This window comes from Necator americanus, chromosome IV, assembly GCF_031761385.1.
Source record: "Necator americanus strain Aroian chromosome IV, whole genome shotgun sequence".
Classification (NCBI taxonomy): Eukaryota; Metazoa; Nematoda; class Chromadorea; order Rhabditida; family Ancylostomatidae; genus Necator; species Necator americanus.
Genome location: NC_087374.1, coordinates 26,121,051 through 26,244,717, shown reverse-complemented (window position 1 = coordinate 26,244,717; position 123,667 = coordinate 26,121,051). Strand labels below are relative to the sequence as shown.

The following is a 123,667-nucleotide window of genomic DNA, read 5'->3' as shown; positions in this document are numbered from 1 at the left end:
GTGAGGAAGCGACGATAGACGATCAACTGGCGCTCAACATCGTGCGTGAAACTGCCGCGTGCATTATTTTTCGTGTTTTGTCGTCGATAGTTCCTCATTTTGGCATGTATTTGATGTAAGAATTCCATATCTTTGGGAAAATTCAGTGGATAACGATTCGTCTGCCATAGAATTGCGTGCATAGAGTTCCATGCATGTAGAATGTTGATGTTAAGTCTACCATTAATTATAGAGTTTTGAACGTACTCTGATGCGTATCGGAGAGAGATTTCTTGGAAATGCGTGCAAGTGTTCACTTCTCGGAAAGGCGATGGTAACCGGATACGTCACTCACCAAATGTTGGGAATTATGTAGAGTGTGTGCATGGAAAATTACCAGATAAATGCATTCTATTCCATAATATTATTCTGCAGAACATTTTTCTAGAGAGAAAAAAGTGATCATATGGCTTTAATAAAAGGATTTATTCACGTAAGAAGGGAACACGAGAAGTATATTTGAAAAAAGTAGACTATGTACATAGAAAGGATAAGAGAAAAGATGAAAGGCGACAACGTGAAGTAAAGAGAAGAAAGAGAAGGATTGAGGAGATTTCTGATGATCATTTCGTTGCGGACGTCCTGAGGCCATGAAAAATAGGCCGATCGGGTTCTCTTACTGAGCAAAACGGGGCTTCACTAACTACTGAAATTTCTTCTGACTTCAAAGTGGTAAAGTAATTAGAGGGAGAATATCTGAAGACTAAGTTACATTTCTAGCAATTTCTGAAGAATGCAAGTGAACATATTCCTAGCAACAGTCCTGATATGCCAGAAATGTGAGAGGTGTGAAACAGAAAGAGAACTCACTGCGGATTAGTGTCAAAATTCCGCTAGAAATCTGAAGAACCTGAAGGGAAGGATGGAGGAAAACACAAAACACAAGTCTAACGTTCATATATAAGTGAAAAACTGAAGAGAAAGTTGCACACTGCTTTTTTAGTGTAGCCGTTAGCTGAGCCTCACAAATACCGAAGTTTATATGGAAAGGGGTGAATTTTTAAGAGAAACTTCCCAGCACCAAAAGAACGAGTTCTTTCTCCTCAAAAACGTCTTTTTTCTTGAGAAAATGAACGTCGTTCATAGAAAACACGAGATTGGCTCAGAATATGAAGTTTGCATCTTCGAAATAACCATGGGGTCGTTTTTTTTTGCAGTTTGTCCCACCGCTGCAATCATGAGAGCGGCAGAAAAGTCTGCCAAATAATGACGAAATAACGACGTGAAGCAAATTGAGCTGAATGAGAAGTGACACGCTAAGAGCAAAAAAATCACAAATATTAGCAAAGTTTTGAATTTTCCAGAAGCTTGCAAGTATGTAGTCTTGCAGCGAAAAAGAAAAGAGAAAACTTACAGAACGTTACAACGATACAGAACGTTGACGAGATGAGCAAGGAAAAATACTTCCTGAACCTTCCAGAATCAGTCTTTGGTGGAAAAATTGTCTTCGCATGCGGGCTTAACGCTTAAATCACTTCCTTTACGATGTGGGTGTCGAGTAAAGCCATCAGTGAGCCGTACACTAAGCTTCCGCTTCTGGAATTAATTTCAAGGAAAAATCTTCTCTATAATTCCTTAAAGGGTAGGGTAAAAACCGAGGTCGTTAAGCTGCCGGATCGTTGATGAGGAGTTGAGAAATCAAATAAATTGTTAGAGAACATTGCGTTACCAGAACGGATTCGATATCAGTCATCGGTCTCTTTCGAATGACCCCGTTCTTGCGTATCCATGGAACACTGGATCTCGACACTATTGCAAGCCTTTTCAAAAGTACTCATATTTCATTTTGATTATGGAGCAAATCAACAGCATTTTCCCGCTGTTCTAGAGCTTGGTAAGAAGGGATTTTTAGAATTAGTGCATGAAATGAGGCGAACGACAACGACAAAGACTGCAGTCCTACTACAACCAGTTAATGAATTTCTCTTCAGCACAGTTTTTCTGAAAATAGACAAAGAAAACTGTCCCAGTTTTAGATTTATTTACTATCGTCCACATATTTTGCACTGGAGTCTACTGCATGGTGAAGAAGTCAAAAATTCGTGTTTGTTTTCAACGGATTCATCGTAACCGTTCGCACAGTGAGATGCTTGGGTAATTCCTCCTTTGGATTTGGGGAGGGAAACTCGCAGTACCAGAACGATGCACTCGTGTTTAGTTCTCACCAAGACCACTTACAAACAGCGTAGCAGCGTTAACAAGAGCAGCCAAAAATCCAAAAAAAAGTTCTGTATTATTTAAAGAATTGTGTGTATGTGTTTCCGTGCGTCTGTCTGTCTGTCTCTGTCTCTGTCTCTGTCTGTCTGTCTGTCTGTCTGTCTGTCTGTCTGTCTGTCTGTCTGTCAAGGAACTTAAATTCATGCATTGTGGCAGATGCTAAGCAAAGATACGGTCTACGTAAAACGTACTGGTGCACCACGACGCAGCACGTCCTCACTGAGAGCGTACCAACAGCTCTCTACACATTGTCCCGTTACGTAAACAACACTGGAACACTTTTCGTTTTCTTCTTGCGTTTTTCACCACTTTTTCAAATAATAATACATGAATATGCTTGCGTAGAAATAACAGAATCCTTTCTTATTAGGCTTATTGTTCGTGTTGCTGCTAGGATATAAGATCTCAGTTTGTAGGGGTTTGACTTCTTTCCACGTTTCGTGTAATTGTGCATGATAAGCGTTCGTTATGGTCGAAATCATGAGAAGATCTCAAAATCTGTCCTTCAGAAGGCCAACTATACATAGTTACACGAAAAGAGAGGCAGAAATCCAGTCCTCACAAATTGAAGCCTTTGAGGAGATCCGCTAGGATCAGGAGAAATACTGCAGCATAAGACAAGGGTTTTTGGGTGTTACGACCACGTATGATGATGAAATAATGCGCCAGAGAATGGGTTAGAAATCAAATCTTCACGAACTAATATTTTAGAGGGGTCCTAGGTGACAAAAGAGATAATAGCTTGATGCATGCTTGTTAGCAACCACAGAAGTAATTTGAAGGCATCACCCCACGAATCTGAGGTGGTACGGATTCCAAATGGAGTATTTGTATACGGGATCGTAAATTATGGAGAGGGGTGTGATTCCGTCCATTTCTTCCTAATTGCCGTAAAAAATGGCCCGGAAGATGCGGCGCCGCAAAGGCCTAGTGCGCTCCAATCGAACTCCTTGTAGAAAATAGTGCGCCGTAACGCTCGAAGCGGTATCTTCCGGGCCGTTTTCTACGGCAATTAGAAAGAAATGGACGGAATCACCCTACTCCCCATAATCTACGACCCCGTACACGAATACTCCACCGGAAATCCGTGCCACTCCAGATTCGTGGGGTGATGCCTTTAAAAAAACTTCATGAAGGACTCCATTAGAACAGCATAAACCTATTCATGCATTATTATACGGAAAAATAATGAGAACCATAAGAAGCAAAAAAGGGGCATCCGCGGATTTTTCCGCATACTGTAGAGAGACATCAGAGAGACAATAAGTGTCAGCAACTGTACAGCAGTGCTCCACTTGAGCAGGTACTGATAATCGGCCGGTGCTGCCGCGAAGTATCGGCAAGAAGACGAGAAAAACTGGCGAATTGGGATTTGTACACTTCAATTCGATCTGTTACGTCGCAAAGAAAAATATGAAGGATAATTTTTGCACAACAAACTAGTTTGTTGTACAAATATTATCCCGGTGTTTCGAATTCCGGTACCTGAAATGGCCATCTGTCCTATGGTATTGAATTCAGCAAACCTAAGAATATTTGACTTTGTGTATTTTCTGATTTTTTTTAAATGGATTTTTCAGTTTCCCCAGTTCCCCTTACTTAACTGCTATTGGTGAGATTATTCGAAGTCCAAAGAACCGAGGCAAGATTCCTCAAACATTTCAGTCAAATGTGGAATTTTTCCTTTGTGTGTAGGCTGATTTTTTCAACGGAACCTAGTGAAATGTGGCACAATTTTGCAATTTCCGCTTCATAGCATTCTGCATAGTAGCTAAAAATTAAAATTTTCCAATTTTTTTTTACTTAAAATGACTTCGTAAGACAACACCACCGCGAAAAAATCATCAATAGTTGTTCCCTTTACTTTGGCTTAATTTGTGTTTTTACTCTTGTTACTTTTGTTACTGATAATTGACTTGGTATTTTATTAAAGTGCATATCAGTGCAACCAGTAAATATTTGAGTAATCTTGAAAAGTTCATCCGCTTAAGAAGTTTCCGTCAAATTTCGCTAAAGTTACAGAACGGCTTGAACAGTTTTTGTTTCTTCTCCTACAAAAAACTAAAAAAAGATTTATGCCATCAGAAAAAAAAGATGGTTTAATGAGAAGAAAATGAAATGAATAATGATTGTCCTAAAAATAAACAAGTCAACACGATTGCGTGGGAGACAGTATGTGAATGCACTGCTATTCCGATTGTTGCTTTGCACTCCCGAAATTCCAATCAAAGGTCTCAGAGAGGTTGTGCGAGAGGAAATTGAAGAGGATTTTCCGTTAATTGAGTTCCGATCCAGAATAACACCATGCACGAACTTTTAGTTTCCACCAAATTGACTCCTCTTTTCTATTCACAAATGGAGTTGTTTTCTAATTTCAATTTTTTTTTCAATTTACTTATTTCTGACAGAAATGAGTAATTTAAAGCGTACTTTATCACACCTACAGCTGAATGCTCAATTGCCGTAATGAATTACGTTGTTGTCCTGTGCAATAGGTAACATCAATGATTAGGGTGGAATTTATGTGGATTACGCAAATGACCAGTGTCGTCCGCCGATACACTTCCGTGTTCGTTGTTGAGCATTTCCTCATTTCCTGGGAAAATTAGCCACATAATTCTATTGTATGAAAAAGACGGGGATTTTCAAATTCCCACCATGAACATGTTTTAGAAATGAACTTCCAACAACTCTTGCGTCCCTAGAAAATTTCAACAGTGCAATTTATCTCATGAATTTTAAATCTACCTGCTATGAACTTTAGATTGAAATATCCATGCAAATTTTATTTTCCATTTATTCCAAAATTTCACCGATCATTCTGGGTTGGCAGAACCTATGAAGAAGTAATTAGATGTCTTTGTGACTAGCAATTTTCTCCTTCTTCATGATTTGACTCCACTACACATTCGTTAGTTTGCGCACTTTCTCGGCGTACTCCAAAGCGGAATAAAAACTGAAAGAAAGAGAAGACCCGTAAAAAATGACGGAATCTGAGTTCTAAAAAGTTTGATGTCTTCCTGCTTCAAACCTTTACTCTGTCAAGACTACTTATAAGGAAGCAGAAGGTGGGATTTGCTACGTTAATATTTACAGAGTTTAGAAAGCTAAAAACAATACAGCTGCGTAAACTTATATGTTCTAGGAAGAGTAAGACTAAGCGCACGTTAAAATTCAGTAATTACAACTTTTCTCGTAGAAAAAGAAAGAAACGACATGGATTTTTATTAGCACAAAAGTACTGGAAGGTAGGTAATGAAGTTCTTGCTGTTCCCATCAGGTACATGTGAAGCTCTCAAAGTTCTCAGAGTAAAAGAGTTTAAAACATCTCATAGCAGTGTTAAATCCGTGTGAAATATCTGCACTCGACGTTGTACTGTTATGAGTCAGAAATAATTTAAGTTTGGTTTTTCATACATATCTATATATAGTGGCGAACAGTTGATTCTGACGTATTGAGCTTCTCTGCTAATTCACTCGTTGTTTAACGTGGATTTTCTTCCAATATCGACTTCAAAATATCTTCATGGTAGTCTGAAGAACGACTTCCCTCCTTGGTTCATCTTTCAGAGTCACATCCGAACCGAACGGAATTTGACAAACCAATTTCTAATCGCCCGATCGGTTATCTTTCCTTCACGATACATAGTGCAAATTGTTTTGAGCCCTGGCCGCAGCAATATTTCCTAGTTTAACTTCCCAAAGCATCACATGGCGGAAATGTCTTTTTTGATTCTCCATTTTTGAGGTGAACAGAAAATTAAACGTAATGTGCACAACACTAAACTGCTGTGTAAAGACTAACCGTAGTTCTGCCTGCTTGACGAGAACAAAAATCTCTTCTTTGAGTAACGAAATGTATACATAAACAACGTCAATAGGTACCATGTACCTGGACAGAAGTTATTTACGGCTCAACTTGACAAAATCCTCGTTGAAGTATTCGACGTTTTTGGCGTGATATCAAATTTTTGATATCATTGTTTCTTCAACACTGATCTATTCTGCCGTAGGTAGCGGACAGAAAATGCTAATAATACTAATACTACTTTTCATCTTCCAGCGCTTCTCTGAATTCATTCCAGAAATCGATTGAATCACGTAGTGGTAGGTTCTCGTGTCGAACCTTTTGGAATATTACATTAGTTTACGAAAAGAACTTATTTTCAGCCCATTCCTAACATTGTGCTTCAAATATTACTTCTAAAATGTCCTCAATAATTACGTACACTCGGAGTCATTTCCAACATTTTTTAGAAGCTCTGCTCATGTTTTCCCGCTCTCCTACCTCCTCTTCTTAAGAACTTTTGCAATGGAAGCTTATTTGCTATTATTTTGCTCTGGTGCTTCATTCGCATAGATTCTCCTGGTATTTCTTCCAAAAGGAATTTTGATTGATAAGGAAAATCCACATAACATTCCTCAGACCCAACCTTGACTCATTAGATTGTTACGGCTGCAAGAAAGTGGCTGATTAAGGCTAACTTCTCGGAATGAATAGGTAAGGACACAGGCACTGTTCGCTAACTATTCAGCTGCCCAACTTTATTTTTATGTTTAACATTCACTGAGTCATAGGTTAACTCGTATTTAATACACCTAGAAATATACCTAGAAAGAGCTACTTCGCCAAATACTTTTTACGACATTTCTCATAATTCTCTGCAGTCACCTGGATAGTTCAATTATAATCATTCCAGTTTAAACATAGGACTAAAGTAGGACTTCAGACTTTCTATGGTGTTCGCTTTCTTCACTTATCAATGAAGATTAATAGTAGTAGTCTTTTCTGTATAATTAAATTAATCATTTGTGTTATTCGAACAACACTATCTTCCTCCTTTTAATAACAAATAAAGGCGGAAGCTTTCGTAGTTTTCTTCCTAAACAGGTCAGTTCCGCATTTGGAAAATATTCAAATTTTAGTTCCAAACACTCCTTCGATTCCAATATAATGCATACTCGAGTTGAGAGCATTTCTCGAAGTATAGGTTTGCTTCCTGATCTACTCCAACAGCCGTCATAGAATGATGTTTTCACGTAAAATGAAGTAAACAACATTATCGCACAGATAAAGCTCCACGTCAGATCAGGTAAACTGTTGGCGACTATTTAAGCAGCCGGTTTCATGTTTCCACTTTCTGAAACAAGCACCAGCCTGAGGCAAACGTGCAGGGAAACAGACATGCGGAGGAGTTGCAGAGGTGAAAACCATCGCGCGCAGTGCCATAGATATAAAATGGTTGCACACGAAGTTATTGCGCGATGCTCCTGCACTATGGCACAGCAATTCGACGCCGTTGTACCCATCGCATTCCCTTTTTGGAATTTTGTTTCACACACACAAACACACAAATAAACACACACACGTGACACAGACTAAGCCCATAATTATATAGCATGATCATGATTGCACACATCACATTTTTCATTCCAAACTTGTAGAAAAAAACCTCGACGGAATTTTACTTCTAAAATACAAGACCAGATTTTTATGAGCAACTGGTAATCAATTTCTATTGGTACTCTACAAAACTGCAATCAGTGGAATTCGACAGAATTAGAAGGTGATTTCAATCTAGGAATAGATAATGGAGAGATTTCCATGCTAGCTACTCATCACTGTTGCAATCTTTTTCTCGAATAAAAATCACTGGTAAAACTAAAAGGATGATAAGGATAAAGGATAAAGTGTCCGGCGTTAATCAGTCTGCTTGGGATGCTCTCCCACATTCACTTCAATTTGGAATCATTTAGGTTTACGAACGTGTAACTGGTCTATACAATGACTTGCGGTGTCTAGCCGATGTGTCAAGCCAGTGTTTTTTATCCTCCCAGACAAGTCTGGTACAAATTTGTCGACCTCGGAGGGATGAAAGGCTTGGTTTGCACTAGGGTGGTTTCGAACCATCAACCGTGTGGCTACAGCGGACCTCTGGTTGACTGCGCCACGCCCGCCCTTCTACTCATATCAAGTGAAAGAAAGATTGGATTTTTGTCATAAGACCATGCAACTAATATCTTTTTCATCTTTTTTGAGAAAATTATTGGACTCTCTCGAATCTCTGTTTGGTTTGAAAAAAGTGCACTTATATGCACAAATTGCTTAAAACCACTATGCACGTACCCACAAATACAAATGTAAACTATAAGTACATGTACATATAACAATATACACTAAATATATACTTCTCTACTGTTCTTAAATTCAAATACACTGAGAATAAGGTGGTGGTGTCCCCTCCACACCCAAAGACGTAGTCTTTTTTTCCAAATAATAGTTCATCGTTCGCAATCACGGACGGCTGCTTCATTTGAAATGCGTACATTCTCCTCTACGCATGCTTTCATGAGCTACCGGGGAATCATCTATTTTGAGGGTTCCTCGAATCCTCCAGTGACGGATATTTCGCACATTCATATTTGATAATTTACGCATGAAGCCACCTGCTCAGGCAACAGTTTTCCTTTTCATTCCATCAGAAACACTTCATTCCTACTGAATAAAAAAACTACATGTCCACTAAAATGAGCGCCATTCAGCTCCTTACCATATCGATAGATGATGCCTCTTATAATTTTCACTGTAAACCATGTGTTTACTTCTATAAGATGTCTAGCACTAATATTAGTGACAATTAGCCGAGCATTAGGTAAAAGTGCAGTTAGGATAATCTCCTGTTTTTTGGAACTTTATAACAGACAAATTATCGGTTATTGTCATTTTCTGTAAAAAAAAAAGCACGATATAAAAATAATGAATAGAAGACAGAGAAGACGTTCAAGTGGATGGGTGCTCGTTTAGTTCCTAGGTTACTGTATCTACTCCCGTTACAGTATGAAACCTCACCGCTCCCTTTCAGTTTTAGTTTGCGTTTCTTGTAGGAATTTACTCCGCAGCTGTTTCTTCCGCCAGTCGTAGATGTAGCCCAATACTTTTGGGTACCATAACGATGAGTTGACTATGTTTCTTGAACCTTAAGGATATATTATTAAGTAGAAGGTAAAAACACGCTTTGCGTGAGAGCAATCACTGTTTTTAGAGACTCAAAACACCAGTTTTCCATTCCGATGGGCTTTCAAAAACAGCAGTTTTTTATGATCTCCTTGTAATATCGGATATTTTTCGTCTTCAATTCTTCTGTCCTCATTCACGTCGATGCAGTAAAATAAGTGAGAAAACGTATAAAACAAGGTCACTATTCACGGGAGACCTACAGAGTTTTGAGACAATACGAAATGCTAAAAATAGTACTAAAATAAAAAATCAGGAGAACAGGATCAAGTAGCAATAGTAACACGAATTTTCCGAGACTGTTGTTTCCCTAAATATTAGGTTGATAAAGTCTTGTCATCTTTGTATTCTTTCTTATTTAGTTTTTTTTTATTCAGCACACGATGAAAATAAATCAGCAATATATGTATGTTAACGCCATTCTTAACAAGTACAGCGCTTCACCAAATGAGCAGATCGGCGATCCCCTTGTCCTAAACTAGGGGGGCTGGGATTCGCAGTCAGCGACCGCTTGGATAATGTTAAATAAGTTTTACTGCCCGAAAAAGCCTAAAGGGAGTGGGCTAAGTGATAATTGGAAGGGTTATGTGAGAAAAATAGGCAAGTCAGGATACTAGGTCGTAGTCTAGCTCTTCGGTTTTAGGATGGGTCTCCTTAGATACATATATGGGGTCCTGAATTACCATGGAGAAGAAGCACTGAGACAAAACCCTCAAACCCGAGAAGTAGGATATTCCAATTGAGGTTTATCATTGAAGTCCGTGTTTCGTTCCTCAAAGCGAGTGAACCAGCACCGAACAGTCCTGACACTAGTGGTGCCCTCTGGCGAAGCGCTGTTGATGAGGCGTCTGATTGACGTTGTCGTCCCACTGAAACGGCTCCATTCCTAGAAGATGATGGAAGTTGCTCTGCTGAAGTCGACGTTCTATAAGTTAAAGAAGTGCACCCAGTCATGCACATTGGCACTTTCATCTCTTCAAAGAGGTTTCCCGAGGTACAGGTTTGCGTTAACCGCCAACTAAAAATGTAAAACTATCTCGATTTTCTCCTGCCATAACTTCTACCGATAACGAAAACAGATTACAATTCTGAAGAACATTCATAGTTCATCCTTTTCTGAGAATAATGAAAAATGAGTAATTGGATTTATTCACTATTCATTTAGTCATGCTAAGCTGTGCCGGTACTTTTGCATTTGTCGTAATTTCGAATTTTCTTGGAGGCTCCTTGCTGGAATCACAAGTAAAAGTAACTGATGTAATAAAAATCCCAAATTTTCTCCTAACCGTATACAATTTTATCTTTCAAATTATAAAGCGATGTCTCAGGCACAAGCTTTTGAAACAGATACATAAAGAAGAATAATGAGAGAAGTAATCCCAACCAATATTTTTTCTAACATAATAACGATTGTGGGGAGATTGTAGCGCTGTCGGTAAGTGGTCCGGCTGCAAACATCGATGGTTCGAAACCGCTTTAATGCCAACCAGGGCCTTCACTACTCCCGATAAATTGATACCAAACTTGTCTGGCAAGGTTAAATCAAACAGAATTAGTTGGAATCACAGAACAATTCATTTCTCCAGAGTATAAACACGGTAATGATCTACTTAGCTGTGCTGCCTCCATCCTCTTCAAAGGTACGGTTCGCTCTAATAACATCTCTTAAAAATTCCTCATCCTCTCATAGCCTGAGTTAATTTGGGACAAATATAACTCGCAAACCTCTCGGACATGTTAGAACGATGTGGGGTGAGACATCTGGATTTCCCGGATTGTGGACGAGTTTTCCGCCCTTCTTTTCACTACTTTTACACGTCATTAAAGTTCAAGTGTGTATATTTGTAGAATATGTACGTTTACATGTTTTGATATGGTAATGCCGTAAACAAGGACATGAAGGTAACCCTGTATATTTTTATTTATTTATTTGTTTGTTTCTTTTTTCATATGTACATTCCAACGAAGATTTTCAAAAAATTCACTTGGTTTCCATGAGATCAACTTATGTTCGTATAAAACCCATCATATTTCATTCATGTTACCACGTGAATGAGATATGATATGTGGTTCGACCGTGGGAGATGTTTTTCAGGAAGTAGACATAGCTCTACTTGCTTAAAGATGTGAGAGAAATGTTCCCTGTGCTAATCGTGCATGTATCATTTGCAGTCCGTATGGTCTCCTAACAAAGCACTTCCTCTTTGTTCAATCATACGTATAGATGACCTTTAGATTAGATTTCTTCTCAAATGCACAAACTTCTCAACAATCGTGGTAAAAAGATGTATTTTTGCGAGATATCTAATGAACATATGCACTATGGATGGCCACGTGAGGATTGACGTAAGGCGGTGAGCAGCTAATTCCAGCTATAGTACAATCAGGAACAACAGATATAAAAAATTTTTCATCACCAAACGCTAAATTGAATAGCAGATTGAGCGTATTCATTTATGATGATAAGTAGGTACAAGTTTACGGGTTTCAAACTGAGGGCGGAATTCAAATTTGTTTTGGAGTAGTAATTTTAAGTAGGATACGAGTTTTCCCGAATTTTTTGTGGAATAATTCTAAATGTGCGAATAATACGTTCGCAACCCCCCATTTTCCAATAGCTTTAAAAAATACGTCCATTTTTTATCATCATCTCAGTTCTCAAAAAAAAATTCTTTATTTCCCACATTAGCACCTGCACATTTGATTTCGTTTCATATCACTCCTTAAAATTTGGTCCTAACAGAGTTTGTGTAAGTGGACGAGTAAGAGCGTGGTAAGTAGTGTGGAATATTTATCAAATAAAATTGCTTGATTTTATTAGGAGAATTATCGCCTTTGATCCAGTTGGAAGTAGTGAAAAATGGAAATTTCCATAAGATTGCTTTCTCTTTCATATAGTCTCTTTATTTAGACCTTTTTCTTCGAAATCCACTTCACTTATAGAGAACCCCTCAGCTCTAATTCAATAAGACAATAAACGTCGTTACGCGTATAATACGTCCAATTTTCTTTGAGTGGATCAAAAACGTTGAATTAGAAGGCGTGTTTCACTTTCCACTACATCCTTAGGTTAAATCATGTAGTACAATGAAAAAGTGGGTACCTCAGTTATTGGAATGGCAGATATCAGCAAATCGACGGGAATGCGTTCAACAAAACATGCTTTTATCGGAACCTATGGTGCTAATACGATCCATAGAATTTCTTCTACGACACTCTATTTTTCAAAAGTGTCAAAATAGCTGATAAGCGCTCCAGAACGAAATTCGATCGGGTAGAAAATCCTTTGGAGCTTTTCATCAACCGTGAGGGTGTAAAGATTTGTTTCGTTGGATGAACTGAGGTCTTTGGTGCTGTTTTGCTCTCTGATTCATAGATGTGTTGCGTTTTCTTTTCGCGTTTTCGTTGTCATTCTTGAAGACCACACGTCTGGAGGAAATCCAGCATCGAACATCACCCCGAATGCTGTCTCCAGTGAATTTGTTGTTTATCGTGACTGGAAGCACTTTGTTGTAGGTGAACGACATTCATTCATTAGTTGACTGGAATTATCGACGTTTGTCGCTTCCTCTAAGAAATTGCTGTTTCATTTGCCTTCATTTTCATTGCTGTTTTCGTCATTGTTAAATGTTCTAGTTATTCTAGACGAAACACTTTTCCACGAAAAACTTAAAGCATTAAAATCATTGTTGCTTGCACTTTTTTCGCCACATAATAATGGCCATAATAATGGCCACAGATCTGATAACTCGAACGGATATGTTCATTCAGACGAGTTTTCTCGTTCGTCGGGACAAGGCTCAAAAACCGTTGTTCAGCATAGGATGGTTTCATGAAAAGAGGAGCTAATGGACACCAAGAAAAAAACCGGCTTACAAGAAAGGGCTTTTTTGTGGTTTAACTGCCATTATTTGATTTCAGTCCAAATTTTATAGTATTTGATCGCAACGTCTTTTAATTTGTGTTCACCATTCCAATTTTTGTTGCCATTCAAATCCTGTTCAGCGCTCATGGAGGAGAATGTGCAGTAAAGTCCGAGAACTTCTAATATACATATTATTTGTTTTTTGTTTTGATTTGATTTTGATTGACAATAATTTTTGTTGGTAGAAAAATACAACCATTAATTCCTTTTGTCCTTTTCGAAGCTAAAATAGCAAGAAGATTGACTGAAATACCCATTTTAGCTTTGATTTGTCATTTAAAGGCATCACCTCACAAATCTGAGGTGGTACATAAGAATTCGTATACGGGATAATTATGGAGAGGGGGTGATTCCGTCCGTATCTTCCTAATTGCTGTAAAAAACGGCCCGAAAGATGCGGCGCGTGCACAAGGCTGGCGCACTCCAGTCGAACTCTTTGTAGAAAATAGTGCTCCAGAACGCCCGAAGCCGTATCTTCCGGGCCGTTTTTTACGGCAAGGAAGAAATGGACGGAATCACCCCCTCTCCATAATCTACTATCCCGTGTACGAATACTCCACCTGAAATCCGTACCACCTCAGATTCGTGGAGTGATGCCTTTAAATTTTTTCTATGAGTTAGTCATATATTGTATTTGGCTCGTTTTTAATCCTACACTTTAAGCGCTATTCCGAAACGTTTGTTCCACGACTTCAAAATTCGATTATTATTCGGTTTTTTTGGTCTATTTTAGAATACTAACTCCAAGGAGATATACGCACTTTGGAATCTGACATTATTCGCTTACATTGGGTCCGCTGCTTCCGCTACTTGGTCGGTATGCCCTCTCTAACACCGATTTAAGCTTCAACCTATTTTTATTGTTGCCTTTTTTCAGTCGTTTTCGTGACAGGTCACTTCTAGTTTCAATTTCGATTCAAGGATACTTCATTCTTAGGACCGAAACACTTTTAAATAAATTTTTCCACTTTACACCTAAATGAAAAATTTGAAAAAGCTTCAACAACTTAGCTTACCTAATCTTTTCTCTTATCTGCCGTCGTGATCATATCCATTTAGCAGTGAATGGGAAAGCAAAAAGCCTTCTGTACACTTGAAGCTCCGCCCCATTCACATTTACATGACCTCTGTCATCTCGATTTCTGTTTTATTTCACTAGTTTCACGTGGGCAAATGGAACTTTGTTAAACTGCTTTATTTATTTTTTGTAATTTCTCTATGAACTTTTATAGTCTAAATTACTGCTTGATTTTTATTTTAAGAGTGCTATTTAAAAATTTTCGTCGTCCTTCTCAAACTGTAACGATTGACATCTGATTCACTGATTTCCAACGATCTAGGAAACTCACCATGGATTCGTTCCTTGAATGGATACGGGTGGCAATCGGTTGTGGATCCAAACAAGTTGACCCAGTCAATAAGTTCACCGAAGCAGAAATTGAAGCTGTAAAAGATACTTGGCAACGGTAAGGTTTGTGAGAACTCCGAATATTTTCGGGTTACATTTCTTTAGATCTGAAAAAAGTTTCGAAAAAAGGAAAAAATCATTTTTTCAAGCAAACTCGATTTTGGATGTAGCATCTTAGGGAATGATTATTTGTTCTGGATGAGGCATTTGAGAGGATATATCACGAATGATCTGACTTTCCAGGCTATGACGAAGGCGACGACGCCGAAACGTTAGCCGTGATAAAGTTTGTTAACAATCTTGGCTGATGCTAAATTGACTATCGGCAAACTCGTTTTCTTATGGTATTGCGCAAATTAATAAAAGCTGGTTTCAGTCACGTGGTCAAAATTTATGAGATTTTCTATTTGCGTTCGAAATTCTATAGAATTCCTAACAGTAACTAGTAACAATAATCCAAGTAATAAATAAAAATAATTATTCCAGAGCAAAGAAACGAGATGTTGGTCAACATATCCTGCAGGCATTACTCGAACATAAACCGCAGTTCCGCGTCTATTTCGGAATTCCCGACGATTTCACTGAGTTAAGCGAGATGCAACAATGTAAACAATTTCAAGTACAGGTAAATATAAATATATATTTAGTAGTCTTTCGTAAGTATACTGTTATAAATATGTAGGAAAACGGAAAATTCGAAATTTTCTTTAGAAAATCGTAGAATATGTTAGATTTATTAACTGTATTTGAAAATTTTGCCAACTTCCGCATGAAAATATTGATGTCATTCAGCCTTTTATCTCGTTTTTTGTAATTAATAGGGGTACCTATAAGTAACCAATTACTATGAGTGTGGAATATTTGCTTCAGCCTAGTTCAGATTAATGTATAAAGACGTGTTTTATTTGGCGATATTACCACACTTAGCCTTGACTTTTGTGACAATTACAACGGTACGGTGGAATAAATAACTAAAATTGAATTCAGTTTTTATTTTATTTTTTATTACACCATACCGTTGCAAAATGACGGACCGAAAACCAAATAAAGAACCAATTTACTTAATTGTATGCTGCTTCATTTTCGATCGGGTGTTGGTGCGACAGTTCGAACAAAAAAATTTCTGATGTTCATGGAGACGTGGTGAAAGTCAATAAGTGCTAACGCTGGGTAGAAAATTTTCGAGCGGTGAATTTGACTTGTCTGAGAGCAATCGAAGAAGATGCCCTGTTGGGTTTGATAATGGCGCTTTAAATTCACTAGTGGAAACTGATCCCAAATTGAGTCAGGAAATAGCAAACACTCTTCAGGCTACTCGGTCAACAATAAAATGACATCTTTATGAAATTGGGAAGGTTAACAGGCAGAGTATACGGGTTCACCATCTAATGTTGCAGCATATCAGCTCGCGCGCTGCGAGATTAACCCAGGAAAAAATAAGGCAGCTAAACTTGGAGGTTTTACCACATCCCCCACATTCTCTAGACATAGCACCATCTAATTTTCATTTGTTTTCATCGATGGAACATTTCCTAAGGAGTAGAAATTTCAAAAATACCAATGAAGTGCGAGCTCACCTAAAATAATATTTTGCTTCAAAGGAAACGAAATTTTATGAACAGAGGTTGGAATTCTACCAGCAGAATGGCAAAAATTGTTGGGTAACAAAGGAGATTCCATAGTCGAATAAAGATAAAATTAAATGTAAGTGAATTCTTTTTTTGGTTGCCACTGAGATGATTGATTAATTAGCCCTTGATTGAGTACCCTTAAAGGCATCACCCCACGAATCTGAGGTGGTGCAGATTTCAGGTGGAGTATTCGTATACAGGATGGGAGACTACGGAGAGGGGGGTGATTCCGTCTATTTCTTCCTAATTGCCGTAAAAAACGGCCCGGAAGATACGGCTTCATTCGTTTTGGCGCACCATTTTGTACAAGAGGTTCGATTGGAGCGCGCCAGTCTTGTGCAGCGCCGCATCTTCCGGGCCGTTTTTTACGGCAATTAGCAACAAATGGAAGGAATCACCTCCCTCTCCGTAGTCTCCCATCCTGTATACGAATACTCCACCTGAAATCTGCACCACCTCAGATTCGTGGGGTGATGCCTTTAAGGGTACTCAATCAAAGGCTAATTAATCAATCATCTCAGTGGCAATTTCTTTTCTTTTGTCTTTTCCTTTTCTGGATGCGTGAGAATATGCACTTCAAAGAAGGTTAAGGCATACAACTAACAATCGGGAAACAGTGGATCTCTCACTATGAAATGAACACAGTACCAGCGATATAGACGAAAAATTCGAAGGCAATTTCATTTCCTTATCAAGCACGAAGTCTAGTCGCAGATTAAGGGTATCAAGTCAAGCGGGAAATGAAAATTTCTGGAAATCGCATGATTTTCTCATGCAATTTTCGAATCCTCCCTAATAGCTTAATTTGAGATTCTAAAGATTGTTCTTCAAGAATTTTTGCTAAGTCCATTGCAACAAAGTTGATCCACCCATCAGTCGATGACTCAACTGATTCCATTCGTGGTTCCGAGGATGGCTCTCCGGCATCTCAGCGCCTGTCTACGCACGAAGACGCGATGCATCTATCAAGTTGAAAGCATTCGGCACTGACTACATTTCATTATGAAACCTTCCACAAAAATATAACAAAAATATAGCGAACAGGCCATATTCAGATCAGCTAAATCGAAATTTTACTACTGCAGAATTAGGAAGCTTAAAAATTAAAAATGAAGTGTTAGAGGAAGGAGGAAATTGCCGTTTTTGTGAATTGAGAAGAAAAATTTATGTTTAATTTACGTACAATTAAGTTTTTTTTTTCTTTTCAGGCTTATCGAATACAGAATTTTCTGGACACCGCAGTTTCCACGCTAGGATTCTGCCCAATCGAAAATGTTTTATCAATGGCTCATCGAATAGGACAAATTCACTTTTATAGGTGATTTCTCCTTAACCAATAGTTGATTTTTGTTTTATTCACTGTGTTGACTTTTAGAGGAGTGAACTTCGGTGCTGACAATTGGTTAGCATTCAAAAAAATGGCTGTCGAGCAGATTACATTGGATCTCGGTACTAAAGAGTACACAACGATCGTAACGGAAAAAGTAGACTACAATGGGATTAGGAAAGAAGAGGTAAGGTTCTGGCCAAGTTACTGTACTTTGCTTCCTAAAAATCATTGTTTTCTAGATGGTTTTCAACTGTATTCCAGAGTCTGTTAGAACTTCGACGAAACGGTGTCTCACCGGCTACAGCACTGATTGGTTGGGAAAAATTTATGGGAGCTATTGTTCGAGAAATGAAAAGAGGTAGGTGGTCATGCGAGCTTTTTTTTAAAAAAAAATCTTCTCTTTAGAGTACAGTTTCTACGAAAAATCATTCATAAAGCAGTTACCTGAGTGAAATATTATTTTAAATATGTAAGTACTTCAAAACAGTGGAGGCTATTTGCGGAAAACAAACAGAAATCTAGGAATTGCTTTTTTATAGCCGTACAATTTCCAGAAGCTTTGTTTTTGCACATTCTTCGAATTCCTAGAACCAAAGTCCCTTTTTTTCCTTTTTCTCCTCTAACATGCTTTGTCATTTCGCGGATATAGTCTAGTCGTGGTTTTATCGTCAGCTGACTTTTTGGATTTTCGGAGCCACTCGAGAGGAATTACAAGAGATTATTGGTATCTATCCACATAAAATATTCATTCTGGAATCTGAACACTTTTATACTTTTTACAGCTCTTAGTAGTGCGCAGTAATTTGTTACTTACAATCAGCCTAGTTTGATAGCGAAATAAGGAATGATCAAAGAGGGTGAAATCCTTTAAAATATTAAAACTAGTTACCGAAATTGTATCGCATACATCAATACATGCTTTAGGGACTAAACAACTCAATAAATGTATTAATCTTTTCTGTAGGTTTCCTCGACGAAGCTCGACGAAATTGCAGAGAAGATGAAGAGGAATGATGTCAAATAAGTTATTTCAAGTATATATGATGATTGTTGTTTTAAATGAATAAACTGGTAATGAAAAGATGATTATCCTTTTAAAAAAAACTGATATTCAAATTTCTGAAGTGAAAGGTCTTTCTCTTCTTCAATCCGCCTACAATTTGAACTGTAAAGAGTAAGACGGCCAACAACAGCAAAGAGATTCTTTTCAAATAAAAGGTGGATTTTCTGCTGCTCTGACATATTCCCTGATAGAATATTTCTTCCGAAATTCAGGCTATAAAACAAGAGCAAACGAAACATTTTACGGCTTGGGTTTGATAATTACATGAAGCTACATCCGTCCTTCCACAGCGGATCCCTGCGCGAATACGCTCCTGGATGACTGCGGTTCAACCCGACGTGTTCGTTACGCATACTGCTTGCAGATGGTTTCGAGCTGAACGGTCATAGTTTATTTTTGCCTCCTTCGCGCTCTTATAGCCAATCACTGTTCTTTACTCTCTGATAAATCAATCACAAGTTAACAAAAACCGACTAATTGCTTCTACGTCGCAAACGCACCTTGTTTTTATTACTGTATAATTTTTTTACCTCTATAATTCTCCTGTTCATTTGAAAGTTTTGTATCTATACCGTTCTGAATGATTCCATTCACCACCCGTAAAGACCAGAAGCAGAATATCCGAAGGCTGACGATCGTAGAAAATCTCCACGATTAAATATGGTGGGAATTTAGTGCAAGTATGATCGTGACCACGCTCAAACCTCTCCACTGACCCATAAAACACGTGTGAAAACTGTCCTCTATAATCCCAACGATGCATTACACTGTTACACAAGAAGACACTAGCAATTTCGTCCTCATCTGACATCCGCATTTGAATCAATTTAGTTCAAATCAATAACGGAAGGTGACCCACACTTGATACTGGCTCCACCACCCGTAAAGATTTGCACTGTTGAGAGGACGGGTTAGATGAGACTGTCTCAGTGGCATTTTTCGGGATCACGATGGGGAACTGAGCGCGATCACACTCATACTCGCGAACTAAATCTCTACTGCAAATTATTCATCGAGAGATTCCAGCATCGTAAATTTTGTGATACGCTGCTTTGAAGTCCATAGTGCACGTCCTAATGTCTTCTTGATATCTTTCGCTGTGCACTAACATGTGTAATGAAGAAGAGTGAGTATTAAGGTTCATTCACTTGATTTGCTTGTTTATGAAGGCGTGACCAGAGAAGATTAGCAGAATATGATTGTTATTATATACTATACCAATAAGTATTGCAGTACGAACACCATGCGGCGTCAATAGTGCCATAACACGGTGTCAGACGATAAAACGAAAGCCGCTCCCCGGCCTAGATGTAATTTTTATGAGTGGTCAAAGTGAAACTAAATGAGAATAGTACCCGAAATCTCTTTTATAATTCATCTACGCACGTCCAAGGAAAAGGAAATTAATTAAAACATTTAATTAAAACAACATTAAAACAAAACATTAAAGAAGCCTAGTCAGCTATATGACGATGCGTTCGAAGCGACGCGGCGGAGCATGGCGGTGGGAGTTCAGGAGGAATCCTCGCTACCACCTTTTCGTTGTAACCCGCGTGAAGGTAACAAGGGTAACACCCCGCTCGCAACCGCTAGCTCCGTGCCGCTGCACCACCCGTTTGAGCAACTGCACCACGTTTCATGCTGTTTAGATCCGACTATAGTTATTCTGCCTGCAGAGTTCCACTAACGCCTCTAAAACGAGCACGCATTCGAGGCGCAATGGGTTGCCAGCAATCGCAAGAAGACGAGCTTGCGGCTGCAGCTAGAAGCTGTAAAGGACGGCGAGATGGGAAGTTACGAATAGACGCCTTCTTGCTGTTCATACTTGATTATGTGGAGGTTGCCAGCATATTATGTGAAGAAGCCTGCATTACCCACATTTCGCGTCAACGAGAATTCTAGGAGACTCTTCTAGAAGAGGTTTCTGCTTAGAATAGAGAAGAGAATGCGGAAACATGACATGTTTTCAACAGCTGTAGGATAGTGTCTAGATCCTGATAAGATCTGGTGGGTCATTTGTTGTTGGCAGTAATCATTTGTCAAATAGGTCACCAAGAAGGGATCATTTTTAGTTTTCTCGGCTTACTGAGTTGTTCCAGCTTGATGCTCTTATTACTCATCATATTGGTCTTCGAAGATCGCATTCGAAGATCTTTGGCTGAGAAGGAGCGTTGTGTGAAGGAATCTTTAGGGGAAAATAAGGTATCCGTGTTATTTATAGAAAACGTTTGCATATTCTTGGCATCCGTAATAGATTTCAGGGCCTTCCTCGATGTGTGCATCTGTCATATGTGAGTAGCACTGGGAGCGACTGCAACATCACGGATTTTTTCATTGGTTTTAGAACAGGAATAGAACATCCAAGACTGGTGAACTTTTTTACGACACCTATGACACTTTTACATAAAAAGACCAGTGTACAATTTACCTTCTGCATCTCCGTAGATTCCGTAGGAGGCATTTATTATAAGTCCAAGTAAGCTCTAAGGTAGATGTGATCGACAAGCACAACGAAAGTAGACAGTATCGATGCTAGACGGTGCCTCGGCGGCACTAAACCAGGCTTCTGGAACATCTTCATCTCCAATGTGATTCCGAGAAATTCATCTCGAGCAGTTACATTAGACAACATAAACCGATGCAATACAGGTTTCAAAGAAATTGATGTGTCAAAATTTCATCCATCTAGCAAGCTGAGAAATGTTATACAGAACTAATCTTATAGAGAATGTTATGCAATTTTTTACATTTTTACTGCTTGAATGGCTACATACTTTTGGGTTTAGAAAGAGAAAGAGCAATGTCTAGCTTTCGGCAAGAAACAAGGATTCGAATGTTTCTGTGGAGATCGCAAGAAATGTCTCAAAACTTTGCGGGTAACTTTGAGTAGTCATTGTTAGAACAGACTCCATGAAGGTTTGTCAGCTATGTAGCTTTAGGAGAAAGTGGCCACATTTCCGATGGAAACTAGAACATGTCTGACTAATCAGTTGAAAAAACATGCGGATATTGATAAAGGAATGAATAGTTCTGACATAGTGAGTTCCTAATTCTTTTTCCTTTTAGCCTTTCTACAGAAAAAGAGTGAACCTAATGATATTGAGGAAAAAGATAAAAAATAGATATCATGTATGATAAGGTAGCGATGCCTAATAAACTTGTAATCGATAGTCCTCTTTAATACTCACATCAATATATGGCAAGAATTCAAATTCGACCGACTGACACGATTACGAGAAGTTTTCAGAGTTTTCCGATTTGAGACACTTCTAGTTGTACTTCCCGTCCTCGTAGTAGACGAACTGTGTCTCTGTTCCCTTCATTCCCACTCCTATTCTCTTCCCTGCTCCGTTCAATTCCTTGAACATCGTTTCTGCTTCACTACCATTTCTCAAAAGACGACGATGTCGTCCGCAAAGCGAAAGTTCAAAGGGAATCTTCTTTCAACACGTATGCCCAATTCTTTCCAAATAAGTGATCTCATTATTTATTGTAATGCAGCCATGATATGGTATCTCTGTGTAGTACACAATCTCCAAGGGGTGTAGTGAAGATACGATAGAAAAGTTGTATCATAGTGGTGCATCAGTGGTACCAATTGGCTGGTGTCCTCACATATGGATTCACACCTCTATCAAACAGCGCTGACAGTATTGCATCCGTTTCTACGCTTTCGAAGATTTTCTCATAGTCCACAAAGGTTAGCGCAAGGGAGAGGCAGTATTCCTGGCAAACCTTGATGACCCTCGACACGGTCTGGGTTTGGTCCATCCAGCTGAACCACTGGTGGAGAACAGCTTGCTCCTCAAGCATCACCCAGCGTCCTAAACTCCGTGAAGATCACCTTGATCACCTTGACTCCCACTGATCTTCTAACTGGCCGAGCGAGTAGTTCTTCGATTGTCCCGATCCCGTGTCGCCCAGTGGTTCCTCCTTTCCCGTGGGACACGAAAAGCATTGTAATTTTCTTTGAAGGACTTTGTGAAGAAATCTGACCATCGGCGGTCATCCTTCAGTGCGCTCAATATCGCGGGGAATCCAGTGGCTCACGGCTCTGGTCCAACGGTTGTCGTTAAAGCGCATCAAGTGTACGGACCACCTTATTCTACTTTCAAAATCTTTTCTCCGCAAATGACGGGAGTATAGTCATTCATCTGTCGTTCCTTAATCCTTCTGCTCATCGTGCTCTTGGTAGTCATTCATCTGTTGTTCGTTAAGCCTTCTGCTCATCGTGATCTTGGTAGTCATTCATCTGTTGTTCGTTAATCCTTCTGTTCATCGTGCTCTTGGTCTCTTAGAGAGCAATCACTGCACCCGCATTGTAAGTGCAAAGTCTGAGACATTCTTCATGGCAATTCTTGCACGTGTCGACTTGAACCAGAATCTGAGACTCCCTGACCAACATCAGATCGCCTCTCACACCATCCGAAGTCTGAGACAGCTGGGCCCAGTATGCAGGGCACTTATTCAGTGTGTATGCTGGATTAGAAGAAGACTTTTTCTTGGAAAACCAAACAGCACTGCGATAGCGAGATTAGCTTTAACCACAAGTGGTCGCCCGAGCTCAGGGAGCCAACTTCCGTCATTTTGCTGAGACGTTGGTGAATCTAAGCAGTGGTTTACTCTTAGCTAGGCTTTTGATTCCGAGATCTCGAAATGAAGAATGTATGAAACTTCTTTTCAGCTTGGGAGACCCTGGCGGAGGAAGTACCTCCGCTGTGCATCGCGTTTCGACGCCCAGAGTCTCTCTACGTCAATATGAGGCGCTAAACTGTTGTTGAGGCCCATAGGTACTAGTTATTATCATATCAAAGTCAATAGAAAGGATCGTACCAAAGTTCGTGAAAAGTTACTCGCTTGTATATGTTCGTAATCACTTGTATCACGGTGACTTGCTAGAACAGGCACCAGTGAAACTTCCTTTTGTCCCAATCGCACATAGTAGTTGCCCAGTGGCATCTCTTCTGAAAGTCAAAAAGACTCGAAGGCTCGCGACGTCTCTAATCTTATATCGATGACGTAGAGTTGAACTTTGAATCCCGCTCCTTACTTGGGTAGAGCGGGATAGTCCTAGAATCACATATCGATGAAGCATTCTATGACGCCGATCGCATTTTCCTCCTGCTTACGCCCTGGTTTATGAACCATAGTTCGGGGCTGGAAAAAATAAACTATGATGAATAGGTGAGCACACAACCGAATTTCCTTAGTCCTTTCCACTGCATTCATGACGCTCCTCAGCCGCATGTTTCCTGCCACCCAGCTCGGAGGTCAGGTCATTCATCATGTTAATTCTCCTGTTAAATTATGTTATTCTTCTGTTAAAAATTTATCCATTTTTCACTAACATCGTTTTGTGCATGTTCATGTTCTGACCACCGCTCTTTCTACATGTTTGCTCAACCTCGATCCGTTATGTTCTGTTGATTGATGCTTTATATCATCAGAACGACATCATCATCCAGTCAAAGATGGAATTACTGTCCGATGTCAAGTTGCTTCCCCATTTTATTCCATTAAGATCCTCCCAATCGCGTTCTCAAGAGTGGGACTGAATATTTGGAGTGAGATTGATGATTCTCTCTGCTCACGTCGTTTGTAACATTTTTGTAGAATGAAGACATTTTGTAACTTAAGCTGGTTCATAACTAATACAATAATAACAAATACATTTTTATATGGAACACGGTTGCCTTCGTTGTCCAAAACTTCCAAGTTTTCTTCTGTTTCAATTTTTCAAAATAAGTCAAATATTCCAACTTTCGACAAGTAGCACAATCAAAGTGGATTCTCAGCAGCGGATGATGTGTTCTTTGCAGGAGGACATTGAAACTCAAGCTGAAGAATTGTTGTGAGTTCCTATTTTTGAAATAGAATAGAGTATAACTATTTCAATTCAAGTACACTTATATACGCAAAAGATATCATCGAAATATCAGATCGAGATATAAGTTCTGTCCGTTACCCTACTTTTATTTGATCCTGATATTGATAGTGGATTCTTTGGTTAGTACCATAAAATCCAATCATTAGTCACATCCTCAATTGATTTCACAACTTCCCATCATTGTTCGATATCTCTGAAGAAATATTCAAGTGTCTACTCAAAGAAATTATCATGCAAACATTTCTTCCACGTATTCTATTTTCCTTGTTTAAAAAAACTTATTGTACGAGCTGCTTCAATGCCCACTGGTTGAAAGGCGGAGTGATAGAGATGTAAATGATGGCAACTGAATGATTGTAACTGGAGCTGACTCTTAGAAAATGCTCATTTCTCAAAAAATTAGCTGGAGTCGAAATTCGACCAAACTACGAACTCAGTCAAATAGAGAAGATCTCGAGTTGAGCGTAGGAAGCAATTTGACAGGGAAAATGTCGCTTGAAATAAAGGACCAAACTTAATTCTTAATTAAAAATATCATTTTGAGAGAAAAGAAGGTACTGTAAATCTATATAAGGCGCTGGCTGTTTCAGCACTGAAGTCAAACTCCGACTGCTAATGATCGCAGTTGCTATGGCAGTGGTGTTGGTAGTTCAGATGTTGCTTATCATTACATGGAGAAAAATACTGAAAGAACATCACAACCGATATGTTAACAGAGTCCGAGCATTCTTTAAAAAACGGACGGATGAGTTCACAGTGATTTCAATCGGAACATCAACAAGAGTTGTGGCCTCTAGTTCAACAAAGACAACACCTAGAAGTTCTCCTCGGACATTTCAACGTGATATAGCAAAATCCGCGGAAACTACAACAGGCAATACTACAGATTTGTATGAATCGTGAATGTCAATTACAAGTTTTTGATAATTCTGGGAAACTTCGGTGATTAATTCGCCAATAAATCTTTAAATTATGTTGTGTAACGATCAGTAAGAATCTCATGCTGACATAATTTCTAATGAGAGTTGAGCAGAGCCACGTACAGACAATTATGAATGCAAAGAAAAGTCGATCCTGAATGAAAATGGTGTAAATGCAGCCGTTAACTGTTTAATAACGTTCACACTCAACGATTTTGAGTACGATCCAGAAAGTTCAGAAATTATGCTCCGAGTGTGACCAAAATCATTGCGAAAGTCTGTTTTGATTTGGGATTTTCTCAACGAGAGAGGAGTGCGGGGGCAATAGGGGTTCATGAAAGGAAGGGGACGTGGGAAGAAGGACATGCAAAACAACTTTGAACAGTTGAAAAACTGAAAAATTTAAAAACACCAAAATTCAAGAAAAAATATTTGAAAATCCTACATTCTTGTACACTTTGGTGCTCCTAAATTTCCTAGTTTTTTTAGAAACCTAGTTGAGACAAATGTAAAAGTGTTCTTTCTATTTTTGAGAAGGATCGAAATCCCTAGCCAAGAGTTCCCCTTCATCTTCTATCGAAAGATGGCAGCGAATAACGTCCCACACTGGATCATGTAAACTATTGGCTACTATTTAAGCAGCTGTTTGCATTCCTGTTTCCACTTTATGAGGAAGATATGTTACCAACCTCAGCCAAACGTAGAAGGAAGTAGAGACGAGGAGGAGCCATAAAGGTGAAAGGCAACGCGCGCAGTGGCCACGGGTATGAAACGGCTGCAGCGTCCCATTTACCTTTTGCGATACACAAAGTTACTGAGGCTACTGAAGTTATTAGTACTACTGCACAGTACCCCATTCCTATACTCTATCGCATTCTCAAAAGTGGCACTGAATATTTTTGCTGAAATTGTGTCATCCTTACGAACCCTTCTCTTCACATTGATTGTGACATCATTGTAGAATGGGGAAATTTTGGCCGTTAAGATGCTACACAACTAAAAGTTACTTTGTGTATGGAGAAGGAACGCTTTGGTTGTCTAAGGCCTTCATGACCACTTCACTCTCAACTGGATCGAAGGCTTTCTTCAAATCGATGAAAGTGAAACACAGCGGCATCTTGTACTCTCGCAATATTTCTATGAGTTTTGAAACGGTGCATATGTGGTTAATCGTACTGAACCTTTTGAAAACCCTGCTTGCTCGCATGGTTGGCCTTCATCTAACATTTTTCTATCCGCGACTCTTACTGTTGTGAAGAGTTTGTTGATGACAGAGATTAAGCAGATTGGGCGATAATTGTCGATGTCTTCCTGGTCTCCCTTCTTTTGCAACTGCACGGTCTTGCTGGTTTTATATTGCTTAGGACTCTTGCATTCCAACAGATAATGAGTGAAGAGCCTCGCCAGTGGCTCGATGAGGGATGGCGGTAGGTTCTTCAGATGTTCTGATTTGATTCTGTAAGGACAAGATGATTTAAGATTCTTCACCAACGTTATGATATGTTGGACATCGAAAGGGAAGACTTCCTGAATGGCATGTCCAACTTCCATCAGATGGGTGAGGAGGCGAAAAGATTTGAGTAGAAGTCGTGAGTGACTTTTTCCATCCCCCTTCTCGATGCAGTCAGTTTTGTTTTACTATTGGCGAAGTTCCGAGCGAAGGCGTTGTTTTACGATGGGCGAAACAAATGCTTTTACCCGCCTCTGCTGATTCAGCCAGTGCTGCTGCTCTTTTCTCTTTGACGTCTTCTTTTCTCGCTTCACTACAACACCTGGCGAGCTCGGACGTGAGTTCATAGTTGCCTGCAGCTCGTGTAGCTCCACGCTGACGTATTAGCACTAAACAAGAGGTGCAGGCTTCTCTTGGTGGTTTTGAAAGTTTTCGGCAGCTCATATTCTTCGTCGATGTGTTCCATGATGGTATCTTCCAAAAAGCGGAGAAGCGAAGGGAAGAGCTCACAGTCGATGATGATTCTGGATGTTCGCATTGTGAGCTATGCGGCTTTTTCTCCTCTCTGTGTAGAAGACAATCTTCTTCAAAGAATGCGATGGTACTATCCCGTTTTGAAACTTTCAGGCAAAACCTTTCATTACCCTTCGATAATGTGGTCTTCATTGCGGTACCTTTCACTTCGTGTTAGTCGTCATAATAAATTCGGAAAACCTCTCTTCCTGCTCATTCCATTGAAGATCGTGGATCCCGGTATCAAGTTCTTCCGGCGTCCTTCTGTGACCAGTTTTGGCGTTGAAATAACCAATCACCTTACAGAAGGTGTAATCTTCTTTGTACTAGTTCTCCATTTCCATATAAAAAGCCTCGACTTCTTCTTCTTCTTTGTAGCTTGATGTTGGAGCGTAAGCGACGAAGAAAGTCAAAGCTTTAAACCACATCTTTTCACCCGTAAACGTCCAATTCAGGTCGTAAGTTGCTGTTCTTTGCCATCTTCGTGTTGACGAAGATGAAGACACAAAGACAACACAACTCCACCTACTCCTCTACTGTCAAATGTTCCTAAGAACGGTTTTTTTTTTCCAGCATTATACATGACGCTAAGTGGGTGTCTCCTTTCGGTCAGTACGATGACATCGTACTTAATCTTCCTAGCTTGCACTATCAGATCTTTAATGGCCGCTTCCGATACAAGAATACGTGTGTTGTAACGTTATCCTAATCCTTTTCTGTTTCGGTTGCCCAAACGACTCATGCAATCCCGACTTTCCTGGCACTACCTTAAACGGCTTCCGTCCAGAACCAGGATACTTTTTCTATTGCTATTCTTTTCTGTCGTGATTATAAATTTGAAGCCGATGCGGAGATTGCAGACCTCTAGTCTCATGAGTTCTAGAAGAACGTTGCCGCCTTCCGTAGTAAACAATTGTAGTTTATTTGTTGGAGGCGACTGCAAACCGCCTTCTTTGCACCTCTCAGACACTAGATTGTAGGCTTTGCCTGAACCGATGTGCGGGATACAATAGTATTATGAGCCGTTGCTGGCACAGAAACAGCGGCTCTAATACTGAATCCACCTACGTCTCAGGACAAGCACAACGTGGCTTTTGGTCTACGATTAGCCTCCTCCCCTCCAGCCGAGCACAGTCCGTGGAGCATCCTTATTAGCTCCATTTTATCCAAAGAAAAAGGTAGTGGTAAATTGCTGTATCAGAACTACTCACCGTCACTTTTTTTTTGTCAATATGCACGATGCATCTTTTCAACTACTCAATCAAACATGCATTAGTTTTCTCCGAATATTTCTCCACTTTCCTCTAAATTTAAATAGTTGACAAACCATCATCAAGTGGGTGCCATTCAAATTTACCCGCAGACACTGCAAACATTCATTAGTTTCTCCACAGTAACACTCAAATTCAAGTCTTTCGGAGAACGATGGGCAGATCTCCCGTTTAGCACCAAAAGTTGCATGCATGTATCTGGTTAAATATTAAAAGGTTAGAAATTTAAAATCCTTGTGAAATCTTCTATCTACTAGAAAGGCGAAGTTCTGGACTGAGGTGGTGAAAGAGAACCTGAGGATACTCGGCGTGGATAGGCAGTTCAGTTGAGACGTAAGGTTTCACAGAATCTGGATTAGCGACGAATGAATTGATTCTCTGCAAGCTCTTGCAGCAGATCGAGAAGGTTGGGCAGAGCTATGTTCAAGTACGGCACACCTCTTCGAAAATGCAGGTAATCGCGTCAGTCGATGACATCAGAAGCATTTTACTAGATTACTGTGGGGCTTCTCTTCTCGAGAGTGACACGAACAGTACCGTATTTTTGAAGGACTTCTCAAAGAGGTCTGACCATCGTTTCCGCGGCGTCTTTGCGTTTGGTTTTGCGTGAAACCCAGTCACTCACAGCTCTGCTCTAACGATTTTTGTTTTAACCCATCACGTGTTCGTCCCGCCTAATTTTACCTTCCCTGGAATACGCGGTGGCATCTCTGAAGATCGATCGGTTACGTAAGACTGAACTTCAAATCTCCTCTTTGTTCGCTATACCACTTGGGCAAAGCGGGATACTCCTAACGTCACCCTTTAAATTGAGGGTTCTATGACACTGATTGCACATACCACCTGCTTGCGAAACGCCTAGGTCTCCGAAGCGTAAGTCAGAGCACGAAGAACGAAGATGTTAATCAAATGAGCACAGACCCCGATGTACTTAGTCCTCTTCGCCACATCTCTAAGCCGTTTGTATGTTTCCCAAGCCGCCCGTTTTCTTCACGCCCATCTCGGAAGTCAAATACCATTTCGGAGGTCAAATTTTTCGTTATATTAATCTACTAACCAAAATATTTAAATCTGGAGCACTCAAATATATTCCTTCCGTTTAATGCGAGTGGAGCATCAGAAACCTACTCGCTCCTCACGAACACTATCTTGTCCAGGTTCAGCCGTAGAGTGGCGACTTTTTCACATGCTTCATCACATTCGACCAGCATTCGTCTCGCCTAGATGAGCTGAAGCAGTCAGACTTATTCCTTCCGTTTAGCGTGAGTGAAGGATCAGAAACTTATCCGTTTTTCACTAACATCGTTTTGTGCATGTCTTGGTGGCGACCAATATTTTTGAATGTTTCCTCAACCTCGATAGTCATCCGCTCCGCTCCGTTGATTGATGCTTGATATTATCAGAACAAAGTCATCAGCCAAACTAAGATTATATAACTGAAGGTTGTCGACTTTCGTTTCCATCCTCTCTTCATGTCGATTGTGACATGTAACCAAAGCCGCTGTGTAGCTGACGAACTACCTTTGTGTATGGACTAGGGGCGCCTTGGTTGTCCAAAACTTCCATGGTTTCTTCTGTTTTAATTGTTCGAGATTAGCTATTTGATGAACTGTTTCAATTTTTGACAAATAGCACAATCAAGGTGGATTCTCAGCAACAGATGATGTATTCTTTTCAGGTTGACGTTAAAAAGCAGGCCAAAGAATTATTGTAAGTTCCAGTTTTTAAAACAGAACAAAGTATAACTCTTTCCAATACACTAATGTATGCCATAGAACTCATTGGAATATCTGGTGGAGCAGTAAGTTCTGCCCGTTTCAGCTCTCATTTCAATTGTATGTGGGTCCTTTGAGCAAAACAATATTTTATTTTATTTTATTTTTATAATTTCCCCTCATGTCTCTGAAAAATCTCTGAGCATCTATCTAAAGAATTATCCCGCCAACATTTTTTTCACTAATTCTATTTTCTTTGTACACAAGGCAATGGTACAAGCTGCTTCAATGCCCATTTTAGTTGAAGGACGGGGTAAAAGAGATGAAAACTGCTCATTTTTCTAAAATTTAGCTGCAGTTAGATTTCGAGCAAACTACGATTACAGTCAAGCAAAGCAGATCTCGAATTGAGTGTGCCCTAAAGCAAAAGTAGGCGAACTGGAAGGGAAAGTTTCACTTGAAATAAACTTAATCCTTGACTAAACATATCAACACAAAATAAAAATGCACCAGAAGTGCATGTAAAATACTAGCTGTTTCAGAATTGGGGTCAGTCTGCGAGTTCTGATGATCGCAGTTGCTACGGCAATGGTGCTAGCAGTTCAGATGTTGTGCATCACTTTCTGGAGGAAGAAATCGAAACAGCATCACGACCTATATGCCAAGCATGTCCGAGCACTCTACGAAAATCGAGAGGATCAATTTACAATAATTTCAATCGGAAACTCCCGCATGGTTGTGATCTGTGGTTCAACCACGACAACACCTCAAAGTTCTTCGCCAAAACTTAAACGTGACACAACAAACCAAAGTATAGAGAAGATATAACAGGCGATACCACAGATTTGTACGAGTCGTAAATCTCATCTTTATTAGCAGTTAGAAATTTTTCATAACTCTCCCAAGCTTCGGTGATTGATTCACCAGTAAATCTTCAAATTATGTTGTAGACTATGCATTCAGATTTTCACGCCGCCAAAACTTTGACGGAGAGTTAAGAGCATGAGCCACCCACAGCACTCTGACATGTAAAAATGAGAGGAAAATTTGATTTTGAATTGATACGGCGTGAAAGTGTAATTGCAGCTGTTATGGGATATATTCCTACTCAAAACATTTGAGCCCCAATCACAAATCTCAAAAAATCAAGCTTCAAGTGTGGCGCAAATCATGTGTGAAAGCCTTTCTTGGTCTGAGAAGTGGTACAAGCCTTTAACGAGATGCTTGTTCCAATTCTGATGGACGAACTAACATAGTCGAGTTGAGCCAGATCAACAAAGCCGGTGTTCACAGAAGTTCACCTGAAAAAAGTCATTTATCACTATCCTATTTTGACGCCTCTACATATTTTATTGACCTTACGTGTTCACTACGCTATCGCGATGGTTGTTTAGTGTGCATAGCGTTTTTCAAGACCAAGCTCTGCTCTGAGCATGGACAGATCTCTAATATACACAAACATTCATTTTTCACATATAGAACGGTTACAGGCTAGGATCTTCGATTTTTTACTCTTTTCTTTCAACGTTTCTTTCAAAAATCAGCTTTTGCAGCAATTAAAACCAAAGTTCTTTCTTTTGATAGACATTAAATTATCAAATGACTTGCCTTCACTGACCTATAACGAAATAGCATACTCGACATAGAAATTAAGTTCCTCGTAAGTAAAGAAAACAGAAACAGGTTAGCCTCACACTGCATCTCGCACGTTCAAGGTTACTTACCAACAGAGAAATCATCTACTACCATCTCAGATCAGTTGATTTTTTCACCCTTGTAACTGTTCTTTCTTTCACCTTAAATTCGACTTTGGCTATAAATTGAACTTAAAGAGCTCTCTTGAAAGAAACCTTGGAAGCAACGCCCGAAACAGGTTTTCATTCAATTAGCAGCGTAATATGTTCCGTGAATGCCGGCGTCAACAACATTTTTGTTGAACTATGTACAGAATTATATTTTCTGCTGCATATTTCCGGATAAGACTTACAACCCGGTCGTGTTTGAGGTGAGATCTTGAATTTTACATACAAAACATTGCTATTTCACAGTTTAATGTTCCGATAGTTGTTTAATTATGGTTAGGTCGAATTACCTAGGTCTGCCACTGATAATCCGAAATTTGAGGGGAACCGCATTCTTTATCATGTGTTCTTTGGAGCATCACACGTGGAAATTGTAGTCTTGAAACTTCTCGTACTCAAAACTTTACTGTTGTTTGTTTCACTTATCCATGATTTTTAGGAGGACCACATTCGTTATCATGTGTTCTTTGGAGCATTCCACGTGAAAAATGTACTCCCGAAACTTCTCGTACTCAAAACTTTACTGTTGTTTGTTTTTCTTATCTACGAGCTTGCCAATTCCGATGATGGTCTTTTACGATTGTGTGAGTTGATGTGTTCATCCTCATTTATCTTCATCTAGTCTTGCTTTTCAAGTCTAACATCAGAAATGGTGAACAAAATATATCATATATTCAGGTATTGTTAATATTAAAACATGAGTAATCTGAGAATTTCTGGAAATACTTTTATTCCTAGGAAAGAGCACTGCTCGAGAAGTATAGAGGTTCTCGAACTTCGACATATGTACGTATTTATGTATGTGTGTACTTCTCTCTAGTCCTATTTTCGGTCTATTTATTTATTAGTGCATGACGAGGTTTTTAGGTAGAGTTTTTATCAGCGTGACGCTTCGGTTTTTTCGCCGCCATTAGAAGCGTCAAGGACTCGTCGTTGGTCAGTGTGGAAAACGCTATTTATATATTATTAGTAGGAATTTTAGGAAAAACATTAATACTACCTGATATTTTCAATGCGCGACTCATTCCCATCAATTATTTTTCTCTTAATAACAAGATAAACTACATACAACGACCATATAGGGTAGATTTTGATCAATAGAAAAAATACCAAAAACATCCCAAATTTAGCCAGAAAACTCAAAAACCACTGTTGCTACGCTTTCGTAACTTATTATTTATTATTATTTCTTTTATTATTTACTTTTTCATTTTTATTTTATTATTATTATTATTTAGTCGCATACTAAGAAGAAACATGTTTTCTGTAGGAGAAACACAAAATACCAAACACAAATCTTCAACAATGCTTACTGTGCAAAAATTTATCCGGAACATTCCTGTTATTCTCTTAATCCTCGAAAAATGAAAAAATGAGGTAAAGATGTAATGGTATTCACAAAAATGGTAAAAGTCCTTTATTCCACTTTTCCTTTTTTCATGCTACATTGGTACATTGAGATCTAATCTTCATTTTGCTGGGTAGAAATGAAATATACTGTTTGGTTTCAGGCGGACTGTTCAGTTTCTCGATTGCTGTGACAGCTAATATTATCCTAGTCGTTGGTATTCACTATAAGAGGTAAGCATTATCCCAGCTTTTGAATCACATCTACAGTCATTGTCTAACGCATCCAACTGTCCTGACGCGACGCGTGACGACGCGAAGCGCAGACAAACACGCGTGCCCTGTCTATCTGACAATGCGTCGATCAATAGCGCACTGCCGCGGATCCCGTGCTCGCAGTGGGCGCGCCGCGTCAACCCAACTGTCAGTACTTTTTACCTCCGTACTGATCCAATTCTTTCAGCTACGTACTCGTCATACCATATTTTTTCGTCTATGTACTGTTCGTCTTCTCAATAATACTGTTGCTGTTTGTCAATTTTCTGGACACAGCCAACTCAAAGGACACTTTAACCGCAAAATCATTGCTGTACAATTTCCCGCTGGTAAGAGGAGTCGTGAAAATCATCGGTTACAAGACATTTTTCATCGGTTTACTAGCAGAAGTCGCAAAAACAGGATTGAAATGGCGATTTTCGACAGGTTTACGCTGCCGTCTTCCCTGCCAATTTTTTCCACTCAAAATTATATATGATTAGAAGGCAGTTAGTAGAAGGCAGAAGGTTCGTTAAAAAGGAACAATAACCAGTTGTCGGTAGGCTCAGAACCAAAGCTGCATCTCAGTCGATATGGAGTGTACAGATCGGTTACGAAAGCTCTATGGAATCATGACGCTTTAGTTTTATCAATCACCAAAAAACAATACATACATCGAAAAGGCGTGAGAAGTGAGATTTTCACATGTCGCCTTCAATTTGCTCACTTTTATGCTAATAATTGAGCAAGAATCAGCGTTGAGCTTAAAAGTAGCGTTCGGGAAATATTTGATGTGGAACTTCCATTACTAGGTATGATTTGGAATGTAAATTTCAAAAACAGCAACGAAGATGCTAATGCATCTTTCGAACCGTGGAATTGTAGTGGCTCCATGCATTACCACAGACTTCACCTTATCTAGCTCTTTACCCCCATAGAAATGACGGTGGAGCTTTTCATTGTGCTATTTATGGCGTCTTTTATGCTATATATAATTACAAAGATCTAAAGACCAAACAGTATCCAAATGAATAGTTTTTTCTCCTTAAAATCTGTTTCTGATCTTGCCAGATTTATATTGATGTTCAATTCCTAAAGTAAATCCCTAAGTGATGGGTATGTGTGTTTTCAATGGAAGATAAATTGGAAGCATTTCTATGTGGTGTTGAATCATTATAAAGAAGAAGTATATCGCTCTGAAAACAGATATGGAACAAAAAATATTTATACGAGAACAACATGATATTTCAGATTATTGTTCTTACCTTTGAAGTTTATTTAATTTTATTGGTTTGGCGCTTATTTGTCTATATTTGTGATTTCCGCATGGATGCAGAGGTTAAGGCCAAAGAAAGGTAACAGCATGATTTTTTTTTAAGTTTTCAAATGCTAAATATTAGAAGGTGCCTTATCAATATACCAGTTTGTAAAGTCAGTCAGTAAATTTCAACACATTTAATGCACACATTTAATCAGTTTTTTCTATCTTAAAGATGAGCGCAGGAGGAAACTAATATAACTGTTCAATTTTTGTATAGGATACATGCACGAAAGAGGAACTGAGCAATCTTTTTTCATGAAATTTATAAGTTCTATTTATCATCCACGTCGTTAAACCAAATCCAAAAGTTTTTTCCAGGTCACGAAAAAACGAGCAAAAACTCAAACGTTTCGATCGCAGGGACTGTGTGCCAATCGTAGTTCACGTTCCCAGTGACTCTGTTATGCAAAGATAATTTTCGTTGTGAGAGGTGTCGGTATTCAAAAAATATCAGATGTTCTCCGATGCGACGTTCTGGAGAGTGATTCGTGACGCCTCTTTGCAAACTAGAAACAAAGTAGAACTAGGAATAAATTATATTTGGAAACTATTATACAATCTCTGATACTGATAATCATGTTTGTACTGAGTCGCTGTTGACACCAGTTTTCACCAGGTTTAATATCTTTTCTGTCGACCACCTTTCGATTGTGCGAGCAGTGTGCCAGGAGAAAAAAGTCTATATTGATGATCGCGTCGGCACAGCTATATGACGTAGGCAGTTCGAAGGCAGTGTATCACGAAAATGACGGTGTTGGGAGTTGGTGTAATTCACGACTACTGAAGTAGTCCTGCCCAAATTCCCATACCCACCCATACCCTCTGCGACACAAGTTTTTACGCTATAAAAGGCGGGCAACTCCGTCGTCGTCCAAGATCCGTAATCTAACTAACATAACTCGCTGTCTGCTTTCTTAACTTGAGCAGGACACGAGGTTGCTAACGGCTAACGTTTCGGCGAGTTCCCCTTCTTCAGAATTTAGAAGAATGAAATTGAAGGTGATTTATCCGACCAAACACCCTATCCGGCCAACAAAGAAAATCTTGAGCCTACTGTTGGATCGTTAGTTAAAAATGGAAGTAGCGATCGTACTGTAGGATCGGAGGGATTTCATGGCGCTGCTAAGTACTCGTGGTGAGAGAACTAGCGTTACAATTCAAATGAGCAACAGAAACAAAACCATCTGCACAGTCAGAGATTGTTGCAGATCGCCTGCGTGATAGATTGCGTCGTTGAGGAGACGGGACTATACAAGACTTTTCAGCACGCTTTTCTCTGGAATATTAGGAGGGAATTGCGAGTGGTGACTCTCATTCTCTCAAACTACACCACTACCGCATGTATTCGCTTTGAGATCCCAACACTGTCAGTTTTGTGATACGTTGCCTTTGAGGTTATAAACTCGCCGAGAACTGCAAATTTTCACATTATTTCACAAAAAGTTTTACTTCATTCGCGTGTTGCGTGCTATTATCTAGGGAACGGTGTTTTGTGCTCAGGTGCCCATCCCTCTGTAGACATACATTTCTTTCTACCTCGCAATTTTTTAACGAATAAATCTTGGCGCTCTTAGAAGACAATGCGACTTATTCCCGAGCCACTGTCTTTAACATACACTTCATAAATTGTTTACCATAAACGTCCAGCTAAAGCCAGACTCCAGACTTTCTGTGGTGTTCCCTTCGCTCACTACCGCTGATCAATTGAAATTAATAGAAGTGGCACTTTCTGCAAAATTAGAACTGTGCTTTTCTAACAACACCTTCTTCTTTCTTTTTTTTTGAATAAATGTATGCGAAAGATTCCATAGATTTCTCTCTAATCGCGTCATTTCTGCATTTGAAGAACATTCAAACTTCAGCTTCAAAAACTTGTTCGATACCAACATAATAAAGACGCACTTTGAAAACAATACCCTAAGAATGCTTTTTTTTCTATTTTCCCCAACAATTATCAGAGAATGATGTTTTAGCGAAACAACATCATCGTATACCAATTCGACGCCAGTAGACCGTTCGCACCCCATTTTATAACTTTCTGGCGTCGAGGCGACAATCCGATCGACTGTGGAACCCGTCGCACTCCCTTTTTGGAATTTTTAAAAACATTGACTTGACACATCGGCTAGCCCCCGCAAGTCATTGTATAGGCCAGTTACATGTTCGTAAAACTCAAACGATTCTGAATTGAAGTGAACGTGGTAGCGCATCCAAAGCGGATTGATTAACGCGAGGCACCTTATCCACTTTATAATTTATCCTGGTGTCGGGACACCAATTCGGCGCCGTGGAACCCGTCGCACCCCCTTTTTGGAATTTCATGAGTGACACAAACAGGCACGTGACAGAATAAGCTCATTATTATATGGCATGATATATTCGTTGAGGAATCACAACTAAAACTTAAAACTTAAAGGTACATCGATTACATCCTCGCCTTCATGCACAATTGAGCTCGCTATCGCATATCAGTCTTTTTCTACACGAAGACCCGTTACTGACAACACCGTGGTGTAATCCTGCGTAGAAAAATGTTCAGTGGAGTGTGCAATATTTATAGTGACTTGGGAGAACCATAATTTATCAACACGATTTTTTCCATGTCTTTGAAAGCTAAGAGGATAAATTCCTGATTCTGACCCACACCGAATCCAATCCGAAATGTGTATGTGCGAAAGAGAGAAGATGTGATGGTGGACTTTCACATTTATACTGTTTGTATGACAACTAATGTTTGTTAAAATGATTTCCTACGATTAAGAAATTCTAATACCTTTTTTCATGTCGATCTATTCGTACTTTCCGCTCTCAAAGTGATGTTTTCTAAAAATTGTTAGTGAACTGAAATTTTAAAGCCTCTTATCAATAATATTGAACTGAATTGGTATTGGAAAGACTTATCAACATTCAGTGTGGCACGAAAAATTACGTTTTGCTTTCCTTTCTTTAAAATAGGAACGTTCTTCTCTGTCTTGTTCGTAAAGATGTCTGTCGAAAATTGCATTCACATTCGTCATATTATGCTCTACCACTTCAAAAAGGATGGATGACGTTACAGTCAGTTCGCAACGAGCTTTTCGACAAGGGAATAATTAGTGAAAGACAAACCCTGAAATCGTTTCTTCGAGTTCTGCGAAACTACCTTGGAGGATAAGACAAAAAGAGGATGACACCTCACAAACTCTGACAACAACAAAGCCGATCGTGCTCGATTTTCCATAGAGTTCATAGAGATTTTCTCCCTGCATCACTGTATACAGACAGTGATGCAGGGAGAGATGGCCAGAACCACCTCTGTCCTCATAATCTACGACCCGATATAAGTATGTGGTTCGACGAAAATCCATACCACGCCGATTCGTGGGGTGATGCCTTTAAATCAAGATGACAACAGCATCGTAGTACACAGTAGCGGAACCACATAGTATAAATGTGTCAAGAATCCTTATGGCACGGATATTTTTTGTTTCAGAGATAAAGTGTGAGTAAAAAGTTTGTTGTTTCCTTATAATTTATTTTTCCTCTTTTAAAACTACTCGAAGTGAATTTGCAGTTCCACCATAGTCCACAGTTCTGTTCGATAAATCCCACAAATATCTAAAAATTTGCTGCTAAATCAAAACCACTATATTTCTGAAGTTTTCTGGGTTCCTCGAACTTATGCATTTTCCGCTTCTATCGCATGTATTGCATCAATTTAATGCATTTATGCATTTCTCTAAGACTGAAGAAATGAAAAAAAGTAAGGAAGAAGACTAACAAAACAAGCTGCGATCGCACAATGGGAGTAACCGCAGATCTACCCATATTCGGATTGAGTATCAATCGTTCGTAATTATCTCCGTGATTTCTGCGAGCGAGTCAGTAATAATTCTTTTATCTGTACATCTCTTACCTTCACAAAATTTTCTCAATAACAGTCGCATTATTCCTATTTCACGCAATAAAAAAATCATCTAAAGGTGGCTACAAAAGGCAAAATAAAAATTCGGATGTCACCGCGGATTCGAGAAAATAGAGAAGAAACGTTACTTCTGTATTTTGTGGACAGTTTCTATTTCTTCTTTAGCTGATCCAGAACGATAGTGAACATAAACAAAGTGAAATTTGTTAGCAGTAGTTAGTTAGCAGTTTTACTGAAATCGAAAGAAATTATGTTCACGGTCGACCTAAACCCCTACATGCATCCGTTTCTGTGCTGATATCTCGTATGAGCGAGAATTAACGGCGGTGGTGATATTTCATTCGGCGACTGCTTATCGAATTCACTTTTGTTTACGGGACTAGCAAAAGAATCGAACTTGACATGTGAACATAGCGAAAGCCGGGGTAGCGGGTTTGAGATACCTGTTCGGAAAAGATCCAGATTTTCATCTAGAAAGTTCAATTTTTGGGAAATCATAGATTATTCCATCAAACTTTCTAGTAGTGTGTAATGGACGCACTTGTGATGTATATATTTACAACGCATTTCTAGAGTTATTCTCTGGATAGCACACAACCATGAGCAAAATATAGCCTGCAGAGAAGAGTTCTCTATTTGTCGGTACCATAAAAGGATAAAGGATAAAGTTTCTGGCGTTAATCAATCCGCTTGGGATCACCCACGTTCACTTCAATTCAGAATCGTTTGAGGTTTACGAACGTGTAACTGGCCTAAAGAATGACTTGCGGTGGCTAGCCGATGTGTCAAGTCAGTTTTTTTTATCCTCCCAGACAGGTCTGGTTACCAAGTTATCGACTCCGGAGGGATGAAAGACTTAGTGAGCACCAGGGCGGATTCGAACCTCCGATCGATCGTGCAGGAAGCGGAACCTCTAACCGCTACACTACACCCGTCCCTGTCGTTACGATAAAATAAAATATCAGACAGAAGACGTGATAAGCATATAGAAAAGTAATCGGAGGTCATATAGTGTCTCAGAAAAAAATTACATGCTCAGTCTTATTTTTCAGGACTCAATATGCATAGGATACAATAGCACACCTATCTGAGCTGTTAAGCCACAAATTGGAAAATGTTAGGTTTTGTTCAAAATTGTGATACCCTTTGCGTAATAACAATCACATTGATAACATTAAATAAAATTGAACAAATAATACTGAAATATTGAATGAAATATAAAAAAGGACTCAAATTGTGGCCTTACAGCAGGAATCCCTCGAAATAATTCCTAATTACGAAGTATTCCGAAGAAGTTATCTTGGCCCATCAACAACGTCCGCACATGAGGAACTGAGAGTAGACTGTATTGAAATGATTTACGATGTTCGACTTTCAAGAAAATTACAAATAAAAAATAAAGTAAGATCGTATGAATGGATGGTTATGTCCTGAGGGCATGAAACTACTTGAAAAGCCAACAAAATCCCCATCTTCATCATTCCCATTTCAATCACCTTTCATTTTCATTTCTACTACGAAGCTATAGTTTTTTATTCATTATGTTCATGTTCTCCACTTAAAACCAATCATTCATATCGTTCTACTTATCGATTTCCAACCTTATCATTCTTATTAACATTATTATTGTGATTAATGCTACAAACTAGAGTATCACAAATTTTAACAAGCACAAAAATACTAAATTTGCTCCTTATCACCTCACATATGTAATTTTGAATTCTAAAGAAAGGTAGGACTAAACATCTTCTTATTTTCTTGAGTAATGAAGTGATTTTCGAATCTCTATATCCAGAGTTGTTGCGAAATAACCATAGCTGAGCCGAATATACTGCAATAGCCTTCACATCATATTAACCATTAAATATTCAGTAATCCTACCGTAATAGATGTGACCTTGTCAAATAAGTCTAAAAAACTCTAGAAATTCTTCTTCGCCCTTCAGCGTCAGACAAGCGAGAAATTTATGAGCGTGCACGAATAATAGCAAAAACATGGTATATTGTGTCTGGATGTCATGTTTTGCGCACGAGAAAAACAAACAAAACTTTTGTTGCTGAAAAATCTTTAAAACATTCCTAAAATCTCTTGCTGAACCTTCCATTCATCTCAAATAATTATTCAATATGTCAAGATTCAAGGACAGTCGAACATGGACAATAATCAGATTTCATTTCATTTATCAGATTTTAAATTATGCAATAGAAAGAAACGTATGACTTATTGGGTAACCCAGTATTTTTTGTTTGCCGAACTACAAAATAACTGTTTTACTGCTGAGATGAATTGTTTTTCACCTCGAATGACTCATCTTAAAGATGAGCTCACATCGAATTTGTCAACTAAACTCCGTAACGGAACCCACAATTATCGGATCACACGTTGGATGAAGACCCTCGGATGATTGTTCATGAACTTTGGAACTCTCGCGATCGTTCGTTCCACTACTTGAGGCAATCGCCTGGTTAGCAATTCTTGGCGCATTCATTCGAGTGTTGCTGACGTCACCGCTACCGAATGTAACCAGTTAGTTCGGAATTTTTGCGTCATAATGTTTCAAGGTTCAAGAGAGAACCAGAATCGATACAGAAACCACCAAGTACTCGTTCCATGCATCTCTATGTACACAGATCTGGAGGTCATCAAAATGGGTGAAAATGAAACGATCAAAAATCGCATGCAAGTTCACATTCCTTGAAAATCAAGCAAGAATTACCATTTAATCTGGCATTCTCCACATATTCTGTATTAAGAGATGAAGATCGGAAAAGAAAAATGAGGGAGAGAGAGTGACAGATCGCAAAAGAAAGGAAAGCCTTTCCTCGCATGCATGATTCATGACTTCAGTTCTTACACTTACTTTCATGATTGTATTAGTAGTCCTTCTCAACATATTGTTACAGTACGCAAAGTACGTTTTTGTTCTTGTTTACGTAACAGTGGTCATCAGCGAAAAACAGAAGACAGTGTATTGAGTCAGGCGACAGTTATAGACTCTATACAAAAATATGTTATAACATATGTTTGCGCAAATTTCTTCTGTCAAGTGTGAATATTGTTCAATCCGTGAAACAACTATGAACTGTTCGCCAGTTTTAGCGCCGATCATACCTCGCAAACAAAAAAAAAGAAACGCATTGAAAATAACTATGCTATTTATGACTGAATACTTTGGTACAAATTTAGTACAAAGACTCTATTTTGGTGTATTCAATGGAATATTGACGCGAAGAATGACACTGTTTCCGTTCCGTTGAATTGCGAGCTCGAAAATAGCAACTACTCTATACAAGGCCGCTTCAAACAAAAAACAATTCTAATTCGTTTCAATGAAAAATCGGTTACTTAAGAATGTGTCCTCTCAATGACATCGAAAAGTCCATCTGGAGTTAACACCTTCGGTGGACCACTTTTGATTCCTGAAAGTTTTAGAATAATCTTAATCATAACGAAAATCCCATTCTTTGTGACCCCATTTCCATTAGTGGGAAATTTTTTTCTCGAACAAGTAACCGAACAAATTTTGGCCAGATTCTAAGCGATAGATCGTAACTATTCAAAAATCTACTTCATATTCACAATTGTCACCCCTAAATAACCTCCGTAAGAAAATTCATGTTCATAATTTATATCCTTAGGATAAAAAGAAAAGAAAGGAGGGTTTCCGGGACAATAAATATTGAACGTTGACGAAATAGATATCGTTACCTGCACAAAAATACTCGTAATCTTGCAAACAACGCTACAATTTCATCTACAAGAACGGAAAATTTTGGAGAATTGTCATTTAGCATAGACAAAACAATATAAAACATTCCCTTCTCATCTCCACGTTTAGTTCTAACCCTCCTGGTGGTCATTCCTGTTCGACCGGTGTTATGTAAACGTACCGCCGCTCCGTTTATAGCGTTTCTGGTTTTTTTCGCAACATTGTCGATGAAGCAACGCAAATACTCCAATATTCCTATTATTTCTAGATATTATTAGATATTATTATATTCTAGATATTCTAGATTTGGATATTCTAGATATTATTATATTATTTGTATACCACAGTTGTATTTCTTTCCACACCTTTCGATATATCGAAATTGTTTCCAAACTTTGCCTAAACGAAAAAGCTGCTCACAGAAAGCAACCGTAAATCCCATTTCCAGAAAAGGAAAAAGATGTTTTCTTCCATTAAAAACAAACATAATGTCTACTATGCGCCAGAGGCCTAAAAAACAATAACTAAAATTTTTACCTTCTACTCCGTCCAAAATAATAGGACAGATGATCAAATGAAACGGGATAAATTCTTAGGTGATAGGAGAGTCAATAGATAGATACTGAGAAATCTACGAGCTTCAAATTTTTTTTGCGATAAGATGAAAAGCTGTTACTTGTCTCAGGCACTTTACTAACAAGTATCCAGCTCCCAATAAGTTATACCATAGCCCAATAAAAGATAAGTAGGAGCTGAAGGGAATGAATCGTACACATAGACGGCGTAAAACGTGTTGTAACATGACGACGCGACGCGTTCTCGTTGAATGCGACCACGCTACGCGGAAATCTCTCTGGTCCTCTCTTCTCCCTGGCTTTTTTTTTAAATTTTGACCTTTTTCCGTAAATTAGAGCACAATTCAGCTTACCTCACTTCGAGGTGGTCCTTTTCCAGCAAACTTATTGTTAGCTTTGCTCTTAAGACCCCCTACCCCAAGAACTTATAATTTCACATACAATATCTATTCCATTTTCTGCGTTCTGCATGATTAGCGTCTGTTGTAATTTGAATCATAGTAGATTCCTGACATCTGTCCTATAAAAAGGCTAACTGTGCACAACCGCACAAATAGAGTAAAAGAAATTTAATTCCTGCAATTCAAATAGAGTAAAAGAAATTTAATTCCTGGAATCTTTGACGACATCCTTTGGAATCTGAGGAAATTTTCGGACCAGCAAAAAAGGGTTTTCTTTGTTTTACGGCTGGGAAAGATGAGAATTGTTCTCAATTTCACAGGAAAATGAGCAGGAATCAAATCCTTACAAATTAGGAACTCAGAGGTGACTTGGAAGCAAAACAAACGATAAAACTTATGCAAAACGACACCACTGTAACTATGTGATCTCACCAATGCATTAGTATAAGAAAAAGACAAAGAAGTAGCATAAAAAGCAAAAACTGGAAAGGTCCGGGAAGTTCTTCGCGTACTGTGGAGAGAGCTCAGTGCATTCCTTTGCCGAGGACACGTCGCATCATCACGTTATGTACATCGTACACAATGATACAGGAACACAAAAATTATTCAGAAGTTCCCCAAATTCTTGAGAAAATCAAGAAGGAAAGAACTCTTGTGTCGAGCACGCTACTCCTTTAGAAAAATAATTTCCTCTCAATATTCAAAACACTTACGCAACGAAGTTGTTTGGTCAAGAAAATAACCAGTGAAATATGGCTGTTCTATTTGAGGAGACGGCCACTCGGCGATTTTTCTGCGAGAACAACATGGGAAGCGACACACCAGACCACCGGAGACGGCTTTCGGTCAATGTCTAGTCTCAAATTGAACATTATAGTATTCCAGAACATCCCGGAAAATACTAACCTTTTCATCGAATGATGAGATTGTGAATCTGAATGAATCATTGTCAATTGTCACTGTTCAGCTGTTTTTCGGACAAATAACACACATTTGTTCGCATTGAAACTGGCACCGTATGAATAGCATATTTTTCGAAAGTTTTTACATAGACATTGCGATAATCACGCAACTTTCTTGCTCGAGTATCGTCTCATTGTTGTTGTCGTTGTTGTCAAACTGGTCTGGCTCTCATTTAGCGATAAATTGAGGTTGTAGATGTATACATAGATAACTGCAGAAGATGTTTTATTCATAATTAACGTGGAACCAAGAGAGAAAAAGCTTTAATTTTCCTGGAGAGAAAATGTTTTCCCAAAATGACCCAAAATCAACAAATAAGTGCTTAAATGGCGACGTCGTTAGTGAGAGGATATAAGCAGAGATAAAGGTTTAAGAAGAAAGAGAAGGAGGAATCCAATGCTGAGGTAATAAAGCAAAAAGGTTCGCAGGAGATGTCCTAATGCTTATATTACGTCTTTCTCACAACGTATTCTCATTTGGCACATATTTAATCCTTTATAGCTCTCATTAATGGATAATCCCCAATGCAGCAAAACGTAGTAGTTTCACATATACCTGGACAAAAGGTCACTCTAGGCTCTGAATTCACGATGTAAAGAAAAATCTCTGAAAAATCGGTTTCAAACGACAAGTGACCTGAAAATTCAACAAAAAATCCCGAACGAAGACGAAAAATTGCTCGCCTATTCGTCAAATTCTTGAGAATTCGACGAATAGACGAGTAATTGAGAAAACATTCACAAGAAACAAAAGAAGACTACAAACTGCATTTATAGATGGCGCGTTGATCTGATAAGTGACGACGTTTTAAAACGTAGTACAATTCTAGAAGTCACTAAAAAGAAGACTATGATCTAAAACAATTTTAAAACTGATAATCCGCTAAATAATAATAAAATTAATCCACAAAAAGCAGTGTCAAAAAAACATTTATAAAACTTAATTGGATGAAGTTGAAGTTCACTGGGGATATGACGGAGGATTTTACACATCATCCGCACAGCTGTATCATCTTTTAAAAAATATGAAAAAAAATTAAAAGAACTAGAAGCAACGAAGGGAAACAATGAAGCAACAAAACAGCTAAGTTTGTACATTTTCTTGCACAGAGATGGGTAGAAAATTCAGATAGTATAAGAACTGGAAGTTGGGTGCATGATGCTGAAAGGAGAAAAGTTTCCTACGATCCGTGAAATTGAATCTACCCATCTTCAACAGTATTCAACGCGGTCAGAGTCGATGTATACACGCACAGTTAGGCATCAAAGAGAAAACTTAGTCCTCAGTGTAAGTGAAAGAATGCAAGGACACTTGAGCCTAGGAACGGCAACAAATTTCTATGGAATATCTTTTCAGGAACTATAGATTCCCTCGTTCACATTTCTCAGTTTTGGAAAAAGCATCTACCTCTGGGGTTTTACGCGAAGATTTTCTCCTTTATGTAATTTCTCAGAGAAAAATCCGCGTCATTTTTCAAGAGTAGATGTCCCTTCAAAATGGTCAATTCAACCAATCAGAAATGTTTTTAAAATTGCGAGTAATGTAGCAAATAAATTGGCGTTTTCCATAGAAGCGAAAACCTTTCGATGGTTTCATCAATTTAGCATCTGAACCACTCTATTGACTAATCAGTCGTTATAACAAAAAAAGTAATTTTAAGTTCAAAACCAAAGTACGGAACCAAAACAAATAAATTACAAATTTAGGGAATAAAACTTGACAAACAACAACAATCTAAAAACGGTAGAGCGAAAGTTATACACGGTCAACAATATTTGCCTGAGAACCCTGCGGAAATGAGACCGCGGGTTTAAAGGGCGAAACATAACCTTGCGGAAATTGTCCAGTACCTTTTTTTCTTCCGATAATCCTTACATTACGACAAAAATCATCCCCCTTCCTATATGGCGCTCGAGAGCACGCGGCAGTAATCAACTGCACACAGACATCGTAAAACTCTATAGTTCTGCGTTAAAAGGAAAAGGGGATGGGAGAAGCCCGGCTTATGATTCTGATACAAACTCCTTTCTGGACATCTCCTTAAAGGGATCAGCATTATTCTTCAAAAGCTCAGATATGGGTTGTCATCTTACCATCTTCACTCTTTTTGCAAGTTGCAGATGTGCACAAATCCGACTTCATCGGTGACAGCAATATTTCCTTTGTTGTATATCCTTAGGTCCTCAGGAAGTATCCTGGGGCCGTTGGAGACCATAAATTCTTCTAAACCTGCTACACCTCATTGTAATTCATCAGAGATCAATACTCTCGTTTTTATCGACACTTGACAGCCGTTTTTGTAGATCTTTCGGAAGTAGGTCGCTCCCGTCCTAGCCACAGGACGCTGTCGTCGGCAAGTGGGCGTGCCTTACACGGTTGATCTTGGTACGCAGCGATGTCTCTCCCCTATAAATCGGTGTCACTTCTGTGGTGAACCTCAAAGGATCGAACGTCACAGGATGTTCTGGTTACTTGCCGCTCTATTACCTCTCTCCATTTCTGCTTTCGGTGAGTGACTCTAATGAACCTACTGCACTCGGTCAGAAAATGTTACATGTGTAGCCAGTTTTTTTCTTTCCTTTAATGTGACATGAATAAAAAGAGGGTTTCAGGTTTCGGAGGGTGTGGATGTGGAATTCCTCCTCCACCTCCGCTTTGCTTACCGCCCATTCAACTACCACCGCTATGCCTTCCTCTACCTCCACCTTGTCCTCCTCCACCCCCACCATGTGGTTGTATTCGTCGGGTATATTTTTTATTTCCAGTTGATGTTACTAATCCTCATAGCTCTGATCAAAAAACTGATCATCAATAGTTTTCTATCTCGAATTTGGTCATTTGACTTTCAGCAACAAGCAAACAAAGAGAAATTTAACTTCTCAATTGCTCTGCAACATTTTTTTATTGACCTCAAATAATAACATGTTCCCGAGTTTGGGTTACAAATAATCACCTTTCACTAATTACAACAATGGGAGAATTCCTTAACTTTATTAGAAATTAGTACGTCAAAAAACAGCACCGGCTCGATTACTGCATGTGTTTTGTCGAACATGAATTTGTCAAAAGATTCTAAGAGAAAACAAGGTGTCATCAATCGATTTTCAAACAGAAAATCAAAGAATGAAAAAGATAGGGAAGACTTTTTTCTGCGTCTTAAACGAAAACTCTGCAATGTACAGCCACAATCGTTTCACGTTACGGAAATAGAATCTTCTCATACTTCTGCAAAACAACTTGACTTTCTTTTTAACTACGACTTGGTCTTGTTCAAGTTCAGATTTTTAAGGTCTGCAATCCATGCGGATGTGGACGCAAAAAGAGACAAGCGCTTCCACGTCCAGTAGAGGTTGTCACTAGTGATGATCGCAGATGTAACAATGAAGAACTGAGGGAAATTATCCTGAAGGTGAGTTAATTGTTCTATAATTATCTAAATGTTTTGAAGGGAATTGTTCTTGTACCTAGCCATATCTTCCTTGAATTCACTAAAAATTACTTTAAAAAATTTAACTCGAAGACTTTTAGGATATAAAGACAAATCAAACTCAAGCAAAGTCGATCATCCATTCTGAGGTTGGTTATCGCCATTTTTCCATGAGAAATATGTATGAATTTCCGAAATTTTTGAAGAATTAAGAAGATTTTCTAGGCGAGAGGTAAATTCGGCGGCGATTGGGTGGTCATATGCGCTCCTGAACCAGTGTCGTTCGTCACGCAAAGTCAACAGTACTGCTTAGATGGACAAGACGGAACGTGGTGCTATGCATTCCAAATCAATTAGTCGTAGAATTAATAATAAATTTACTTGTATATAGTGCTGCAAATAAATTTGAGACTAATCATGGTTATGTTTACGGAAAAATGCCACTTTTAAAAATGTGTGAAATATTTCTGGCGTAGATTGCGTTAATTAGATCTTTTTTTCTTTCCCAGGATCAGTCAGTGAAGATTATCCAAACTCTAACTTTTAACACTTTTGTGATCTAGGATAAGTTGTTATCACGGCGTTGTCCTGCGGTATTTCCGGCTAAAGTAACACGACTTCTAAACTCATTACCTGATGTTCGCACAAACTTTCTAATTAGCTCCACTTCAAATAGGCACCTAACTTGAAGGACTCAATAAGCAACATACGGGAATTAAATTTTCGGTGGGACCTTCCATGTACTATAAAATATTAAATAAGGACACGAAGTATCAGAATTTTCCCACGAAATTGCATGTTTGGCGCAAAAAAACCATAATCGCTAGCGACCACATTAAAAAAGAGCTGAGTCAGAAGATTTACCACACTTAAAAGTTCCTTAAAAGTTAAGAAAAAGAAAATTCTTTTGAAAAAAAATTGCATACGGCGTCATACACAATTCAGCGCACATGAAAGTTCACAGGCCAAACTGAAACGGTTACTTTAGCATTTTAGAAATTCTCGGTGGGACCATCCCTGCACTATAAAATAAGGCTCGTTTTTTTGGGAAAACCTGTATTTGAATGACCCATTAAAAAAAGTTTCACGTTCAATTACAGTATCTTAGATTTTGTAATACTCCTCCAGATTATCTGCTAGAACCCATCTCTGATCAACTGGTCACTTCCTGGGTACGTTCATCAGCCTCAGAGTCGGTAGCCCAGTACGATAAGCCTGTTCACAATTATTCGTATGATATTACTGATCATGAACAGTTTTTCGCTTTCGAAGTAACATTTTGAACAGAACCGAAATTTACATCTGATTAAAGGGTGAAGAATAGTATTGATCAATTTCTTTTTCGGAATTGAATTTTTTCCCCTAGATGAAAGGCTTCTTAAGTTAACTGATGTACTGAATCAGTGCTTCATCTCTAAGGAGTCAACAAACCCGTACACCTCGGCGATTTATCTATCCGGAAGGGATGAAAGGCTTGGCTGGTCCCGAGGCAGTCTCGAACCATTGACCGCGTTTTTCCAGTCCAACATCTCACCAGCTGCGCTACACCCGCCCTAAATTAACATGATTTCAAATGAGATTGAATCAAACTTCTGAGTTGAGACCGAAATTTTATATCTCGAGCTCCAAGAATTGTTCTATGACTCAGGAACAAATGTGTTTAGGAACTACTCAATGTTACAATCTATTATAGCTCAAAATTAATCATCTCGGCTACTTCACATTAGACAACGTCTACTGATGACCACGTGAACAAATTCGGTGATGTCTTTTCAAAAAATGTGAAACATTCATTTTGGCAGTCCTATCAAGATGATTGATAGATTCTTTTTCGTTCTTTTTCAGAAAAGAAGATTAGAGTTCCTATATTTCGAAATAGGAAAAGTTCCAAATTACTGGATAAAAACAAGCGAACCTGGTTTCAAACGTCAGTGTCACACATCGGAAACTGATTTTGAGAAGGTGACTTCGCTGAGACGGTGACAAATGAGCATGAATTATGGGTATATGTTGGTTGGTTTTTGGGCGGTCCGCTACTGATCATCTAAATGATAGCAGTGCACCTCCACGTATGCAGTATGCGAGATCTTCAGGTGTTCACTTTACCATCTGTACGATATATTCGCGTTTCCTCTCCAGCATTTTCAACCTTGCGCCCTTTTCTATGTAATATGGGAATAAGCTAATTAGGTCTACACGAACCACAGCCACAAATTCTGGTTACTTCTAAACCTCATAATCTCGCTTATGCGATTCTGGTAAGAAACTCAAGGGAGATTGAAGACCGAATGTGGGCGCACCTCCGTAGAGCGAGACCGGTGTCCAATACGAAAGAATTTCTATCAGATTTAACTTCGATTTTTTTTTCTGAAGACCACGTTCGACTCCTCGAATATAGTGAGCACAATAAGATAATCCAGGAAAAAAAATCGAGTAGCATTTAACAAAATAGAACTGAATCAATGGTTGAGGGAGAACTAAACTTTGCAAAAAAAAATTGTTTTCATCCATTTGCAAAAGGGGACTCAACTAAGAAAAAACTCAGAAGCTCAAAAGGTGCAAAACAAAAGAGTTGTTTTGGAAAGAATATCGCTCAAGTTCATCGCGCTCTATGTGTTTCTTGAAAATTGAAAGGCAAAGTACGGCTTTCCGACACACACAAAAGAGAGATACGGGAGCACGGATCAACGAAGGTGTGGTGCAAAATTTTTTAAAAGTTCAACAACCAATCATAAGTTCATTGATAAACTGATGAGGTTATTCCTACGGTATTCATTTTGTATTAAGAAAAACAACTATGTTTCTCTCTTGATTAAATTTCAAGTGAACACTCTATTGTTAGCTTGTAATAAGAAATATTAGCAGAAGGAATTCGGTTGTCAAGAACAAAACTGACAATCACCGACACTTTAATAAGCATGCGTATTTACATATCTACAATAATTGGCTTATTCAATAGCAAGGGACGATGGAGGGTAGAAGTTGGTTTCTTCTATACATTGTGACGTTTCTCTTTGACGCACTTTTTTTCGCTAGAAACAGTATACCTAAAAAAATATTTTCAAAATTTATGGAGACACGTACGTGGAGAATTCCGGAGTTTTTTAATCTCATAATAGAGCGGATGTACTGTCAAGACGAATTTTTCAAAGCGCTGTCTTTTTGAACAATTTCAAATCACACATCTTGAGCCACCTATTTTCAAATCTGAACCTTAAAACCTGCACAGCCGGTGTGTGTGTGTACCTGTGTTTATGTGTATGTTTCCGCAAGTTTCTCTTATCAGGTTGGCAACATCGTTCTTCCAGGAATTAAAGACACGCATGTAGACGGCTGCCTAAATAGCTAACAGTTTATGTTTTCTAGCGTGGATTTTTACTTCTTATCGGTACTCTGACGAGGTTCACTTGACGCCACTTCATATTACCATATCATTCTGTGGTAATTTTTTGAGGAAAGGTGAAGAGAAAACCCACTTCGAATAATGTTTTAGCACTGTGGCGATATCGAAGGAGTAGAGGTGTAAAATCAAGTTCTCTCAATTCTCAACAAATGTAGTACTGACACATTTAGGAAGAAGATTATAGAACCATCATGTCATTTCATCACTATTTCATCAATGCTTAAAAGCGAAGAAAGTTAGAAAAAAAGACAAATTCAGTTTTACGGAAAATTTACTATTTTTAATTTCTATTGGTCATTGAAGGCGAGCTGTGCGGGGCCGCCCACGCGGCTGTGAACTCTGCGGGAAGCCTAAGGGATGTTAATTTCGACACAAAAGATGAATACGGTATTGTTGTATTGGCAATTTCTGCAGAAATCAATATAAAAACCAATCGTTCTTTTCGTTTCGTTTCTCGTTTCTTCGTTCGTTCGATCGTTTCTTCCGAACGATCATTTTTCGAGATTTTAAAAAAGAGGCTTCGATTCGGTTCTCTTTCCTCCTATTTACACTGTACTTCCCTTTCTGAAAACCAGTTAATGATGAAAATCCGCCGACATATCTGCATTGTGTGAGATTTTAGCGGGAGTATTTATAGCATTTTAGCAGGAAATGTTTGTTCTAGAGATGCTGCTGATTTAAGCATTCAATACTTAGATTCGTGTGAAATCCATCCACACGACAAGGTTAGGAACAGCAAAATAGAACCAAATGAAACTTTCCTCTGCAACTGAAATAGGACAGAACACCGCAACGTTTCTGAGGATCTCAGCAATCTCACTACTCTGCCGTTCTGAAGTAACCCTCAACTGCAACCTTATACTACTCAATGACGTGGTTTCAGGTCAGTTTCCAAGCAAATACAGTCGCCCCATGATTTCCTAAATATGATACAGAACGGACTTAGATTACCCAATCGTTTGGAATTTCGAATTTGGAATTCGAATCTGAAGTGTAATCAAGCCTTTATTAGCGAAAGCTTTTTGAAAATACTGAGTTCTCAAAAAATTACCAGCATGACACACAATAAAAAACTGCATTATTCTCTGAAAAGTCATGATATCACAAAATTATGCAAACAATCAGAGACCTAAGCAACAAAATCAAGTGACTTAAGCATACAGGTAGAGTATCACAAAGAGTAATTTTGATGTGATAATGGGAATGGACTTAGAATACGAATCTCCATACTGAATAAACAAATCACAAAATGAAACGTGACAAAAATGTGGATGAAAATTCCACACAAATTCTTCATACTTTCAAATTAGGAAAAATAAAAGCAGAAAAAAAGTAATAACCAACTGCAAGCAGATCATCATAGATCATCAAAGAAAGTCATATAGAAAAGGTAGTGCAATGCATATGCATACTTGCGACAATTCCATTAAACGTGATCACGATGCTAGCACTAAGTGAAAGTCAAATGAACACACAGCATCTTAAAGGTAGCATAACACGAAACTGATGACGTTGTGGTCTCCGTCGGCAACTATAGAGTTCAGGGTGTAGAAGACGAGAACAAGCGTGGCTCCACTCAATTCCTTTCAATCGTCTTGGGAAACTGGTGAAAAAAAATGGTGATTATTCCTACGAGCTACATGAAAATGGACCATCCTTGTGCACGCGCCGTATCCACGAGGGAGCGAGCGACCGATAATCAATAACGTCTCCTGCACAGCCTATACAAGTAAGAGCAATCAATAGGCTCCTAAGGGAACTGAAGCGTGTGCGATGACGGTGCTTTGTGACGTACCGCGTAAGAACTAAAGTTTGGCGCGCTGCTTTTTTTTTTAGGAGGATTCAGGAAATTGAGCGGAGCAACCTTATACTCGTAGTCCACACCTCTATATTTGTCCACGGAGACTCCAACATCGTCAGCTTCGTGATACGCTTCCCATAAAAAGTAACTAAAAAGCAAGGGAGAGCCAATAACCTGAAGCGCTGCATTGGCGCTCCGCAGTTATCACAGCGCTTTATCTCCAGACGTAAAAAAACCATCTGCATATGGGAAAAGAAAGCAGAGCAACGCAGTGCTATACTAATAAAAGCTCTTAAAGCTTGCGTTAATGAAGCAAAATTCCATTTAACTGTTGTTTACTTCCTGTACGTGTACCACACTGACATTCCCACATAGACGAGCCATAAAAGAACAAAGAAAACTCCTGAGGCGAATTTTGGTCCAAAAGGACCACCGAGCTCTGCTTGTCCAAATACGGCCGATGTGCGACGCAAAAGAAGAACAGCAAGGAAGACCACCGAACAGCACATGAATACAGTAACACTGTAAAATAAAACCCAGTTTTTTTTACTATAGCTGGCCATTCATACTTCAAAAAAGTCAACGCTGACCTAAATCCTAAATCAGCAGCTGGAACAGAGAAAGTTTCGCCCTTAGAGGCCCAATAGATTGAGGCAATTAACCATGGCAAACCGAGTCCAAGGAATACGTTCACAGAGTTCGACCCAGTGACATTACCCACAGCGTTGTCTGCTGTGTCGTCCTGAAGAAAAGATCGAATACTAGGGTTAGAAATGAGGTGAGGATTTAAAAAAATCACATTTTCAGCGGCTATTTTGGATGCGAAGGTGTCAGGAAGGCTCGTGCCGAGAGCAACAAGCGTGATAGCAGTGACAGCATCCTTTAAACCAACCATGCACCCAAAAATCGATGCCAGATCGCCTGACACATAAAAAGGTGCGAAAATTGTATAAACACTTCGAAGAAGCATGCGGTAACCTACCGACGACGGCAGTAAGAAGTCCAATGAGAGCCAGTCCAACGAAGAAACAAAGCCATCCACCGAAAAATGTTGGAGGTGGAACAAAGGAGAACATGAACTTAAAGAGTTGAAATTATAAAAAAGTCAATATTCTCAAAACAACAATAAGGGTCGTAAGTTGAATAGCCTCCGCGAAGGACTTCTACCTCACACACAAGTAAGGACATTCACTTTTGTTGAAGAGGAATGTTTTCCTAATTCCTTACTGTCCTCATTTTCCAATCGACGTTTCCTCAGAAACTCAATCAACCAACCCTCTTGGGACAAAAATGGGCTTAGCTTCTAATCAAAAAGATGAGACATAAAATTAGAAGCTATTCCAGGATAATGATCACAATTTGATGGATGAACAACTCTTGAACTATTGACTCACTTTCCATGGAAAAGCAATACCGTGTAAAATACAGTCGCAAAGTGTGGCACTCGCTATGTCTCCAGCATTGACAGACACAGCTTCACGGATCTTAAAGTGTAATAATACCTAAGTTACACGCACTAAGAATTCAAATTTGCAATATTTGCAATAAATCCAAGACAAATCAAAGAGATCTACTGAAATTCGAAACGGACACGGGAATTATTCCGTTTGAGTAACGCGAAAAGATAAGTAACGCAGATGTTGCATGAACACTTCCAACACCCTACCTGATCCATCCACGACGACTTATATAACGAAAGTTTACTCATATAATGTCCCGTAAGCTTGTGAACGTTCACAATGTTCATAAGTGCGTTGTCATCGGACACAATAGTGACAACCGTACGGCGCTTCCCCCCGAGTGTGACTTCTGAAATCAGTCACTATTGAGAGCAATGTCGAAAATATGATTTAAGATGAGCTGTATTAACAGAGAGTGTAACATGAACTGTAACATTCACCCCTACAAACGAATTCAGAGATCTATATTGTTGGAAGATTGATTGTTCTTTTTGGGGCTAAAAAAATTCGAAATCATGTGCAGAAGGTAGTGTCTACCATACTTTTCTCTTTGTGGAGCTAAGCATTTCTTGCCAGTAAAATTCTACGTCTGACTCTCTTCATATCTGGGCATGATCGTTTCATTTTCTTGTGAAGTAAGAGAGTAAAAAGTTTGAAGTAAAAGTCATGAGTCTCTGCAGACGAAAAAGTAGTCCAAAGTTGGGTCAATGACAAGTCTGTCTAAATAACAGTCTGGTTTGTTAAAGGCCCCACGAATCTGAGGTGGTACGGATTTCAGGTGGAGTATTCGTGAACGGGATCGTAGATTATGGAGAGAAGGGTGATTCGGTCCATTTCTTCCTAATTGCCGTAAAAAACGGCCTGGGCGATACGGCTTCGAGCGATCCGGCGCGCTACTTTCTACAACGAGTTCGATTGGAGCGCCCCAACCTTGTGCACGCGCCGCACCATTCAGACAGATTTTTACGGCAATTAGGAAGAAATGGACGGAATCACCCCCTCTCCATAATCTAATGTCCTGTATAAGAATACTCCACCTGAAATCCGTATCACCTCAGATTCGTGGGGTGGTGCCTTTAAGCTACGAAGAAAAGACTGTCAGTTTTTTTTTTTTTCATTCGATCCCCTGAATGAATTTTAAAAAAGCGACACTATCATACTGCCCTCGACACAATCCAATTTGATGAATAAGATGCAAGATCAAAATCAGATACATTTGATACACAGGAAAGCTTGGGAGATGCAGATAGAATGCACATACCCATATCAGGATTATAAAAAGATGTTGTCTATTAGTTTCTGGGTTTATGAAAGAACTGTCACGAATAAAATCTTATCATTTTTTTTTGTCTCGATGACGTACACTTCCATGGTTTTGACTTAATACATTGTTTTGAGGTACAGAACGATCAGTGAGTGAGAAGTGAAAATGATAACGACAACGTCAAATGTTTAGTTTTACGACACAGCATACACTTCAATGTGGAGCCATGGAAATTCATTAATAAATGTTTAAAATCACTTAATATTACTTCGAACTCACCGTCATCTTCTACTGAAGTCAACTCAACATTGAACGTCTCGTCTTTTTCGTCCTGCTTGTCGTCGATAATTTCAATATCGATATACTTTTCGTACTCCTAAAGCAACCTATCCCAAATAATACAGTGATCAAGGATTTAGAGAGGACACTACTTTTTTTGTTTCGGACGAGCGCTTTGTACGCTAGTAATTACCCCTGCTTCCACTCATCTGAGAATAATAGCAAACCCAACTGATATCCTCTTCAAACTTATTCTCTCTCATTCCAGTCACCTCATTCATTAGACTCATTAGATCTTCATTCTTTATCGATCACCAAAAGTATGTGAAGCGAATGGGAGAACAACATAAGGATATACTAACTCCTGCGGATGAGTTAATAAAAAGATGTTGCATCATATAGCTCATATAGCAAAGTAAGCCATAGTCGGAGCAAAACGACTTGAAGCTTGGTGCATTTGCGTAAGCAGCAGCGCTCGAAGAGACGCGGTGGAGCGTAGCAGTTGGGATCGAGGGGGACCCTTGCCAGCACCACTCATCATTGCAGTTCGCAATGGTCCAACTTCGACCCTAGCCGGTAGCTCCACCGCGCCGCTCCGACCGCAGTCGCGTACGCAGCTGCACCGAGCTTCGTGTCATTTTGCACCGAAGTGCAATTAAGCTAAGATCATCGATGACCTCACCTGTCCCACAAACTTCAAACGCCCATCTTTCACCGAGGTGTAGTCGTGACCCGCTTGTGCAGTTACATCCGTTGTCTCGTAATGTACGACAGTATCGCCGCGGTGTTTCTTTCCTCTTCTCGTAACAAATACTCTTGCCAAACGACAGTTTTCCTTGGCAACCTGAAAAGTAGAATAGTCGGCAAAGAAATTAAAGATGGCAACGTTCGATAGTGCTATTCCAAAGATTTGTCTTATGGATTTGTGTTGGGTTTTGGCGTCTTGGGTTTCGTCATGGGTTTTTTTTCCAGACCTTCATGTCTTATCACTGTCTTTAATTAATGACAAATAATAATCGATTGTGTTCAGTAAAACACAATCGATCTTTATTTGTTGTTTGTAGAAAATCTGGTGTGCACAAGACTTTCTACAGAGGCGCAAACCAATCACAGATGGAGAGAGCACAGCCCCTTCCGCACTGACGCACGCTACTCATAGCCTATTTAAAGGCACCACCCCACGAATCTGAGGTGGCACGGATTTCAGGTGGAGCATTCTTATACGGGAGAGTGGATTATGGAGAGGTAGGTGATTCCGTCCATTTCCTGCTAATTGGCGTAAGAAACGGCCCAGAAGATGCGGCGTGTGCACACAGCTGGTACGCTCCAATCGAACTTGTAGAAAACAACGCGCCGGAACGCTTGAAACCGTATCTTCCGGGCCGTTTCTCACGGCAGTTAGAAAGAAATGGACGGAATCATCCCCTCTCCTTAATCTACTATCCCGTATACGAATGCTCCACCTGAAATCCTTACCACCTCAGATTCGTGGGGTGATACATTTAAGGACGTTCAGCCATATAATGCATCAATTACAATACAGATTTTAGGTAGGATGATAAGATATCTAATTTCTCGTGCATTTTTTTCCTAAACGAAATGAAATGTGATCGGAATTTAGGAAGTTAAAAAGGTAAGCTTACGTAGTTCGAATGGACAAATTCTATTGCCGGTTCGCCCATCAACGATGCCGTGTCGTCTGGATATCGAACTCTTGCTACGTCACAAGTGCCCAACTTCGTTTTGTCGTCTTCCGGTTGGTCCTGCAACGATGCACCTTTGCAGACGTCCACGCTAGGTTCTTTTTTGACCGATCCACCTGTATTTTCAGATTGACGTAGAAGACATGGTTCGACCGCCAATCTGCATTATCCACAAGGTCAACGGTCACTTCCCTCGTTCTCTCGTTAGCTGCCATTTTGATTGTTTCAGACTTCGGTAGAAAATGTAGGTGTTTCTTGGCTACACCGCTCTGAGTACAGTAGTTGAGGGTGATGTCATTCGGGCAGGGACCATGTCGGACGATCTGAATTAAAAAGCTGGAGACAAGGCACCCATCCTTCTTTGCGATTTGCATGCATCACAGGGATATTTTCAATGCGGAAAAAAAATGAATGACAGGAAGTGAAAACATTTTAACTTTTTTGAAAGCAACTTTTTTTAAATCTATGCGAAAATCTTTGCGAAGAAGTCAACGAAGATTATTTCGCCACAGGAAAGTCGCTTTTCCCGTCCTTTTAACACTATACACAAACAGATCATCACTTACTGTAAGGGTTACTTTCTTATCGGTTGGTTCAACAGCATAAACCCTTGCAGAGAACTCGACCCTGGGTTTTCCTGAAACAAATCAGTCCAGAAGATTACATGTTGGGATGAATGGATAATCAAAGTTATACTTAGCAGGGTTGATTCTTAGAAAATTCAAAAAAAAAGCAACGGAGTTATTGTAAGGTTAAGGTTTGGACCGTGACGGTGTGTAGAGTACCGCACAAATCTCACACTTACTTCTCCCATCAGTTGTTGTGACACCAGCGTATTTTACCAGTTTATCCTCCACTTCTCTCTCGACGTCTGTCTTCTTTAAGCCCGAACAGAGGAGTCGAGCCGCTCGAATACGATGATACAAACGATCATGTGGCTGCAAACGGTGAAAAAATCTGTACGGAAAAACCCAACAATACAACAATTTGTCCAACCGTATTCTTGTTCAGTCGATATGCTAGGATTTTCGCTTGGTCTTCGACGGATAAAGCCGGATACGTACGACCAACGTCTCGAGAAAGGGAACGAATCATGTCCAACGATGGTCTAGGTAGTTCTCCTGTTATTCTCTGGAAAATAATAGGATTTCGGGGTATTTGAGCTTTCCTTCTATTTCTTTCCTTACCGCTCCATCTGGTTGTATGCTGAGTTTGCTCGCGTAGCGCTTCAAATTGACGTCCAAATTTTCCGCCGGTTTCTTTTGATCTGCCATCTCTAGTTCGTTTTCCAGATCAGCTTTATCGCTTTTCCAAATCTGAAATATTTTGTTGTTCTGAACGATGTTGGTGCAGGCAAACTAAAGCAATCACAAACCTTAACATCTACACAATAAGAAATAACCACGAGAACAACAAAAAACGCTAATGTGACCGCCGCTTCCCAGACTTCGACGACGTCCGGTGAGATAAACGAGAGGATCTGAATTCATTCACTCATTCATTCAGTCACATGAATATCCACATGAACTCACCACTAAAAGCCAAATGTAGGCAAACGTTCCGAAAAATGCTGTGACGACGAACACTTTGAACATCTGAATGCGTTTTCCATTTGGCGAGGCAACTGCTAACACACATATAGCGGAAATGCAGAAGAGATTGAATGCAGCCGAACCTAAAAGATGTACTTTAACTATGTCTAATGCACTTTTTTAAAAGGAAGTTCTGCTTTAACGTTTGAAAAATGCCGCATCCTGACAAGAGAAACACCAACATTTCCTAAGGAATTACTTAAACGATTAAAAAAAATGCATGAGCGTCCCATGAACAATTTGCTGTGCAGTGGCATACACAGTGAAATCCCTAGATAGACAGGGTTTATTGTGTCAAAGGGTAAATTAATGGATGAATAATGAAGGAAAGAACGCTACGATGGCAACTACCATCGTAGCGTTATATCAGCCTAAATTAATGTTAACCTTCCTGTCCAATACGAATATAAAAAGCTCCAAGAACTGCGCGAGTGTCACCTGTCTCATAAGCGAACATTTTATCTATTCATTCAGATCAATTAAAGGCATCACCCCAGGAATCTGAGGTGGTACAGATTTCAGGTGGAGTATTCGTATACGGGGTCGTAGATTATGGAGAGAGGGCTGATCCCATCCATTTATTCCTAATTGCCGTAAAAAAGGGCCCGGAAGATACGGCTTCGGGCGTTCCGGCGTGCTATTTTCTACAAGGAGTTCGATTGGAGCGTGCCAGCCTTGTGCACGCGCCGCATCTTCCGGGCCGTTTTGACGAAATCACCCCTTTCCATAATCTACGATCCTGTATACGAATACTCCACCTGAAATCCGTACCACCTCAGATTCGTGGGGTGATGCCTTCAATGCTAACACACAATGGAAAACAGAAGCCGTAATCGAAACCATAACCGTGCGCGTAACGAACAGTGACTTAGATTTGCTCCAATAGGATGAAAAGCGGTTCAACGCTCGTGGAAAGGTTCAAATTCTATGGGAGTGGTTTCGTAATGTTGAAATTTACAAACGTTGTGATACAATTCGTTTGCATCGACATCAGCCTACTTCTTTCGTTTGTTGAAAAAAAAAACTGAAGTTCGGTCGCAACCAATAGCCCTAAGATGAGAGACCAACACCATTTTTGGCTACAGATCAAGCAAAACAATAAAAAGGCTACCGTGAAATGTTTCCTACTTCCTGCTTGGATTCTATATGTAAAGATGGACGTATTTCTGGACTGTTCTGTATCTTCTGCAAGCAGTACAACGTCCACTAGCTGACCCTGATCGCATCTGCTGGAAGCTAAAACAAAGTACGGGCATTCCTCTTGACACTACGCCTGGCGTCCCGCTCTTTCGAGGGGATTCCAAAAATTTGAAAATACTCATAAAGCGCTCCTTTGCACGGAAATCTTTAGTAAAAGGCGAAAGATTTTCTCGGTTAAATGCAGAGGAGCCAGAGGTGGACAGAAGTCACGTGCCCCCGAGCAGACAGGTGCACCGCCGTAGCCGTCACAGTTTTCCTTCGAAAACGTTCTCTCAGCGGAGAGGGCCCAGTCGAGCAGAGACATCTGCCACAACCAGTCCAGAATCTGTTTTTTCGTGCCAATGTTGACTACTTATACATTTCATTACTGCGATTCAAGTTTGAAAAACATCTAAAAATTGATGATTTTTTTGCAGGAAAATGTAGGAAAGACAAGTAACGGATGAATGGGTGGTCTTTTGAGAAGCCTGTAGTCATTTTCCCAACAATCGCGTTACCTGCTGCATTTTTTTCATATCAATGGTACTTGATAAGGGGTAAAATGTAGTTGGGAGAAACGGGGCGGAGGGCACCCAGTGGCGCCCTAATTTATCGAAGTAAGTACTTAAATCAGTCAGGCCCTAAGGCCTAAGCATTAGTCTTAGAGGATCTATGAAATGTAAGTTAAAGTTACTAAGAAAAAAAAAGTAAGTTGGAGCGTCGAGTGAAATCCCCATAAACGACTTCCATTAAACCTAGGCATGATAATTCAGTATTTGCGTTCTTAAATTGAGGCGGATACCAACGACTTTTGCGAGAGACTCTATCAGTGAGGCAAATGATCGTATTATTTCACCAATTCATCCACTTTTTACGTCGCTGCCTGACTTATTGCTTGGTGCCAAAGTTCAGCCATCTTCACTCCTGTTCTGCTCGGTGTACCAAAGAACAACGGACAAATGGAGGACATCCAAACGCATCTCCTTCAGAAGTACCTACGTGGCAAACAAAATCGACTAACCACTAAAATCAAGAAATGTTTGTCGAAAGAAGTGTCATGTTAAGGGTTTTTGGGAAATGTCCTTGGGCGAGAATAGTGGGCTCTGAAGAGGGCAAGCTCGCGGAAAACTTAGCCAAGAATAAAGGACTTTAACAGCTTTGTGTCCGGCTCAACTTAGGGAGATGAATACTGCATCATCGTTTTGTTGAACATTATTGGAATTCGCAAACGGAGAGTTTTAAAATATTTCATTAAGTGTTTTACTCTTGCTTATCCTATATGCGCGATTCTACATAGCGAATCGTTGTTTAATGTGTGAATAGATATAAGTGCAAACGTTAGTTCAATAGACTTGTGCACATTTTTCAGGAAACAACTTTATTAAAAGAACGATCCAAATTTTGTGCTTTTCTAGAGAAAAACCCATGTGAAGAAGTTGTGACTTTAGGGCCTTGAAATGTTAGGATCCATCAACACTCATAGGGAAAAAAAATAAGAAAAGGAAATTAGAAAAGAGAAATAATGCGAGGTAAACCTGATATGTTCATTTCAACTCTGCCTCTCCGACTCGACTCTTCCTGCCTCATGCACGCTTCCCCTTCACCACCTGCCAGCGTCGCAGGTGAAAGGCGCGCAGCGGTCGCGCAATGCAACATTAATCTTACTGCATGCTTACCTTACTGCGCTTTCTTTATGCTACTAAAAAATGTAGAAGAAAGTACATTCAATTGCGGAACAATCAACTCATTGAATAACGTAATAAATAAATAAATAATCAAATTAACTGGACTTATCCATTAGTAACTTAAACTCAACTTTTCCTTCTTTACTCTTTCTTCGTTTTTAGATCATTCTTCTAAACGTCTTCATAGTCTTGGATTCTCCAAATTTTCCTCTTTCCACTTTTCTCCTTCAGAGAAAATAGAAATTTTGTATCAAACAAATTTTTCCATTTTTTCTCAATGCCTACATAAATAAATAAATAACACCTCTGACTGCGTATCTGGTCACTTTTCTCCGAATCCTAACGACTCTTCGCATGCCATTCTGCTCCTGATAAAGCTCCACCTACTACGCAATAATCTGCACCTTATATTGCATCTCTTCTTGCATCCCACTCTCTCTCGAGGGGGTTTCCAAAAATTGTCACATACTCATAAAATGCACCTTTGCACGGAAATCTTTAGTAAAAGGCGAAAGATTTTCTCGGTTAAATGCAGAGGAGCCAGAGATGACATGTTTTGGGGGTTCCACAGACGCCCGAATGGAAAGCAGGAAGTTTCGCGGTTTTTTATTATGTTCAGTCTCTCGCTGCGGAGTGTCCAGAGATGCGTGGAGTAATTGCGGAGTTTGAGATCGATAATGAGTATTTTGCGCCACAGGTAAAGGTATCTGGACAGAGAAAAACACATGGAATGCAGCCGCTTCTTTTAAGTTCAACAAAAATCGGCACTAAGAGGAGAAGCATCGTCCGGAAAATAGAACAAATCTAGTAACCCTGTCATGAATCGATGTGAGCGCCAAAATGTACCCATTTTGACGGATTTCTCAGCAACGGTAGCTTGCTTTTTTAAAATGTTTGTTGACAACCGTATATCGGATAGTACTCACCAACGATAGTTCCAGGTCCGAGTTCCCCAGATCGAAAACCGTTTCCAACAATTTCAATGATGGAAAGAAGGATTTCGGGAGCACTGCTACCGAGAGCCTGAAACCAGGAATTTCACCTTCATTGCATTAAAATATAAAAATAAAAAGGTGAAACAGGAGTTTTAAAGACAGAGAACGATTTGTTCGCTTTCACAAAAAAGAAGACTTATAAAGAGTGAATCCGAGTTGGTAGAGAATAAAAACTTATGAAAATTGTTAAGATCCCTAGAAATGATATTGGCCACAAGTTTTTTTTTTTTAGCAGGCCAGGATTCTTTTTTAGAAGCTGACGCTTTAATTGGACATTTTCGAAGACTTGTGTTTACAAACTCTGCACCTCCAAGATACTAGTTTAGTTTCTTCAAAACATTGCAAGACTTACCATCAAAGTGAGATTTGCGACCGTTGGATTCCACACCTTAACCTCTTCGTACTCTTCTTCCTCTGACAAATTGCCAGCAATCAAAATTCCTTTATCCTGCTTCTTGCGCACTTTTCTAAATAAAGTTTTGTTTGTGCAGGTTATTGAGACCATATAAGTGGTTGCGCTGAAATGTTGCTGTCTTTTGTTACTCTCTTTGTTCTCCTATTTATTGACACAATTCTAGGTGTGCCTAAAAAGTGTGCTGTGGAATAGTGAAGGGTGGTAGAAATTTTTGAAATTTTACCAGAATGGAGCCGCTTAAAATTAGAAATTAATCATTGAAAATATTGAAATTAATTAATCACTGAGAATGAGGGAAAAATCCAAAGGTGAGGGAAAAACACACACACACACACGAATAGATACATTGGATTTCTATCTCTATCTAATTCATACAGTCATGGACTGAACATCTTCCTTCGTAAAAATAACGGATTTCCAGAAATGTGATATCCAGCAAAAAAAACCGATTTCTTTTTACCTCGTCGTGCTGGTGATCCTCTCTATGGAGCACATGAATACATCAGCAGCTATAGAGATCCCAAGGAAACTATAGAGTAAACCAATTAGATAGAGTACAGCATTTCGAGGTGAGACCGCCAGTGCCGGAAGAATCAGTCCATCACGGCAGGTGTAGTTGGACATTACCTACAAAAATGGGACACAATAGGCAAAAATCAAAATGTGTAATTTTACGTCCAAATTCGGTGTCAACAAATCTGCAGAGTAGAAGTAACACAGTATTGTTTATATCCAATAGAGAGAAATGGCTATAAGGAACAGATGAGAGACTTTTGCATGAGGAGACGAATATGTTCGAACTGGGAATAGTATCCGGTTGACCTGAGATTCAGAAAAAAAACTAGCGATTACTTTTCATCATTTGGAACTAGAAAGTAAAGGAAAATTCCAAAAAATTGGAAACATCGTGACTCTAAAAATCGTTTCCGTGGAATCAAACAGAGATTACATCACTTCTCAGGAATGAATTGTAAGAAAACATTATATTAATTTCCGCCGCTTGATTTGAGGGTAATTCACACCCTCAAACTTATGACAGTGCGGAAAAAAAGTAGGGAAAAACGCGTAGGGACCTAACCAGAGCTTCATGAAAATCCATTTCAAGGCAATAAAGTCCGAAAACCAAGTGCAGATTCAAAGTTAAATCAACTGAGGAAATATTGAGTCGAGTAAAATAGTAACTGTAACGTTTTTTCTACTTTCTTTCTCTTTTCCCTTTGATTTTCTTAAAAAAATCAAACCGCAGTGGTACCGTATTAGTACCATAAACGATAAACGGAAACATTTTGGTGAAACTGCATACATGAGCTGAAATAACCAAACATCTACTGTCAATAACCCTTACTCAGTCTAATTCGAAGCTCTGAAATTCTTCTTAGAATAGAACAGAAAAACAAGAGCGATTGAATTTGAATGACTTATTCAGCATATCAGTGTTCGTTCATAAACCGTCAGCAAAAGAAAAAAATGCTTCTCACGAATCCTTTTGATTGTTTATGGCTTCAGCGCTCCAAATAATAACTCCTTGTGAAACCTATTATTTGCTAATACTTACGTGTAAAAATCCGGATTCCTTAGAGGCACCGTACCATGAAACTGACGTAGCGGGGAAGCCTGATGGAAAACATTGAGTTCCTGGTTTAAATTACAAATATGAGCTCCGCTCAATTTCCTCTAATCATCCTAAAAAGCGATGTGGGAAACGGAGTTGGTTCCTACGAGGTAAGCTGGAACGCTCCACCTTCGCGTACTCGCTGCGTCTACAAGCGAGCGGTCCAGCGGTTCATCACTGATGTAAAGCCAATGTGGTGGTTTCCACACCGTTTTTTAAGACGATTTGGGGAAATTGAGTGGGGCCACGCTCATATTCCTAATCTACAACATGAACTCTATGTTTCCTACTAGGTTTCCACAACACGTCGCAATCGTGATGCCTTTGAGAACCATAAAAGGGAAGAAAACAGAAAATGAAACTAAGATACAGTGAAACAAGCATAGAAGTGGTGAAAACAAATTAATGGAAAAGAGATAAGAGCGTGACGTGACTTTAAAAAACATTGCAAGGAAAAGCGAGAAAAGCGTTTGCAACGAACAAGTCCAACATCCATGTACCACAATTTCCGAAGGAAGTACATAGAACGAGAAATCTTTTGGCTTTTCAAAAATCGTGCGGTTTCACGTTCTCTTTCCAAATAAAAATTAACTTCTCACGAGAGCACTTTGGAAATACGAATCTTATTATTCCAAGCGTTGCGCACGACATACAATGGCGAAAAATCAAGAGAAATAAGGAAAATCAAGCAGTTGGTGAATAGGTGTCCTAGAGTTCTTCTTCTCTAAGAAATTGATCTCACGAGAAGAAAGGAAAAAAACAGAACTTCTGACGAGTCATTATCTTAAAAAAAAACGTGGTTTCGAGATATGCAATCCCGGCGTTCTCGGAATCAATAATCACTAGCAAAACAAAAGAAAACTAATGGAACGTTGAACAAATATCCTATGTTAAGTTGTTGGTTCAAGTGTTTCTGCTACAATAAAACTTGAGATTATCCTCGACGGACTCGGCTTTCTCATGAATTCCGAGTTGGACTAGCTCATTAGATAGGCAAAAGGACGCAGAAAGGGCAAAAGCGACGAGATGTATTCAGATCAATAGGAGAGCGCTGCAATGTCGACCACCAGAGGAAAACCGGACGTGAAAAAAATCATTTCCATTAATTTTCCAGTAACATTGCCCTCTCGGGAAACTCTCTTTTTTTTCGGAAAAATCTTCCAGAATGAACGCTTCAAAGTGAGATCTCATGAGGAAGGAGGTTTTTCAATTTTCTCAAGGTAACGATTCATTACCTGCGTATTCACTAAATAGTTACTTAGCAACGAATGAAAAAATAGCGAGAGACTTCTAAATTTGGAATGATACCGTGAATAGCATTGAAAAGTAACGTTTGGTGCATTTGCACAGATTTAGAATGTCAGGAGTTTATATGCACCGAGCGGCCGCAAGTTGAACTGGTTCTCGAAAAGTAGATTGCGTTCAGCGTGTCACTCTAGCCGAAAATGGACACATTCAACAATTTTTTCCTCGTTGACGTGACAAAGTAGGGTCGATACATCGGAACGTTCACCCGCACACATAGTGGTCTGCCCGTTTCTCCCATGTTGAAGTTAGAATGACGTTGAAGCCTTTAATTGCAACTCATGGTGGCATTATGAGCGATTCGTCGCATTCAGAAGCTGCTTACCTCAGAAGAACTTTCGAGAAAGCCTAGAAGTTTTTTATTTTCTATCTGGTGAGAACAACTAAGGTAATTTCTTTTGGTTTTGTTTGGAGTAGGAGAAAGAGAGAAAAAAGAGTGGACATGACAATGAAAGAGAGAACTTTCCGATGTTCACTCACTCAACACTCACCTCCTTTGCGTGGAAAAAAAAGCTAAAAAAAAGTCTACAGGAAACCTCACGAAATTTTCATGAACTTTGTAAAAGGAACTGGAAACTGAGCTGGAAACTTAACCAATTCGATTTTGACGACATGGTCCATTCCCAAGTTGAGGCAATGCTTAAAGCCCCCATGTGGGCGTATGCGCAGGTTTACAAAGTCCTGCAACTCCACAGGTTGTTCTTGTAGATAATCTCGGTGGATTATCGAGCTATTCTCTGGTTCTACATCTATACAGTCAAGCTCGACTGTCTTTCACCGCCAATGCGATATCGATTGGAAGAAAGAAAAGCTGGAAGAGTAGATGTCGAGCAGAGAAAGAGTTGAGCTGCGGTGAACGCGTCGCGCTCTTCCAGGTGAACCTGGCTTCAATTTCCTTTCTAGAAGACCTATGCTTCTCCTAGAGCGGTCAATCCTTCTTATAAGTGGAACAATAAGCAAACAAATCTCTACTGTGCAAATTGAAACTCACCCCACAGCACATTTGATGCCGTCACTTCTTTTAAAGCAACAAATCACTACTGTTAATAGATGGTTCCAAATATGTATATATATAAAAAAAAACCTCCAACAGTTCTGTGGCAATAATTAATAGTTTGCCAAGAAAAGGAACCTGTTCAGTTGATAATTTCGACCTGGGGTGCCTGACACAAGTTGGATTTAATTGATGGTTTCTCAAAACAGCGTGCTGATTCCACACTAAAGTTTAAAAATGAGCGATATGAAGTTTTTTTTTCAATTTTTGAACCACTATTATCAAATAACATTTTCCTATCAATTCAAGAGGATATCCTATGTACTTATCAATATTGTGTAATTATTCTTAAAATTTTGCGAGTGCAACTCTGACGCAGAACAAAACATAGACAAAGCATCAGAACTAACAAGTAATGAGAAGCTAATTATGAATTAGGGTCACGACACAGGAAAGTAGGGCGCAATTAGCGAACATCCTCATTGAAACCCACTGGAACCAGCCCATTCATATTAAGTGGTTCAATGTTTGATGAAGGAAATCTTCAAAGGTCTTACAGAGAAAAATTCCATACAGCACTGACAATAAAGATTTTATTGAGAAATCATTGGAAATAAATAGATTTCATGAGAGACCAAGTGCTATTCATGTAGGGTGCTTGAGAAAGCGAGTGAAATTGGTCGAATTTTATCCGGAAACACTGAGAAGTCGGAGACGACTGCTTCGCAAACTAGTTGAAGAAGGCAAACAAAAACGTAAAAACGTTAATTCGATTGATTTTGTTGGTAACCGGATCATCCTGTGCACTTAAGTTTTGCACTCAAAAGAATTTCTGCTTAATTTGGAAGTTAAAATTTGAAAAATCGATATAGCCAAAACTAGTGGAGTGAATTGTTGTAGCAAAATCTGGCATATATTGCTGATACATATGTTGAATCAGATGTTTGAAATTTTTTGTAAAACTTGATATGGAAAGTCATACAAACAAACAACATCAAAAATTCATATTTAAGTATCCAGAAAGTGGTGATAAACGGTTCTGCATATAAAAACGGGAAAAACGACATCCGAGGAACTTTAAATTGCTCCCAAAAGAGGTGGCCATCTCTGAGGACGAGTTCTCATCCGTATCCACAAGGTTGCATAAAATACACGAAACATCTGTGTTGAGCCTAGCAACACGACTATATCCAACTGATGCGCTTTAGCTAGCACCCACTCTGCCCAAAGCGGTGCGGTCACAGTCTCGCCGACTCAACATAAGTAGGCAGAATGTCAAGCGTTTGAAACTATGTCATTTAAAAAACATCCAAGAATTCTCCTTGATCCTTGCGTCAAAAGGATAAAGGATAAAGTCTCGGGCTTATCAACCCACTTGGGATGCGCTGCCAACGCGTTTTACTGCAATTCGTAAGGTTGAAGTTTCTTGGAACGCGTGTTGGGCTATACAATGACTTGCGGGGGCTAGCTGATGATCAAATCAGGGTTTTCGTCCTCCAAGACAAGTCTGGTACCAACTTATCGACCCCGAAGAAATAAAGTCTTGGTTTGCACTAGGGCGGTTTGAACCCTCGACCGCGTGGCTACAACGGGCCTCTAACCGACTGCGCAACTCCCTCCCGTCTGTATCAATTAGGAAGTGAAATTCCTATTTCAAAAAATTCAGAACAGTACAACCACTAGTTATTATGGAGATTCCCAGACTTATCGTAAGTATGGATATATAAAATAAATTAAACAAACGAGAAATCCTATGATAGAAGAGAAACCTTCAGGGGAGGATTTAATAAAATAATTTTGAGTAGTTATTATACGTTTTGCAATGCATAGAATTTTTTCTTCGAACATAATGAAAGTGAACTAGAAGAATGGTATTGTCCTCTGAAAATCCAGAACCAAGGAATAGAGCCAAAAATTCCCGAAAGTGTGTAGTCAGGCATTGAAATGCTACCGAGAAAAGCTATAACAATGCACGAAAAAAAAATTGAGTAAACAAGTTTGTTCGGTGAAGTCGGGCTGCTCAAAGACTAACCGGGAACTTGACACTGAGCAAATGTTACAGTAACTCAATGACAGGTGAAAAAAGGAGGTCAAGCTATGGAGGTCTGAGTTTTCGCATGACATTTGTCTACAGGAACTAGAACATCGCATGTTGTTTGAACAGACAGCTTTGTGAATCCACACGTGTGTGTCTATAATGGTAGCGAGTGTATGGATTTAGTTACAAACAAAACACGGCAGGTGCAATTGCACACCTTTCGCAGAAATATCTGCTAGAGACCTATGGACTTCTCTCATAATTGCTTTTAGATCAAGGATCAGCGCTGAGATAGGAAAACACGTCAGTTGCAAAGCGAATGAATGAAAACCTTGTTTGTTCCTTGTTTGTTGAAAAACCTTATCCGTTGAATGCAGTGTTTGACAATTAGTCACGTTTCTCCTGCTCTAGGGTTATAAAAATGTAATTTCCAAAAAAAAAATGACAAGACATGTGGGGCGGAATGGAAATAGATTATTTCGTAAATTCTAAATTGAATTGTACATTCTCGAAAAATTTTGAGTAAATAGAAGACATTAGCAAATAATTTCCTGAAGAAAAAACCAGCGATCTATTTAGTTCATGAGAAAATCGTCATTTAAAACCGAAAAGAAGGTTACTGCGTTTGAATTACACGTCTGTACATTGTCCTATTCAAAACAATGTAGCAAGAATACGCACAATACGAATAATAGAACAGAAAATCTTCACTAAGCAGGCAACTACATAACTCAGTCCTTATATTTTAGCAGAATAACAGAAAATATCAACAAACAAAAATAAAACATATTCCCGACCCGACAGAAGAATCACTTTTCAAAGCATTTTTTGAGATTTTTTGATTCAAAAGTTCATTTCGATTCGGTACATTTCTGTTTCACCGCAAATGTATTTATTGTTGATTTGTCATCTGCTTAAATTCTTCTCATTCCAAGCTTTCACCCGAGCTTTGAAGTCTTTTTCTGTCTGACTGCAAAAGGTTGTGCTGATCTAATTCATTTAGAGACCAAAGTGATAATAGTAAGGAAAAATTGTCCTAATGATCTAAAGTTGGTCTAAATCTAATCTATATAAAGTTAAATCTAAAGTTCTTAATTAATTGAAGTTTCAAGACCATCTGCTGGTTTTCCATCGAAAATTCTGGGCATTCACCAAATAATGTGTATGTACTTTTGTATGTATTTAGTAACAACATTACTTCATAAAGTTGTTTTATAACTCCCTTATTAGCAGCGATTCTGCGAGGAAAAGTGGCAGACGTTAACCACATATGTTGTGTTCATACGCAGAAAAAAAAAGAAACAAAAACAGTGTCAAACAAAACATGATGGAAACGTACCACAAACTATGTACCTAGGTTCTAAAATTGACATATTGTAAGGATACACCAAACATACAACAGAAAGATGAAAAATTTTCAAACAAATGCCACGAATCAGACCAGTTAGCGACGAGAAATCAAACAAGTGTGATTCAACGAAATGATTCAAAACGTTAAGCACTCCACAACGATGTGTGCGACCTACCTGTCCGTAGATTTCTTTTTAGTGTAAAACCAGTCAAATGAGTAACTGGGAACGCAAAAAACATAAAGGAGTGTATGTTCAATGTTCGAGTTATCCAAAGACAATAGGCACGGAACTGAAACAACTAAAACTTGCTGTATTTTCAGGGAAGACATCAGGAATTTCCGAGATTTCCTTGATAACATAAAAACAGTAGGTGAATGACCTTTTTTGAAAAGTTTCAAAGCTTTCTAGGACAACATCTAAGACCTCTAGGACTTTTTTGTGTCAACTACAGTTTACCCAAAACTTTCTAGCCGTAGTTGTCTTAGAAAAAGTCTACAAGAAATTCGAATTTGAAAGTTTGGAAAAAATTTTAACGAAAAATACTTCCTGTTTTGAAGCAATACTGAATGATGAAATGTGATTTAATTTAAAAAAAAAAGTTTCGTCACAAGCATAAAATACGGAAGACCGACATATCTTCACCTTAAACTAAAGCCTTCCGAGTCTCTTGGGACCCACAGAACTCAAGCCATCAATTAGAAAAAAGCAATTTTCAGAGATAAGATTTCATAGTATTTCATTGTTCACATCTAGAAATACAATGACAACAAATTACACTGATTTTTCACCACGGCATGGATCGCTATAGCGGAGTAATAGCGGGAGAGATCACGGGAGATCACTGACCCCGAAATCGATGTCAGTCGGCTGGTAAACGCTGCCAAATGTATCCTTTATGTAGAAAGACTTCAGAAATCCCATGACTGATTTTTTTGTTTGGTGAAAATCACCCGATATTTGTGTTCTCGGTTCTTTTATGAGAAGAAATCTGACATCATCGTCCGTTTTCAAAACTACAAAAAAAGTACAACATTTCCTTTTTTTTAAAAAATCGGCCGGACATAAGAATAAAACTTTCATAGGAACGCGAATGTGAATATGGATCAATATAGAACAGAATATTCAATAAAATCGATTCAGATAGATTCATAGATCGCTAGGAATGATCATCGTTTTATGGCCAACATAAAACACGGTGGTTACGATTACGAATCTGAGGAGCAAAATGCGGCACTTAATACGAACTGTAACATCTCTCGATATGACAAGTGAATTGTCTCTATTAGTGACGAGTCAAGGTTACTGTAGGTGATAAATGGGGTAATCGACACTTGGAATCAAGCCCTGTGGATGATACCGGGGAGGAAATACTCGCTGGCGACCATATAAGGTGTTATCGAGGCCACCACAACCGATCGATAAAATTGCGGACGCCCAGCCTCTACCATTGAGGCTTAGCGGTACGAGGAACGGTACGCGCAACAATTTGTGTTGCTACGTAAGAGAAACGATGACGTCTGCCCTTGATGACGTCATCACGGATGGTGTGCAAATACGAAAGTGACATGCATTTATTTACAAATAACAACCCACAATCTCGATTTCATACTTTGATTTTTAATTACAGTGATCAATTCTTTTAATAACAATGCTTAGAATACAAATGCATAGCAGTTGATCCCATTTCGCCACCGTTCACAGAATTCCGCTCCATCGGTCACGGTAAAAACAGCTCTGCTAGGTGAACACAACACGACCGTTTCTCTACCGTAGTGTGTTTGTAATGATTGACGTATACGCTCACGAGATTCGATGATTGACGGTGACATGCTCTGAAATCCAGGAATTCTCCAGAGATCTTGTAAAATTCGCCTTCAAAGAGATGAATTCTATCTTTTCGAAAGGAGATTTATCGCTCGGTATCTATCCATCGTGATAGGAACTGGTTCCCAGCGGCTTCCTACCTGTTCCATAATGCTCCCAACTGCATCACTGGTGCACTCTTCACTGTGCGCTGCATTTACGAGAACTGCCCTGAAATGCATGCAATTTCTCATTTATATCGCTTTTAGAATTTTTAGAATGTATAGAGTTGTCCATCAAATAATACATTTATCATTAAGTTGGTCAAAATCGAGAGACCAAATTGATTGAGGAAATTCTCCTTTAAAAATCCCTGTGTTTATACTTCGATTGACCGTTGAGATTTCTATCAGTATTCGCGAAAGCTCGTAGAGCACCACTATCAGCAAGTGACTCCACACACAAAACTGCATTTAGGGGTCGGCTGCTTGCAGTGATTCCAGGAGAGATGAGCGGAACCACCCGGTCTCCATAATCTACGACCCCGTATACGGATACTCCACCTGAAATCCGTACCACACCAGATTCGTGGTACGCTGCCTTTAACCGGTCTTGTGCTCGTTTTGGAGTTGATTTCCGAATTAAAGATTTATACAGTGTTTTTCGAGTAGTTTTTGTTTTTTTGCAGAGATACTTAACAACTCCGTGTCCTGTTCACATACTGCAACGTCTGAAATTTCTCGGAATCAGTTTTCTAGTAGCATGTCGCTTTTTTCTGCCACAGCGAGAAAAAAATCTCGTCGAATGATGATTAAAGGCATCACCCCACGATTCTGGGGTGGTGCGGGTTTCAGGTGGGTTATACACCTACACGGAGTCGTAGATAATGAAGAGAAGGGTGATTCCGTCTATTTCTTCCTAATTGCAGTAAAAAACGGCCCGGAAGATACGGCTTCAAGCGTTCTGGCGCGCTATTTTCTACAACGATTTCGATTGGAGCGCGCCAGCCTTGTGCACGCGCCGCATCTTCCGAGCCGTTTTTTTACGGCAATTAGGGAGATTGGATGGAATCACCCTTCTCCCCATAATCTACGACCCCGTATAGGCATAACCCACCTGACACCCGTACCATCTCAGATTCGAGGGGTGTTGCCTTTAAACCGCAGAAGCTGAATGATTGGAATTTTTTCTTGTAGAAGGTTTTACCAGATTGTGTCATTAATACTTTCTGTCATGGCATACTGGTCAGGTTTGGAAAGAAAATGAAACGGATGTTAATTATGACTCGACCTAATATTAGCGACTAATAACGATTCAGAACAAGTTCTTGACTCAATCACTCGTCTCATAATCGAATCTTAACCCTAACAATGTTCTGAAAGCTCTACCATACCTTCTTCGCCTGTGCTTATAAGGATAACCTTGCGGATATACAGGTGGTGGTGGACCACCGTAACCACCTCCTTGGTAACCGCCACCGTACGGCGCTACTGGAGCAGAACCAGCGATCGACTGCGACTGTGAAAGACTTGTGGCGGAGGCGGTGGCCGCGGCAGCACACGGTGGTGGAGCACAAACACATGTTGGATAGTGTGGACCAAGTCCATTAAGCAGATCAAAGAAAATCGACGAGACAACAGATGGCCGGGTAAGCACCACTATCTTAAAACGACACTTTCAGACGTACATATTCGTGGATACATAGAAAAAGAACTAACCAGAAAGAAACCTGCTGTTGTCATTGCCGCTTCCCGATGAGAGCGGCAAGAAACGAGAAGCAGAAGCTGTTGTGAACCTCTTTATACTATTGCTAGTGTTGTTGTTGTTGTTTATGCATGTGAACTTTTTCATTTGGCGAGTTGCACCTCGTCATTTATATATGGGAAACTAGAAATAAAACGAGTTCTGCCACGGGGAACTTTCGCACTCCTCTTTCTGGAGACGTCCGCATTCCACCTATTCGGGTAAAGTCCGCGCATATGCATAGAGTTCATTTCTAGACGAAAACTTTCACTTTTGTTAGGAAAACTTTCGAAAAAAAACTTTTCTATTTGACTGCCCGTTTGCTGCAACGGAATTTGCCACAAACACACGAAGTATTTCGTTGTATATATGTTTTCTTGACTGAATGTGAATCATCATTTGTTTTCAAAGCAAAAAAAACCAGTTTCTTACAACTACCTACGTAGTAGTGGTGTTCAAGCTACCGCCGATTTGACCTTGCGTGCTCGCAAGTTGATCTTTTGAGTGGTAGACTCAGTTTCAATTGAAGACGACTACGAGAAAGCGAACTGCCGAAAGCAAATGTAATTATAGTTACCAAAAATACTAAAAAAATTCTGTCAAAAAGAACGATTATTGCAGAATGGGTAAAAAAAAAGTGAAATGATCCGTGAAAGTGTGACAGTAGAGAGGTTCTGCTCTTTCGAATCTATACATTTAATAACAATAGGGAAATAGCTTGTAGCTCGAGGGCTATGCATACTTTCACGGTTGAAGCTGTGCGTAGTACCGTCACTTCTTTTGACTGCAAGGATCAATAAAATAGAGACAGTAAAACTTACTGGTGAATGTATTTTCTTGCGCACATGTTTTACCACATCATGACCATCTATTTCGAAGAGCTAATAAAGAAAAAGCGTTCTGCATATAATGAATAGAAAAATGCGTAGAAGGAAAAAAAAAACTCTTCTAGAAGAAATCTAAACTCAAAGCGTGAACCAACGGCGGGTCACGTGGTCATCAAATATGTTAATGATGTGCTCTACTAGGTGTGAAACTTAATTTCTCTCTGTGTACTGACTTGTTGAAAATTACTCATATGTTGGAACTTTCAAAAAAAGTGCTGAAGGTGTCCTCAAATCATTTATCTTCTGGAGAAAACTTCCACGCGGTTTCAAGTTGTGGTGATCCTAAGAGGTGAATTTTGATCCGAACAACTCAGTAAAATTCGCCATGTTTGGCAGTCAGTATCATTACCAACTCATTTGCTCCCGGAATACGCGAAAGTTTCCGTATCTTCTCAAGTGTCGCATTTTTATGTCGTCTCTATCGTTTCTCTATCGTTCTCTATAATTCTCTCTATCGTTTTTCTTTACGTGTTTCATGTGTTCAATAATTCATGAAGACGTTTTAGCCCCATCAAGGTTTTCGAAAACGGAGTAAAAAAAAACTTTTTCGGGTTTTTTGCCGTTATTGAAGTAAAATATACATGATAATACATTGTGTTTCTGTGAGATTAGAAGAAACCAAAGGAAGCTGTGATACCATTTCCAAAGATCATACTTTCTTGTGTTCGCATCCATGAAGAATTTCCCTCCTTTTTCATAGCTTCCAATAATATGACAAATTTATTTAGGAATTTATTCGTCGTACGAGATCATTTTCTAATCGTTCTAATCTGTGAAGACGAATGCGTAGCACGTGAACTTCTCTCCTTTGACAGAACAGAAGTCAGCGCTGTTGGAGACGGTGAATTTGAAAGGATTCGAGGTGCAGAATACTGTCATTCTGCTGTCATCTTTCTTCTCGAGTTCAGCGGTAATCTTTGACCTTGTTTCGGTCTCGTCATCGGTCATTGCCTAGAAAAGGTGCATCTCAACCGGTTTTTTCCGCGACGAAATTTTGTTTAACACATGAACTTGTAAGAGAAATTATGGCGCTTTTCCATTGCTGCTATTAGCGCATTCAGGAAAGTCAACCGTCTCAACCCACCTTCTTGATGATCTCCTTGAGCTCATCGCTGTTGCACTCAACATCGCTGCTTGTTCCTTTTCGTTCATCAGCGCCTCTCAAAACAACACTCATAAACATTTCAGCAAACCTCAAAAAATAGGATATAAACTTACCTAGTGTACCTTCGTCTGTATCCTCCACCTGGGGCAGTAGCATAACCAGATGGTGGAGGAGGAGGCTGAGCATAGCCACCACCACCTGATGGGGGTACGTAAGGTGGAGGCTGTGGTGGGGAGGCGTAGCTCTGTGGTGGTGGAACGTATGGTCGCGGGGGAGGAATATATGGTCGTGGCGCAGGCATCATCGGTGGTGACTGTTGCGGAGGAGGAATATAAGGCTGTGGCTGCGGCTGTGGAGGAATGTATGGTTGTGGCTGCGGTTGAGGAGCTGGTGGATAACCACCGCATGGTGATGGTGGCGGTGGTGGTGGTGGTGGCGGTGGAGGCGGTGGTGGTGGAGGCATTGGAGGCGCCGCTGCAGCACAGCATGCACCACCGCCACCACCTCCCATTCCACCCATGCCTAAGCCTCCACCGAGTCCTCCTAGCAGGTCCCACAGGAACGCTGAGCTCAGAGGTACAAGCGAGAGCAGTACGAGCCAAATCCGCATGTCTGAAACGAGACAATTTCTCGAACGTATAAAAAAGTAAGAATAAGAAGTGAATTTAGGCGAGTTTTCCTCGCAAGGTCGAACTGCTAAGTCCAGTCCCAGCAAAAAAGGAATGCGGTAAGCTAAACATGGCACAGGCAAAGTCGTACCAACTGATCATACTGCAGGCCTTATATACCGTAGTCAGTACTCCGATAATTTGTCAACGACGTGACGAAAAGGTAACAGGTTTGTGTCCACCAAGCTAACCTTCGGTTAGCTAACAAAAGATACTCTTGTAGTAAAACTGGACCGCAAATGTTAGATTATGAGACTTTCGATTTTGCGTCGAAACCTTGACAAGCGCGCCGGCCGATGGTCTGCTAGCTACTGGTCGTTGCATTCGCTGCGTCTGATGGCGATAGCATAAGAAGCGTGCAGATTTTGAAAATTGGCGTGCAGCCAAATCTCCGTATCCCTTTCACATGTTTTGCCGTAAATACTCAAATTTTATGTGGTAATCTGCCGCATTCTTTAATCTTATAACTCTCGTAGTGAATTCACAACTTTACAACGTAGTTCAGAGTTTTTTAAATCGTTGAAACCGAAACCACTCAAGAAAATTTTGCATTCTGAGGCATTTCTCTGTAAACAATATGTACGTAGACTGAAGTTCAAAACGCTCCTTTGCCCTTCTCGCATAATAACATACACATATAGTGGGTATCAAATCCGTTCAACTTGTCGACGGCAACCGCTTTCTCTGCGGGACCCCGTTTGCTATGTCGTGCCCCAAGTAAAGGCGCGAAATAATAAAATAAATTTGAAAAAAATAAATACCGGCGAATAATCTATCGGAGTAACATAATACTAAGTAATCAGATTGTATTGTGACATAAAGTTCCTCAGCTATGATCGGGTTTTGTGAATAACGCAGCTCTTTAATATTACTCATTGCCCATGTCCCAGAGCATCAAGGACAGAACACAAGGAGCTCTGATTTGTGACGATCTCCTCAAATCTAGCTAAAGGATTTTTCTAGAAGCATTTAAGGAGTGTTACTTCTTGTAGTTTATTTATGTGTGGTCTAGTTATTTTTCACTCTTCTTAGCTTCATCCTATAGGAATAAAATCCTTGTAGAAGTTGATGGGGAAGTGGAAAGTTTTCTTTACTAGGAAGAATTCTGGCGCAGACGCATTGAATACTTATTATGAGAACATGAAGCGATGTCTTTTATGAAAAAAAACAAAAACATTTAATTGTTCTTTCGTACGTATTTGGTAGTTTTGTTTAGTCACTGTCTTCGTAACCGATCATAAATGCGAGTGAAATTTTCCGCTTAAAGGCATCGCGGGGGCATCTGAGGTGGTGCAGATTTCAGGTGGATTATTCTTATAGGGGATAGTAGATTATGGAGAGGAGGGTGATTCCGTCCATTTCTTTCTAATCGCAGTAAAAAAACTGCCCGGAAGATCCGGCGCCGCACAAGGCTGGCGCGCTCCAGTCGAACTCTTTGTAGAAAATAGTGCGCCAGAACGCCTGAAGCCGTATCTTCCGGGCCGTTTTTTACGCAATTAGGAAGAAACGGACGGAATCACCGTTCTCTCCATAATCTACTATCTCTTATAAGAATAATCCACCTGAAATCTGCACCACCTCAGATTCTTGGAGTGATGCCTTTAACGAGTAAATATGTAACATGACAAAAAGGATCATCGCAAATGCTCAGATTTGACATTATAGTACAGTAGTGCAGTCATAGTATTACATTGTAGTACTTTTCATGATATTTTAATCAAACGGTTATCACATCAGAAGATCACCCTCTACCGCACTTTTGATTGGCATAGCCAGGAAATTGTGCTGATCTTTTTTGTGGAGTCCTTACTAGTCTACTTCTGGTATAACTCTTGCTTTTACTATTTTTAATTCCAATTTATTACTTCTGCTTGTATGTTCTTTAAATTCTTTGAAGTGTAAATCCTTCTATAGTAGTTGTCGGATCGCAATATTGATGTGTTTTTGTGGGGTATGGACACGGTCACTTATGTTCATGTAAAGGTAGAATTTACGTTGATAACTCCAGACCATAGATTATAGATTCCTATGGATTTCAATTAGTTGACCTATATACATGAAATTAAAATTAGTTGGACAAGCCTATCAAATCCTTAGGAATTTATTCCCGAAGTGATAGTATGTAGCCTAGTCCCGTGTGACAAAAACGAGTTTTCCGGAACATTCTGTTTACCACCTGGGCTTGTTAGCACGTGTCAGCCTGATAATATCATGTCAGTACGTGTCGTCGTGCGGCTGTGCCAACACGCACACAAAAACCAACAAAAACCGTCCTCCAAGCGTGCTACCAGTTCATTTCGTGTTCGACAAAGTTCGGAATACTGTTGGGGGTAAGACCGGGGGTAACATAGTTGGGGGGTGGGGACGTCCAGTGGCGCCATTGTTTCTCAAACGCCTCTGACTTGATTCTCCCTCATGATTTAGCTTACATACCAAAGACCCTCAACGACTGATGTCTAGGTGTTGAGGGCCCGACTGCCTTATCTACTTTGAGGGATAAGGGCGCCACCGAGTGCCAGTACGAAGGATAGTCAGCAATATTTATTGGAGAGCTAACCGCCGGACACCTATCGATTTCCGATGCATGCAGCACTCGACAGAAGGTTGTGGCCCTAAAGAGGGCCGTTGGGTTAGTTAATATCGCATTTCCAACAAGCTATCTACTTGCTAGAGGTGTACTTGGTGACAGCCTTTGTCCCCTCGGACACAGCATGCTTAGCGAGCTCTCCGGGAAGAATCAGGCGCACAGCAGTTTGGATTTCACGAGAAGAGATCGTCGAACGCTTGTTGTAATGGGCAAGCCGTGACGCTTCAGCAGCAATACGCTCGAAAACGTCGTTCACGAAGGAATTCATGATCGACATCGCTCTCGACGACACACCGGTATCAGGATGGACTTGTTTCAGGACACGGTAGATGTAGACCGAGTAGCTCTCCTTCCGTCGGCTTCTCTTCTTCTTCTCCCCGGAACGGCTGGACTTCTGTGTCTTCGCGGACTTCTTCGCTCCCTTTGCAGACGGCTTCGGCGGCATAACGATGTAACCCGCAAGGCGATCAGCAATGGAGACACCTCCATTTGCGTCCCTCTTTATTGAGATGCTGCGAGGATGCTCCGCCCATTGCTTGGGGGCGGAGCGTCCGCGCGACATCTATTTAAGGGATCGTTGTGCGTTGAGCGCATATACGCGAGCGAGTTGGAGCAATGTCCGGACGTGGAAAGGGAGCCAAGGGAAAGAGCGGAGGCAAAGCGAAGTCAAGATCAGCGCGGGCTGGGTTGCAGTTCCCCGTTGGACGTCTGCATCGAAAGCTCCGCAAGGGAAACTACGCCGATCGTATCGGAGGAGGGGCACCTGTCTATCTGGCCGCTGTTCTGGAATATCTTGCTGCTGAGCTGCTCGAATTAGCTGGGAACGCCGCTCGTGACAACAAGAAGACCCGCATCAACCCTCGACATCTCCAGCTAGCTATCCGGAATGACGAGGAGTTGAACAGATTGCTGGCAGGTGTGACCATCACCCAAGGAGGAGTGCTGCCCAACATCCAGGCTGTTCTTTTGCCGAAGAAGACCGGCGCAGAGAAAGAATGAACGTGTCGCCCTCGTGTGATTAAACTGACCCAACGGCCCTCTTTAGGGCCACAAATGGTCTCGAGTGCTGCTTTCGTCTCGGTTAACTTACTGTGCGAATAAAGCGTTTGCTAACGAAACACAACTGAAGTTTTGTCATTGCTGCTTCTCTTCACTTGCGTAGGGGTTTGCGGTGCGCACCATCCCCTGAGAACGTACGTAGTTACACTAATTAGGTGCTTGGTTCGTACCCCATGAATTTGTTTACAGGATGAGTAGTCGATCATTGCAGTTTCTTCTATGGGAAAACAGTTACTCGAACTACAATTTAGTTTCTTTGCTCTTTAGCGTATCGAGTAGTTATCGTCCTTTCTTTTCTCATCTCCTACCACTACCTCATAACTCATAAAAAAAGTAGGTGAATGCTTAGAAGTAAAAAAAATAATGCTGATCCTTCTCAAAGCATCGGGCTTTACATTCGCAGGTGAGTTTTGCAGCATGATTTACAGCCATGAGTGGTGTGGATTCGCGGGAAACGAAGGTTGCGAGGATTACTGAGCGGACTGCAGTTTCATGAGAACGTTTAATAGCATTTGTTTAGCATATCTGTTTGGAAAAACTGATTTTCTATTCTTTTGCCATCTACACACATACACGAATTTTCACACCTGTATTGCTAGATTGAGGTTGTCTTGTTCATAAGAAGAATTTGAATAGAAAATGCACTTGACCATGTTTGAAATGTCGTTACAGCTAATTGTAAAAACTAAGTAAACTCTTAGAAACATAGTAGCTATATATTTCCAGCTCCAGAATACGTTTTACGTTGATACCTCATTCCTCAGACGTAAAAGCCGTCCGTAACCTTTTTCAAAAAACTGCACTGCACTTTTCATAAGACGACAAAGACAATTATTATAGTAAAAGTCATGAAATTCATGACCAACTTAAATGAATTTCCAAACGGATATTCGAAAATAGTGCAAAATTTGAAGATGCACACAAATCTTGTGGCCACATTGATGAAAACATTCATGTAGAAAGAAAACTAACTGCTAGCTTCGGAAAACGTCAAAAGCCTTCCTGAATGTGTGTGTTCTTCGAAAAGTTATTAAAACAAGTTCCTAGATACGTTGGGAACTGCTGTCCCACAGATACAAATCCACTTGTAAAAACCTACAAACTTTTGTTACTTATTTGTTATTCATTCTCAAAAATTTTGTTTATTTCATAGCTTAGCGTGTCTACTCTGCGATAAATAACATCCATTGTTTGTGCTTTCTCAGCATGCACACTTATTACCGCATACTCAATTCGCCAACTTTCTCTTGACTACGCGTTTGGGAGCAGATGGGCGCGTATAGCGAATACGCTCCGCCCACCCGAGGAAATCATATATGAGAGGCGCGTGCTCACCCGCTCTACGTTCACATCGAACACTCCAGCAATGGCTCGTACGAAGCAAACGGCACGTAAGTCCACCGGCGGGAAGGCTCCTCGCAAGCAGCTGGCGACGAAGGCCGCTCGGAAGTCAGCTCCAGCTACCGGAGGGGTGAAGAAGCCGCATCGCTATCGCCCGGGGACCGTCGCTCTTCGTGAGATTCGTCGTTACCAGAAGTCAACTGAGTTGCTGATTCGCAAACTGCCTTTCCAACGTCTCGTGCGTGAGATTGCGCAAGATTTCAAGACCGACCTGCGCTTCCAGTCGTCTGCGGTAATGGCCCTGCAGGAGGCGTCCGAAGCCTACTTGGTAGGGCTGTTCGAGGACACCAACCTTTGTGCGATCCACGCGAAGCGAGTGACCATCATGCCGAAGGACATCCAGTTGGCTCGTCGTGTCCGAGGGGAACGAGCGTGAGCGACCGCTTTATGCTAGCCTAATCTAACCCAACGGCCCTCTTTAGGGCCACAACTTTTCCGAGTACTTTGAGGATTTGGCCTTGTACGTTGTAATGAATTGTTTGTGTGGCCAGACTCAGCGGGATTTCGCAGCGAGTAATCTGTTTGGCCAGGGGTGCCGGCTGGCCCTGATATAATTTTAGTGGACTCATCGGTGCTGTTATTTTTGGAAGTGGATAACTAAGTCAATGGTCTCTCTAAGTCTTAAGAATTAGTTTTGGAGGATCTATGACATGTAAGCTAAGGCTGCTTATAGAAAAAAAGATAAAGGTTCCAGAAGGAGGATCGCTATTGAGTGCCCCCAGCCAACTAGACTTTACCGGCCTAGTTTCTGTAGGTCTATGAAGTCCCTGCCCGTGAGAGCTAGCACTGCAGAGCATTGTCGAAGGGACTACTTTCTTCTCTCCTTTTGTGTCCGGATACTTCAGGACATTTTCGCGGATTGTTCCACCTCTTCGTAAAAGGAGATTTGTGAAACCGACTGGCGGTAGGTGAAGTGTGAACAGTCGGTAGTAATCTTAAGAGATCCTTTCTTGAATTCTTCCTATCCCTAATATATCCCAGTGGAAAACGCGGTTTTTCCAGCGATTCCCGTTCTAGACTCTGTATATTTCTAGATTTTTTTTGCGCCCTTCATTTTAATAGTCTATGTGAAAACATTTTTACCCAGGGAATAGAGTATCAGAGTGGAACGCCTAGGCTTGACATTTGACAAACATAGAGCAACATAGACGACATCTGACAAACAATAGTAGAATAAATGTGCTCTATATCAAACTCCTCTAGAAAGGGCTCGAACTTGTGAAAATCTGGTCACTGGGTTTATTCACTGAAATTGAAGACTCACTATTGATTGAAATGTCTACCAAGTACGCTGTGTCTGAACTAGCATTAATTCAAACATTGAAGAGCCATTGAGTTCTAAAGAATCTTTGTGGCTTAATGTAGTACCTTCAGAAGCATCTCTATCCAGAATTACTGACAGCAATGCATGTATCATTAACAAGGCGTATAATGAGAACCAAAGACTCAAAAGTACATTCAGAACGCCGAAAAGCACGAAATCTTATTGTGTTCTTCAAACGTGAAACAGCCGCAAAAAATTAGGTGGTTTGTGGTTAAATAAATGAGTAGAAAATTTGTGCTACCTACAAAACCTCTGCCCACAAAATTAATTAATGGTTAGATAACAACAATTACATGCAAACGAAAGTATTCGCAAAGGTTTGTGGACCCAGATAGGGTCGTAAGGATACTCCACACCCACTTATTCGTGATAAGATCACAATTTCGTGATACAACAGCTTTAAGCGCATCGATGCAGCGTGTTCATCCCTCCTCTGCAACGGTGTCTCTGGGAAGGTGAACAGCATGGATATTGAACCCTGGCGGTTCAGCTCATCCTCAACCACTATTTACAAGCGGTTGAGGACGGCCAGAGTTGTTGGGAGCTGTCCTGTCATCGTAAAATATTTTCTCAGCCAGTTGAACCAGCAAAACATCAACGAACACTGCTCAAGTAGCCAGTTCTTCCCTCTTCGATGTGATCGGTGGAGTCTTCCTTGGAAAGTACGCATCTAACGGGTGACAGCGATACAGCTCGGATTGATTGCCACTTCGTTTTTTCTCCACTCCTCGTTCTATCTTTCTTTCCTCATCCACGCACCACAACGATCCAACAATGCGAGAAACACGCTCCGATGTCTTTGCGCTACCCACAAATCTTTATATAAAAGGTTATGTGGGGAGTCCACGCCCACAGCTAGGAGGTGGACCATACTCCTCGCTCCCCCACAAGGATGCGACCAATGAAAAGCGACTCAGTTGATGACGCATTTCCAATAGAAAAAGTCAGGGTGATTTTTGGTCTGTATTCGAGAAGAGGAGGTACAGAAACGAACATTTCAGGATCCTCTTCGGGATGCAGATCCCCAGAAAAGAACCCTCAATACGTGTAGCTGTGTCCGTGATCGCCCTGTCTGGTTCACCTTGGATGCCGTTTTTTAGTTGGTGGGTGTTGCTGCGCTGTCATCTTGTCAAGAAGCATTCCACCACCTCTGGTAAAGTCGATACCGAGAACAGCCTGACAGATCCGAGAGAACACACTGTCTCAGAGGGGGAGAAAGCGCAATCCTCAAAGTGAGTATCCGGGCTCTCGGTTCTTTATTAGCCGATCTGTTTTGTTGTTTGTGGGTCAGAGGTCGTCGTCGGTTTTGTTTTTGTGTGGATAGGTGTTGTTTGAGTAATCGATGAATTGTTGTAGTTACCTTTAGTATTGGATTTACCTTTGGATTGCAGACTAGGAAACTGACGATATCGGTGTCCCTGTGGGCAAATATAGGGTTCGGGGCGTAGATTTCGAGTACGAGTGGCGACGCTCTTCCTCCTAATCATTCTTTTTGAAACAAAAAAAACCACGACGTTTATTCCTACGAGATACATTAGAGCGCGCCACCATTGTACATGCGAGTGTAAATGAGCGAGCGATCTAAGATCAATGAGGTCTCCTCAGTGAACGGTTCAAGTAAAACCAATGAGTCGACTGCTGAGGGAACCGAAGCGTGGACATAGGTGTCACGTCCGAACGTCTTCAAGAACTAAGGCGGTTTCCATGCCGTTTTTTAGGGCAATCACGGGGAATCGAGCGTGGCACACCTTACTCCTAATCTACAACGCGAACTTCATACATTTCCACACATGCGTTTCCCCTACAAAAACCCCATCATCATCAATTTCGTGATATGCTGAGCTGAATCTCGTACAATCTCGCATCTTTGGCCGGCTGTGTTGACCTAAAAGCCATATCCTTGACTTCTTCGTGTGATTGAAGTAGGCGCTTGGCTTTTTGGACGTTTAAAGCGCCGCATGGATCTAGACCGAGTGTTTTTGTCATCGCTCGAATTCTAACTCTCAAGTCTGTTACGGATGTATCGTACTTGGCAAAATCCTCAGTATATATAATTTTGGTGTGGTTACCTATCTATAGGATTATGCTATTCCTGTCAGGTAGATTCTTGGCATCCAGTAGTTCCTTATAGTTTCCTCAACTAAGGAGAATCATACATCGGACTAGAGTATTAGAGTAGTGGAGGCTTGAGCTGGCTCCCGGAATATTTTGCATCATCGAGGACGAAAATTTTCGAGGAAAGGGAGTTCAGCTTCACAGAACTTCACAGGGACGGCAGCAAAGTTAAAGGTAAAGGGAACTGCAAGATTATTGAATAGTTAGTTCAGAACGTCCTCAAACGAATAAAAGTAGGAGTAGTCATCATAGTCAGGATCTGTGCCATAGTGGATAGCAAGTTTCGGATAATGGATCATAGAGGAAAGGGAGTTCAAACCTAACTAACTCTCTTTTCTCTTATCTGATTCATGGATGTGAGGTTTTCCATATATGTGCGTTTGCTTGCGTACTTACAGTGAGTAGAAACCTGAAACCATCCTCATAATCACCCAGCTGTGGTCTATGATCCTCAATAATTCGACATCAGTAGTGGAGTAAAACAAATAGTATGAATTTTCTTGAAAAATCAGTGAGATTTCTACCACGAATTTCGGCCACCAGTATTTTGAGAAAAGTAACCTTGTCCGTTCATTAAAATAAGCCGAACGTGCAAATACCAACGGATGGTGCACTTCGGTCAGTGGGACCGCAGGTGTTGTTCCAGAAGCGCAGCGATCTCCGAGGCGAACGTATGTAAGGAGAGTATGTTCAACAATTTTTAAATTGTTATGTTAAGTTGTTAGCTGACGTAAAATATGAAAACCGTAAAATATCAGTACTTTATTAGAACAAATCCACATAGGAAAAGATTTGAAACGGGAAGCCAAAAAGGACGAATGTAAACTCTGGCTGTAACATTTTCTTACCTGGAATAAATGGAGGTATTTCGGTGTTTCACGCAACACAAAATCTTTAGAAGTATAATTGGATGTGCATAGCACAAAAGAGAAAGTAAAGCGTCGAGATGGCAATTCCAGAGTAGAACCAGTAACGGTGCTCAACATAAAACTAAGCTTTTCGAAACGAACAAATACTTAAAAGTTCAGCTCTAAAACGAGCGGAACATATGAAAATCATCAACGGAACTACGATTCCAGTCACTCCTTCCCCAACTTCTCTGATCAGATTCGCAGGATATTCGTACCAATCAACAATGTATCCGTTTGAAAAATCGAGCACTACTGTAGTCTAAAATACTTAAATATCATCTACTATACGTTGATGTCTATATATTTAGTAATTTGAGAAATTCATCATCTTGCTTGCGTTCAGGAAACCTTACCAGATATGCAAGAAGTATAAGAAATCCTTGTATTAGATTGATCTTTTCTGCTCTCATCAAATTTCGGCTTGTGGTTGTATGGAGCGTAACAATTGAATTAAAGGAGCGGATTTTAAATAATGCAAATAAATAAAAAGGGAATGATAATACAGCTAAGAAGTGGAATATAGACGAGAAGACCTGAAAGGTACAATAAGTCTCGCTATTTGTCCTGTTTATATTGGAGAAACAAGTGATACAAAATTCGCCTACTAGCATACAGAATATCAAAGATTTATCATGTGACAATAGCTGATGATGGTTTTTTGGTAGCACTTTTTTTCAAAAAACAAATACGAGCAATTATTTTAGATAACGTTATCTACACAAAGGGTGGTGTACATTTGATGTACCATTTTGTTAGGTTTCAATAAGTGATTTCTTTAACTAAGTCGGACACAAGTTTGTTGCAATCCTTTATTCCTGGCTAACGTTTCGGCAATATCGCCCTCCTCAGAGCCTGAAAGGATGAGATCGAAAGATTGATCGATTATCGATTAATCCGATCAAACGCCTTATCCGCCAAACGACGAAAGCCCTACGTTTACTGTTTGGCTTCATAGGTACCAGTTGAAAATAACGTCGTACCTTAGGATGAGTTTACTACCCTGCCACTGCTAGAAACCTGTTGTGAGGTGACTACCGCAATCAAATATCAACCTTATATAGGGCGCTAGTTCCCGCGCGATGCAGAAGCATTCTTCTTTGCGATTCATCTTCGGGCCCCTGGGGCAGATCCAAGAAGCCTCCAGAGCCTTGCGCGCCACAATACTAGGTTCGCGCGCCAAAACCGTGATCTTAGCTTCGAAATCTTCTCTGTTACCGCACCCTATGACTACCCAATGCAGTGGAGTCACATGATTTCCTTTTGCCGTCCATATGTTCTTTGATTCGAATACATAGTGTTCTAGCTGTTTCTCCTATGTATTCGTCACCATTTTCCGCACAGGAAATCATATAAACAACACATGAACTCATGCAATCACCCTTGTTGTTATCCGGACATATTTTACACTCCGCTGTAGTGCAAATACGATCATACAGGCGATTGCGAATGAGCATTTGCCTAAGGTTACTAGGGGGAGGGAGCTCCATGATGGCAACAGATTCTTTTTTAGGCTTCCTTTTTCTATACTTCCGCTATACTCACACCACTTAATTCTCACTCAGTGCAGCTCAGCAGGAAAAGATCTCACGTCGTATGTATGGTCAACGGTTCGAAATCGTTTGAAGCCAAATAAAGTTTTCATCAAGTCCAACAAGCATTGGTAAACTGGTACTTTTTACCCATACTTGTTGGACAATAACACTTGTTCGATGTGAAGGTTCCACCTGCAGCTCAGCGTGTCTTTTTTTGGAGGCTGCTCAAAACTCATAGTTTTTCGATTTCTAGTACCCTAAAGAAATTGACCAAGCTCTTTACTTTCTGTTTTCTTAAAGGCATCACCCCACGAATCTGGGGTGGCACGGATTTCAGGTGGAGTATCCGTGTACGGGGTCGTAGATTGTGGAGACTAGGGTGGTTCCGCTCATCTCTCACTGAAAGCAGCTGACCCCTGAATGCTGTTTTATATGATGCCTTCTATTACAGCGCGCCACCCTTGCACGCGTAGCGTCCCTTACTGGCTATCGTGGCAGTCCGAATTGATTGTCGACGAATCGCAGGGCGGAGGCGGCGCAAGGGGTGGAGTGTTGCAATAGATGGCGTCGTACAAAACAGCATTCTGGAGGTGGCTCTTTGCAGTGATGCAGGGAGAGATGAGCGGAACTACTCCCGTCTCCATAATCTACGACGCCGTATACGGATACTCCACCCGAAATCCGCACCACCTCAGATTCGTGGTATGCTGCCTTTAATTTACACGACGAAGCAACACATTACACCTGCACAGTAGAAGAAATGGGTAGAAGTGAAGTGAATTTTATTGTCTATTGCTACTTTTCAGAATCCATGTACTACTGGAGTGTCAAAAATTTCTCCAGACGCTGTCTCTTGAAAGAAATCCAGTGTAAGCCTAATTCCTCCTTTTTTACCATTACGACGACTGGTGAAAGAGCATTTTTTTATTGCTAATCACTGCGAAGTACCCCTCCTTCCTTTAACATTTGACGTAGGAAGATTCAAAAAGTGAGACATTCTAAGTTCCTCATCATTAAAGAAATTGTGGGATGATCTCTGGGAGGTTTGCAGAAGGTATTTTATTAGAAGAAAGTTGTATTCTCTGCATCAGAACTACTCACGTTGTACAAAATGTCAGTTTTTCTTTTCTCCACCATGGAAGATAAGCACCACATCAATGTTACAGTGAAACTCCATCCAAAAGTCGCAAGCAGAAAGCAGAATGCGACAATAAGCAGGTTTTTTCTTCAAAATAAGGAATTAAAATAAGCAAAACAAAAAAAAAATTACCGGATGGACAGATGACAGAGAATGTAGCTCCATCTACGTATACAGTTCAAACGAAACCTACATTTTGTACAGAAATTGATGTAAAAATCCTCTTGTAAAGACCGCTACTTGATTGATTCCTATTATGAAAATAATGCACGGAGTATAGGAATCAGTGAGATATTCCAGAAAACACAACAAAGCCGTAAATTTCGGACAATTTTCGTCGCAGAAGTATGCTACCCCAGATGTGATATTTTCAATAATAATAACAACAGTAAGCAGGAAGATAAGAATGAAGAAAGCATTCTGTAGAAAATTTAAAGTTAGATTATTATCATAATATTGCTGTAATTAGAAACCTCTCAGATTACCACACTACTAAGAGTTCTCCTCGGTTGCGAGAACTTTAGTGATAAAAATTGAGAGAATAAAAAAAATGGAAATTGACTCACCGAAAAATATCTTTTTCTGTTCCGAAGGAAGACTGACAATACCATAACTTGCAAAACAAATGGAACGAATTTTACCGAAATAGCTATCCCCTCCTGTACTATTGATATTGCTGCTTGTGATCCTAGAAGTAGTATAGTTTTACAATTTATATTCATTTGCTATCCATAGTAAGTAAGATAGAAAACGTGAAAGTAGCAGACTATCTTATTACGCATAAAATAGAACATTACAAAGCACTAATGCATACGTTAAAATGAAGTCAAACTCTAGGATTTACTCTCTTTAATTTTTTCCAATTTTGATTTAATGATGTCATTTCCAATCCCAAAATCTCTCCAGTTCGAAATCTCTCCAATGCCAACCAAGCGCTTCATGCGTCTGGAGTCGATAAATTGGCACCAGCCTTGTCTGGGAGGATAAAAACATAACATTTGACACTTCGGCTACCCACCGCATGTCATTGTAAAGGACAGTTACACGTTCGTAAACCTCAAACGATTCTGAATTGGAAGTGAACATGGGAGAGCATAGGAACTTTAAGTGAACGTGGAGGCGCATTCTAAGCGGATTAAGGCCCGAAACTTTGTCCTATGTTTTATTACCCCTCCAATCACCTTCGATCTTATAATTCAACTCAACTGTTCCTCTTACTGAAAACTCGTCGAGTCAGCATGTTGTACGGATCCACGATTGAAAGAAATTTTCAAGCAAATCCAAAAATGATGGGGATGCTGTTCTCTGGATGCATCCCTTCATGAAGTGTGACTTGTACAACGGCCGTTCCAAAACCCCCGTTCCAAAACCTTAACGATTACGAATTGCAGTAAAACACATTGGTGCATTCTATGTCCATTAATGCGCCAGAATTGCATTTTAAGAGGAAGGATCCTTTATAGGAATCCGACAGGAAAGTTGAAGTTGGGAAATTAAAATTCAAATAAGTATTAAAGAAACGGGTTTTTAGAGTTTGATTATATTACAACGTACCGGTATTTTGCAGTTTTAAAATTCATTGAAAAAATGTTGTGGGAAGATGGCATTTTGTTATAACTTTTCACTTTGTACGCGCAATCACACTATAATATAATAGATAGTGTACTCCCACAAAGCTAACTTCGGTTTGAAAAAAAAATTCTTCTAGCAAATGGTTGCAATAAAACCACTTAATTTTTCTTGCTTGGGATGCGAACACAGTGGTTAGTACTTTCATAAGAATCCAGAAAATTTGGAATATCAATCAGACACGAAATTCTATTCTAAAACGTCTTACCAGAAATGTTTTTAGACGAGAGTTCTTCCTCTGAGCGTTCTGCTGAATTTCCATATGAGGTCCGGAGATTCATTTCTCATCTCAAATCTGCACAGATCACAAAATATCAATCATGATGAGTAGCAAAGATATGGGAAGATATACTGGAAGAAGAAAATATTGCATATTCTTTTGCTAAGGTTCATATTTTTCAGCTTGCTTCAGTTTCGTATCAGTAATGGTCTTTTTTTGCATTTTTAATAAAGCACAGACGTGCATGATGTACTTCACACACCGATTAAGCTATAAAAATTGTTTTTCAAAAAATTATCTCACATAAAAATTCACTGATGACTTAGTGGACAGAAATTATTATTAATATGTTTAAGGAACGAGAAATGAGAGAAAAATGTGTAGTTGTAAATAATGGATGAATTTAGTCAGATTAAATTTGATGAAGGGTAGTAACGCAACAAAAGTAGGGATAAGAGAAAACATGATTGTAAGATGGGAGAGAGCAGTACAGAATCTATATATCTGGTTTAGAATATGTTGTTTATACCTCGAATATGACGTTTACGATCGCGAAAGATACAAACAGGAAAGCGTCATCAGTTTGTTATAACCACAGGGGATACGCCAACTATTAGGTTGCTCATCGTGTAAACTATTAACTGCAATGCACAAATAATAATAATGATAAAATAAATAGTAATAACAAATAAAGCTGCTGCACACTTGCAAAAATAAAAACTCACTGCCATTAGGAAATCGAACGCATCATATCTACATTTATTTTTAAACTCCCAATCTCCGTAAAAAGGTATTTACATGATTACTTTCGCCATTCTTGCGTACTCATTAGGAATCGGTCTTTCTCTTAGAATCCTTGTTCTCACTTACCAAAAGAGTGAAGATGAATATGTGAGTTGAGAATCACCTTGATCACCTTCACTCCCGTTGATCTTCAAACTGGTCGAGCGGGCGACAGCAATTTTTCCATTTAATAATAGCGCTTAATATCGCGGGGAATCCAATTGCTCACTGCTCTGGTCCAACGGCCGTCGTTATAGCGCATCACGTGCCCGGCCCACCTTATTTTACTTTCCCTGACTATCGCGGCGGCGTCTCCAATCTTCGATCTGACGTAGGAAAGAACCCTATCTCTCACTTAGGTGAAGCAGGTTACTCCTAGCATCACTCTTTCAATTGTGCTTTCAAAGACGCTGATCGCATTTTCTTCTGCTTGCGACACGCCCAGGTTACCGAAGCATAGGTCAAAGCAGTAAGTACGGTAGTGTTGAAGAAGTAAAGTACAGCGGTGAAGGAGCACGGAGCCGAGTGTTCTTGGTCTTCTTCACCACATCCTCGATGTTCTTATACGCTCCCCAAACTGCTCGTCTCCTTCCGCCTAGCTCGGGAGTCAGGTCGTTCATCATGCTCATTTCCCGACTCAGATAAACGTAGCTGGTGCGTTCGGATATCTTCGTTCCGTTGAACTTGAATGGGACATCCGAGACCCATCTCACTTGGAGATTCGGCTGAAGACCGATTCAATCATGTGTTTAGTCAAATTCGGCCAGCATTCGTTGAATCGTTCATTCTGCTTGAATGATGCTAGACGTTATCGGGACGATGTCAACAACAAAGCGCAAATGGTGTAGCTGCCGACCATCAACGGTCGCTCCCATTTCGTCCCATTCCAGCTTTCGCATTGGTGGTAGCTGTGAATATTTAAATGAGATTGCATCATCCTGTCAGACCTCCTTCTTCACGTAAATGATGATATTCCTGTAGAATGACGAAATTCTGGTCGTGAATTTACTGTATAACTCTCGAATTACCTTTTTGAGTGGGGACGCCTCGGTTGGCCAAGGCTTCCATGACCGTCTCAACTTCGGTGCTTCCGTCTCAACTGAGTCGAAGGCCTTCATCAAGTTGATGAATGTGAAGCAGAGCGGCATTTTGTACCCTTGCAATAGTTCAATATCCAAGACTTTTTAATCCCATTAAGGTCACTTACGTAAAGAGTTTGAAGTTGACGGACAGTAAGCAGAATGGGCGATCATTGCCGATGTCATGTAGATCTCCCTTTTTATACAACAACACGGTCTTGCCGGTCTTCCACTGTTTAAGAACCTTGCATTCCGACAGGTAATGTGTAACAAGCCTCGCCAAGGTGTTGATGAGTACTGACGAAAGGTTCTTTAGATGTTCTGGTCTTATTCTGTCGGGATCGAGTGCCGTACGTTTCCTTACTAACACGACAGCATGTCATTCTTCGGACGGGACAAGCTCTGGGATGACATGCCCATCTTCCCTCAGATGGTGAGGAGGCAAGTGGACATGGCTGTCGAAGAGATCAGAGTAGAATTCGTAGATGACCTTTTCAGTCCCTTTCTCGATGCTATAGTTGTTTCATCTGAGATCGAGAGAGCAGTCGTTGTTTGTTTTACGATTGGCAAAGCTTCGACGGGCATCGGATGCTTTTCCCCGCCTCTGCAGCTTCAGCCAGCACTTCTGCTCTTCTCCCTTTAAGGTATTCCTTTATCGCCGCTCTGCAAAGCCTTGCGATCTCGGACGTGAGTTCTTGGTTCCCTGCGGCTCATGCTACTCCACGCTGGCGTATCAGCTCAAGAGTTTCAAGAGACGGACGTCTTTTGGTGGTTTTTAGACTCTCAGCCTTCGCTGTGCAGTCGTAGAGGTGTTCAACGAGCCGGTCGATGGTATTCTTCGTCGATGTCGTTCATCGCGGAACCTTCCCAAAAGCCGGCTAGCCAAGAGATCCCAGTTAATAATAGTTCTGGTATTTCGCTCTCTGACCTTCGCGACTTTCTCTTCTCTCCGATTAAACGAAAATTTTGCAACAGCGACATTCGTCAGTCAAAGCCTTTTACTGACGATGATGTGGTCAATTTCGTTACGGTATCCTCCACCGGGCGACTCCCACGTCCAACGTAGGGAGGACGGCTTCTGGCATTGCAAGTTCCCATAGATGTTCTTAGTCGTCATGATGAACTCGGAAATCCTCTCTCGCTGCTTATTCCATTGAAGGCTGTAGGTTCCGATGTCAAGCTCTTAAGGCGTTCTTCTAGGGCCAATTTTGGAGTTGAAATCACCAACGATGACATCGTAGAAGGTATGATCTTCTCTGTAGAACGTCTCCAGATCCAGTTAGAAAGTTTCGATTTCCTCTTCTCCGTTGCTTGATGTAATGTGACGTGATGGAGCGCAAGCGATGAAGATTGTTAAGGCTGGCGTTGAACCACATCTTTTCATCCGTAAACGTCCGGTTCGGGTTGGAAGTTGTTCGAAGGAGAAGATGTTCTTTGCCATTCTCGTGTTGACGAAGACGCCAACTTCATTAATGCCTCTACTGTCGCATGTTCCTAAAAACAGTTCTTCTCAATTTCATATACGGCGTTGAAAAGGTTACGTCGCCTCGTCTCGGTCAGTCTGATGACGTCGTACTTAATCTTTCTGGGTTGCACTATCAGATCTTCGATGGCCGCTTCCGATGTAAGCATACGTGCGTTATAAGTACAGATCGTCATCCTAGTCCTTTTCCGTTCCGGTAGCCTATATGACTCCTGCAACCCCGTCTTTCTTGGCACTAACGTACCAGGCTTTCCTCCGGAATCACGAGACTCTTTTCTATTACTGTGACATGCGTAAAAGTTTAAAACCCATGGGCAGGTTGCAAACCTCAAGTCCCGTGAGTTTCGCAACGTTCCCGCGGCGTGGACATGTGGAGCTGATTTGTTGGAGGTGACTCCAAACCGCCTCCCTTGCACCTCCCAGTCACTTGATTGCAGGCTTTTGGCCGGGCCGACGTGCGGGATACAAGGATGTCATGAGCCATTCCTGGCTTAGCAGAAACAGGGAGTCCACCTCCTGAATCCACCCGCGTCTCTGGACAGGCACAAGGTCGTTATTGGTCCGCGACTAGCCTCTATCCGCCACCCAGGGACAAGTCACGTAGCCTCGCGACCAACCGGTGTGATCCCTCTAGTGAGCAAGATCCCTGGGAGTGTAGAATATGAAAGGAAATAGAGCACAGCAATATACTTCTATCTTCTTTTCGTTTCTTCCTGTCCATGTAATCAAATTTTCGTCAAATTTTAATCAAATTCAATCAAAATTTATTTTCGGATGCGCAAAAGCCCAATGTGCAATAGCATGCAGAACCTTTGAAAGAAAAAAAAAACAAAAACATTGAAAATCCAAAAACTGGTATATCGTTGAGAAGAGAACAAAATGGCGCAAACCATTCACCAAAAGTCAATAATTGCCCCATAACATGTCCTGATTTTATAGCTGGAAAAGAGATCAAGGACTTAGATTTTCATATTCGATTAAAACGTCAAAAAATTGCTAAAGGCTACCGCATGAAATTGTTGATATTTTTCCCCTTCTTTGTGCAATTTTGGTTATTCTGTAAAATTACGGTTTGTCCTTACGTTTGTTCTTTGTTGCAAAGACAAAAATTATCAGGTTTGTAGGTTTAAATGAAAGTAAGAAAAAAACAATTTCAATAAAACAAGTAATGCAGAAATCTTAAACAAAAGTTTCTCAATACTGCTAGTTAGTTACACAAGATATCAACGTAAGCTCTTCAATACTAGCTGACTTGTATGAATAGGTGAAATTGAACGCATGGGTGCGTACAATGATTCACGAACAAAAAACGCTTAATTTAATTTCTATCCACGAAGCTCTACGAGTAGACGATGGAAAATTAGCATTCTTTGGGCATGAAACAGTTAAAAATACTCTCGTCATTACTTTCAGCAATGATTACGCTTAAGTTCAGTATTTACGCTGCTAACTAATCCCACCGCTTATTATTTTGGATAAAAATGTGATAATTTGCACTACGAGCTTACATATAAGGTCAGTGGTCGTAAATTCAGATTTAAATTTTAATGTTCATTTGAATTATTATTCACTAATACATTCAGTGTGGACATTTGTAACGTTTGCAGATTTGTTGGTGAAATCATTGATGCCCTTTGCTTAGAATTTAGGAGGCTGCGACGTAAAAAAGTTAACGTTGAGTTAAAATCGAAAAGATCTCGAGATTGTATTTGTCGAACTGTGAATGAAGTGCTTCAGTGGTCGCAACAAATGGTAGTCTGAGACTGGACGAATAGACCAGGTAGACGACATTGCAGTTTTTTTTTGCTTTGCAGTTTTTTTGCAAAGTGACGTGCAGAAGTTGTTCATATGTCATGTTTTGCAAATTAGCAAAAGTGTGCATGTGCATCCTAAAATATAGTCGGATCAAAGCGACATGGAATGGAATGAAAGCGACATGGAATGGATAATTGAATCTGAAAGACTTCGAGAACATTCTAGAAGGCGCTTGCACTTGTTAGAGCGTTTGATTCATTTCTGGAAAATTCGTGATTTTTAGGATACTTGGTAAAAGGCTTTTTGAAGAATCTAATAATATAAGACGATCACTATGAACAACATTTTACGTAATTTTATATCATTCCAGTGTAGTCTACATGAATATCCTTAGAACATCGATTTAAATTCACATAAAAACACATCGATTTTGAAAGACGAAATGGATAATTTCAAGTGCTTTGTGATGTTTACTCGGACATACGTAGCATTTTGCACCTGCATGTTCATGAATCAAATCAGCTGAGATTCTTGGTATGTTAGGAATAAAATGTAGCTCTGTTTGCCTTTTTTTTATTGATTTTGATCAAGTTCAGAGAATTTCCGTTATCAAATTTACGTTTGCAAGTTTTTTTCCTTCACTCTTTTCGGATCAAGTCGCGACATTTCTTTTTGCATTCTGAAGTGAAAGGGTGTTCAATTTTTAAAGACTTCTTACCAACGTGGACTGGAGTTGGCCAAACTAATTGGCTAACGGACGGTCCTTATTTGAAACAAATTCCTGGTCTAACTATAGACGGCCGTGCAACTCTGGGATGGGTCCCATGCCTTCAGACGTATAAGTATTAATTGCATGAGAATTTCTATCCATGCTGCATCAATGATGTATAGTCTTACTTTTGCAGGAAATTAAATAGCGTGCTGTTCTCAATAAGTTAAGCACGCGTTTAAAGACATATGATAAATGTTGAACAACACAAAACAGAATTATGGAAGAACCGCTAACTGAGTCATTAAAGAAGTAAACAACTGGTCGTGGATTTTTGATTTCGTTAAAACTGATGAAAACGCAATACAGTATCATGTATCAATGCAGCATCATGGTTCGAGAATATTTTTCTCTTCCTTTAACTACTTCTAACTCCTGCGTAGTTTCTCGACATATGCTATTTGGAAAGGTGTACGAAATTCAGCTTATCATTGCGTTAAAAATCAAAGTTGTAATACCCAGTTTAATCCGAGAAAGGCGAAAATAAATTACAAATGTTTAAATAACTCCAAGTTTCTTCCCAACTTCCTTGAACGCGTCAACGGCGAAGTCGATTTGCTCGGTACTGTGCGCTGCAGAAATCTGTAAAAACGGGTTATATAAATGTTGTAAGAGAAGAGAAAACTGAAAGATTGATTAAATACTATAGTCGTGGGAATTCTTTGCTCAAACACAAAGGATGACATAGATACTCCTTGAGGACAGAAGAAGAATGTTGAAGTATGCATTGGTTAACCACATAATCAGTTATCAGAGTTGCTTAAGAAGGAGTAGAATTTTGTAGATAAAAGATGTGGATATATAGATGTGGATATATGAGGATTGTCTAAAGTCAAATTACCACTATTACTACCTCGTGACCTTGTTCTTATTGCTGTTTTTAATTTGTTTATTAGTTTATTTATTTCTTTTTGTTATAACTCGTTATTACTATTATATTATTAATACATATATAATATATTATATTGTATTATGATTATTCGTTAACATAGCAGGTTTTATTTATTTACAATTCTACTTCTTCTTGAGCAACTCTGTTAACTAATTGTGTGGTTAAGCGATGCATACTTCAACATAGACGAAAACTTTTTAATAACTCACTCTATGCTTTTTTTAAAAAATTTTCTCATACAGAATGCATTTTCAGCGTAAAAAATACTTGAATCTTTTTGTTTGCTCTCATAACACTTCATTGAAATAAATGCGATCTTATTTTAAAGAATGTTTACAATACCGTATCTATAACAATCATCCGACAATAATTATTTTTTCCGGTATTGCAACCGAGAAAAATGACGTGATTTATCCAAAAGTGATTCGCTATTGTTCTTTTTTATTAATTATTATTATTTACTCATTAATTATACATATTCAACATAATTACATATATAATAATAATAATTACATAATTATACTATGAACAAAGGAAATGTAGTTGTTTTCTTTATGAACGAAGAAACCAATTTTGTCCTATTTTTGATTTAGCTTTTCTTTCTATTAATGATGTTTGAAACTGACATGAGAATTTTCAAAGGAAATTATTCAGGAGAAGAGAATTACTTGCTACTACATTTCCAATTTTTTCTGTTAGAGTTGTAGCCTCGTAAACTTCTCTTCCTGGCCTACAATTATTGAAACTAATGTTACAATAGAGACAGACTATGTTTTTATATCTCGAGAAACTTGAGAACATGTGTTCGAATAGCAAATTGAATGGTTTTTCTTCTGGTCTGGCAAGTAATTTTAACACAGAAATCAAACAGCAGCTTAAAAAAGCATATGTTGTTATCCTCGCAAACATTGTATGACTCAGATACCAGTTATTTTTGTCTGGCATTTGCTCCTCAATCGATCTCTGAATCAAGAAAAAGACTGGGTTCTCAGAATGAGAAGTACCCAGCAGCAAGTGTGAGACAGAGAAAGAGAAGAAGAAGCAAAAGTAGAAGGAGAGAGAGAAGAGAAGAAAGAGAGCTAGAGAGTAATGGAATAATCCACAGAAAAAAAAACAGGAAGAAGTGAAGGAAAAAACGAGCGGCTGGATACTGACGGATATTATAAAATAGCACTTTTATATTACGTTGATAAAAGGTGATAAGTTGAAATAAAAAGGTTCTCAGTGCGATGCAGGCTCCAACGAGAACCACTTCATCTATTCATACATTGTATGCGCCAGTATTTGTGTTGATCGGACCTCCAGTGCATGAAACTCCAGTGGAACTCACGAAATTCCGCCAGCGCTTAGCGGTCGTTTTCGTCCAAACTTAATATCGAGATCTACAGAAAACTTCACCTGAACCCTAATGCGAGCTTTTCCCGTCGGCACAACAGGATAGCTAAAGCCAATGACGTAGATGCCCTTCTTCAACAAAGCATCTGCCATCTCCGATGCAAGCCTACAATCGTGATGCTGCATAATTTTTACTTTACATTTTTACAACACAACATTATCGATACGTAGCTGATAGACGGTGACTCTTAGAAAAATTTCCTGATATAAAATAATCATTCTTACCTAGCATCGCCGAGGAGAACGGGACAAATTGGATGTGTGCTGTCATTTCCTAACACCTTGAATCCCAAATCAGTCATATTGGTCCTGGACATGTTGAAGATGATGAAAATGAATGAATATTGAGAAAAGATTTAAAAAAGCGACCTGAATCGTTGCACGTTAGCCTTCAATGAGCCGATAAAGGACGGATCATTCATAAGAAGATCAAAAACCTGAATATTATTTGTTCTCGACATTTGTTAGGTTGGAAAAGTAAATAGATATCACTTTAATAGCTCCTCCAACAATACTGGGTGCCAATGAATTTGAGAAGAGGTATGGTCTGGATCGCTGTCGTAGAAGGTCAATTAATGGTTTCGGTCCTTAAAAGAAGAGTAAGAAAAGGTATGTCTGTAAATTGACATATTTCAACCCTATAATTTTCAATTTTTCAAAATTTTTAGATCTAAAAAAATGAAGTTATAACTGCCTTCATGAATTTGTTTACGCAGATTGAAGGAACAGAGTGCCGTTAGAGGAGTCACATAATGGACTTTGAAAGAGGATCCGAGATCAATGCTCCAACATCACAGTGCTTATGGTTGCCGGTGTTTGCATTCGCAGAAAGCCTACACATTCATCACTGGACTTCGTCCAATCGAACTGTGTAGCGTCGCGTCACATGAAGCAAACATAAGTAGAGGGACATGTTTTTCATTTTAATACGGAGAAAAACTTCGTAAACTACAAATATTCTCACTTTTCTCAACGTAAAAATTTTTCTTAACGAACGAGGCGGCTAGGCGTCACGCGGTGTGCCAACATGTGTTTCAGCGGGCACTAACAAACATCAAATATCGAACTGAAACACCTCCTATTTTTTTCGCATTTCTGCGCGCTAGAATATAATTTTTCGTTTCTGTTATCGTCAGTTTGGGAGTTTTAAGCAGTTTACATTGGAAATTGTTTGTTTACTTGTATAGTTTTCTATCATTCACATACTATTGTGGAATATACTCTGTTTTCCTGAAAGTCGCTTGTGCGAAAAATGGAAAAAGGAAAACGCAGAGTTCTATAGGAAATACCTAGCGCGCTAGAATATAATTTTTGAATCTGTAATCGACTAATGTATCAGTGTGATTATTACCAGTAGTATATCCTCCCATTGATCCTCCGAGTGCTTTACCTAGTGTCGAATTGACAATGTCGACTCGTCCGGACATTCCTGAATAAGATTACCTTGTTCTAGTGGAATTACCTATGTGCTACTTAATAAATAAAAGGCTAAAAAGGTTATTTTTGCCTAGAGACTCTTCTGTTCCTCTTCCGGTTGGACCGAAAAATCCGCTAGCGTGACAATCATCCACAAATACAATAGCATTGTACCTAAACCACGAAGATAGAAGCAAAAAGTCGCTCAGCTTGAACATCACTTCTCAACTCACTTCTCAGCTAGATCACAAATCTCCTTCAACGGTGCAACATCGCCATCCATGGAAAACACCCCGTCAGTGACAATTACACGCTGGCGAGCATCTTCAACAGTATTTTGATTTTTTATTGGATACGAATGTTTGGAAAAATACAGTTGCAATCCTAGATGCACTGCTCCAACAACAGGAAAATTTGCTTTGATCAAAACAGAAAAAAAATCGACGGTAGCGGCTAAGGCTTGAGCCGAAGATGCAGAATGCCATTAAATCCATGCGAATTACGCAGAGATTTTTTCTATCTTACTTTTATTTTACTTTTTTTACACATAATTGTACAAAGGGTGTCTAACCTTGATTCTCCTTTAATTTCGTCTCCAAGTCTGCAATGTCCATGTGCTTAAAGCGTAGTTTCTTTGCCTTGCTCAGTCTGATTCCGTCGATAATGGAGGCGTGATTGAGTTCGTCAGAGATAATGATGTCGTCAGCATCTGGATAATTTTTTTTTCAAAATTAAAGGGTTTTCTGGGTATTTTTAGTTTCGACAAAATCTCAAGGGTTTTTCCGAATCCTAGTTTTTTTGCACTACAGAAATAAGCATCTAGACATAAGAATAAAACAAATCAAACTGAACATTTTAAAATGGTGAAATTGTCAAGATCATTCAACCAGTTCACAGCATTTTATAGTTTTAGTAATTACTAGTCCCAGAAAAAAAAAATTGATTTGTCACGAACAGTCCACAAAAGTGGTTGAGGATTTGCAGTTTGATGTAATTCATTATTCCTCAGGACATTCTTAGTATGTCCAGCATGTTTACGGGGAAGTATCCCAACGTTAGCCTCTTGGCAGGTATAACTTGGATTGAATTGGAAGTTAAATTTTGTAGAAATGCACTCACTTGTTAATTGCTCGAAAATGCCACCGTTAGCATCGAAACAGGCTGCATACAAAATTGCATCCTCCATGCCGTGGAACTGAAATCATTCTCTTTTTCCTGCATGTATGTAACGGAAGTGCGGTTTTTTTGCGTCTGGCCTGCGACGGGATCAGCGTGCTTTCGGTTGCTGCATAGATGTTAAAATGAAGTGAGATAAGGAATACATTTGAGATAATAGATTTTCCCTTTTTCACCATGTTATAATGACTTATCCTAGGAGATCATAAGAAAAAAATGTCAACTCCCTCCATTTTCCCCTCATTTCATTTCAGAAGTCATAAAGAATTTCGCAAACGATCGCCTAGAAAGCCACATGCGGCTACTCGTTGCAAAAAAATTCACACCAGTTCGACGGTAAATCACAAAGCAGCCGTTTAGTAAGGAATTTCCAGTTGACTTCTCCTTAGTAATTCGCTTTTCTTTGCATTTTCTACCGTAGAATATAAGTTTCTTGCTCTCTGATCATTTTCCTTCATCAAAGAGCTTACACTTACTTTAGCAATCTTAGACTCCAACTCTTTGTGCAAATCCTGAGTACCACAGATAAATCGAACGGATGATAGTCCAGCTCCATGACTGGCCAGTGCTTGCTGCCCAGCTTTGATCACCTAAAATGCACAAGACATTTAGTAGTTCTCAAGAAAATTTTACTTCGATACTCACTGGTAAGTGAAGATGAGCGGATTTTCAAAAGCATTTCCATTCCTAAATCTCTGATCTGTTCAGAAATCAACAGTCAACATTCTTTTTAGTCTTTTGATATTAAAGGACTGATAAGAACCGGTATTCGTAACATGTCGATGGTGACAGCTCATCTCTCTTAACAACATTTCTCTCAGGAAAAACACTCTTCGAATAACTTTCCTTGATAATTCTTTTGGACTTCGCGGAATACGCGAGAGTCTAAGTACATACACTCACCTCTGGATGGCTACTAAGTCCGAGATAGTTATTAGCGCAGAAGTTGATAACCGCTTTCTCTTGACCTTGTACCTTCACGGTGACTCCCTGCGGTCCAACAATCACTCTTTCGTTTTTGTAAGTGCCAGCCGCCTAAATGAATAACTGACAATTTTGTAAATCTTAACATTTTTGATCAGCCCAATGAACTTCATCAAATCCTTTGGATCCTCGTAGAAAATTCCATGTTTCAAAAATTGAAACTTGACTAATTCATACTTGATATTTTACTATGAGAATATGTATATATTCTTATATTTCATGTTATTTGCTAAATGATAAAAAGCTTCCTTGGTCAGTTTCGAAACATCGAGCATGAAGGCGCAGTGGAATTTCGACTACATTTTTTTAGACAAGTACTAACATTTACTTTTTATTTTATTTTATTTATCAGTACAGTTTCAGGGAATCGGCTGAATTGTGTTCCGATGTCAGTTACTCCTCTAAATGACAAAGTGTTTGAGGAATTTGTGACAAATACAAAATGCTACTTTATCGATGTGCGGGGGAACTTACGACAGTATTAACTTACGACCCGGTTAGAACGGTACCGTACTAAAAAGCGTGGAAAAAGAGTAAATCGCTTTTGATTTTAATAAAGAGATCTCATTCTAACAACTTTAAAATTACTTTTTTGAAAGACTATTATTTCTGAAGTGCATTCAGAAATATTAGTCTTTCAAAAATTTCCGCAGTTCTCAAGGAATAGTCTAGGAACTCACCTTGATCCCCTCAAGCTCTTTGTTAAGGATCGCTCTGAGGCCAGTGCTTCCTTTCGAGTAGCAGCGTACGGTTCGTGACAGCATCGCGCAGCAAATGTAACGTTGGCAAGCAGCAGCTCGCTGAGAGAAAAGGAGAATTGATCGGAGAAGGAACGATACGTGAACGTTGAATTCTCAATGAGAAGAGTATCATCGGAGAAAATCGTTTCCCATAACTAGCTAATGTTAGGAATTCAAATTTCTATTGATAAAGAAAAAAAACGCTGAGAGAGAAATTCTTCGTTGAAAGGTGGGTACTTCAAGGAAAATCCTAGAGATTTTCCATGAACGAGATATATCAGCGGGGAACGAGGACCACTGCGGTGGATGCGGTGATTGGGCGGGCACGTGTGCGCAAAAGATATGGATAAGGTTGGCTGTAATGTTGTGTGTGCGGGGATGGTTTTTTTCCTCCCGCCATATCGTCGATGTGAACTTTTCTAAGCGAACGTCGGCTGCAAACTCTCACGTATTTTTGAAAGAAATCGTTCAATGACGGTAGGAATGATGACTATTTCGTGCTTCTTCGCAAACACAGCGCGTTCGCGCTCATGATGGTAAGCGTAGGTCTATGCAGACGCTGGGCATCGCTCCAAGTTGTCCTTGAGAAAAGAGGAGACACGTGTTCTGCAATTTCATCAGGTACAACTGCACCCCAGTGACTATGATGGAGAAGAACTCTGGAATTTTGGATATGAAAATGGATTTGGAGGAAAAACTAAAACTTTAATCCAAAAATAACTTGAAGTTAAGAAGTAAAAGGTAACTAGATAACTAATGCTAGATGATCATCTAGTTATGTTTGAACCAAAGAGTATCAAATATCTAGCTTGGCATAACCAGGTATTATCCCTTTGGTGTATTCGTTCAAGACATTTGTCTGTTGTTCGAATAGTTCTAATAATAATGGTTATACTATTTTGCTTTCTGAGCGGTCGAGTATTCGAAGCACTGAGAAAATGTTATAGTGTTCGTTCGTATGTGAGTATATATTTTATCGAGGACGACCGCAACAGCGATCACAGTTGGCGCCAATTGGTCAATTTTCCCTTCTAAAAAAACCTATCCACTCCTCCTGCTAGCAATTTTCTCAATGTTTTTGATTGCGTGAATTTTCACGCATGTAGAATATGCCACATTTTTAAAAGTTGCGCTTAAATAAGCGAGTTCACGTCATGAAAATTAGAGAAGAAGGATGGAAAAGGGCAGAAAATCGGCGGACAGAAGTGATTACACTGCAGCAGGAACTCTCGATATGAATTTCTGTTTTCCTTCAGAATCGATTCAATCGGCGATGATTCAGGCGAAGTTGGCATTCCAAACAGCTGCGTCGTCATGGCTTTAGAAAAACCGCGGACGGTTTTTGCACGTAAATGTGAATTCGAAATCGTCCCGTTACCACGTGGAAGCAATTGACGATGACGATAAATTCGTCGTTCTTTTAATGTCGTTTTAGACTTGTCTTCTGCCCTTTTAAACATCAAAGAAATTTTCTCACAGTTATAATGTGACGAGTTTCCAAAGAAACTGCAGTTACTACGTTAATAATTTTCAAAGAAAGATGATTATCATCTGTTCAGTTCCAGAGATAGGAAATAAGAAAATATGATGAAACAGTTTCTAAAGAACGTGAAGAAGAATGTCTATCGGTGAACTTCTTTTAGACGTTGAATTCATTTCCTGGGAAGAATTTCGACGACCACTACAGACATGTAATATCGGTCTCACGGACATTTGAGGTGGTATTTGTGCAAAAAGACATATCCGATATGTGACAAACATTTTTCTTCTCCTCAATCATACTCAAGGTCGAAGTGAAAGCAGAAAACGAACCCATTCACACCGCTCTAAAGCCCACCTTCAATGGAGGTAGTCGTTCTTTGAAATATTCGCCAGGACCATAATGTAGAACAAATGTCGGCTGTTTACACAAATTCATTGCAGTTAGAGCGCCGATAGATAGATTTTCAATAATCTGCTCTGTTTTCTTGTATGGAAAGGAAAGAGATTCCACCTGGGACACTCTCTAAAGTCTGATTTCGCTTTTTTTGTCTTATTTTTTGCTCAGTAACCAGAATGCTACGGGCGAATTCAATTTTCTCTTGATTTATGGAAATCTGGAGTATCCTTGAACACTTTCAACATTTCGGATTGATAACAGGAATAAAAGGATAAAGTTTCTGGCGTCAATCAATCCGCTTGGGATGCGCTCCCACGTTCACTTCCAATTCAGAATCGCTTGAGGTTAACGAACTGGCCTATACTTGATGACTTGCGGTGGCTAGACGATGTGTCAAGTCAGTGTTTTTATCCTCCCAGACAGGTCTGGTACCAATTTATCGACCACGGAGTGATGAAAGACTTGGTGAGCACTAGGGCGGACTCGAACCTCTGATCGATCGTGCAGGAAGCGGAACCTTTAACCGCTACAGTACACCCACCCCATGACAGAAATAAACACGAAATAAATTCTAGATCTTGTGAGTTTCAAACGTCAAGCATGACAGCTGTGTTTCGAACAACATAGCATGAAATCTGCGTCACTTTATTTTCACACGCTTTAAGTGCTCAAAAGTTCAAAGTTGTTGCTAAGTGAGGTTTTCAACTGTCGCTTTTTCATCCAAGACCGTCTCCAAAACAGGTGTTTACTTTTATTTTGATGCACACTTTATTTTTTTCTTTTGAAGTCCAAACTTACATTCAGGTAACACAACTGCCGCGATAAATTATTGACTCAGCAATTGCATCATAAAATGTCAGTCACGGGTGTCGGAAACATCTCACCAATTTCTACGTCTTTTTTAGTCCTTTAAAAGTTGATAGATGATGATCTATTAGTGACGTTGATATGATGTTTACTTGAGATTCTGAAGGAGCTGCTGTATGCTGTGATGTACTTTTGGAAATATCAATTTCACGGGTCCTAGTCTTCAGATTTCTTAGGATTTCCTTAAAACAGTTCCATTTAGCCTTTGTAGTAATGTTCTCGTTATATTCATTTAAAAACACAGAAAAAGAAAACTTTGTAAAACGACGACCTACTGAGCTTGAGTTTTTACAACGTTGCTAACTATTCCATCTAAAAAAGTACGGGCCATCCCACTATTAGTGCGTTTCTTTGTTTTCCAAAAAAAAGCAAACAAAAAGATCATTTATAAAATAAAGTATACTCTCGTCATATTTTGCAATCCTGTCTTTCTTTGGTGCCTCCATTCCGATAACCTTTCCTCGGAAATCAGTTTTTCCAACTGCAAATACATACAGGATCATTTAATGAGATTGTGCAGCAATTTTCCCCTTTCATGTACTTAAATTCGTTTGACGTTTATTCAACATTACATGGTTCTCCAATTACATAATAAACTATTTTCATGATTTTTGCAATTCGTCGTCAAATGTATGCCTCCGGCTGAAACGGTATTTCTGTATTCGCCCCAAAGCACCGAAGCGTTGACCGGTTCGGAGCTGTGATGCGGGGGAGTCCAATGAAGAAATGGGACCTATTTCTGTCGCCTTCGAGCTTTGCGAGAACAACGTCATTAAATGGTCGTTAGTATTCGTTACAGTTCCCATAGGATCCATCCGCGTCAGACTGAGAACTAGCGCTGGTTTGTTCAAAATGAATTTAACTTCCTTTATCAATCCGCTTACAGCTTTTCCGATACGAAACGAAACTAGTCTGGAAAGAAAATAAATTCTTCTCCTTAAGGAATTGGTTTTCTGCACACCGCCCCCATTGACGTAAACAACAGAATGATGGAGGAATACATGAGAAGTAAACAAACCTATCATATGATAGAGACCTAAAGATGGTTATAAAAGAAACTCTTACTGGTACGACGAGTTTTTAACTAACCAATCAACCATGGATGCGGTTTTTTTCGAACCCCGTCGAACCTCCGTATTTGTGACACCCGGCGGATCGACCAAGAAACTCGCCAATCACACCAATAAGAGGGTAGCATACAAAGTTTGTTGGCCCAGTGATTCTTATTGTTTGTTTGTTGTAACAAGTGGAAATTCAACAGTTAAGCGATCTCATTGCAGTTCGTTTTCCCACCCAACTCAACCTTCTACGCAAAACCAGAGCAAATGTACGGTTTCATACCGGAATGGGGGAAGATTGACGTTACACTTTATAGAAAGGTTAGAAGTTCTATGCTTACGAAATGAAAACAATATTTTTCCCTTTTTTTTATGGATATTTGAAGAATTACAGATTTTTTTATATATTGAGAAAAAAGTTTAGCCCGGAAAATCAACCACTGAAAGTATGACGATTCAATTCGCAGCTGCGCCAACGGGAACCGATCCAACAGCCAGTTTTTCTACCGGGGTACCGCAAGGAGAATATGGTGGTGAAACGCAAGTGAAATTAGTTGGCACGGAATGAGCGATAATTAGGACGAAATAAAGACTTTAACACTTAAAAGTTGCGTATTTAACGACCAGTCTGAATGTCCGGCTAAAGCCGGACTTCAGACTCTCGGTGATTTTAGCTTCGCTCCCCTTCACTGATCAATGAAAGTTAATAGTAGTGGTGTTTTCTGTAAAATTAGATTTGTGTTTTTTTAACAACGCTTTCCTTCTCTTCTTTATATTATAAATTAAGGCGAAAGGTTACGGAGTTTTCCTTCCAAACGCGTCAATTCTACATTTGGAGAATATTCGATCATCAGCTACAAACACTCCTTCGATGCCAGAATAATATAGATACAATTTGAAAGCATTACTCGAAGTATGGGTGTTCCTCCTGTTTTCCCCCAATAGTTATCACAGAATGATGTTTTAACATAAAATAACGTGAAAGACATCATCCTACTGATAAAGATAACGTTCCACGTCAAATCACATAAACATTTTGCTACTATTTAAGCAGCCAGTTTCTGAGAACGGCATGCTACAAACTTGAGGCGAAAGAAGAAGGAAATAGGCACACGGGAGTAGTCATAAAGGTGAAGAGCAAAGCGCTAAGTGGTTACGGCTATGAAACGGCTGCAACCATTTACCTTTTACGTAATGCACCCTGAGTTATTGCGCATCAATGACCGGGTCCACCGACGCCGTTGGACCCGTCCCAATTCCTTCTACAGGTATCTGACGCCGGTGGACCAATCCGCGCCAGTGGCACCCCTTTCTATAGGTTCTGGCACTGGAAATTAAATTATAGTTCTAATTGGACCCAGCACCCCTTCTTTTTTTTTTACATATGGAAATATCTAGGCGCCGGTGGACCCGTCGCATCCTACTTCATATAGATTATCATATTTATAGACAAATTAAAAGTTCCCGTACTCTCTTCTATAAGTTATCAAATGGCGCCGGTAGCATGACGTCAAGCACCCCTTCTATAGGTATCTGGCGCCGGTGGACCCGTCTGCAACCCCTTCTTTGTATAGGTTATCTGGCACTGTTTCGGCGCCGGTGGACCCGTCGCACCCCTTCTATAGGTATCTGGCGCCGGTGGACCCGTCGCACCCCATATTTATAGGCTATCTGGCGCCGGTGGACCCGTCGCACCCCTTCTATGGGTACCTGGCGCCCCATTTTTATCAAGCGCCCAATCCGACGCTGGGTGGACCCGTCGCACCCCCTTTTTGGCGAATTTTGCTGGGACACACACACACACACACACACACACACACACACACACACATACACACACACACACACACACACACACACACACACACACACACACACACACACACACACACACACACACACACACACACACACACACACACAACACACACACACACGGACTAAGCTCGTTATTATATATCATGATTGTCTCTATTTGTTACAAAAAAAAACCATGAAAACAGGATAATTTGTGGATTTGGACTACCCCTGGACTGCATGGATGATTTACTAAAACAGGGAATAGTGAAGAGATTTGACATAGGCTTCATGCAGAGGGAATCAAATTCACACACATATATGTTTAATCCACATGAGCAAGGACATAGTCTAAAAATTAAGGAATGGGACGTTTTGCTTTATCCTAACCGGTCCATATTTAGATCAATCTCCTCTGAGGCTCCTCAGTAAGTACACTGGAGAGAGGAACCCGATCCAAACCAGATAGATAAAAATAATTCTATGGTAGGATGAGGTCAAAGAAAAGTAACCAAAAAGTGAAGTGAAGCAATAAATCGATGCAAATAACATAATACATAAGTCTTTTTTTGTCTTCAACTGGTGATCATGCCATTGTTGAGAGCACTTCCGGATTCTATCTTTTGGGATTGTGTTCAGCTGGACTATCTCGTTCCACGTAATGTCTTATCTCTGTTAAAGGCATCACCCAACGCATCTGAGGTGGTACGAATTTCAGGTGGAGCATTCGTATACGGGATTGTAGATTATGGAGAGGGAGTGATTCCGTCCATTTCTTCCTAATTGCTGTAAAAAACGGCCCGGAAGATGGGGTGCCGCACAGGGCTGGCGCGCTCCAGTCGAACTCTTTGTAGAAAATAGAGCGCCAGAACGCCCGAAGCCGTATCTTTCGGACCATTTTTAGAATTAGTATACGGGATAGTAGATTATGGAGAGGAACTCTCTCCTCTCCATAATCTACTATCCCGTATACGAATACTCCACCTGAAATCCGTACCACTTCAGGTTCGTGGAGTGATGCCTTTAAGAACACTGAACCCGATCAGCGAACTGTCGATGCTCAGTCGAATGCTTGAAAAATGAAAGGAAGTACTCGATTTGTTGCGATTATCTTCTGTATAGCTGCTACATATTAAACCTTTAAGAATTTAGAAACCAAAAATAACTCGCTCATCACTTTGCTGTATGAGAGGATTCCACGTCTCATACTAAGCAAAAAGATGGAGGTTTCACTGCTTGCAAGCAAACCTACCCTTTTGAATAGAATCAATAAAATTCCGGAATGTTTTTGTTGATACCATGAAGAACACTATAAAAACTTTAGTCAAGCAATAGGAACATATTTTGCACTCACCACTACACATGGCAGACGTAGTTTTCTTCGAACCACGTAGAACAAATGTGTTCGTGACAACAGGTGGATCGAACAAAAAACTCGCAAATCAAACCAATATGAGAGTAGCATATAAGGTGAGCGAAATTTCTACTGGAAGAAATCGACCAGAAAGAAGTCTAATTTGAAATTCAGTTCGTTTTTCCGCCAGACTCGAGTTTTTTTGCAAAACCTGAACAGATGTACGGTTTTGTTCCAAAAGGAGGAAAAACAGACGTAACACTTTACAGAAAGGTATGTTCCGTTGAAATTATTCTGGTCGCGTGTATAGTTTGGTCAAAATGACAAGAAACACGGTGCATTTGCTCGGAACGGCGCGCTTGGAACCGAGGTGGGACCATCGCAAACTGCAGCGATACCTGGTGCCAGCAAGAGTTCCAGAACGCTCCTAACCGCTACGCTTCGCTGCACCACCTCGAGAGAAGCCGCGTACGCAACTGCGTACGTGCTTCATGTCGTTTTGACGCTACTATAAAAGGACACTGTGTAAGTGTGTACGTTTATTTCAGCCAGGAAAAGGAACCACAGAGAAGATGACGATTCAATTCGCTGCAGTACAGAACAATGCCACAGATCCGAAGGCTAGTTTCGCGACTGGACAACCGCTTGGAGAGTTTGCGGGCGAAACGATAGTAACATTAGTTGGAACTGAATGAAAAGAAATTGTTATTCGTTTGGAGTAAAAATAAAAGCCTTAACACCCTAAGCAACAGAAAAAGATACATTTTCCAAATTGCAATGAATAAAACTCTACCTGCAGTAGAATAAGGTATACGTGTAGCATTTGGAACGGAAACGATCGATATTGTCAATTCTAATTGGGAGCAGTATACCAAGAAAATGACGATGTTGGAGTCTCTCCGTGAAAAGAGAATATTAGGAATGTAGATTGCGACCATGAGAGTGTTAGCGCTGAAACCCCTCGCCCACAAAAATAAAAATCCTGAGAAAATATCGTGAGAACGGCCTTCCTCTACGAATTTCCCTGCGGGGTCCCCTTTGAAGCCATCTTCGCAAGCACGTCGGTTCCGTCAGCAACAAATTGAATGGTTTAGGTCGTAGGCAAAACTTCATTGATTATCGCTGGTTGCAGGCGCGGCACGCACGTGAGTGGCGCGTTGTAGGGTGCGTCGTAGGAAAGTTCGTAGAGAAAGACCATTTCTCACGCCGTTTTTCTAAGACGGTTACGAAGAATTGAGTGTAAACACACTCACAGTCGCATTCTACACCACTAATTCTTGCTTTCCCTGGCGAGGTGGCAAAGTCGCTAATTTTGTGGTATTGTTCCTTTTAAAGGCATCACCCCACGAATCTGAGGTGGTACGGATTTCAGGTGGAGGATTCGTATACGGGATCGTAGATTATGGAGAGAAGGGTGATTCCGTCTATTTCTTCCTAATTACCATAAAAAAAAACGGCCCGGACGATAAGGTTTCAAGCGATCCGACGCGGCACTTTCTACAACGAGTTCGGTTGGAGCGCGCCAGCCTTGTGCACGCGCCGCATCTTCCGGACCGTTTTTTTTACGGCAATTAGGAAGAGATGGACGGAATCACCCCCTCTCCATAATCTACTATCCCGTATAAGAATACTCCACCTGATATCCGTTCCACCTCAGATTCGTGGGGTGGTGCCTTTAAACATGCGATCTCTGTGTCGTATTCCACACCGCTTCGAACGAATTGACTGGAAAATTTTTAGAGTTTTTACCTTGTCAAATCATTTTAAGGGTTTTAATAGTTTTGAGAATGTGTTTTATTACCTGATATCAGGATTTTTCATGCTGTAGAAATTTTTTGAATTCAACTAGATAATATAGAGATATTTATCACATCTAATTAGGAAAGGTCAACGCTTAGAAACAACAGTGATTTAGCTCTGGCAGGAAAATTTTTGGAGGCGTGATTTAGTAGTTCATTCCGACGTTGCAACGCAAACCCCAGCAAGTTTGGTCAAATGTGAAGCGGAAATTCTCACAGCCAAACCAACCAGCCTGGAAAAAAAAGATTTAAAAAAGATGTGTAACAGTTTCCTTTATTTGACAAACAACACAACTTCCCTAAAGAATTCGCGACATAGGACTCTTGGGTCTCTCCCAGGAAGCACAAACATTGATATGAAACAGTGATTTATGGCTTACCCCATTGTCCACACAAGCGTTCAAATAGACGTTGTTCAAGCATTTGCCGGTTGTGTCCACCATACTGAAAAAAAAAACTTTCCAAGTTCTTCCAATTCAGTTCATACTTACATATGTGTTTTTTTCAATTTTTCTCTGGATATCAATACCTGACAATTATTTACACTAGAACTTTTACTCGCTTTGCTACTGAAAACTTAATTTTTTTCCGAATCGTATACGTACTTGCAGAAATTCGTAGGGACAACATTGTAGGTGAAGTTATTCATGCAGTTTTGATAAGGAGTCGTCGATTGAATGCCGTGGAGACATGGCCATTGGTTTACAACTTCTAAAAATAATTATGATTGTCTGATTCCACTGTGAAATGGAAGGATGCTGGCATGGTTGCTCGGAGGGTTCCACTTCCTCGACGGCTCTCCTTGTTTATTCGTCTTTTGAAGAATAAGAAGCACTAACTTCTTGCCTTTCCTCATTTTTTACTACTTCAAATTAAGTTACTTAATTTTAAATTTATATCATGTCAACAGAAAATTAAGACAAAGACATAAGTGAACAAAAAACATTATAAAAACGTTAAAAGTTGTACTTAAAAATTCTTCAAACGCATTGCAGTGGTCATAGCAAATGGGAACATTGTTTGAGAAATGAATATCTATGTATGCAATGATTTTATTGCAATGTAATTAATAGTGTAATTATTAAAATATTAGTGAAGTAATTGTACGGGTGAAACCAAGCAAGAATGTCACAAAAATGTCTTAATTTAACTAAATATTCTTAATTTACCTTCGAATCCTGCATTGCACATAAATTCTAAGCCAAGATATGTGCGAGTGTAGTCAAAGGCTGAAATTTTAGATTTATTATGGAAACCTTCAGAAAGCTCATCGGTTGGAAAATTGTCCCTACATACCATTCACAAAATCTGGATTATAAGTGTCGAGAATGTTGAATAGGTTCATACAGGCATAGTAGGATGTGCCAAGACACTGATAGAATTGTGTTCGAGCGCTGAAATTATTTTGAAAACTGTGGCGTGAACGTTTTATTTGTGTTTTAAAAAATTCTTAATTTTCATATCTTCCTCTCCTATTCAACTATCAAATGCATTTTTTCATTAGAGAAACTTATGTCACGCTCAACAAGCACAAGTGACAATGAAGTAAATAAAGGATAAAGGATAAAGTGTCTGGCGTTCATCAATCCGCTTAGGATGCGCCCCTACGTTCACTTCGATTTAAAATCGTTTGAGGCCTACGAACGTATAACTGGCCTATAAAATGACTTGCGGGGGCTAACCGATGTTTCAAGTCAGTGTTTTTACCCTCCCAGACAGGCCTGGTACCAATTTATCGACCCCGGAGGGATGAAAGGCTTGGTGAGCACTAAGGCAGATTCGAACTTCCGTTCGATGGTGCGAACCTCTAACCGCTACACTTAACCAGCCCCAATGAAGTAAATAATTGGTGCAATTATGTGGCGGAATATTGCAATTAAATAATTAATAATTCCAAAATGATACATAGCATAGTTTCAATTCTTTCGTATACCTCAGATCCTTTTCTCTTCATAATTGAACTTTCCCACCCAAAATCTTCCTTTCACTCAATATTGACGAAAAAGAGAAGGATTAAGCAATATAATAACGCCAGTGTGCATTTCAATAAAGAACTGCGACCTCCAGAAAAAGTTACTCACTTGCACACTTTCACCAGCTCAGTGGTATTTGCTTGGAGCAGCTGATTCACTAGTTTATTTATGAGTGTGCCATTTCTCCAGTACAGCAGAGGATCCATACCGAGCAGTTGGTTGAACTGTGCCTGCAAATGTAACATCAGGGAAGTTTCCGACAAAAATCTTGTATAAATTATTCAAATTGTGCCCTTTATCAATAAAGAGAGTTCATACTGTTGTACCCTTCCCTTATAATGGAATTGGTTTTAAAAAATCGAAAAAAAAAACTGCAGAGAAGCCCAGACCATCAGGATACACTACTAAGATGCGGTTACTCAGGAATAGTAATTCACCACAAATATTCCGATTGTTTAGTTCAATGGTGAGTTCGTGAGATGGAAAACTAATTGACCTGGGTAGGAATAGACCGAATCCCTTAATTACTGCCTGATATCATTTACACAGCTAATTCATGTACCTATGGTTACGTTAAACCTGAAGCTATTTTGAAAAACACAAGAAATGATGTAGACTTATGTTTTGGGATTCTGAGCGACAAAATAGGATCCTGAGAAAAACTGTAGAATTCTTCTTCTAAAGTTTTGGACAGGAAATGAACTCCAAATGAATAGAAAGGAAAAAATAAAAATCCCAAATCATCTATAAAAATCCCAATTCAAGGTTTAAAAGGTGCTTAAAGATACCTGACATCCATACCACGGTATTGTCTCGCATCTCGATATGGCTGCCTTAAAATAGCATGATTTGGAGAAGAATTGTGCTAGTTACCAATATTGTTCGCTACTTTTGCTGCTGATTTCTTTTAATTTTTTATTTTACTTTTAATTTCTTTGCCTTTCTGCTTTCCTGTTACTTGTTTCATTCCATTTGCATTTTTCCTCAAATACACATTTTTTATGCTGACGCCTGGCGCGGACGAGAGATTTCCGCTTCAAAAAATAAGTTACGGAAACAACTCAAACAAGTGTTCTTCGTTTCAAACCGTTTTTACTTCTTTGTGGCAAACTGCGATTTTTTTCTCTGATGACTCAACCGAAACCAAAAGAAAATTCAAACATTAAAAATTCAATTATTAGGTGAAAAATTGATTAGTTCACCACGTTAGGCGGCGATGGCTGCGAGCGGAATGTCACGAATTCTTGAGAATCCGTCGGTAAATCATATCTGGGAATGAGATCCGAGAATGTAACAGTAGCCAGGCAAATCAGGAGAAACGTGGCTCTCATTCTGCAAATCTATGATGTACATACTGAATACGAACGATGGCCAAATGCTTTTCACTGAAAAAACAAAAGAAGTTCTTGCAAATCATAATACTGCTCAGCAAAATAGAGTTGTGAGATAATCGATGCAACTATCGTAGGGCGTATTCAGCACCGTTTTATCTTTACGATGTAGCGTACTTATCAATAAACCATAAATTGCGTCGAAACAAAAGTTACACATTTCTCTGTAACTTGTTGACTTTTGGGATAATAAAAATATTATTTTGCGGAAATATCAACGTTAGGACAAAGTTGTAGCAGCCAAACCAACAACATGTTCGTGAACAGATTCGGATCATCTGATGGTCATACATAATGTGAAATATAAAAAAGTATAATAAAATAAAATAAAATGAAAAAGTGAAATTTCATAAAATCACAAAGCAAACCGGTACACAGAACCATGGAAATAATATGTAGTTTTTTTGTGGTTTTTTACGAATCTATGTTTTTTAGCATGCAATCTTTATATAAAGTATCCAGACAAAAGTGAAACATCCAGTGAAGAGAGGAATCCTTCTGCCTCTAAGTGTTTGCTGCACTTAACGATCACTTAGATGGATTTAGCATCTAATTAAATCTAGTTAATCTGATTTAGTATCTATTTAGTATATTATCTTCAAAAAATAAGCAATAAAATGATTACGCAAAAGGAAATTCATTAATCGATATATATGATAGAGCACTGCCCCACATCTGAATAAATCACAATTCTCTTAAGGATTTCCTCACTGCGTCAAATTGCTGAAACACTTGAAAGCTTTCCTTGATTCGCTTCAATTTTCTTTAAAAAATAGGAAAATTCACGTAGATTTATTGTAGCTTCGGTTATTTGAGATAGCGACGTAAAAGATAATGATAGTGAATGTGTACTAGCTAGCCACCTATTGAACTTGTGTGGAATCGGCTGCACCGTGCTGACCTCCCCCCCCACGCCCCTGCGCGTTCATCGCTACTCCGTGAGTCCCAATGCATTTGGTCTACCTGAATAAATTGTAGAACAGGGACCCCAAGACCTGACGTATCGACGTGGACGACGGGCAGAGAAGTACACCAGTAACATCTTTGCTTTCTTCATGTATTTATTTAAAAACACGTATACGTTTGCCATAAACGGGAACAAGAGAGAATAGAACTTACAAAAATTGCGCCCAAACTTTATATAGTAAAGCTGGCCTTTTTTGCACCTTCATGTCCTGGCTTGATCGGTCTCCTGCTGTAGAAGGTGCGAGTTATCCACGAGAGATTCTTTTTCCAAGTTCACATCTTAGGACAACGGTTATCTGAGTTTGAGTTCAGTTTGAGTTCGAGATTTTCTTGGGAAAAAAAGTTTAAAAAACAGAGTTTCAGTTGGCCAATACTATGAAAAAGTAGCAGAAAGTTAGAAAAAGGGAACTAAAATTGTCACCTAAATCCATGGAGCAACACAATGCCTAGTGTGGTCGTTGTTAGAGAAGTAGGCGCTCGCCGTCTCTGAAACGAAGAAGCTTTATTCCTATCCACAAAGGTTCAGAGTCTTAAAAAATATTTGAAGATTGTCCGACTGTCTTTGAATCTTGGTACGTTGAAACGTTGAAAAATATTTGAAGAGTTTCAAGGTAACCCAACATGTCCTAAAGATCTTGGATTGACCGATTAGCCTCAGCCGTATGGGATTCACCATGAAAGTTGATCTGCTTAGAATTTCTGACAGAGAGAAAGGTGTAGATCAGCTCAGCCATGCTTTGTGGTTCTCTCGTCACAGTCAATCGTTGCAACCACAAAAAACCGGCACCTGCAAAGATTACGAGAATTTGGCAATCTTTTTCCTCCTCTATTTATTTAACTATATTCCCCTGCTGAACTGGAAGAAATTTCTAAGAAAAACAATATCAAAAGAAGATGGATTTTTAGATTTGGCTCGACACCCACTTTCTCTTTAAATATGCTTAGAAAGGTTTTAAAGCAGTGGCTAGATAAATTTTCCTCCTAAAAAGTCCAGAATATTTAGAGCTATTTGTTCTGAATAACAGCTTGTAATTTACCCCTTTCAGTATCGTCCACTTTTGAGTGGCGGTAGAAAATAATTGCATGAGTACGTTAATCGACAAGGCACGCCTTTTTATTTAAATTCTGAACTAATCCAAAATAGAAAAGTTGGAAATAATCGACTGTTAATTTACAGAATTTGCAGCAACGTTTTAGTCCTTGTTTTGTGGTGTAAACAAGATCTTTGAAAGAGACGATCATTTTACGATTGTCTGATATGGAGCGGGAGAATTAAATGTGTAGAGAAAACTGTCTAGCTATGTAAGGCCATTACTCAGGAGAATTAGGTCAGTAACAAAGTGAATGTATATATACAGAAAAACAACAGGAACGTCTCAAATGCTCAATTCTTCAGTAAGTTTTTGAATTTTTGGTTTTTATATGCAAAATAAAACGACTATTACATCTGTAGATCTCATTCACGAGGTGATCATTCGCAATTTCTTTCTTCTTTATTAGATGTATTTCAAAAATTTCTCCTGCACACTACAATTATAGGCATTTCTCTCGCAAATACTTCTCGGACTTCTATGCGTTCTTCATATTGTAGTTGCCGCCCAGATTAAAGGTCAGGTTATTTACACCACCCCAGGTTGTTCAGTGGAATGTTACTTTCTAAAAGAATTTGTTTAATGTTACGTTAAACATGGCTTCTCCGACCACAGATAACCGGCACACATCTCTGTGTGATCTAGTTCTAATGGAACCACCGTTATGAGACTTATGTTGACCTGAACGACTGCAATGTGCATTCAGTTGAGGCAAAGCAGACGAAAGAAAATGTATGCGCAACGCAACGCAACGTAAACACGAGTTTCTGTCCATTCATTGCAATCGCTCCAGCAAACTTAAGTACAAGTGACTCTAGTTATTTTTCGAATATTTTTACCCTACAAAAAACCTTTCCACTGGTCTCCTTATCCTTCACGAAAACTCAAAATTATTTTAAGTTTTTCAATGAGAAAGGACTGCATGTATGAGTGCCTTAGTTAAAAAAAGGTTTTTTTTTTTGCAGAATGTGATCTCGGAAGGGTATTAGGGTGCGCTCGAGAGTGTTACCCGTCATGCAACTCAACAAAAGAATGTTCAGAGGTTTGTCGTTATTTTTTTCAACCAATATTAAAAGAAATTGCTGAAAAGGCACAAAGGAAGAAGAAGAGATTGCAAAGAAAAAATCCATCTTATTTGTAACCGTTTTTCGCAGCATTGAACTCATTGTAAAGAAATCCTGTCACCTTCACTCTCTTATCCTTTGTAACTCTCAGAAATAAATGACTTTACCAAAGTTGTCCGAGATATTTGTTAACCACAGATATTCTCAGTCACAAATACGGCCTCAAAAGACCCAGTCAATTAGATCAGTGAAAATTATGAAGTTGTAATCTATGTTTATCTGTTGTGGTTGTTGTGATCTCTGTCTAAGACAGAATTGACTGCAGTGATCACTGATCGGTCAGTTACCCACTAACGGAAGATTGGTGTTTGTAAAACAATCGGAGATGTTAACGATTTAAAGTAGGGCAAAAAGACGGGTAATCCACTGCGATCAAAAGATCGTAAACACACATAAACAACCTCTCCAGAGCGAAATTATCCAAAAAAAATGAACGAACTCCTGAAACTTCCCAAATGAAGACAGACCAAAAATGAATTGGTTTTTTTTTACTGCATCTTTCAAAAACCATAAAAATTGTGGGAAATACTTTGTTTTTTCAACTAAAGAAAAACGATAATGGATATAGTACACGGCGTTGATCAATCTCATCTGGGATAAAGGAGTTTTGATTGATTTCGTTATTTGGTGAAAAGTGAACAAAGAAGTACACAAGACCTACTCTTTTATACACACATTGGTTAAATTCCAATAAGTGTAGATCAAAATTTCGATCGCCACTAAAATCTTCGAAAGTTAGGAAATCCGTGATTTGGTCTTCCATGTTCATACGACAGCAATGACCGTGACTTTTCGAGTCAATTAAGGAGAAACGAGTTTTCTTTTCTTTTCTTGAAGAAACGAACTTTTCCTTGGTAATTTCCTTACGCTTGAAGAATGCACTGAGCAAGAAGAAAACTAGTGATTTCTTGGTTATCTTTGAGAATTTTCTTCCCACCTGAAAGGATGACGTCGATCAACACCTATGCTGATGCTTCTTTGCGCTCGACATCAAATCACAATCGTTCGAAGATTATAAGTGCATGTGCAGCTTGCGAATTGTGAGCAGCTTCTCAAATGTGAGGATAAAATGCCAGTCGATGTATCAAGCTAATGTTTTTACCTAATCTTTCATCCGTCGGGGACAATGAACTGGTACAACACAAGTGTCGTACCAGTTCATTGTCCCCGACGGGATGAAAGATTTTGTTGGCTCTAGCGCAGTTCACCGATCATGTGGGTGCAGCTGAACTCCATACCGACTGTGTTACACTTCCTCAAAGAAGGATTCGGTGGAAAACGATCACTAACTGTTGAGCATTTTCGACTGATCTCTGTGAACGTTCGTCGGAACACTTAAACGAAACCGTCTCCAAACCGTCTATCTCTAACACATGAGTCCTTTTTGATAAACTTTCTTTCAAACAAAGTAATCGTCCGAAGGTCAGTCACATTCTTTACAGTTTTTGGACAGAAAATTTTCAATTTGCCGCTTTTTGATTCACACTCAGCTATGGAAATGGAAGAGAGATTTTATTACCGTAAGACTTTCTTCTTATTCAGATCGCTTCCTGCGCCAGCAAAGTTTGCCAATGCCCTAGCGGCAAGGTAGAAAGCGGTACTGGAGAGTGTATTGACCCGTCTCATTGTAAGGTGCAAGTCAGGAAAAGTAGGGAAGTTAATCTTCCTATTGAATACTTCTTTTTTTTTTGAAAACAAGGAGTTCCTTGCAATGGTCAACGAAAAAGTAAACCAGTCTTATGAGTAACATGGTTTGAGTTCAAATAATAATCAAGATGAGGCATAAGATCAATTTCAGAACGTCAATCGATTACTGGTGTTACTGGTGCCGCCTCTTCCGTACTTAGAGATGTAAGTTTTTAAATGAATGCATGTTATACATACGAAAAGGTGAAAGCATACATACATATGTGCATGAGTTCTATCTTTCCTGTTATACTGTTATTGTTATTAAAAAGACTTGTAATTTTAAGTTTCGTTCTTTTTCCTGTATATAATAAATTATCCAATAGTACAATTGATGATGTTACAGTATCTTTGTGTCATCAGAGGAACCTGTCCAACAACACCGGCTCCAGGAAGTGAGTTCACAATTTGCACAAAGTATATTATCACAAAATTGACAAGAATCTCTGGAAGCGATAGCATTTGACATCAAAGGACTTATGTATATTCTTACGACCGCAGCACGAGCTCAATTGTGGCAGGGTAGAGGGTGGAGAGGATGTCTGGATTAGGTCAAAAAAATGGTTGAATTACGGTAGACGCGTCGTGGTAGTCCGGAAAAGCATGTCGGTGCAACTACGTATATTTATGATTCTCAGTGGTGTTGGTATTTTAATATCTCAAAGCAAAATCCAAATAAAATTAGCTTCACATATGATAACACCGAAATTATTCTAATCAAACTGCAATATAACTTTAGAAAACATTTGAATGTTTTTTCACTTATCAAATACTGTTACAGCAGCATGTGGAGTAAACCAAAGACGATGGGTGTGCGGTACTCCTTGTGAACCGACTTGCGCTACACCAAATCCAGTAAGTTGCGGAATTCTTCACAAAACCTTTATTTATTGATAACTTAAAAAGCATCTGTGCTCGCTTGAGTTCTTCTAATAGTATATTGACCAACAAGATCTAAATTCTTAGACCTGCGTTAAACGATGCGTTGCAAACGTCTGCCAATGTTCTGAGGGATACATCCGCTATACTGGAGTTTGCATTCCTAAGTATGCCTTCCGGACTTTTTTTTCCTTCCGAAACGTAGTCAAAGTCAAAGTCGCAGAAAAGCTTATACAGTCCATTTTTTTATCAATTTAGGTCCGCTTGTCCGACTCCTGCTCCTACCCCTTATCCTCCGATCGTTGTCGTCCCCATCTACCAAAGCCCTCCCGTATACAGTGAGTACATTCCACCGTATCAAACGTATCCCGGACAGCAACCAGGATATTACAATAGGAACAAAAGAGCACTTATTCGTTACAATTCAACCACTTAAACTAAACTGTCGCTTTACAGCTTGTCCCGTTTACCAAACATACGCCCAATGTGTCCCATGCGAAAGAGCTTGTAACACCCCTTACTATGTAAGCACTCTATTGTCCCATGCCATCATTCCATAAATGTCTGATGCTTTTCAGCTCTGCTATCAGTACTGCGTCCCTGGTTGCACCTGTCAGCCAGGATTCGTGAGGGACACGACGACGAATAATTGCATTAACAGCTACTACTGCCCTCGTTATCGAACCTACAACAGAAAAGCTATAAAGGTTCAAAATGCGGACATCAACAGAAACTGACTTCGACCATTTCAATGATTGATTCCACTCGAATGATATCTTTGGGATTAGTGCTTTTCTATTGAATGCAGGGTATGTCATGTTGGTTTAATGAAATAAACAAATGCAAGCATGCGTGTCTTTAGGTTTTCAAAAGCCTATAAATATTTTGTAACTAGTTGGAGCACCTATCGAAGAGGAATTGAACTCTGAGCTCATCATGTTCAGTACTAGTGGTGCACTATTTCAATCGTGAACACAGCTACTAGTCTTTGTAAAAAAAATTTTAACAGCAGTGTATTGAAGCTGAGCACGACTACTAGGTAATAATTTGTGGAACGGAGTTTTAATTCCCTTTTTTGTGCCTGCCACTATGACATCGAAGGAAGTCTTGCAATCCCAGCAGGTCAACCTTGATCTCATGAAATAAATTCGCAAATATCTCACGACATGAAGTGATGCTCGACCATCACCAGTTCATACACATGCACATAAATGTGAACTATTTTCTTGAGAGATAAATCAGTTCGAATCCGGACAGTCATGCAGAAATCATGAAAGTTCAATCGTTTCCAAAGATCAACGAAGCTTTTGTAATGCGATTTCTTTAAAAAAATTCAAAAAATAGGAGGGTTTCGACCAATCAAACTCGAACGTTTGCAATGGATGGCAGATTTTTTCTGTATGTGAATTTGTGTGGTTTTCATTTCATTTGCAGACATATATCTATCATAAGATTTGAGTGCTTTAATCATGGCCAAAACTATTTGAGCGTGCCAACGATCGATTTTACTGCAAAATTCCATTTCGTAGTTTAGCACTTTTAAACTATTCAGACGGACCATAACTGCGAGATATTTTCAATATAAGCTTAGAGGAAAAATTCCTAGCTTTGAGCACAACCTTCAGCGTTCTTTTCATTAACAACGCACAACGAATGTTAGATTCGTTTCTAGATTTAAAATTTTTTTTTGAAGAAATCAAAAATCCAGTGGTTATAGAATTTGCAGGTACAGTAAACAGATTGCGTTTGCAGGAGAGTTGTATCTAGTGTGCAAATGTCCAATAACCTTCTGCAGATTGCTGTATACTTGTTTTCTACTGTGACAGGTCTCCAGCACACACTTCAATTTTGTGTCCAGTTAATTCAAATAGGACCTAAAAACCTGGGCACTGCTAGAAGGCTGCCCATCTTCCTCATATCGTTTGGTTTTTGCACAACATTTCCATGATTCCCTCAGTAGAAGACTGTGAATCAAGTGTATGAAAGGCTACCTCACAGCTTTTAATTTAAATTAACGTAAAAACAACATATCAGTTCTAGGGAA

General features: G+C 39.6%; 20 protein-coding genes across 25 annotated transcripts; 11 read left to right on the top strand and 9 right to left on the bottom strand.

Annotated features, from left to right (window-relative positions):
- Positions 1–11,578: 11,578 nt before the first annotated feature.
- RB195_002745 (uncharacterized protein) lies at positions 11,579–18,579 on the top strand (the record flags this gene model as incomplete). 2 transcript variants are annotated; one of them, XM_064200135.1, is made up of 9 exons in its annotated part: positions 11,594–11,625; positions 14,537–14,662; positions 15,091–15,229; positions 16,206–16,228; positions 16,287–16,308; positions 17,444–17,553; positions 17,611–17,749; positions 17,827–17,923; positions 18,530–18,579. In XM_064200135.1, 9 exons carry the CDS (start codon positions 11,594–11,596, stop codon positions 18,577–18,579), a joined length of 738 nt encoding a protein of 245 aa, XP_064056016.1. The 2 variants fall into 2 exon arrangements, with proteins under 2 accessions (XP_064056015.1, XP_064056016.1); XM_064200134.1 differs by lacking the exons at positions 16,206–16,228; positions 16,287–16,308 and having other exon boundaries at positions 11,579–11,625.
- A 2,152-nt stretch (positions 18,580–20,731) lies between these two features.
- Positions 20,732–25,418, top strand: RB195_002744 (uncharacterized protein; the record flags this gene model as incomplete). Its single annotated transcript, XM_064200133.1, has 6 exons — positions 20,732–20,830; positions 20,890–20,997; positions 21,415–21,504; positions 21,568–21,666; positions 24,448–24,479; positions 25,106–25,418. 6 exons carry the CDS (start codon positions 20,732–20,734, stop codon positions 25,416–25,418), a joined length of 741 nt encoding a protein of 246 aa, XP_064056014.1.
- A 1,154-nt stretch (positions 25,419–26,572) lies between these two features.
- On the bottom strand, positions 26,573–26,986 carry RB195_002743 (uncharacterized protein; the record flags this gene model as incomplete). The annotated part of the gene is made up of 1 exon (XM_064200132.1): positions 26,573–26,986. The coding sequence occupies one exon, from the start codon at positions 26,984–26,986 to the stop codon at positions 26,573–26,575; it is 414 nt and encodes a 137-aa protein (XP_064056013.1).
- RB195_002741 (uncharacterized protein) lies at positions 26,822–31,212 on the top strand (the record flags this gene model as incomplete). The annotated part of the gene is made up of 2 exons (XM_064200130.1): positions 30,330–30,379; positions 30,927–31,212. 2 exons carry the CDS (start codon positions 30,330–30,332, stop codon positions 31,210–31,212), a joined length of 336 nt encoding a protein of 111 aa, XP_064056011.1.
- Positions 27,060–27,551, bottom strand: RB195_002742 (uncharacterized protein; the record flags this gene model as incomplete). The annotated part of the gene is made up of 1 exon (XM_064200131.1): positions 27,060–27,551. One exon carries the CDS (start codon positions 27,549–27,551, stop codon positions 27,060–27,062), a length of 492 nt encoding a protein of 163 aa, XP_064056012.1.
- A 1,081-nt stretch (positions 31,213–32,293) lies between the features above and the next one.
- RB195_002740 (uncharacterized protein) lies at positions 32,294–35,524 on the top strand (the record flags this gene model as incomplete). Of its 3 annotated transcripts, none has more annotated exons than XM_064200127.1 (6): positions 32,294–32,389; positions 32,626–32,770; positions 33,698–33,767; positions 33,997–34,138; positions 35,040–35,143; positions 35,428–35,524. In XM_064200127.1, 6 exons carry the CDS (start codon positions 32,294–32,296, stop codon positions 35,522–35,524), a joined length of 654 nt encoding a protein of 217 aa, XP_064056008.1. The 3 variants fall into 3 exon arrangements, with proteins under 3 accessions (XP_064056008.1, XP_064056010.1, XP_064056009.1); XM_064200128.1 differs by lacking the exons at positions 32,294–32,389; positions 32,626–32,770 and adding exons at positions 32,836–32,864; positions 32,925–32,992; XM_064200129.1 differs by lacking the exons at positions 33,698–33,767; positions 33,997–34,138; positions 35,040–35,143; positions 35,428–35,524 and adding an exon at positions 32,823–32,827.
- Positions 35,525–47,120: 11,596 nt separating this feature from the next.
- Positions 47,121–48,445, top strand: RB195_002739 (uncharacterized protein; the record flags this gene model as incomplete). The annotated part of the gene is made up of 5 exons (XM_064200126.1): positions 47,121–47,169; positions 47,274–47,407; positions 47,951–48,070; positions 48,190–48,237; positions 48,314–48,445. 5 exons carry the CDS (start codon positions 47,121–47,123, stop codon positions 48,443–48,445), a joined length of 483 nt encoding a protein of 160 aa, XP_064056007.1.
- A 1,057-nt stretch (positions 48,446–49,502) lies between these two features.
- On the bottom strand, positions 49,503–64,488 carry RB195_002738 (uncharacterized protein; the record flags this gene model as incomplete). 2 transcript variants are annotated; one of them, XM_064200125.1, is made up of 22 exons in its annotated part: positions 49,503–49,641; positions 50,004–50,059; positions 53,356–53,440; positions 53,656–53,814; positions 53,883–54,034; positions 54,092–54,213; positions 54,275–54,371; positions 54,687–54,776; positions 54,959–55,101; positions 56,296–56,392; positions 56,978–57,139; positions 57,939–58,058; positions 58,115–58,321; positions 58,565–58,635; positions 58,804–58,936; positions 58,995–59,129; positions 59,186–59,314; positions 59,374–59,478; positions 59,531–59,673; positions 63,381–63,477; positions 63,802–63,916; positions 64,325–64,488. In XM_064200125.1, the coding sequence occupies 22 exons, from the start codon at positions 64,486–64,488 to the stop codon at positions 49,503–49,505; spliced, it is 2,721 nt and encodes a 906-aa protein (XP_064056006.1). The 2 variants fall into 2 exon arrangements, with proteins under 2 accessions (XP_064056006.1, XP_013299861.2); XM_013444407.2 differs by lacking the exons at positions 49,503–49,641; positions 50,004–50,059; positions 53,356–53,440 and having other exon boundaries at positions 53,628–53,814.
- Positions 64,489–72,817: 8,329 nt separating this feature from the next.
- RB195_002737 (uncharacterized protein) lies at positions 72,818–74,710 on the bottom strand (the record flags this gene model as incomplete). The annotated part of the gene is made up of 4 exons (XM_064200124.1): positions 72,818–72,997; positions 73,130–73,199; positions 74,362–74,630; positions 74,687–74,710. 4 exons carry the CDS (start codon positions 74,708–74,710, stop codon positions 72,818–72,820), a joined length of 543 nt encoding a protein of 180 aa, XP_064056005.1.
- Positions 74,711–76,363: 1,653 nt separating this feature from the next.
- Positions 76,364–77,313, bottom strand: RB195_002736 (uncharacterized protein; the record flags this gene model as incomplete). Its single annotated transcript, XM_013444408.2, has 3 exons — positions 76,364–76,549; positions 76,683–76,758; positions 76,817–77,313. 3 exons carry the CDS (start codon positions 77,311–77,313, stop codon positions 76,364–76,366), a joined length of 759 nt encoding a protein of 252 aa, XP_013299862.2.
- Positions 77,314–80,031: 2,718 nt separating this feature from the next.
- RB195_002735 (uncharacterized protein) lies at positions 80,032–80,520 on the bottom strand (the record flags this gene model as incomplete). Its single annotated transcript, XM_013444409.2, has 1 exon — positions 80,032–80,520. The coding sequence occupies one exon, from the start codon at positions 80,518–80,520 to the stop codon at positions 80,032–80,034; it is 489 nt and encodes a 162-aa protein (XP_013299863.2).
- Positions 80,521–80,573: 53 nt separating this feature from the next.
- Positions 80,574–80,957, top strand: RB195_002734 (uncharacterized protein; the record flags this gene model as incomplete). The annotated part of the gene is made up of 1 exon (XM_064200123.1): positions 80,574–80,957. The coding sequence occupies one exon, from the start codon at positions 80,574–80,576 to the stop codon at positions 80,955–80,957; it is 384 nt and encodes a 127-aa protein (XP_064056004.1).
- A 1,426-nt stretch (positions 80,958–82,383) lies between these two features.
- Positions 82,384–82,794, top strand: RB195_002733 (uncharacterized protein; the record flags this gene model as incomplete). The annotated part of the gene is made up of 1 exon (XM_013444410.2): positions 82,384–82,794. The coding sequence occupies one exon, from the start codon at positions 82,384–82,386 to the stop codon at positions 82,792–82,794; it is 411 nt and encodes a 136-aa protein (XP_013299864.1).
- A 9,737-nt stretch (positions 82,795–92,531) lies between these two features.
- Positions 92,532–93,218, bottom strand: RB195_002732 (uncharacterized protein; the record flags this gene model as incomplete). Its single annotated transcript, XM_064200122.1, has 2 exons — positions 92,532–92,795; positions 93,099–93,218. The coding sequence occupies 2 exons, from the start codon at positions 93,216–93,218 to the stop codon at positions 92,532–92,534; spliced, it is 384 nt and encodes a 127-aa protein (XP_064056003.1).
- Positions 93,219–97,654: 4,436 nt separating this feature from the next.
- On the bottom strand, positions 97,655–103,783 carry RB195_002731 (uncharacterized protein; the record flags this gene model as incomplete). Its single annotated transcript, XM_064200121.1, has 13 exons — positions 97,655–97,738; positions 99,447–99,549; positions 99,669–99,752; positions 99,813–99,880; positions 99,936–100,030; positions 100,795–100,872; positions 100,951–101,033; positions 101,093–101,183; positions 101,431–101,568; positions 101,979–102,054; positions 102,512–102,625; positions 102,939–103,070; positions 103,700–103,783. The coding sequence occupies 13 exons, from the start codon at positions 103,781–103,783 to the stop codon at positions 97,655–97,657; spliced, it is 1,230 nt and encodes a 409-aa protein (XP_064056002.1).
- A 3,448-nt stretch (positions 103,784–107,231) lies between these two features.
- Positions 107,232–107,545, top strand: RB195_002730 (uncharacterized protein; the record flags this gene model as incomplete). Its single annotated transcript, XM_064200120.1, has 2 exons — positions 107,232–107,346; positions 107,448–107,545. The coding sequence occupies 2 exons, from the start codon at positions 107,232–107,234 to the stop codon at positions 107,543–107,545; spliced, it is 213 nt and encodes a 70-aa protein (XP_064056001.1).
- Positions 107,546–107,603: 58 nt separating this feature from the next.
- Positions 107,604–108,131, top strand: RB195_002729 (uncharacterized protein; the record flags this gene model as incomplete). Its single annotated transcript, XM_013444413.2, has 3 exons — positions 107,604–107,708; positions 107,786–107,884; positions 107,988–108,131. 3 exons carry the CDS (start codon positions 107,604–107,606, stop codon positions 108,129–108,131), a joined length of 348 nt encoding a protein of 115 aa, XP_013299867.1.
- A 2,591-nt stretch (positions 108,132–110,722) lies between these two features.
- RB195_002728 (uncharacterized protein) lies at positions 110,723–111,409 on the top strand (the record flags this gene model as incomplete). Its single annotated transcript, XM_013444414.2, has 3 exons — positions 110,723–110,830; positions 110,889–110,987; positions 111,263–111,409. The coding sequence occupies 3 exons, from the start codon at positions 110,723–110,725 to the stop codon at positions 111,407–111,409; spliced, it is 354 nt and encodes a 117-aa protein (XP_013299868.1).
- Positions 111,410–112,659: 1,250 nt separating this feature from the next.
- RB195_002727 (uncharacterized protein) lies at positions 112,660–115,817 on the bottom strand (the record flags this gene model as incomplete). Of its 2 annotated transcripts, none has more annotated exons than XM_064200118.1 (8): positions 112,660–112,746; positions 112,894–112,957; positions 113,119–113,224; positions 113,683–113,742; positions 113,810–113,907; positions 114,595–114,716; positions 115,275–115,319; positions 115,689–115,817. In XM_064200118.1, the coding sequence occupies 8 exons, from the start codon at positions 115,815–115,817 to the stop codon at positions 112,660–112,662; spliced, it is 711 nt and encodes a 236-aa protein (XP_064055999.1). The 2 variants fall into 2 exon arrangements, with proteins under 2 accessions (XP_064055999.1, XP_064056000.1); XM_064200119.1 differs by having other exon boundaries at positions 115,692–115,817.
- A 5,261-nt stretch (positions 115,818–121,078) lies between these two features.
- On the top strand, positions 121,079–122,360 carry RB195_002726 (uncharacterized protein; the record flags this gene model as incomplete). Its single annotated transcript, XM_064200117.1, has 6 exons — positions 121,079–121,139; positions 121,526–121,599; positions 121,711–121,790; positions 121,882–121,961; positions 122,080–122,147; positions 122,202–122,360. The coding sequence occupies 6 exons, from the start codon at positions 121,079–121,081 to the stop codon at positions 122,358–122,360; spliced, it is 522 nt and encodes a 173-aa protein (XP_064055998.1).
- Positions 122,361–123,667: the final 1,307 nt, after the last annotated feature.